The following is a 144,179-nucleotide window of genomic DNA, read 5'->3' as shown; positions in this document are numbered from 1 at the left end:
TACAGGTCTAGCCCAGGAACACGCACATACTAAATACATTTCTCCTAGTTAACCCCCCTGCTATTTATCATGTGGTCCACCAGGCAGTAGCAGCACATGAGACTGGATCTATCCCAAATCTAATAAACAATGTTTGTCCTAAGAATGTTACTGGAATATGCTATTCTCACTACAGTTTGAGAAGCACTGGGACCATAGGCAGGTGCTCTATTCTGCAGGACAGGAAGCAGTGTGAAGGAAGTGAATCACACTTTCTGCTAACCTTCTGCAAGGCTGATTCACCAATTAGAATTCAGTGACCGTGGAGAGGTTGAAATGTTGCAATCCAGAGGCAAATTACCTTCTTTATTCCTCTTTGTAGCCTTTGTACTGGCCTCTTCTATTTGGACTGGCCACATCCTCTGCATGTGGGCTCACATGTACAAACCAATCTCCCCACCACCACCACTGAAAGGTGTCAACGTCTGAGGCCTAGAGCCAAGATTTCACCCTGCTTTAATTTGCCTGCCTGATATTGCCACCATTTTGTTTTAATGGTGACCTAATTTATAATTTTCTTCATTCTGTTACTATAAGCATGCCATCAGATTGTGACTACATATAGAATTTGAAGTAATCTAAATCAGTATCCCGGGGTCAGGGCCACGTTCACTCTTATTTAGATCCAGAATGTTTAAACTACCTCTTATCCCCTCGGATGTGAGAGACAGCAGTGAGCGCTAAACTACAGTAGATGGGATAGAACACTTTGGTTTCTTCTCTCAGGAAAGCAGCATATAGAGACGACTTGGCTTAGACTGACAGATGATTAGGAGAGACAAAAAAATAAATCCTTCCTACAAACAGCTGAGATTTGCCATTCCGCTGTTCTCCAAGTTAATCTGAGATTCCGGGGGTATTATCCTGATTTAACTCCCATGCGTAGAATAAGCTACAAGAATGTATTACCAAACTTGACCACGGCTCATCCACATTCCAATCTCTCCTGCAATGTCAACTCCCCCTCCCTTTACTCTTCAGATCTCTCTTTGTGCGGGCTATCTCGAGCTGAGACACCTTGCTCTGGAATCCTTGAGATCTCAGAGACCCAAGGGACCCTGAAGTCTTGTTCTGGTGGAAGAAATGCTGCTGCTTGCTGCTAATTACAATTAGCCATAACACCTCAGGAACAGAATTTTTTTTTAAAACTTTTTTTTAAATTTTTATTTATTTATTATATATAAGTACACTGTAGCTGTCTTCAGACACCAGCATAGGGTGTCAGATCTCTTTACGGATGGTTGTGAGCCATCATGTGGATGCTGGGATTTGAACTCACGACCTTCGGAAGAACAGTCGGTGCTCTTACCCGCTGAGCCATCTCTCCAGCCCTCAGAAACAGAATTTAAGAACCACTCACACCATTAATAGTAAGGGGCCTCTGTCCCTCTCTGCCCCCATCGTCATTCTGCAACAGAGCCCATTTTAAGTGCGGTATAACATTGAAGACACATTACTGTGATGAAGAAGAATTTAGAAGGTGCATCCCGCTTGATAAGGTGCATTTACTTGAAGTCAACAGGGGAGGATGATAAGGAACACATGAAGATGTGAGAACTGTTTAGATGCACTCCGTTACATGCTGGTAAACTCAGAAGCCACAGAGTGATACCAATTATTTTCCTTTCTTCAAGATTCTATGCAGACAACAGAAGGTTGTAAAGACTACACCATATACTTGGATGCCAAGGAAGCAAGTTTTTATAATTGGAGGTTTATTTTGATGCATTAACACAAAAGGTAGATTACATTCCACATCAGAATCATTGTTGACTAACCACTGCAGCACTGACAGGCCCAGTGGCACAGAAAGAACAGGGTGTTCCTTTTGAGCCTTGTGGATAGCCTAGAGTGAGCTAGGAAATCTTTGGCGAGTCTTTGAGATGTCTCAACGTGGGGTAAACACCTGTAGGCAAACCTGGCAACCTGAGTTTGCTTCTCAGAACCCAGGCAAATGGAAATGGCAAGGATGGACTCCACAATGTTGTCTGCTCTCCACCCATGCATCGTAATGTCTCTGCTCCTTCACATACATACCTGCACCCCACAAAAATAAATTAATATGTTAAAAAACCTATATTTTTTTTTAAAAAAAGAGGTCTATGAGTAACAGGAAAAGTCCTCCAGATGTGTGAAAGTTTAGAACATTTAGAAGAGTAAGACAAGGGAAGAAAAGAAGAATAAATACAGGATCTGTATTAACAGCATCTATGGCAAAGGTATGCAGGCAGGAGATGACTTGGTAGCTGTCTTCACATAGAAAAACAAATGAGGTTTCCTGGGATGAAGCGTGAGGCCATTCCGAAACATTTCACACAAGGAAAAGGAAACTTCTGCAGGCATAGTGAATGAGAAGACAGATGGGTTGCCTGCCAACTGCTTCCCTTTCCTAGGGCGGGCATTCTCAGGAGAGTGGCAGCTCCCCTCTTACATGCACTCCTGATAAGGACTCCCAAGGAGTGCCTCTCCTGACCTCAGTAGAAACTGAAGAGGATCCTATTCTCTTTGGGTGGATTCCAGAGTAAGGTCTAAGACTGAAGGTATTGCAGGATGTATGTTTCCCATTGGATGCAAACTTGTGGTGGCTGTATGCCACTTCTACCACCAGCAGTTGTGCAGTGTTAATCACCTAAACTGCCTGATCACTGATAATAAATATTGTTTTTTTTAAAGTGGTGCATACAGTTGGGGTGTGTGCATGTGTAATGAGTTGCTTATAACCAGTGAGCCCTAATTGGCTCACAAAGTTGAAACTGTCCCTGTAATTAACTACAGTTTAATTTCACTCCTTTGCAAATTGCGTTGATAGTCATACATGGAGGATAATTACTCTGTTCTCATGTAATCCCTTTTGATGTTATAAATCTCTGTTAAGAAGCCCTGTTTGGGTCCATGAGAAAGTAACTCTGCTTCTTAGCCAGGAGAAAGGATGTTAGCACACATCTGCTTTGAAAATGGGTCAGTTATTACACTGACCTGTGGGAAATTACAGACACAGCACTGAGCTCTCTGGATCCACTGAATACAGAAAGCCTCCAAAAGTCAATGGAACTAAAATTAAAAACTCTCAATTCAAGAAACTTTCTCTGTATTTCTGTATTTCTCTGAATTCCTGTGTGTGTGTGTGTGTACGTGTGTGTGTGTGTGTGTGTGTGTGTGTGTGTGTGTGTGTTGTGTGTTTGTTCATGGGCATGTAGACGCATATGTATGTACAGAGCAGAGGATAACTTAAGTGTAAATCTTCAGAAGGAAATCACCTTGTGACAGTCTCTCTTTTACCTAAATCTGACAAAATAGGCAAGGTGGCCACTGAGCCCCAAGAATTCTCCTGTGTTGGTCACCCAGATGCTCAAATTACAAATGGACTCTATCATGCCTGGCCTTTATATAAATTCTGGGGATAGAACTCCGGTCTTCATGGTTACATGACAAGCCCTTTATCAACTGAGTTATTATTGTCTTCAAGATCTGATATTATAAATATAAGATTGATTAAATATATGTGTATGTGTGTGTTTGCAAATGTTCAGGGATGTGTCTCAATAACAATTCACTTATTTTTGTAGACATTTTGTGTGTGCTGTATACATGTTTGGCGGTCATCTGAACTAGGATTATCAACTTGCAAGACAAATACTTTTACCCATCAAGTCACCAGATCCCATATGTCAGAGTGGTCACACTTGGCGATCAGAAGCACTGCCTAGTGACAGCATAGGGAGGCTGGTGCTCTTTCCTGATTAAATGTATGCTGTTGCATGTGGTGGGTGTCTGAAAACAACTCTGTGTTCTACCTCAAGATGACTAAGGAAGGATTGTGGGCAAAGTACAAGTTGGGCAAGACAATGGAATACTGCTTTCTACCAAGTATGACTATCAGAGAAAGTAAAGAAACTTCCAAGAAGCTGTAACACAGTTACTTCTGATGGCTAAACATGGATATCAGTTTGACTAGATCTGGAACCAGCTAACAGATAAAGCCTGTAAGAGGTACACCTGTAAGAGGTTTTCTTGATCAGATTATTTAACGTTGGAAGACCTAGCTTGAAGGGGAGCACCTTAGAGTGGCAGCCTTGGAGTGGAAAGAGCTGCTCTTGGTCTTGTTGTCTTCACATCTCACTGTTGAGTTTAACTTTCACTCTGTTACTGCTGGTGCTGAACTTCTTTGCTGACATCAGATCTCAGCGTTGTCAAGATGCTAAAGTGGACTGAAAACAGTGGCTCTGCAGGCATGACCCATGACTCCAATGTGAGTTAGGGACTGCAGAGGCGCCCAGCTTCTTGGACCAAGCAGCTAATTGAACGTCTACCTCCCCAGGGTGAAGGCACTTTGTACTACCCAGACCATTCAATCTAATAATTTCAATTCAATCTAACAATTTCCTTTCTGATACACATTCGTCCTTTTGGCTCGGTTCCTCTAGTAAGCTCTAATACAGTACTTTCAAAAGAGAACCCTACCCATTCTGACTGCTTTCTTCCAGTTACCTTCTTTATGGGCACCTAAGGGCCCCTCTTTCATAGCTTCTAAGCCTAGAGGCTCTATTGCCCCATCTGAATTTTAGAGTATCATTAAAATACATTTAAGTGCAAAACCAAAGAAATAAATATGGCATAAATACCAGTTGAGACTTTATGTGGATAACAAAAATTAACGGAAAGTAAGAAAATCAGTTCAGGATATTATTTAAGGATGTATGGAAATAGGCTACCTAACCACTGGGAGCAGTAAGCAGTAGAAAGAAAACCATCTCATGTTAATGGTCCACTAATGTCTTCACTCATTCATGGTAATTTTCTCAATGGAGATGTCTTACTTCAATAAACTAGGGGAAATGTGAAGTAAAGAATTATTAATAAAACACACCACCCAAATACCCAATTATTAAGACAACTTATATGTGTGTTTGAGCTCCAGACAGGAATTCCAGCCCAGCCATAATTGCAAAATCTGAGGATTATCTGGAGTCAAGGTGGTCTGTACTCAAGTCTTAATTATATTAATTGAGGCTCTAAAGACCCAGTCATTGTAGATGCTGTCATTTCCTAGAAAAGGTATAAGAGTAGAACAAAAACAAGCTGAGCTCAAGCATGCTTGCATTCCTTGGTCTGTGTTCCTGAGAAAGAGGTAGAAGGCAAAACACAGACTCTTGGGGTGTGAACCTAGAGAACGACCTCTTCAAACAAGGGGAGAGAGGTGGAGGCCGAGATATTGATTCTAAGGGTATATGTCCAGAGACCCATGCTTTAAAGTAAGGAAGTGAGGAGAAAAAATAGAGCGCATATTGTAAGAGAATATGTAAGAGAAAAGCCTCTAAGGATCCATTTTCCTCAATAACATTCTAACTATTAATAATCCAGGAGAGTACGAAACCATCACTTATATATCCACTGATGAAGTAAGGGTTCTCAAGACCAATCACCTCTGCATACTACTGCTTTGGACACCAAGCTTTCAACAAATATATACATATTGAATAGATAGATGATAGAGATAGATAGATAGATAGATAGATAGATAGATAGATAGATAGATAGATAGATAATATCAAAAGTCCTGAGGTTGAGAGACTGTTCCCTACAATCTATATGGTTCAATTGACATGAAGTTAAATAATCATTTGCAATCAAGAAGCTAGTAACCATGACACAGCATCAAAATGACTTCCATCCTCTTAAATTGACACATAATCACAACCACGCTTCCTACCAATTCCAGGTTCTACCAATCCCTGTTTCTATCAGTTCCAAATATAATGCCTATAAGAATATCTCCCTTCCCCTGCTGTTCACCACTTTCTCCTGTTGCCTTTGGAGAAGATGCAGAAAGAAACATGCAAATAGAGAGGGGGAAGCCAAGGTCAGTTTTTATTGGCTCTGCAATGACTGTGCATTGATGGTGGCTTTATCCAAACATTTATAATGTGTTGGAAGCTGTTCAAACAGTTAGGCAGCTTGTCAGCTTCCTAATGAGTGAGACATCCTAAGTTTGGAATGTAGGCGTCTAGTTGTCTCAGACAGCTGAAGGGCATGTGGCATATGGCTCAGGATTTTCCAGGCAATTCTTTTCTCAGTAGTTACTAAACACTTACCATAGGAAGGGCAATGACAGTTGGAGGTAAAGGGGCTGGAGAGACAGGAGACAATGCCATAGGAACTGAAGCCCAGAAGAGAGGAAAGGATTCTGGATGAGTGTGTTGGGGAAGCGTTTGTGAAGGTGGCAGAGCTCTGGCAGTCTTTGAGGGTGGAAAGGATGTACAGTCAAGTGGAAGGAAATTCAAGGTACAGCCATCCATATGGGCCAAAGTACAGAGTAAATAGGGCATGAAACATGGAGAGGAAATGACAGTGTTGTTACAAGATGAGAAAGGGTGACATAAATGGTGTCAGAACACAAATAAAGCAGGCTCTTTTAATAAATATTTTGTGTGGCTGAATGTGTTAATGTATGTGTATGTTTGTGTGTCATCTGTGGTTAATGTCTAGGTCACTCTGCATCTGATTTTTTTGATCTATCAAACCTGGAGCTCTCCGATTAGTTTAGCCAGGTAGGCCCGTGAGTTCCGGGGATCCTCCTGTTTCTATATTTCCCGTGCAGGGATAAAAGTAGGAGCCACAATAGCTGGCCTGTTACATGAGTAGTGGTGACAAAGCTTAGGTCTTCACACCTTCAGGGCAAGCCCTCCACCCACATAACTAAGCCACCAACAGCCCCTAAAGCAGAGTCTTCAATAAGGCATGAACAGTCTTTTCACAGATGAATAAGTTATGACCCTGTGTCAGTGTATTCTGCCCTTCAGACACTGGGAAAATAGCTATCATCTCTTTCACATGATGCAGAGAGAGAGAGAGAGAGACAGAGACAGAGACAGAGAGAGAGGCAGACAGAGACAGAGAGAGACAAAGAGACAGACATAGGCACAGAGACACAGAGACACAGAAAGATACAGACTGAGACAGAGACAGAGAATGGCAGACAGACACAGAGACAAAGATATAGACACAGACACAGAGACACAGAAAGAGACAGACTAAGACAGAGACAGAGACAGAAAGACAGGGAGAGAACACACCTATGCTGTGAGTCCCTGAGAAGAACACAGATTAAGAGGATCCCTGGTCTCTAGATGACTAGAGTCTTCTGAAATACATTGGTTTTTCCATGACAAAGACAAGTTTCCAAGATTAGGATATTCTGCACCATTGTGGGACGTCATTACAGTTCAGAAGGTCCTAAAGAATAAAGCCAAAAGCATTGCTAGGTGCATATATGATTCAATGAACAACTATAAATGGACAATCCACAAACCACAAAATTAAGCATTTAACTTGAATATTTATCCATGTCTTACAAGACTGGCAATAAAAACCCAAAACACAGTCAGCTAGAAAAAAATGGACAACATACTACATGGTAATTCTGCTTTGTGTACAAAGATCAACACACACATGCACACACACGTGCACACACATATTCATATATATATATATATGATTACAAGATCTTATTTTATAATAAATGTATTCACTCAAAAGATGATAAGCACTCTCTAAGTAAAGAAAAAATGCATACATGTGTAAGAATGTTCAAAAGCATAAATTTAAGTCTGCTTCCCAAATGTGAATTTTTCTCTGATCAAAATGACCCTGGATACATTTAATCCTTGATTGTTGGGGTTTTTTTGCAAAGCATCAGCCCATGGCTACCACACAAGTCTCACTCTGCACACATTCTGGTTGGTAGACACAGATAATGCAACATCTAAACTGATACTTGAGATGACAGCACAGTGCTGAACATGGTGAAAGGCAGTGCCTTTCCAGATGGGAAGTGCCTTCCAATGGTTAGAACATGAAACCAGGAATTTTTTTTAAGCACCTAGAGAAAACATTACAGAAGTCATGGACTATAAAATGACCTGGAGCTAGAGAAATGGTTCAACAATCAAAAGCCCATGTTGCCTTTACAGTGAATCCAAGTGTGTTTCCCACAACCCATACTGGGTGGCTTACAACTGCCTATAATCCCACTCCAGGGGATCTGACAGCATCTTCTGGCCTCCACACTCACCTCTCTCCCTCTCCCTCTCCCTCTCCCTCTCCCTCTCCCTCTCCCTCTCCCTCTCCCTCTCCCCCCTCTCTCTTTCTCTCCCTCACCCTCTCCTTCCCTCTCTTCCCCTCCTCTCTCTCTCTCTCTCTCTCTCTCTCTCTCTCTCTCTCTCTCTCACACACACACACACACACACACACACACACACACACACACACACACACGAAGGGTATGGGGCTAAGGTACAGCAGTGCACAGGTTCCCAATGCTTCTTCAAACTGCAGGCTAAGTCAGGGAAGGATTTGGTTCCTCTGTCAAAGCAGGATAGGCTCTTATGTCTGTGGGATGATCGAAGAATGCATGATTTAATATGTATCATTCTAAAGAACCGCTTGAGAAGCTCCATCTTCTAGCAAATTCTTCAGAAACAGTTGGAGTAATCAACCTTAGATCTTAACAATGCTATTGACACGGACTGTTATTTAATCTCAAAACCCAGGTTGCAGTTCCTGAGGGCCCAGTGCTTAATCTTCCACCCTGACACACCCTCCTAGCACAGAAATTAATAGAAGTGGCTTTGCCCACGACTGCTTTCCTTACACCAAGCAGAAGGCTATTTTGTAGTCTTTGAGCTGGCTTACTTCACTGACTGAGGTGATGTCTTCAGAATCATACCTCTTTAAACAACTCTCCTGGTACAATGAAAATCTGCATTCTTTGATGAACAGCCAACTTGGGTTTAAATTAATCAATGAGAAGATAGTAAGCTTTTAACGTTGCAACACATGTCATCTCTGGAACATGGGCATCCTCTCCCATTGCTTCCAGGTTCAGTGTTTTGCTTTATGGTCTCTTTGTTACGGGTGGAGTGGGTATTTATCAATGCGGAAGCCATAGAATGTGTGCACAGTCACTTTGCAGACAGGCACCTGTATCAGTGGCCCATGGTGCACTGCTAATATGTACCTTGCAGACTGTTCAAAGAAAAGAGATGCTAGGTTTTCTAGCTGCAAGGACACTTCTACTCTGGCAATTCTCCGAACACTTTAATTAGAAAACAAATATTTGGCTTTGTAGAAGCTGCTCAATAGCCTTAGTGAGAGGAGGGAGGAGAGAACTTTTAATTCCATGGTTTAGATGTTCATGATCCCAGAGGACAACTCTGCTTCTATTAGCCCCAACTCAACAGAACCCAGACAGAATTCCAACGTCATGTTAGGAGGATTTCCATGGTCAGTCACGACTCCAAGACTTTCATTCTTCAAACATGAGAATTTCTCATTTCTCATATGTGAGAACTTTAGTTTGGGAGAAAACACACATTATTTTAGATATCATATCTAAGTTTATGGCTCAGAAAAATTATAATCATTTGGTTATCCCAAAGCATGTCTTAGAAATTAAGTATGATCTTAGTAGGTAAATTATTAGTGAATAGGGGTAGAACATAAGGTAAAAGGAGGAGATAAATGGAAGGAGAAATGGAGTTAAACACAGGAAAGGATGGGGTGGAAGGGAAAGGGGAGAGGAGAGGAGGGAGGAGAGTGGAGGGAAAGATAAGGAGGAAAGGGGAAGGGGGGTGGCAAGCACAGGGGAATGAGAGAAAGGAAGAAAGCGAGGATGAGGGGGAAGAAAAGGGGGCAAGGAAGAGGGAGCAGGGAGGGAGGGGAAATGGAGGGGAAAAAGAAAGAGAGGGAAGGGAAAGAAGCGGAGAAGAGACAAAGAGAAGAAAAAGGAGGAGGGGGTAGAAGACAAGGGGCAGGGAGGAAATGAAATGAAGGAGTAGCATTTTGGTGCGTGTAGGATACACGACTAGGTATAAAACCACATCCATAATTCCAGTCTCTCTGAGACTGAAGCCAGCTTGAGTCATATACTGAGATCCCACCTTAAACAGCTCTGTGACATCTTTAAACAAAACTGTCACTGGGTTAGCCAGGAGATTACGTGACCTTTAAACTTTCCTTCTCCAGTTGTGAACTGCTGTCATGGAATCCCCTGTCTGATACTTTTCCCTGCCCACTGACTCCCAGTGACATATGAACACCCAGCACCGGATGCTTTCCTCCCTGTCTATTCTAGCAAGTGGAGCCTTGATTAAAAGACTAAAACATTGTAGAAACAAGCTGACTAATCACTCTCCACAAAATTTATGCCAATCTGTGTCAAGCTGACTAATCACTCTCCACAAAATTTATGCCAATCTATGTCTCTCTAAGTGTCTTAGAATTATGGGTATGCCCCCTACCTTGCTTCCAACTGTGAAGTATCCACAGTCATATTTTCTTTTTTTTCTTCCCCCTTTTTTTTAATTTTATTTTTTTATTTACATTGCAAATGATTTCCCCTTTTCTGGGTCCCCACTCCCTGCAAGTCCCATAAGCCCTCTTCCGTCCCCCTATTCTTCCATCCACCTCTTCCCAATTCCCTGTTCTGGAATTCCCCTATACTCTTGTACTGAGTCTTTCCAGAACCAGGGCCCACTCCTCCATTCTTTTTGGACATCATTGAATTTGTGGATTATGTCCTGGGTATTCAAAGTTTCTAGGCTAATATCCACTTATCAGTGAGTGCATACCATGACTGATCTTTTGAGACTGGGTTACCTCACTTAGTATGATGTTCTCCAGCTCCATCCATTTGTCTAAGAATTTCATGAATTCATTGTTTCTAATGGCTGAATAGAACACCATTGTGTAAATATACCACATTTTTTGTATCCATTCCTCCGTTGAAGGACATCTAGGTTCTTTCCAGCTTCTGGCTACTACAAATAGGGCTGCTATGAACATAGTGGAGCATGTGTCCTTATTGCATGCTGAAGAATCCTCTGGATATATGCCCAGTAATGGTAAAACAGGGTCCTCAGGAAGTGACATTCCCAGTTTTCTGAGGAACCGCCAGACTGATTTCCAAAGTGGTTGCACCATCTTGCAATCCCACCAGCAGTGGAGGAGTGTTCCTCTTTGTCCACATCCTCGCCAACACCTGCTGTCTCCTGAGTTTTTGACCTTAGCCATTCTGACTGGTGTGAGGTGAAATCTCAGGGTTGTTTTGATTTGCATTTCCCTAATGATTAATGATGTTGAACATTTCTTAAGGTGTTTCTCAGCTCTCCGAAGTTTTTCATGTGAAAATTCTTTGTTTAGCTCCATACCCCACTTTTTAATGGGGTTATTTGGATCTCTGGGTTCTACTTTCTTGAGTTCTTTGTATATATTAGATATTAGCCCTCTGTCAGATTTAGGGTTGGTGAAGATTCTTTCCCAGTCTCATATTTTCTATGGATAATATTCCAGTTCACGTAGGGGAATTTCCCCCTACCTATCATACTCCATCTGATGGGATTATTGGTCAGTTGCTTTCATCTTTCCAAATAAAAGAATGATATATGGCTATAATTAGCCATTCAGAAAGTCATGGTTTCATTGTTCTTGATGTTATTGGTACAGAGGACCTTCTACTGAAACACTAAACACTACCCATATCCCGCCCTCCTAACTCAAGCTTGCAATTACAGCTGGCAGGTCACTCTTCAAGCCCTCCTTGGCTTGCCCCTTTTGCTCACACAGGGTTTCATGTATTCCCTAGCTGACCTTGAACGGCCTACGTAGCTGAGGAACCTCCTATCTCCACTTCTTGAGTGCTATGATTTTAAGTCCCCGTGTACCTCTGGGAATCCAACTCAGAGTTCCATGAATGTTATAGCACAGCACTCTACTGACGGAGCCACATCTGTCCAATCATTTTCTAATAAAACTCTACTTACTTATGGGTCTTTTTTTTTTTTCAGAGACACTTTCTTACTTGGAAACAAATAGGCCTAAAGATACAACATCCAAGATTAGCAATGTTATCAAGACAATTTATAAATTCATATAAATTCAGGCCCAAGTGAAGTCTTTGGCATCATGCACTCAATTTTGTAATAGTAGATTTTTATGCCCTACCAAGCAACATTTTAAAGATATAGTGATTTTTATATTCCTTGTGAGAAATAAGAACGGGTTGCCTGAGTACATGTATGTGCAGCACACACATGCAGTTCCAACAGAGACCAGAAGAGAGAATCAGCTGCCCAGAAACTACAGCTTTAGATGCCATCATAGAAACTAGGAATTGAAACCCAGCTCCTACCAATTAATTTTAAAACACATTCTCCCCTGTGAAGATGGTGGGTTCATGTGCATCAGCCACAAGTTAAGGATGCAGTGATTTAAACAATGAAACTTTTACCTAAAGCTACATATTTTCTAAATCTTCTAGACCAGAAGAATTAAAACTCTGAGATTGGCACTTAACATCTAGATGTGCTATAGTCATGAGAGCCTGTGTCTGTAACTTCAGAAGCTGTTTGTTTATAGAATAAAAGCTGTTTACATGGCCCAGGCTCTACTGTGCAATCACAAGCAAGCTCAAACTGAGTAAGTGAAGGCAGTGACTGGGAGCGGAGACCCTGGTGTGTGGACAGACACTGCACCTCAGGAAAGGCAGATGTACACAGGCACCTTCTCCCCTTTCTTTCTCTCTCAGGAACAAGCAAGCTTCTAGCTCAACTCCTTCCTGGTAAACGGAGGAAGGCTCTAGGTCACTGTCACACTGATGAGGAGCAGAGGCCTGTGTCCACAGCATGGGTTCTGGTTAGCTGTCTGAGGAGAGATAAGCCCTCTCATCTTTTGAATCCTCAGTCTTGGAAAATGGAGATAGCAGAATCCTGCAGAGATTAGTAAGAAAATGTGAGTCCAGGTTGCTAATGTAGAGCCAGACACAGAAGGAAGGGTAGCAACTGTGGGATCTTAAAGGGCTTTTGTCAGAGGGAAGGATCTGTGTTTTTCTTAGGTGGGGTTTTCTATACCCCAGTGGCAGATTTCTATTCTCCAAAGAAGGGGTGCCGTAACCAAAATGATGTTAAACAACAACTCTAAATCCTGAGCGTACTGATGTGTCTGTGCTAGTGAACTGAGGGCCCAAATAATTGGTTTCCATTTGTTCTTTGGTTATCCCTGGGGGGTAGGTGGGGCAGATAGCACCAATCACATTTCAGAGACAAACTGCAACAGCTGCCCGCTACCTGCCCCAGTGGTAGTGCTTGTGGTTGGTTTGGCAAAGCCTGTTTCCACCTCTCACCTGCATCGTGGTGAGTAGCAGCTTCTCATGGAGAGGCAGAATGTGGTCAGACTAAAGTATTCACCTTCTAACTGTTCTTGGGAGCCTGGTGGGGATGGAGTATCTCTTCTGGTTTTTTGTTTGTTTGTTTGTTTGGTTGCTTGGTTGGTTATTGCCCTTCTAGATATTACGTCAGAGACAAAGTATGTGTGTGATTAAGCTCAGGTTGAGTACAACATGTGCTGCTACTGGATCCAGGGAACGAGGGGCGTGCATCTTTATGCAAATGTACAGAATATCTTCATGCAAATGTACAGAACACATATATAGAGAGGGGCCAACCAACAGGCAGGCACATAAAATTACAAAGCCGTGATAAGTCTGGGAAACCTCACTGCAAGCACTGGGTACTCAGGGTTGTTCAGCAGGCTTCAGAGTCCGTGAATTATAGGCACCCAGGGTATTTTCTTGCTTTGACAAGCAAGACAGAGAATTCTCATAATGTCAGAAAGACCCTGAGAGGGAGACCCTCTCTGTGTGCCCACCTATAACATAAAAGGCATCAATTTAAATAACACAGACCTATGTATCACCTGGACTTGCAGTTTGGGTTCATTTCCTTCTTGTACACTGCCCATACGAGTCATCTGCTCACAGCCTTGCCACGGCCTCCTGGCCAGGTCATTTTCTCTCTGCCTCTCCCATCCTGCAATGACTCTATTTATTTATGAGCCACACCAGAGTCTTACATAACTTCCACATCCTTCTTAAATGGCATGCATCCTTTGGACCCGCCAATTTTCCATTGAATCCACACCACTTCTCCAGCACTGGCATAGGGCAGACTTCCAGACCCATCCATCTTGACATTCCAGCAAGCAAGTCTTCATTTTTCTTCAACTCTGGAGCAAGAACACTCACTAGACAAAACAAAATCTAGAATGTGAATTATTACATCCAGCACAAATATGAAGTTAGCAACAGCTCTGGTACATCAAGAATATCTTTTTCAACCCATGATCTTATTCACTTCAAATGCAGAATGTCATCATCACGGCCAAAGTCACCAGCATAGTCATGAGCACAGCTGTCAGCATTACCATCAACACCGCCATCATTGTAATTACCATCATTAATATCACCACCATCGTTATCACCTCATTGCCACGACCACCATTATCATCAGCTGCCAGCCATGCCATCAACACCATCATCACTGCCACCACCACCACCACCACATTACTATTACCATCATTACTAGCATCACCACCATCATCACCTCCATTACTATTACCATCATTACTATCCCCCTACCTCCATCACCATCCTTACCACTACTGTCTCCATCAGCACCACCATAATAACCATCACTACCTTTGTCAAGAGCATCCCCATCATCATGCCTCCAGATTGATCACATTGTAAACATTCACCATTATAAAACTGAATATTCTGTATGGTTGAGGTGCTTTTCCTCAGAAACGAGAGACATTTATTATACATACAAATATAAAACAATCATGACAGAGCTCCACACTCCATATCACCTGAGTTAGGGTGTGAGTTACTGCAAGTACTATAGCTCTCGTAACATGAGCAGTTGTGCGTCTCTAAGAACTTGGAAATGAAGTTGTGATGTACCTGAAGGAGGGAAGTAAAATTTTTGCTACTTGGAAAAACCTCAAGCATGAAAGAACATACCAGAATGTGAGGGAGGGATGTTTGAATGTTGAGTCCATGCTTCAAAGGAGACTAGATAAAAATGGGCTTTGTAATCAAGTATGGGGGGCGGCAAAAATATCGTCATTTTTATTTTAACAATCGAGATCCAGTTGGAAGTTTAAGGGTCACGTGTATTAAATGCTCAAGCAAAGCAGCCTTGAAACTCAGAGTGTTTTGCTATTCTCCTTGAATATAAACCCTCAGATCCCCTCCCACTGTAGCAGTGTAGGTGGGAGAGCAAATGCTGACAGAATCCAGCCCCTGGGGAGATGGAGGATGCTGGCATCCAAAAGAAACCTTTCCACTTCCCCAGCCAGCTGGGAAGGAGAGAAGGAGGCTTCAGGGAGTAATTAACTGTCATGCATAAGATTAATTGACGACCCTCCCGTTTTGCCCTAAACACAGATGTATTGGGATCAGGACACAACCTTGAATGGGAAAGGTGAGGGGGGAGCAGTTATTTCTGGACCAGAGCAAGGTGAGTATGTAGAACGGTGGGTAATGCTGAAACGCTAGCCGTAGAGGCGGGGCAGGCTATACATCATCATGCCTTCCCATAAAGCGGCTTGTCAGAAACCAGCCAAGGACTTAAATTAGAACCAGCCAGTGCTGGGAAGTTTCTTCATAGCAACTGGTCCACAGAGAGTCTGTTCTCCTATGACAAAGGCTGGGGCATGCTTCTGGCGTGTGTGCCCATGTCTGGGTCTGATATAGAGAAAGGTATTTAAGGCAGAAGCTACAATGGCTTACCTGCAGTGGTAGAAGATGCTCGCAACTTCACAAACAGAATGGTCCTGTATCTTACTCCAGAATGCACTTTTAGAGAAATAGAAAACAGTTTCCCCTCCAGGAAATGTGTGCCCAGATGGGGGCTTCTTACCAAACAGAATATCCTTGAATAACCCATCATCTGCCCATCCACCACGCCTTGCCAGCATCTGTTGCAAGTTCCCTGAAGATGATTCAAGGACTCATATGTGCATTTTCTTCTGAATTATCTAATCCACAATGGAAATGGGGGAAAAAACAAGATTTTTCGCTATACCCCCAAATAGCTCAACAAATATTTGACAGGACTTGTTTTATTCTGTGTTGTCCGAGGGAACCTGAAGCCTTATACATGTGAGGAAAAAACTCTTCCACAGCCATAGCCCCAGTCTCTGTTGCAGATTCTGAGGGGTGAGTTAAAATTCGCTCTCCGGCGCTCAGTCTAAGCAAGGCAATTATATATGAGGACTATTCACAATGGTCTCGATTTGACAATAATTATTCTTCATGATGCCAGTTAGTAGTTTCTATGGGCTCCTTGTCTCTGCAGACATAAAACTAATTTTGATTCTAAGAGAGCATGTTTGAAATTGCCCCTGTATGAGCCCAGCACCTAGCAAGAACAACAGGGAAATTCCCAGGCTTTCTTCTTCCTGTAATGTTCTCTGTCTACTAAGAAAGACACATTTTAAATACACAGTGGATGGTGAGAAAATGCAGGATGTGTGTGACCAGGCCCCTTGAGGTACACAGGGCACACACACACACACACACACACACACACACACAAACACTCCTTCCCATTCTGAACTGCAGTGCACTCTGGGAAGATACACACACACACACACACACACACACGTCTATATTTTTTTCTTCTTTCTCCTTTGGTTTGGACAAAGCCCACCATGTCTTGAATCAAATATCTAACTAGCAGCTTCTGCTCTCTTTCCTCCATGTTTCTGTTCCTCACTCCTCCGTAGACCTCTGAAGGCATGCATTCTAACAGGAGTGGCCTTGCTCCATTGCCTGTCTGCCAGTGGAAAGCTGTTCTGATCCACTCTACTTTGAGGATCCCAGATACCTTTCACCAAAATGGTGCTTTCTGACGTCTGTCCCTCTTCACTACATAGGAACATGAGAATAAGCAGTCACAGGTACAGTAGGGGAGAAGAGTGCACCACAGCTGAGACTCTCCCCATCTCTTAAAGTCTAAATTGTCATCAGTTACCCCAGTAACCATAACAGAGACCAGGCTGGTCTTACTGGTTTGTTTGTTTTGTTTTGCTTTGCTTTGCTATTGTTTTGCTCTTTCTGCATTCATAAAGCTTTTCAAGGGTACAGAGCTACTTAAGGAATGATAGAAGCCTTCCTAGCCTTGCCAGGTACTGACAACAGATAGTTGTCTGTTTTTAATAGTCTGGGACAATGAAGCAGAGATTCCTCTATGCTTGGATCTGGAGTGCCTCCAGGCTTTAAATGTTATTGCCCAGCAGAGTATCCAACTGTGTTTGTGGGAGGGAGGGAAGCCATTAAAATTCATTTACTAAGAAGTCTCCAGAGGAACACAGGGCTTTCATCCGATATGACTTCTCCAATCCAATGGAATCCAACAGCCACCAATTTCTCAGGGACTCCAGGAGCAAATGAGTGACAATAATGTGCTCTTGTGTGTGCATGCTGTCTCTCTACCGGTCCCCTCTGTGGCCAAAAGCACGAGTTTCTTAGCAAAGGGGCAGAGTCGGGTCAGAGACTCAGCGTGTTATTAGAAAGGAGAGGGGAACTGGAGGGGAACCTAGGCATCTGCTTTGCATGTGGCCTTCCGTAACAAAGGCAGCCAGTCGAGCGTCCAAAATACTCCCAGCTCCAGGTTACTGAAAAGCAGGTTTCCAGGGATGCCAGCAGAATCCAGTTGAGGTTTGCTATGGTTGCATATAGCCAGCCACATGAGACAAAGGGGCCAAAAAAAAAAAAAAAAAACACAACCTTTCTAATGAGAAAGAACAAATGTTACATGTTGATTCCTAATCAAAGAACTCGGGAAGTAGAAAGTCAGAGTCGTAGCCATCAGTAACTGAAAAACCAGAGGAAGCTATAATAATGAACTACATGCCTCTGCCCCTCAGGAGAACATATGCAGCCTGGTCCTGAATCCTACGTGGCCATGTATCTGAGGTCAACCAAGTTCAGATCAGAGATTGAGGAAGTACATTGTGATATATGCTATACTGTTAAATTGTCACTTGCTCTCAGAGATCACTGGGAGGATGGACCTGGAAGCAGAATAGATTCCCCATTTCAGATCCAAGCATCTTATGTCAAGCTGTTCTGGAAGGCTCCTTGACTAGGCCAGCTGTTCCCCTGGCCCTGTAACACAGGGAAAGGAACACAAACCAAGCAAGGGTCTTAACAAATTACACCTCTGAGAAGATCTCAGAGCTAAGTCATTTCCAGCAGAGATTACCTCTGTTCATCCCATGGCGTAAAAACACCTGCACTGGGAAAAGAATCACAAGTCCCTCCGTATCAGTGAGGCTAGCTAACTGCTTCAACTTCCCCAATCAGTTTCTGCTGGGTGTTATAAGTTACCAACCACAGTTTTGTTTGTTTTCCAATCAGGTTAGCCCAGTCCTCTGGGCTGGCTCAGGCTAGCCCAGTCCTCTGGGCTGTCTCAGGTTAGCCCAGTCCTCTGGGCTGGCTCAGGCTAGCCCAGTCCTCTGGGCTGGCTCAGGTTAGCCCAGTCCTCTGGGCTGTCTCAGGCTAGCCCAGTCCTCTGGGCTGTCTCAGGCTAGTCCAGTCCTCTGGAATGGATGGTGTCCACAGCTGAGTTGAGGGTGTTGCCATCTCTGCTGCTTCTATGTATCTGCTACTTGCTGGTTTGTTTGTTTGTTTGTTTGTTTGTTTGTTTAAACCTTTACTTGGTGTATGTTTAATGAACTCACTCTTTTTGAAGCTAAATTCAGTAAGTACAGCTCATTCTGCAGATTAGACAGAGCATCATAGCTCATGAAGGTATAGCCTGAAGTAGAAGAGACATGGTTGACTCTGTATTTACTCAAAGCTGCTGATTCCTAAGTTTACATTTGTTGTCTAGTCAATCTCAATTTAAAACCAACCAACCAACCAACCAACCAACCAACCAACCAACCAACCAACTGCTTTGCTCAGTCCCGCGATTTAACTGGTAAGACCCTTTCTGTATAAAACCCCTGGGAAGCATGAAGTGATATGCAAACCTCTCCTGTCCCTTTGAAGATCCATGCTCTTCAAATTCATCGGTAGCTTATCAAACCACATCTAAAAAGATGATGTCCTTCTGAAAGGTGGCCTTAAGCCCCATTATAAGGAAAACGTATGGAACAACAAACCCATATATTCTTAAGACAGCAGGTCTGAGACCTCAAGCAAACAGAGCTGATGGTGTTAATGACAACTGTGTGAGCATCTCCCACGTTGTCATTCATCGTCTTTTTATTATAAATTGCAAGTGCCTTCTCTGAACTTAATCCACAGTCTCAAATGCCATAAAAATGATGCCACCTATAAATCTAGGAATGGAGCATTCTGGGCCAGAGGAAGGGCAGATGCAAAGCATCGCAGCGACCTTGGCAGGTTTTAGATGAGCAGGTAAAAGAGAAGGCATGCAGCACCCGAAAGACAAACACAGCTTAGGAGACGTGGGCTCCCAGGCAGGAAGAGGCCAGATGCTGAAGGCTGCTAAGATGGAAGTTACTTTTTTCTCTTTTTGCTTTCCAAGCCTAAAAGAATAGTATTGGATTACCATAAGTATGATATGATCAGGGTACTTTTTATTGTGTTTTTAAAAAACTATAAAATTCATTCTATCACCCATCTTCAGCTAAATACATCCAAAATGTTCTGAATTAGATGGCAGATAGAACATTTTCACCTTGCAAATGTAAAACTCTATCCCCATTAAAACACAAGCCCTGGACTTGGGAGAGGGCTTAGTCAGTAAAATGCTTGCCCTGAAAGTATGAGAACTGAATTTGATCCCAATGTTGAAGTAAAAAGAAATTCAGGCATAACAGCACATGCCTGTGAGCCCAGTACTGGACATGTGAAGACAGCAGGAATGTGGGAGAGTTCAGTGGTCTACCCAGTCAGTGATAAGGGAAGGGGTGGTAAGGAAGATAGCTGATACTGAACTCTGGCATTCATACATATGTGCATAAATATAACACACATACACATAAACATCCCCCAAGCAGAACACCTCACACCCCATACCCCATCACCTCTCCTTTAATGTCCTGGTGGCCATCATCCTATTTTCTCTATGTGTATCTTGTATGTCTGCTCTAGGTGACATTATATCACTACTGTCTTTTTGTGACCATCTTGCTGCTTACCTCCAAATTCATGCACAGTGTAGTATGTGCCATGGTCTCCTTCCTTCAAAGGCAGAATAATCTTCTGCTATATAGAGAGGTACGACTCTTTGATTACCTGCTCCATCGGGGCTATACCTCTCTTTGTGTGTTATTATATATCATTATGGCCTGAAGATGGGTGTACTGGTCTCTGATTTACATCTGCCTATATATAGGTGACGATTTAAAAGGAGACAAAGGTGGAGTATGGGGAGGTCAGCTAAGGAGATGCTGAGGTAACAGTGTTGTGGGTAAAGAATTCGGATGTAGGTACAGCCATGGATTACAGGGAAGGGAGGAGCCAGCCTGTACTGTGAGGACAGGGTCCATGATCCCCTCTACCCTCAGGCTCAGGGCCACTCTTTCAATTGTCTATATGTGCAGGCTGTGTTATCTTTTAATATTGATGTCTTTCACTGAGGCATGTTAACATAAGTACAATCATTATATTTTGCTTAATTTGCCCTGCCATGGCCTGCTTCCTCCTTTTGCTTTGCTTATAGTTTGAGGATGCATATATTCCATTACAAACTTCTTTTCTAAATTTTAAAAATTATTTTATCCTGTTATTTTGTGCATATGGGTGTTTTGTCTGCATATATGTCTGTGTACCACATGTGTACAATACCCTCAAAGGTCAGAAGAGGAGAGGGCATCAGCTCATCTGGGACTGCATTTACAGGTGGTCTGGCTACCTCATGGGTAACTGGGGATTGAAATCAGATCCTCTGAAAAAGCAACCAGTGCCTTTAACTGTTGACCTATCACTCTAGCTCCCTTCTTTCCTAAATTTTATTTTCACATGTGTGTACCAGGCATGTGTATGGAGCTATGTGCACATGAATGTAACACCTGTGAGGTCAGGAGAGGACATCAGACGCTGTGGGGCTGCGTATCAGCTGCCCAGCACTAGTCCTGGAAACTGTTCCGGTGCTGCAAGAGCAGCAAGTATTCTTAACGCCTGAGGCATCTGTTCAGTTCTGTCTTTTTTGTTTTGTTTTGTTTTCCACTTTTCTTCCACTAGATCTCTTCTCTTCTCCCAATTCTTATCTACTCCCAATTCTTACACACACACACACACACACACACACAGGCATGTACACACATGGGGACACACACATAAACATACTCTCACACAGGAGTGTGCACACACACACTGGGACACATACACATACATGCACATATATGCACCCATACATGCACACGCACACTTGAATGTAGACTCTACATATGAAAGCATGTGCTGTTTAGTTTCCTGAGTCTGACTTATCTCCCTTAACATCAAGATCCCCAGCTCCATCTATTTTCCTATAAACATTACCATCTCATTCTTCATTACAGATGAATAAAATGGCATTGGGTATACGTACTGCATGTTCCTTACCCAGTCATCTGCAGATGGATCACTGGGCTGATTTCATTCCTTGCCCATTTGAACAGAGCAGCAAGAAACATCTTATTCTGTCTGAGCCCTTTCCTCTGCTACCTACTTTCCTGAAGCCAGAACAGTTTATGAAGGACCCTCCCCTCAAACACTCTCTGTGGCTGAATCCTTAAGATGCAGACCCCACTAACCACAGACAGAAAGTAGCGAGGAAATAAAGTTTTGCATTGGAGCTGATCTGTACAGACCTCTTCATCTCTCTTTTCCCTAAACAACATGACAACTATCTGCCTGGCATTTACCTTTGTGTGAGTGAGTTTAGACTGTCAACTCGATATAACCTAGAATCACCAGGGAAGGGAGTGTTAATGAAGAATCATGGGGATCAGGGTGGCCTGTGGGCATGACTGTAGGGCTCTATCTTGTGAGATGTGGGAAGACAGGCCTCAAATGTGAGCAGCACTGCTTTACACACTGGATGCTGGCCTGTGCGGAGTAAAGGGCTCTAGCGAGGCATCAAGCATGCATGTATTCCCTTCACTCTTAAGTGTGCATGAGATGTGACCAGCTAGCTGCGTGACTTCCTGCCTTGACTTCCCCGAAACAACGGACGATAATTTGGAATTAAAAGCTGAATAAACCCCTTCTTTCCCAAAGTTGCTTTAAGCTAGGGTTTATTATTACAGTCACAAAATTAAGACTACATTATGCAGCACTGATAACATGAGTCAGCCAGAGGGACTTAAAGCCCTCAGGAAGGATGCACACAGCTCCTGTGAAGGACCAGAGCATCCTTGTCTTCTGATCTCTCTGGTGTGTCCTGGATCCAACCCCATGAGAATAGCAAAGGTCTGCTATCTAGTTTCCTTTTTTTTTCTTTTTTTTCTTTTTTATTCGATATATTTTTATTTACATTTCAAATGATTTCCCCTTTTCTATCCCCCCACTCCCTGAAAGTCCCATAAGTCCCCTTTTCTCCCCCTGTCCTCCCACCCACCCCTTCCCACTTCCCTGTTCTGGTTTTGCCGAATACTGTTTCACTGAGTCTTTCCAGAACAAGGGGCCACTCCTCCTTTCTTCTTGTACCTCATTTGATGTGTGGATTATGTTTTGGGTATTCCAGTTTTCTAGGTTAATATCCACTTTTTAGTGAGTGCATACCATGATTCACCTTTTGAGTCTGGGTTACCTCACTTAGCATGATGTTCTCTAGCTCCATCCATTTGCCTAAGAATTTCATGAATTCATTGTTTCTAATGGCTGAATAGTACTCCATTGTGTAGATATACCACATTTTTTGCATCCACTCTTCTCTTGAGGGATACCTGGGTTCTTTCCAACTTCTGACAATTATAAATAGGGCTGCTATGAACATAGTGGAACATGTATCCTTATTACATGCTGGGGAATCCTCTGGGTATATGCCCAGGAGTGGTATAGCAGGATCTTCTGGAAGTGAGGTGCCCAGTTTTCTGAGGAACCGCCTATCTAGTTTCTGTTGTAGTCTTTCAGTCCTTTGCATCAGCACTGATATCACGATATCATCACTCCTGCTATAACACTCATGAGTCTGTTCCCAGGCAAAAGGTTCCTGGTTCTTCTAACTGCTTCAAATATAACATTATCTAAACATTGGATTGATCTTATTTGAAAGAAATAAATGAGTTTCCTGGGTCAGCCGCTCCCCAAAACACGCATGTCACTCTTATAAACACGACTTCCCTTAACAAACTCTGGCTGCATTTCTCTCCTTCGTACCACAGAACCTCACATTGCTGTTGTTGTTGCCACTCCTGCTATTGTTTTTGAAAGGCGTGTACAGGGCTGGTGAGTGGTCTCATCCAGTAATGGTGCTTGCCGCCAAGCCTGACAGCCTGAGGTCAATCCCACATGGCAGGAGAGAAGTCAGTCCACAGTTAATCCTTCCACACTGCCACGTGTATGGTGGTCCGTGAGCACACACACACACACACACCCACGTGATTAAATAAGATCAATGTTCAAAGATCTTTGTGGAGATTTGTTCTCTATGTACTCCCATGGGGTGAGTTCTTGAAGCGTGAATGAATGTCTCAACAGCTTGGCATCATCTCGTTCCTCCAAATACATTACATTCTCTGGCTAAGAATCCATGCAAGAAACACAGGTCTAAAAACCACACTCAAGAGTGTGGACTATGTCCTCCTGCCCCAAGTCTCCCTGGGACTTGAAGACTCATTTTCCATCTGAGTGAAACAGAGGTCATTTGTTTTCAATTACTATTTTCCTGTTTATTAAATAAGCGGCCCTTTCACCTGAACCGTTTTTCCTAATCGCAAACATGCACATTTTTTAGGTTCTGTTTTTTGAAAACAAAGCTTGATTAGGAATGGCACAGTAAGAATCTGTGTCTGTGAGCTTTGCATTTCTGCTCCCGATGGCAACTCACCGAAAGTGACAGCCATATAAAAATGATTGGCAGGCAGGAGCTTAAAGAAATACTTAAGGCACAAGATACTACAAAACTAGGACAGAGTCCCCAAGTCTGGTTAAAAAATAAAGATGTTGTTCTTGAAACAGAGCTACTCACATGACATACTTTCTCATGACTGTGTGTGCATGCACACATGCACAAGTGTGTGTTCTTGTGTACAAGTGAATATGTGTGTGTGTGTGTGAGCCCATGCACACACAGGTGAGGGGCTGAGGACAACCTTGCATGCTATTCCTCGGGTGCTGTCAACCTTGATTCGTCTCTAACTGGTCTGAAACTTGGTCATACTGGCTGGACAATAAACTCCAAAGATCCGCCCCAATTGAGCTTACCAGTACAGACATTACAAGCAGATTTCACCAAACCTGGCTTTCTTTTTTTAACTGTGATTTCTGTGGACCGAATTCAGTTATTTATGCATGAAATGTAAGCACGTGCTGGCAGAGCTATCTCCCCAGCGTCTCTCCCTCCTCTTGTAGAATATAAACCATGCACATATGAAATGAATTGCATGTACACAGAATTCCCCAAATCAATAGAGCAGGGAGTTTATATCTAGTCCTCCCACACCTTCAATCTACCGACGATCTAGTCTATCAACCAAGACCCGGTACTTGAAACAAATGCTTCTATTTGCCCTGCTCTGAGCCCCTTTACTTTTAATTGAGTGCCATTCATTTTCTCATTCTGAAGATGCAATCCTGGGGTCCTCACCCCATCACTGCACCTGTGATCTACTTCCATCTGCATATCAGGGAAGAGTGAGGCAGCTCCACACAATCACAAAAGCATACCCATTAGATTCCAAATGATCTCTGAAATAACCCAGCCGGCTGATGCTGCAGGCTTGGGAACACAGAACAGAAGCTGGATGACCTGTGGCCCCTGATGCAAAGCAAACAGATTCCAGCAGGAAGGCCGTGAGGATGCTGCAAAGCACACACACATGTCAGAACAGCGTGGACGTGTGTTCTACCACACAAGCCTGGAGAGGTCCCTGGAGACATGTGTGGTCTTATCTTGGGGATCTACTGCATCACTCAAAGCAACGACTACCTTACCTCTGAGGTGCCACTCTCCTGGAGAAAGAGGAAAAGAGGCATGCTTACTAGCATCAGTGTTTAAACATGGAGAGACAGTAAGGATGGCAGGTGGGAAGAGGAAAACACTGCTCTTAGGAAGGGAGAGACTACAGATGGACTGAAGGATGAGATTAAAAGACTGAGCTTGAGTCTCGTGGCCATTGCTGTACATTTTGACACAGAGAGAGCTGAGGTGGAGGACATTATCTCCCTTCTGTGTGCGTGCACCTTTTCCAGGTCACCTCTTCCAAGTCTTTCTTTATTAACAGTTATTGAGCCTTTGGTACTGATACTGAGCCAGGCTGTCAACAAGACACTGATAAACACAGGCTGATGGCGATTATGAGTTAGAAATGAACTCGCTGCTGCACTGGAGCTGGGAGCCCCCAGCTTGCCTGTGGAGTGAGCTCAAGCTAGACTGGGAATGACCAAAAGATGTCACACAGAGAAGACCAAAAAGCTCTATAAGTCTTCACTGGCAATGAGAGGAAAGCTTTCTGGACCAGTAGGTTCAGCAAAGAAAATGCCCAGCCCATAGAGTCCACCCAGTAGCTAACAAACTATAGTAAGATTGTTTGATTCATGAAAATGTCAACTATTACAATGCCTGAAGTGATATGGAATCCCAAGCTTTTGTGATTACCTTTATGGCACTTAGCCTAGAGCAATAGAGGAGAGATGGTTGATAGGAAACTCGGCAGATTGTGAGTAGGGCATGCTAAAATCTCATCTTTGAGAACGTGATGTAACAATATGAGCAGGAGCACAGTGAGGGCTAAGGAGTGTATAGAGAATTGCTGGTCATGGACCATGAGCACTTGGTACCCTTTCTCTCACAGACTATGCTGATAGCTAGGTTTCACAAAATCTCAATGTATTACATTTACCCATCTTCAAAATCAACAGACACTGAAAGAGTACATAGCTCTATAGCTTCCCACTTTTTAAAGTCTTACATATCCCAGACTGGCCTGGAATGGCTATACATTAAAAATGACCTTGAACGTCTGATCCTTCTGTCTCCACCTCCTGAATGCTGGGATTACGATCATGAGTCACTGTCCTGGTTTTCTGGTTGTAGCTGTGATAAAGCTCTATGACAACTCAAAGTAGGAGCAGGTTTATTTGTATGATATTTCCTAGGAACAGTCTGTCACTGAAAGAAGTTCAGGCAGGAATCCCAAGCAGAAACCATGCAAGGTGTTGTTTTAATGGCTTGCTGTGAGGTTACTACTCAGCCAGATTTAATATACAGCCCAGAACATTTTGCCTAGGGAATGGTATCCACCAGGAGTGATACCTTCTACATCAATAAGCAATCAGAACAGTCCCCACAGACAAAAGCCAACTAGTCCCAGGCAATTGCTCTTCTCAGGTGACAGTAGCTGCTGCCAGGTTGATAGTTAATATAATAAAGGAAGAGAGCCACATTGGTTGGATTCCAAACCAACGGTGTGTCTTCAGTAATGTCACATGTGGGTCTGCCTCATAATTGAAAGAGCCATATAATGACACTGTGCAGGTTGTAACATAGGTTTTGCTATAAAACAGCAATATGAAAATCCACATTAATATTTTGATGCACCCTAGAATCATCAGGATCAGAATAAAAGATTTACACAGAGAATATTTTAGTCCATGACCAGAAGCAGGAGCCGATGGAAATAATCCACTAGGAGTGCCTGCCACCCTGCAGGATATTACCTTTGGACAAGAGTCACCAAGTAGTGATAAAACCAGAGGTGAAAGAGTGAGTCTGGCCTGGATCTATATTCATAGAGTTGGCAGTATTTATGTAACAATAGTGTGCTTTCTCTCTCTCCCATACCCTGTCTGCTCTTGAGATGACTACTTATGAGTAGGAATCTCACACCTGTCAAGGACTACATAAGATTTCTGGGAGCCTGACATAGCCATCAACCATCATGGAGCAGAGGCTGCTGTCGACCTCTTAAATAGCTTGGCCCTGAGAACATGGCAACTGTATAAGCCAAATATTACAATGAGATCCAGGTTCATTGAGATGATAATTGGGATCAGAAATTCTTTATAGACCCCTGCCTGTAGTTTCACCTGCCACTGTCCCCTGCACCACGTCTGTAAGTTGTCTTGGAAGGGGCTACAATGTACAGGTGATGGAAGGCAGACTCAAGATGGGACTCTATCGCCTCCACTTGGACCAACAGTATCAACCACAAATTTAACAAGTTCTAAGTGAAGCCTTATAATCAACAAAAATATTTATTAAGGAGGGAGATGAAAGGCTATGTCCTTCATATGTAAGGTAAACTATCTAACATCAAGACTTGCTTTCTGGACACATGCCAGGATTGGACCATCATCAGTGGTGGAGAATAATGGTAACATCTGGATATGCAAGTGACATCTAAGACTCTGCCCAGGTTCGCTCTCTCCTCTAAACAGTATCCATTTTATCTATCTTCAAACTTCTATTGTTTCTTGACTTAATTCTTATATACAGCCTGGAGTTCATTTCCTTCAGTTAGGAATCTGTACTGTATTTTCAAAATTGAAAAACTTAACCATGCTTTAGGGAGTGTTGTCCAGAATGGAAATTCTGACCCATGTCTAACTGATGGGCACTAGATATGCATTTTGGATTTTCCATGCACAACTATGTATGGAAGGTATATATATTGGTGAATGGCATATTGCAAACAGATGCTGATCTTCTGGCTGGATGTTTCATTCAGTTCCCAGGTGTTCCGCCAATTAGAAAGATTCTGTCATTACAGCCTCGGCACCATGATTAGGTATTTAGGGAGCAGGCACATTGCTCAACAGGTTCTAGAAAAATGTGCCAAGAAGGCAGACTTTAAGAATGGCCCACTCTTTATGAAAAATTATATTATCTACAAATAGTTGAAGAAATGGAGCATGGTGGGTGACATCTCAGTATCTAGAGCTTTCTAGGACAGAGGTCATAATTCGTGTAGCCCTGCTTCCAGCTGGCAGCAGAAGAACATCAGTGAAAGCCTTTCTCCAAACACAACTTGCCCAGTGTTCTCACCCTTCCTGCATCCATTGGCCCACTCTCCTTTGTAATCTGAGCAGGTGACAACTTCATTGAACTGTTGGCGACAAGAGGAGGTATCGATTCCCCCACAAATGCCCTAATGACTAGAGACTGAGACACAAACCATAAATGGAGACTTTCTGATTCCAAGTGAAATTATAGTTTGCCCTATGAGATTGCACAATAAATCAGGGGGAAAACCAGCCAACACAGGACTCTGGGGTCACTGAAGAGATGTTGACACATTACAATAATGAGAACTTGAAATACCTCATGCCCTATTGATTTTCAGGCTGAATCATTCCCACTGCAGAAGATTACAAGAGCCTGTCCTGGAATCATGGCTCACGTGGGAGACGCTGATGAAAAGATACACCCGATGCAATCAAAACGAAAAACTCACTTCTTCTTATTACAAATCTAATACCATTGTCCCTGGGCTGGATGGTGGGTACTTAACCTACAATGGAAAGGAAGAAAAAAAACCATGCAACCACTTTTTTTTTCTTTTAATTAAAACATTTTTCCTACCTTTTTTACACTTGGCTTTTTGCTATGACTCGACAGTATAAAAAGTAACCCTGCAAAGAAAATGGGCAGAATAGCTCAATTAGTGCATAAAAGGCAATTTCTTTATGCTTTTCTAATTCCAGGGTGGCTTTCAAGTTCTCTGTATCACCATATCATTTTGAAGAATGGAAAATCATGTCCTAACAACCAACTTATTTCCCAGTCAATAGCCGAAGACACAGCCCACCAACACCAGCATCTACAGTCAACAAAGAATGCGGGGCTGATGACTCCTCGTTGCCTTACAAAGTGCTGTGTGGAGCGGAATAAACACAGTTGTGAAAGACCAAATGGTGACATAAGTTAATTACTAACCTGTCACACATGCATAGAACGATAATAATTTATTTTCCCCATTGCATTAACCATAAGTTTCCCCCCCAAAATGGGATGTATTGAAGGAGACAGGCTCTCAAACACTGCTGCTTACTACATATCTTGTGCACAGTTGTGTCAATATTTGGAACACAGTTCGGACCTAAACTGCAACAGTGTTTTTGCAATGCATATTGACCTGGCTGTAATTCAAAAGCAAACTAAACCTGGAGAGATGGCTCAGTGGTTAAAGCATGAGGACCTCAGCCTGGACGTCTAGCACCCATAGAAAATACACATGGCAACACTCATAAGAACCCCAGACTTAGGTGGGGAAGGGTGGTAAAGATGGGTGCATTTACAGGCATGCTGGCCAGCCAGTCTACCAAAATAGTTAAGCTCTGGGTTCAGAGAGACCCTACTTCATAAGATAGTTACAATTAAAGACACCCTGTGTCAACCTCTGGTCTTGGTACACATTCCCAGGAGCAAGGACCTCTTTACATACACATGCAGAACACACACACACACACACACACACACACACACACACACACACACACCAGAATTGAAAAAGAACTTGCCTTTTAGCAGTTAGAAATAGCATGGTCTTTCCTTAAGAGGACTCTTGATACCATTCAATTATTGTCCATACAACAACTACTCAGACTCATTAGGACTTACTAGGTTATCACTGCCAGGTGTAAGCCATGCACATTTCACATTCTTGGGAAAGTATCATGCAAGAAATGCATGTACTTTGTTTACTTGTCCTGTCTCATTGGTTCTGCAGCTTCTCATAATCTAGTCACTGAGACACCCATGGCAGAATGCAAACATCTGAGGGGCTCTGGTCACAGAACAAATGCCCATGTCCTTCCGAGAAGGTTCAGTTGAGAAAAGGAGATATCATTTTCTTTTGGATGTCCTAAGGATGCTTCCAGAGCTAATCTAATCAAATGACCTCTTGCTCCTTTTGTGATATACATCATTGTTTAGGAGTCCCTCCAAAGTTCTACTACATTCTCTCAGGTTATCACCCTGAGAGCTGATAATCAGAAGTCTTATCCTTTGACAGGGCAACAGATCATGCTCTTCATGTTGTTCATGCATTTACTGAGGACGTGGGAAAGCAAGTGATTGGTTTTAGGTAATTTCTCACAACTGTTAGCAGAAAATCATCTTGTAACCAGATAGAAAAGAGAACTTTGAAGCTAATATCTGCATCTTTTCTCTTTTGCAGTCCTTTTTTAAGAACTTCGGGGTGATGACTCAGCAGGAAAGGGAGCTTGCCACCAAGGCTTACCAAAACTGAGTTCAATCCCCAAGGACACATGATGGAAGAAGAGAAGCAACTCTTACAAGCTGTTTTCTGACCACCACATATAAGCCAGTGGTCCACATTGGGTGCTACACACACACACACACACACACACACACACACACACACACACACACACGCACTAAGTAAATAAAATTTAAAATTTAAAAAATATATTCATTTTATTTTCCTTCATTTTTCTAACGGCCATCCTGTACAATTCATAAAGCTACCAACTATTAACTTTAGCCACAGAGTGGTGAACTAGTCAAGAATTGAAGGACAACCCAAACTTCCTGCAGTCCTTCCACTTCTCCATCTCTGCCCCTTGGATAACTGCTCAGGGTGGTACTGTGCCCTGCCTCCTCACCTCTGTTACATCTGCAGAGCATCATCATGCTGGTGGCAACTGTGGTCAAAGCCCAGAGCCCATAATAGTAATTGTATGATCTTGGTCATTGTAGTATGAAATACAGCAACCTCATCTATAAAAGAAGAATGAGTCCCACCCTGTCACATTAGCCATCCAAAAGGTCCAACTGAGCCAGTCAAAACATGGCATCTTGCACAGCAGTTGTCAGATACTACTCCCAGTTCAGTTAGTTGTTTTGTTTTGCTCCCCAAGAGCACAGGTGCCTGAGCTTGGAGGATCTTGCTTTGATTGTCCAGGCCCCATCTCTGCAAAGAGCAAGGTGGAACTGTGACCATTTGAATGTTTGCTGCACTGAAGAGGATATGTTCAAATGGGCAGCCAAAATTGATTCTCTGCTCACTGCCTCTCTATTAGCAAAGCTGTACTGCAGCTATTAAAGAGGAAGGTGTGAGAAACAGTTCTGAGTGTATAGAAACACAACTCAGTGATGGCTGCCATATTGGTGTTCAGAACAAAGCATGTTCCCACACTGCCTATCTCAGTGAAAGGAGAGATTGGAACAGACTAAATGAATGAATGAATGAATGAATGAGGATGATATAAATTCTAAATATTGGGTAAGGCCACTCTCTCCTTTCAGAAAAGTCTCTGTCTATGCATATGGTCATCCACTCTACATTTACAGGGCAGAAGTTAAAGAGTACATGACCAGTAAGAAGAGGCAGTGCTTTAATAGGGCCTCCCAGGTCTCTCCCTCAATGATATCTCTAGTAGTACACATCTTCCTTGTTAGTGTCTCATGGAATTGTTCCATAAGCATACGCTTTTTCTTGCTGTCAACATTTTGTCCTGTCACCGCAACAGATGGCTTTACACTGAGGCATATGAAAAATATTAAATACTTTATAAGCCAGGGAGAAATAGAAAATGTCTTCAGAAGGATGGAATATCCGTGACTCTGGTTAAGTGACTCTGAGGATTCTGCTAGAAACAGCTGTGTTGAGCTTGGGTTGGTGAGTGAACCTGGTCACCCATCAACTCTATGTCCTTGAAGAATCCCTGGACCAAGGGGGAGGGGCCAAACAGTCAGAGGAATGATCTGGCCATTTCAAAAGGCACAGCCTACCACCACGGAGAGCTGTGAAATATTACACCGTGTCACCAAGGGAGGGCTGTGAAACCCATTTCTTAGAGATCCAAAAAGCCAGAAGCAGCATCCATCTGTCTCAGAAGGTGTTGTTGAGCATGATCCCCTGGGCCAAACAGCTGACATCATCATGGGACCAGATGTGATTGCTTACAAAAGATCATCACAGCTGGGCTTGTTGGCATTCCTTCATAGCAAGAGGGTGAGGAGCTTCATGGGGCACTTAACCTAAATACCCAATCACCCCTCCTAGTCCACTGTAGGCAATTTGTTCCTAATTGTACGTGACCTCTGGATTTCGGCAAGAGTTAGAGTATATAAGGTGGCAGAGGTGGACTGAGAGGGGGTCCATGCATGTGGCTACGCATACTGGGTGATACCCAATACCACAACTTTGCAGTCACCCTTCACCCATGCTCCTAAGGAAGCCTAACGGTTCCCCAGGGGGAACTTGAGCAGAACTGAGCTTGGGTTTGTCACTGAAATCTTAGAAGGAATGGAATAGAAATGCCCGAGTCCTGTCCCCAAGGACAGAGGCCCCAAGAGAACAAACTGGGGTCAGAATAGTGAGTTACAGGACCATGACGTCAGCTCCCTGACTGTTGTATATATCCAGGTCCAATGAGGCTTTTGCTACACTCACAGCTGGAAATGCAACCAAAATGCATGGTGCCATCACAGAGAGCCCAGAGGTTTCCAAATGATGGGTTTGGAAAAGAGACTTAAATGTGAAGTCTTGGGGTTGGAGGATGGCTCGGTGGTTAATTCTGCTTACTGCTTTGACAGAGGACCCAGGTTCAGTTTCTGTTTCCCAAGTCAGGCAGTTCACAAACACCTATCATCCCAGCCACAGGGAATCCAGCACTCTCTTCTGACCTCCATAGGGAACTACATTCAAGTGGTATATATGCATATGCATACACATACAGGAACATGCATGTTTTCACGTAATAACTAAGTTTTAAAACTGAAACATCCTCACAGCACTGCATAACTCTGAGTACCACAGATTATTTCATCTCCAGAGATTCACTTCAGTGTCTTGCACCCCATTCTCCACCTATAAGTGAGGGAAGAGCAGCCAGCAGGGCCTGCAAGACGACTGTGAGAAGAACTAGGTTTCTGCATAAAACAACCTTAGGATCCAGACTGGCATATGTTAGATGCAGCAGAAATGCTGGTTACTCTTTAGATTTAGCATAATGTTTACATAGAAATAAACATTAGGAGGGGGACAAGATTTTTTTTCCAGACCCATATCTGTTTGTATGCAATTGGCATGCACGTCCCATGGGCACCACACACCCGTTTTCTCTACTGGGGAAGAATTAAAAAATGGCCAAAGCTCATCCCTGGGCCTTAGTCCCAGAGAAATGAAATGCATGGTCATGAAAACACACAATGTTCATAGCAGCTTTGTGTGTGAGGCAATTTTCACCCACATCCCCTTCAGCAGGGTGTTTATGATGGGGAGCACCAGCCATAGGCAAACTATAAGGAAGGACATTGAGCAAATATACTACTCCAAAGGCTAAATGCCCAGGGCTGGAGAGATGACTCCACACATAAAGGTAAATATAAAGGACAGAAATCTAACACTTAGCACTCAGGAAAAGGAAGGCATCTGGAAAACACATTGGTAAGTCAGTGCTGGGCAACAGAGACAGAAGAGTCCCTGGAGTTTGATGGCCAGCCATCTAGCCAAACAATGAATTCCAGGCTCAGTGAGAGACTCTATCTGATCAAAAATAATGGAAAGCACTGAAGAATATGGACACCAATCTCTGGCTCTTTACATACACATGATCTCCACCCACATGTGCATGCACACAAACATGTAGGCATTCGCTACATGACACTCAGACATATACATTTAAAACATTTTAAAATGTTAAATACTGTGACTACAGTTATTATGGCATTTGTGAAATGATTAAAGTTTAGAGAGGGAAGGTCATGGAAATGGATTAGGGATACAAGGGTTAAATAAAAGGGGATGGGAAGGAAGGGGATGTGTGAATATAAAAGAAACCCTTGGGAAGTGGCTGGGAATGGAGAGACATGAACCTGAACATGGTAGAGAATTAAGCAGACTCAGAGTCAAGCTTGGGCAAATCTGGGGGCATTTGAAGAAGGCTAGTGGATCATAGAAATGCCAACAGCTTGTAGATGATGTGACAAACAGTGATTTACAGCAACAGGCCACTGAGGATATTACCACAGGAGGAAAGTGCAAGAGGGTGATTTTATCACTTTATAGCCACTTGCAAAGGACATAGTTATCCAAGTTTTAAAAAAACTTAATGAGAGATAGCTTAGCTTGGAAAGTACTTGCCACACAAGGATCCAAGTTTGTATTTCCCAGAATCTGCCTAAAAAGGTTAGACATCTGTAATCCTAGCTCCAGCAACAGGGAAGCAGAGGCAGGAGGATCTTTGGGGCCCACCCAGTCTTGTCAAATTAGTAGGCCCTAGATTCCCAGAAATACTTGTCTCAAACATTAAGGAATCATGTGATAGAGGAAGCTACTCAACACTAACTTCTGGTCTCTATATCATGTGCACATACATGCATGGGCATCTGCACATAAATGTGTGCAGAACCATGAAGATGTACACATGCATGTGCAAAATAAACCCAGTAAACACATTAACCCAAACTAAATAAACATAAAGAATAAAGCTCTAACTCTGCTGTGGGGACAGTAAATTTTCTTCCAGTATTTTCATTGAGGGGAACAAGGTGTGGCGCACATAAACCTGGACTTGTGCAGATTCACCACAAATTTATCTTTAAACTTTGTGATGCTTGAGCCTGGGTAGATGGCTTCAGCAGGTAGGAGCCTTTGCTACAACAAGCATGAAGACCTACATTCAACCCTCAGCACACATGGAAAGAGCCAAGCTTGACCTTGTATGTGGGTCTCGCCAGCGCCATGGGGTTTGAGGGTGTGTCAATTGCTAACCTAGCTCTAGGTTCAGTGAAAGACCATCTCAAGGGTACAATGTGAAGAGTCATGGAGCAGGGATATGATGGCTTCCTCTGGCCTCCATCTGTGCAGAGGCACACATACCTGTATAGACTTGTGCACAAGCCATACACATACAACCTATAACTACCACTCCAACTCTACCCCCCCCCAAAAAACATTCAAATTCTGTTTGCTTCTGTTGGATGTTGTGTGTACTATACTGATCAGTCCTACCTTTTGTGTATTCAGGTAGCACACTGCAAAGAACAGTACTATGGTCAGTGAGCTTCTGAAGCAAGCTCAACAGTACCTGCTCTCTCTGAAGTGTTTTATTATTCCAAGTCGGGCCGCTGTATCTCCCAAAGTATGAAGTTCAGCTCAAGATAAAAATATTTTATCTGCCCTTACAGCAAATTGAAAGGCTATATAAAGGGTTTTGTTATTGCTGTGTTTTCATAAATATATAGTAAACATCATTCACAGTGGGAAACACAGCCCAGAATACAATTTCCATGCACAGCCATTCATGTGCCTCGCACGGGAAGATGAAATGACCCAGAGATGAATAAAAAAATAATAGTATACAACTTTTAGCAGCCTGCAGTCCCCGACAGACACACGCAGCTGAGAGGATAAGGATCATGATTTCACAGTACTGCCTATGAATGACAAGTGACTACAGCGTCGGGGAAATTTGCTTTCCTCCACAGCCAAACCATTCCAGTTAACACTTAGATTCCACATTTCCAGGAATTGCAAAAATCTCAACCCCTTCCTGCTGGAGAGCATGCCAACCCACACCTGAATGGAATTATCATTTCAAATCAAGTCTTTATTTATTTAGAAATTGTTTTGTTTTTCTTTTTCTTTCATTTTTTTTTAATCCTCCCATGTGATCTCAGAGCAGGGAGTAGCATGGAAATCTAGGGTGGCATCTATGCTGAGCTCCATCAGCTCCGGGGTGAAGAGGTAATTAGAGGTTGTTTCCGAATCAAAGGAGTTTGCATCTTACGAGGGCTTTTTCAATATGGAAGTTGTTCATGTCCACCGTGAAGGCACAGCTCTATCTGTAAAGCACCTGCTACACAAGTATGAAGACCCACGTTTGATCCCCAGAAATCAAAGAAGAACCCTAGCACTATTAGTGTGTGCTTGTAACCCCAAGAGTGTGGAGCTAGAGATGGGCTATCCCTGGACTTCATTGTCAGGCTAGACTAGACTAGTTGAGGAGCCCCAGTTCCCAATGAGTTACTCGTCTCCAAAACCATGGTAGGGGTTGATGAGATCACTTACAAGCAAAGGGACTGGCCGTCAAGTCTGATGACCTGAGTCCATCATGGTGAAAGAAGAGAACTAGTTCCCTGTGTTGTCCTTTGACCTTTGCGTGTGCACTGTGGCATTACGCAAGCATGCACATGCAATATATAAATGTTTTTTAATTGATAAAATTTAAAAAATTTTACAAAACCACCATGGAAAATGGCTCCTAAGGAACAGCATCTAAGATTGACCTCTGACCTCGACACATAACCCGCCTGTACACACGAACATGCTCACATAGATATGCCCACATATCATTACATGCTCCAAGAACACTGATGGATGCATAACAATTAGAGAGAAATTTCCACTTTGCCTGAGGAGATGATTCCATGGGTAAGATTGCATGCTGAACAACGTCAAGGACCTGAGTTAGAATTCCAAGTACCATGTAAGAAGCCAGGTGTATACACATCTGGCTATCACCCCAGCATTGGAGAGGGGACAGAGGAGGACATCCGGGTATCTCTAGTGGCCATCCTAGGTCTAGGTTTTTGAGAGATCTTATTTCAAGAGAATAATAAAGGATGATAGGTCTTGGAACCTAACATATGGATGTGTGCATTCACACACACACACACACACACACACACACAGAGAGAGAGAGAGAGAGAGAGAGAGAGAGAGACATATACAGACACACACAGAGACATAAACAGACACACGCAGACAGAGATACATAGGCACACACAGACACATAGACACAGACACACCTAGGCACATAGAAACACACACAGACACTCACATACCACATACACCCCCCACACACAACAAACACACACACACAAGCATTTGCACATATTCCACACATACAAAACAATGATAAAAAATTAACACTTTTCTCTACAAAAGAAACTTCCAGTCCACATTTCAAAATGTATGCAATTTTTTAAGGTATGATGCTTTCTAATGTAATATAGGAATTTTGACATATATATAGGCTAAATCTACATATGTATGAATATACCTGCATATATATGTGTGTATAAATATAAAGATTGTCATTTATTTCTGTTAATAGATATCTCTTAAAGCTACATTTATATTCCTTATCAGATTTCCTCTTGCATCATTAATAAATTTATGTATCGACCATTCCAGCCTTTCCTCCCTGTATCTTTCCATCCTCCATCCATCCTTAATCTGCACACCCATCCATCTGCCCTTTCATCCTCCTACACACCTACATATCCATCCTCATCCACTCATCCTACTCTCTGTTTATCTATATACTCACTCATACTTGCATCAACTTATGCCAACATTATATGGTAATTAGTACTGTCACAGGGTAAAACAAATTACCTGATCATAAAAAGAACTGGACTTTTAAGTCAAGCTTCAAATCTGATCACCAACCCTTTCCAATCACTAGCTGTTGGTAAACTGGAAAACTTCCCTCAAAACTCAGTCTTCCCTCATGAAAAATTGTTGTCCCAAGGACACTTGCTTCAAAGAGCCTCTGAAGGATTCAACTTAGCCAGGCTGATTGTGAACGTAGTACCGTGGTGCTCAACAAAAATCAACTAACCGTGTCAGTTACAAGGGTGACAACTTTGGAGTCTGTCTACTAAGCAGGTAGCTAATGAGTTACAACTAAGCCTGCTTTGCTCTTCAGTCAGCAAACAATTTGAAACTTGACTCTGATAACTGATAGCTTCTTGCAGTTCTTCAGTAATTCCAGGGAAATCCTTTTCCTTGTGTAGGCCACAATCATTACCATGGTCAGCATGTTCGCGGATGGCCATCTGTTGTAGTTTGGAGAGGACATGCCTCACCCAAGCTCCTGTGTCAGCACCACCTCCTAGAAACCCTGTGAGCTGTGAGGGAATGTTGTGGAACCTCTAGGAAGCAGAGATTCACTGGTGAGAGAAGTTCACAGTTGCTGGGCCTTGAGTCTTTATACCCTGGTCTCACCTTCCAGCTCATTCTATGCTACCTGACGGCAGATACAATATGACTGACCAGCCTTCTTGCCCCAACTGCCATATTTTCCTGTCCACAATGGATGGTATTCCTATAAACCGAGAGCCAAAATAAACTCTCTCTCCTTTCAGTTGCTTGTGTGGGAGTATTTTATTGCAGTAATAGAAAAGTGAGGGCACCATCATTATTTGTGACAGTGGGCTTATATTACAGTACGGGAATATGTTAGAAATCTATGTCACTAGACACAATTAAAATGGTGCTTTTTAAAGTGCAATTTCTGGGGTTAGAGAGACAGCTTAGCAGCTGCTTCTCCAAGAGACTAAATTAGGTTCCCAGCACCCACATTGGGAGATTCACAGCCACCTGCAGCTTCAGTTCCAGAGAGCTAGATTGATGCCATCTTCTGGCCTCTAGGGATAATGTATACATAAGGTGTACATCCATGCATCCAGTTACACATAGTCGCATATAAAGTGAGAATGTCTTCAAATGACTATCTACTTTTCTTTAGCTCTACACATATACAAATGGTATATATACATGATATATATATCATGTATATGTATATATAATATTAATAATATTATATTATATTATATATGTATATGTACAAATATGATATATACATACACATTATATATTTATATATACATATATAATACATGTATATATACATATATATTAACAGAAAACACATATTTGTATATAATTTTCATTGTAGCACTACATATCTATAACATCTACAGAATATAACTGGGTAGTCCTGCTGTGTATTTAATTTCATTTACTATACCTTTGAGCAACCAATCCTGGCCCCATTTTAAACCATTTCCTGAACTGACACACAGAATAGGTATCCCACAAAAGCCATTCAATGAACTGTATTAAAGAAGGACATTTGACGATAATGGATCCAACATGAGCCTTTTGACAGTTCCAAAATAGGATTTGCTCTTTGCTTTCTTTGTTCAATTGTGAGTTCACTGGGCCTGAAACTCACAAAACAATAATGGTTTCCACTTGCAGCCCAGATCCTCCACTGCCTCAGGAGCTGGGCAGAAGCACTGGTCTTAGCCTGCGCAGATTGAGGCTGGGCAGGCATGGCCCTTTCTCTTTTGCTATGTTTTTTAAAAAAAAAACTGTGATTTGTCCCCTGTTTAAAAAAAAGATTTATGATTGTAAGTTGTGATTAAATACTTCAAAGCCTTTTTCACGTCAGTGAGCAGAGCAATTATATCTATGGACCAAGGCTTGAGCAATGGACAAGGCTAGGTCTGAAGGCCAGGAGGATGCCTGGCCTGGAACTGGTGTGGCTCAGATCTGTGGTTCCCATTATAAGAGTGTATTTAACATGCAAGGTATTGAATGTATAATCTCACACATGCCCTTGGGAAGACATTATGGAAAATACAAAATCTTCCATCTACTCAATAGTCATTTTCATTCATCAGGTGAGGTCCACTGAGGCCCCGGTCTCGTTTTCTGCACACTTTGAGTATCTGTGCTTAATTGCAGCCTCATAAGATATCTCTTCTTCATTTTTCTTCTAAAGCAGAATAAAATGTGTCAAATTGGCACTTCTATTTAAAAATCAACTCAAATTGTTTTTCTTTTCATAGCATTTTTTCGACATGCTAAAAATTCAACAGAGGAAAAAGATAGGCCTGGTCCCTCACATGGCCTGAAGGAAAGAAGATAAACAAACTGGCATACGCAAAAAGGAGCCAGAAATCAACAGATCCATGACCACTTCTTCGGCCTCGGACCACTTAGGTGCATGAGGACACCAATAAGATGGGTTTCTTCATGGACTCTGGAGAGCTGGGTCCAGGTGAATAATTTCTGCTATCCCAATACCAGTTAATAAAGAAACATATTGCCTCTAATGTAATATCTTATCTTGTGTACATGAGTGTGTATGGGTGCTGGCACATATGTGTCACAGTGTACCCTTAGAGGTCAAGTGACAACCTTGAATGTGGTCCTTGCCTTCTACCCTGAGACAACTTTTTCTTCTTCTCTGTTGTGTGGGTAGGCTGGCTGGACATCTCAGCGTTCTCCTGTCTCCACATCTTGTCACAGGATGCTAGATTGCCAGCATGCATTACCACCTCTAGTTCTGGGAGGTTAGACCTCAGGTTCTCACACTTCCACAGCCAGCACTCCACCCACTGAATCATCAGCCTGCTATTGTAATTTTACCCAGTGACCCTCAATGCTATAGGAGGAGGATGCTGGTGATATGGTTGAGTAACAGAGGACCTCAGACCCTCCCAGTCCCAGCATTAGTCATTAGCTTTTATTTATTTAAACCCTCTTTGTTTTTAAGATTTGTTTTATTTTAAATTTGTGTGTGTGGGGGGGGTGCATGTGAAGGCCAGTAGAGGGTGTCAGATCACTTGGAGTTGGAGTTACAGGTAGTTCTAAGATACTCCATGTAGATGCTGGGAATTGTGTTGGAGTCCTCTGCAAAGAGCAGTGTGGACTTTTAACTGTTAAGCCACCTCTCCTCCCTGAAGCTTGTTTTGTCTTGTTCTGGTTTTGTTCTTGATGGACCTCATGCAGTCCACACGAGCTCCTAGTAAAAAGTGACCTTGAACTCCTGATCTTCTTGCCTTTCACCCTTGGGCAGGAGCTGAGATTACTAATATGCACCACTACACCTGGCTGTGAACGCATAACTGAGAAAGAAAGTTGTAGATATCAGGATGCATGCTCTGTCAAATATGGTTAAGTCAACTCTCTTAGTCAGCTGACCCCAAACTGATGCCTAAACTCGTCTCTCCGTTGTACAGATAAAGATGTTCCAAGTTTTAATTACTCTGATCAGGGATCCAAGAGCATACACTTTAGAGCTGAAATCCTGTCTCAGTCACTTAGAAGCTTGGTGACCTTGGGCAACTTACTTCTCTGGACATCTGTTGCTAGTGCAAAAAGAAGAAGGAGGAGGAGGAGGAGGAGGAGGAGGAGGAGGAGGAGGAGGAGAAGGAGTAGGAGGAGGAGGAGAAGGAGGAGACGAAGAAGAAGAAGAAGAAGAAGAAGAAGAAGAAGAAGAAGAAGAAGAAGAAGAAGAAGAAGAAGAAGAAGAAGAACAACAACAACAACAACAACAACAACAACAACAACAACAACTCGACACTTCCAACCTTCTAGTCTTGAAAGCAGAATTAAATTTGAAAATATTTACCACACCACTGGGCAAGTATGAAGCAATATGTGTTTAAATAAATAAAGCAAGATAGGTGTCAGAGGTTCAAAGATAAGGAGAAAATGCTGGCATTTGAAAACAGACAGAAGAAAACCAAGGCTCACAACACTGAGAGTCACCACTCATTTTGTCCTTATGAGTCTCTTTTTTTGAATAGCAACACTGTGGGAAGAAACCTCATTGCCCAGCACTTGCCAGACTTAATGAGAAAATGGGGAGTGGGGGTAGGAAAGTAAACATCCACCTCAACTCCATTGACACGTATCTCATTTGTAAGGGGAAAAAATGTTCAAAGTAATGGTGGCCTGTGAGAAAATGGGAGTCGTGTATTCACAGAATGCAGAGGAGATTTAGAAACACTGATTGCTGGGATTCTCTGCCCTCTCCACTGGCTTGAGTCTCTCAGTATCTCACCCCGATGCTGCCTAGAACCTAGGGCACCATTACTAAACCAGCACTTCTGCGGAAGCCCTTCCTGGTTGCCTTGGGAGAAAAGAGGGTTCTCACAAGGCTTCTAGCCACTGAATGCCAGCAGTGACCTGTGCCCAAGCCTGATAGCCACAGCCATCTCCACGGTGTTTCTAAACATTCTGACGAGGGATAAAACTGCTAGCCCAGGAATCCACTAAGCACCCTTTGTGCAGTTCTCTTCTGCCTTCACATTAAGACATTTTCAATGGTATCTTGGTATGCTGAATTAAAAATAAAATTCTGGAGTCTGATTATTTGAGTCATCCAATCTGGAAAATGGTTGCCCCATCTGTGAACTGGGAAAAGCAATATCCATGAGGCACAGTCACCTTGAGGACCATAGGAAAAAGCCTTGTATCCTTAACCCACTGCCCAATGCCCAGGGGAAGTCAATACAAGGCATAATGTACTATGTGAGCCACTGAACTGTTCTGATGGTCACTGTGCCCGGACAAGTGCCCTTCCTGTCCTCATGTTTTAATACGAACACAAGACCTCTATCTGTGCATCCCAATAACTGTAACAGCTACGGGCATACCCCCTATCAGAGCATCACGATTTTTTGACAAGCAGAGATTTCAATCTGAGAACAACTACACACATCAACAGCAAATGATGCAGAACGGTTGAGAGGAGCGGAGGGAGGGCTACAGAAGCTCATACACCGTCTGTAAGGCACCGTGTCCATTCTGTACAACCAACTGCAGCAGAAAGAGCTGCTTGACTTTGGTAGTAGTGCAGTGAGTGGGCAGCGTGAGATAGATGGTGCTGCAGGGGCCTCCTCAGGATGTGTGGGTATGCACAATATTTGTGCAGTGGCATAGAGCAGGCTGGGAAATTAAGCTCACTGGTGGAAATCTGCAGGCAATCCAGTGGGAACAGATTATGCCCATTTTAAAGACACATGCGCTTTGGTAAACAAGGCAAACATGAATCCAGACTGCTAAACTTCAACTCTGTAGAAACAGGAAAGTGAACAAAAATCAGGAAAAGACAATAAGCAGGGCTAACATTGCCTAAGTCAAATTCATATGCAAAAATGAATATATATGTACTACATAGTCATAGATACATCTACATATCTCTATTCATCATCTTGTCTGTCTATCAATCTCATCACATCTCTGGAAATATTGGGCATGCTTTTATATTTCTCTCTCTGTTTGAAGAGTCTCATCTGGCCTCCATGAGACCTGGCCATAGACTCACAGCTGATAAATGCCAGTGAACTAATTACTATTCGTTCCCCAACCCAGTTTCAAACTTAACCCGGGATTATTTCATGGCAACTACTTGATTGTCTCTAACATCCAGTGGACCCTGTTCACATCTGTGACATCAAAGCATTTGGACATCACAAGCAAGGGACGAGCGGTGAGGCCTTCATCACCTATTGGTTATGCAAGCACCTAACCAGAAAGAACACTTTGAAATTTTTATGGAGCAGGAAAAATTGGAAGCATACTAATCTAGGCAGTGAAATTGGGCTTTTTGTCATGTTTAATTGCTTGAATTCATAACCTAGTTCTACTGAATCAAAAGCAAGTTGTTACGGCTGACGTTAGCTGTTTGGGCCTTCCGGGCACACCAGCAACCGATAACCCTCACAACTTCTCACGCCAACTTCAGACCAACTGAAAAAAAAAAATAGCCCCTGAAATTGTTTGGGACATCAGAGTTATTGAACAATTTGATTTGCAAGAGTTTCTAATCCAAGTTCTGCATGGGAATGCCGACTTTAAGAGACTTATTTGCTTTGGTGTTCTGGAAGCTGAAGGGTGAGGCATGAATCCCCATCCCCAAGGACTAGGATTCTAGTTGGTTCTGTGTGACTTAATTTAATTGCACCATGGTAAAACTCTCCTTTGTTGTGTTCTTGCCTGTTTATTCTGTTTCACAACAAACAAGAATGTTCTGCAGAGCACAAAAATGAGAAGAAACAGGACAAACCCAGACACCCATGAACACAGGCAAAGCCTGAGAGTCCCCACAGCCCCAAATTTCTACTAAGTACATTTCTAATGTACAAAACAACAACTAACCACCCACCCTGAAGGGCTCCCACCTTCTCTTTCATATTCACTTTTGTATTTATCAGAAAATCAGAACAAGATGGGAAATTAAGGTCTTAAAGGGGATATTTGATTCCACAGTAATTATTTCTTTTGAGAAACTGTGTTTTCGTATTTCCCATAAAATACACTCTGATCACAGTCTTTCTCCTCTCCCATCTCCTCACAAATCCTCCCCACCTCCATTCAAACCTAAGCTCATGTTCTTTTGCTTTTAAAGTGTCCCCTCAAATGCCTTTTGTGATAACTTCAGTATTAAACATGTAAAATTCAAAATACAAGAGCTAAAAATGAAGTCAATATTAATAATAGACTGTTACTATATTCATATTTTACCATTGGTAGTAGTAGTGTGTACCAGAGAGAGGGGGAGGGTGGGGAAGACAGAGAGAGCACACATGTGGAGATCAGAGGACAGCTTTCAGAAGAGTTTTCTCTTCTTCAACACATGTGGATCCCAGGAATTGAACTCATGTCGTGAGACCTGGCGGCAACCTCCTTTATGCTATGCCATATCTCAACCTCCCAATAGCAAACCTTTGTTAGATAGCACATTTTTCTTACTTGGTAGAGCACTTTCGGTTTCTTAGCTCAAACACCTCGAATCAATGCAGCCTAACAACATGAACTCTTTCATAGACTATATTAGTGTGCACTTGGATGAAAAATGTTTTTTCAATCATATTTTCTTCTCTCAAGCAAAGATAATAGATGGAGTATTTCTAAAAGTATAGTAATGAATGTCAAATATTCCATTTATTATAAAATGTGACAGTACCATGATCATCACTGAGATGTAGGCAACTGTTCAAACATACCTTTTTTTTCCCTCACATCCTCTTTAACTTTTGTATCATGCTCTTCCTGGAGAGAAAGACAAGGCTCTAGAGCTCAAGCTGTGGTGGGTAAGGATCAGCTAGCCCTCTGGAAGAGCGGGAAGAAACACACTTGACCTTTGTCATGCACCATTGTGGTTATGGTGAAGCCTGCCTCTATATCGATGCTGACCATTATTTCTACCAGGTCCAAGGGGAGACAGGTTGAAACGGCCCTGCAGTAAAATGCAGACAGGGAACAGAGAGAATAAAAGTTTGAATGCAGAGTTCCAGCTGCGGAACTACACTTGTCTCAGTAAAGTCTTAAATGGTAAAGAATGCTTGCCCGCCACTCAGCCAAGAGGTCTCTCTGTGGGGCCAGGGCCTTTTCCCAGAGTCAGGATGAGAAGAAATGAAGAGGAAAGTAAGTTTGCACTTTCAGTTCCTGTAGGGCCAGGATACAGGGATCTATGAGATGCTAAATGTCTCTTACATGTGAGCAAAGTGTTCCAGAGGCAAAAGCAAATCAGCTTTGGAGTCTCCCTTGGGTGCTAAACATTTGTTAGACAATGTATAGCAGAGGCAACCTGAAAGGCTGCTGAGAGAAAGAAAGGAAAGAGGGTCAGACAAATGCAAAAACCACAGGGCTGCACCGGTGAGAAGGGAAAGAAAGCAGGCTGAGGAGGGGGAGACCCGCCCATCTTCTAGGTCTTGACTGGAGCGATTCCTTCCTTCAAATCTTTGGCATATTCCAGTTGAGGTCACGGGATGGAGTGAGCCGAGAAGTGCAGAATCGGCTTCTTATAGGAACTTGCAAGCGCCGGGATCTCTCCAGTGCCTGGTGGTAAACAGCTGTGGCCGATAGAGCTGACTGACCTGGACACATCCCTTAATCTACAAACTTAATCACACCCTTCCTCCAACATAACTCACTGCCCTCCACGGGTCCTCACACCCTGTCGCCCGTGTGGGTCAACACTACAGGAATTTCAGAAAGGCTTGGAAGCCTATGAGGCAGACAGTTTGCTATGTGGCTCCATGGGATGACCGCACAATCATTTGTCTTACTTCCTCAAAACACACTACACTCATGCTTGAAAGGTGAAAATGTGAACCCTGAGTAAATTCTGAGCGCTCTCCTGCCAGAAGTCAACCTCTATTGATGATATAATCATTTTATTAATGGGGTGCTGCCACAAAACTTTGGGTCCAGAATCCCTATCAAATACACACACACACACACACACACACACACACACACACACACCGCAGCTAAAGTGGGAGACAGAAAAACACAGCTCTCTTGTCAATTTAACCTATCATCTGGAAGTAATGGCTGGTGGCTGGAGGGATGGGCTAGAGTCTTCACAGGTACTGTTTCTGTTACAGCGAGCCATGAGTACAACACTGTGTGTACACGTTCCCTCATTGGCTCTCCCAGGAAAGACTGCTCTTCCATGAGATAGCACAACACGGCTCAGGGTTTATTTATTTCTTTTCTATAGAAAGCACGCGTTCAATATCGTTCGTGGAATGCCTCTTTCACCGGCATCTAGAAATCAGGAATGGTGTAAGAACAGGATGCCAGCATGATGGGCAGGGTCGATCTGTCTCTGGCGACATGCAATGCCTCCTCACACGCACGCACAGACGCGTGCCAACTTTCAAAAGCGCGGCCCATCTGCCCATTCACAACCCCCGCCCCATCTTCTTTGCAAAATCCAACCCTAGCCTGCCGGTCTTGTAACACCAGTCCTTAATAAACGCTTATTCATCTTTGGGAATAAAGTTCAACAGAGCCGATGGCTATTTCCAGGGAAGTTCCCCCGCGAACTTCCACTTGGCAAAAGCGAATAGATCCACCCTCTGGTCCCCCAGCCGGTCTAAGCTCTCCGGGTACTGAGGGACCTTCGGGGAGCCCAGGGTGAATCCCAGATCCTATCCCACAGGACTCCGGAGCTGAACTTACCTACCCCGTGTAATTCACTCACTGCACACACATCTGCGTCCTGCCATTGCCTCTCAAGGCTCCCAGAGCTTCATCCACCGCCAGGTCCGGATTCTGATCCGCGGCCCCAGAGGTGCACACGCCCGCCCGCCACCTTCTCTGAGCTAACGTTGGACAGCGGCTGGCGGCGGCTCGCCTGCCACAGGCAGCCCCGAATGTCAATTCGCACACTCCTCCCCCTGCCGCCCGCCCCCGTCCCTGCGCGCCCTCCTCCTAAGCATCCGTCCAGCGGGCTTCGGGATGCTCGGATGCTGGTGCCAGCGCTGCCTCCCCTCCCTCCCATCCAGTCTCTTGCTCCCCCTCCCACAGTGTCTCCGTGCCTCCCTCGCTCGCCTTACCTGAAGGGCATCTCCCACGACTGCAATTAGCTGCCAGGATTTCATCGCCCGCTGCAAAAGCGCCTCCTGCCCCCTCTCTTGCTATATCGCATTGGGAGAAACGCAAGGCGGGAGAAGTGCCGGGGCAGCAGCAGCGAATGGTACCCACGTGCTAGCAATGCCAATGATTCCAGCTCTCTCTGCTGGGCTGGCCGCGCCTTAGCCTGCCTGGGCTGTTTTTCTCCAGCCACCAGCAGGTGTTCAAGGCCCCGAACAAGCAAGATGGCCAGAGATCCAGCAGGCACCAGAGCGCAAGAGCGAGCGCGCGGTGCAGAGAGGTAATCAAGCTCCAGGAACACAAAAAGACAAGCCTACTGTACTGCCCTGCGGCTCTGACAGCTAAATGGTGGACAGACCAACTGGACGCCTGGGTTTTTTTTAATTATTTTAAATTTTGCAAAGTCTAGTAACTAAGGGAAGAACTGCAAGCCCTCCCCGTTTGCCAAGCACTTAGAAAGTGTAGAACCTGATGGCACAATCACACCGCCACCCCCCCCCCTTCTCCAGCACGTGTCTCTTCCCTTGTTCTTTCAAGCATTAAATATGTACCACATGACAGAATAGGGCACCTTGCACGGTCCCCAGAGTCCTCACTTGACAACCAATTTTAACTCAGGAGCAATGAGATGTCCAAGGCAGGATATCAGCGCTGGCAATTACTTACGCTATTCCCTGCATTATTCAAAATGTCCATAGCCAGTATTTATGATTTCCAATCTGCGACTTCATGGAGGAATTCCGGGAGGTTGAGAGACCCCTCGTCCTACCTCCCCACAGCCTATGGCCTGCCTCCATACCCCCCAGGAGGTATCTGTACTCCATTTAGGGGGCTGACTCCTTGGCATCTGAAATCTCCCAGCTCTCGTGCTAAATGAGAAAGCGTTGAACTTTGCTCTTGCTTTAAAGGGCTGGATACTTTTGGTGGAAGTTCAAAAATCGGCTTTGAAATGGATTTGCCTCCAGTAACATTAGGATCCAGGCAAATGTCCTATTTGCTTCCCCAAAGCCCTCACAAATCCCTACCCACATTATATGTCTATGTCTGTGTCTCTGTCTCTGTCTCTCTTCTTGTGTGTGCGTGTGTGTGTGTGTGTGTACACATACATATATATTCTGTCCTACCTTTGGTGAAAAGCGAAGCTCCCACTGCCTGGCCAAACTCTCTTATTTAAAACTTGAAGACCCAGCACACAGCGAATGGCAGTTTTCTATACTGTTAAACAAATTTAAAACTTGGTAAATCTCTCTAGTATTTATTTTCACATTTATTGTAGCTCCACACCGAGGCCATTTGCCAGGGTTTTTCCAGAACGTGCCAAGGTCTTACATAACCATCACCTGTCTCTCTGACCTCAGGAAGTAAATGACAAGGGGTTTTCTCCTTCCGTTTGAAGTGTGTTTGATGGGGCTTTACAAGTGCTCTCAGCTCGTTTGTGGTGTTGTGTGTTTCTCCTGTTTGTCCTTCCTGGGAACAGTGACATCTAAAGGAGGGCAAAGAGGAAATGAAGTGAAATTGGGTTCCCACGGATGACCTGGGACACCAAAGATTCCACTCCCCAATTCCTTTCCCATGCTTTCGTGTGTCCTAGGCTGGCCTGGAACTCACAGTAAGGCTGAGGACAGCAATAAACTTGTGGTCCTTCAGCCCACAAGTAATCATTGCTAGGATCATGAGCATGCTAGGTCTATGTGGTACTGGGGCTCAAAATCAAGGCTACATACACTAGGCCATACACCTTACCAACTAACTGTGGCACATCTGCAGACCCGAAGTTAACTTCCTACCCTGTATCAGACCCTGGATGCCTGTCTCAATAGAATTAGGGGGAAAAGAAGAGAGGTGTTTAGACTTCAGCTTGCTGGTGCCCTGTGCAATTACTGAGATCCATGGCTATAAAGTATTATCATCACAGCACAAACTTCATTCTCCCTGGGATAATTTGGTTCACAAATCAGTTCACAAAAGCAAGGTTATTCGAAGTGAAACGTGGAACGGGTGGCCGGTGGGGAGACAGTGAGTCCTAATTACAGCCTCATTGTCCCTGTGTTCTCGGGCACATATGGCCATTTAATCACTGAGTGCGACAACCTTGGCAGATGTTGCCAGACCCGGTTATTGATATAAATTGCTATATTCATGTGGATATGGCACAGCAAAGAGTTAAAATACTGTCCGAATTTATCCACAGGGAAATAGGGGTCTCCACAAGCATCTGGAGCTACAAGGCAAGACGATGCTGAACAAGGTTGTTTCCTTCCTCCTAGTCTGCAAGGAAAGGAGGGAGGGAACATGTCTCCCTGCAAGAATGGGAGAAGATACACATCAAAGTACCCACAGGCACAGGATCACTATTGGGGAAGCATGCATGACCATCAAACAGCAAACAGATTCACTCTCACCATGTGCCCTAAAACATACCCCAAAGGTGTGTTCTCCTGTATAATTATCTACCCTTCATAATAGGAGGAAACACCAAAATCTACATACCTACTGAATTTAAAAAAAAAAAACAAAAAAAACATATCCTAACCTGGAATACTATACAGCAATGAAAGCAAGACACAAATACATCATTCCTACATGCATCGCTATGGAGAGTGCTAAATAAATTGAAAACGGCTGCCCTGGCTTGTTTTAAGTTAACTTGACACAAGTTAGAGTTATCTGAAAGGAGGGCACTTCAGGTGAAAAACAATGCCCCCATGATGTAGGGAATGGTCTTAATTAATGATTGATAGGGGAGAGCATAGCCCATTGTCATCCCTGGGCTGGTGATCTCGCGTTCTCTGTGGAAGCAGGCTGGGAAGCAGCACCCCTCCAAGCTCTCCCCTCAGCTTTAGTCTCTAGGTTCCTGCCATGTTTGAGTTCCTACCCTCACTGTTTTTGATGATGAACTGTTACATGGGACTGTGAATGAAATAAATCCCTTTTCCCAAAGTTGCTTTGTTTGTGCTTCATCATAGCATTAGAAACCCCAAGTAACACAAATGTAAACACACATACATTTTTAGGAAATAATAATAATAATAATAATAATAATAATAATAATAATAATAATGAGATAAAACTGCAAGTTAGGAACTTGATCTAGTTTCTGAAGTCCCTATTCACAACTATTCTATAAGTGCATGTTTAAGATCTACCTGAGTTATAGGCCAACCCCAACATTGCAAAAATCAAAGCAATAAAAGTCATTTACAAATGACTCATAGAGAATAATAATCTGTGTGAATCTATAACTATCTATAACTTCTAACTGTATATGAGACATTCCTGAACACAGGCTGCCTGAACACAGCTAAAAGTGCAATTCAACTATTACCATTTTTTTACAGCTACCAATGTGAAATGGTGTTATATTTTGAAGAGTTAAACAAACAAAAAAAAAAAAACAAAGAAGAAAAACATATATGTATATAACATATAATCTATCTCTATATGTGGAGATTCACATTTTCATATTTACAGAGGAATTGTGTGCACACACAGCCACCCTGTTTCCATGTTATCTTGGGCTGCTATTGCTGCAGAGCTGTAGAGAGGGAGGTGGAGGGCCAGTGGTCCCCACAGTCTAAAGTTAGATGGTGTCACGTCCAGAGTCATGGGCATCACAGGGATCATGTTTTCAATCATAGAATCAGTAGGAAAAAGATATGGATGTTGGAGGTGAATAGACTCTTTCTCCTATTGCAAGAACATCTGAGACTGGGAACTTGAATCAGTTGGTCAAGTGTTGGCCTAGCAAGATGCATACAGCCTTGGTCTGATCTTTGACATAGCATAAACTAGGCATGGAGGCCCTGGGACAGTGGAGGACAGAAGACATGCAAGGTCATCCTCAGGTACAAGGGGAATTGCAGATCAGCCTTTGCTGCAATATGACTCTCTAGCCCTTGTCTCTCTGTCTCTCTCTCTGTGCCTGTTTACCTCCCAGCTTTCCCACCCTCTCTTTCTCTCTCCCTTCATCTCTCTTCAATATATATACATATACATACACATACACATACACATACACACACATACACATACACATACACATGCACATGCACATACACATGCACATACGGTGGGGGGGGGAGCAGCTTAAGTCAAATAGAAACAAAAATAAGAATATGGTAGAGTGCTTGATTGCAGAGTGGGGTCCTAAGTTTAATCCTGTGGTACTGAGATAGGGAATAGGGAATATTTATACTGATTTAATCCTTTTTAATATATTATTAAAATAAGAATCCGTGTGTGCATATCATCAGTTTTAAGGCTTAAGAACAACTAGTGCTTGTGTCTCGTTTTCAGTGTGACTGATATTCAGGTAAGCATCCTTACAGGATGCCAGTGAAGCTGAGCACAGTGACACACTCACATGAGCCCAATTGTGTGGGTTTAAGGCTAGCATGAACTGTGTACCAATATCCTGAAAATGAAAAATAAAAAAAAAAGAAGAAACACGTGCTCATAATAGGCTGACATACAGCTGGAAGACATCACTCTAGGGAGCAGATTCTTGTCTTTGAAATAAGGGTATTTATTGCTTGCTTTTGGTTTTCCTCTGAAATATCTCGATTTTTTTTCAAACAGGCAAAGAAGACAAGTATGAAGACACTTGGCTACATGCATGCTGGTGAGCACCACTACTAATGTCTGCTCTTCATGCCACTACTAATGTCTGCTTTCCATCCCACCATTAATGTCTGATCTTCATGCCACTACTAAGGTCTGCTCTCCATTCCACCATCAATGTCTGTTCTTCATGCCACTACTAATGTCTGCTCTCCATGCTACCATCAATGTCTGCTCTTCAGGCCACTACCAATGTCTGCTCTTCATGCCACTACCAATGTCTGCTCTTCATGCCACTACTAATGCCTGATTCCATGCCACCATCAATGTCTGCTCATCACACCACTACCAATGTTTTCTCTTCATGTTGCTACTACTGTCTGCCCTTCACCCAGGGACTCACTTTAACAAAAAATTTCAAAACAAACACACTGCATTTTGAGGGTGGAGTGATGCTCAGCCTGGAAAGTTCCTATCCCGTAAGCATGAAGACCTGCGTTCTACCCCTAATACTCCATTGAAAGTCCAGACATGGTGTCTGGGGATGCAGAGGTAAGAGCTAGCCTAGTCTAATCTGAGAGCCCCAGGTCCTGTGAGAAACTGTCTCAAAATCAAAGCAGAGAAGGTAGATAGCGAGAGATGTATGATGTACTCAAGCTGGGCCTGGCTGCACATGCATGCACATCCGAGAGAGAGAGAGAGAGAGAGAGAGAGAGAGAGAGAGAGAGAGAGAGACAGAGACAGAGATGGAGAGAGACAGAGACAGAGAGACAGAGACAGAGACAGAGATGGAGAGAGACAGAGACAGAGAGACAGAGAGAGACAGAGTCAGAGAGACAGAGAGAGAAAGAGAGAAACAGAGACAGAGAGACAGAGAGAGAGACAGGAACAGAGAGAGACAGAGACAAAGAGACAGAGAGAGACAGAGACAGAGAGAGAGAAAGAGAAAGAGAGAGAGAGAGACACTGTTTAACACCAGAGACAGTAACACGTAAGGTTTTACAGCTAATCCATCCACTTGATAGTATTTCCCTTGGCTGACAGAATGGAAAACCCCATCAACACACAAATGTCACTTTACCATATAAACTACCTATTATCCTCTGTACTGTGCAATAACATAACATGAATGTGTGTGGCTACATCAGAAATGAATTGACAAGTCACAGCACCCATGCTGCTATACCACCTTACCGTGAAGCCGTTTCTTCTTCTTCCTGTAAATATTGCCACAATGAGCATTTCTGTCTCTGCGGTGCCAGGAGCCTGTCTCTGTTCACACATGCAGGAGAAAAGACCAGCGAGTGAGTCTGATCACACACGGGTTCTGCTCTTAGGATTTTACATGGGAAGAACTCAGATCCTGAGCTGAGGAAACAGCTCAATGGTGGAAACACATTTGTGCAAGTGTGAGGAGCTGAGTTCAAATCCCCAAGATTCAGATAAATGTCTGTTGCAGCTTACCCATCGCTCCCTGAGGGACTCAAGTAGAGAATGGAGAATCTCTAACAGTTTGCAAACTAGGTATCCCAGAATATTCTGTGGGGTAACAAACAAGCAAACTGTCTCAAGCAATCAAGGACTGACCTATAAACACATACACACACATACACACACAAACACACACATGCGCACACACACACACCAAATCCTCCAAACTCACACTCCTCCAAACTCCTGGAAGTGAATAAAAGGAAACCAATCTCTCCCTGAGTGTTATTTTTCCAAACCTTTCCTCTTTGAATAACTATCTCTTGGCTGGCTCCTATCATAAGCAAGATGAGCCAGAACCATAGGGAACACGTTTGTGCCTTTCCACAATGTCAGAATTTATTGAATAACAATAAAATCAGAAGGTTTAGTGGGGTTTAATGGCAGCAGTTTGCCAGATAATCCTGCCTACCCTGGTAATCTGGTTGACAGGAGTGCAGACTCTTTTATTTCAACCTTAATTACTAATATTAACACATTAAAGAGGTTGCAATGGGGTTCAAAAGGTTTCAGAAGTGGTTGGAGGGAGACTGCGATATTAACAAGACAACAAACTAGACCTGTGCCAGGAGAAAGCTGCTGGTGGGGCTGACGGAGTCAGGATTTGAGAGCAAAGCTGTGCAGTTTATTTGCACAATGAACGGTCTATTTGGGGTCCAAGAATAGAAGACAGCAGGCTCCGGACCAGTTCCTTGGGTCAGTAGGTAGATGGGCAAGCAGGCTGGAATGGGCCATCTATCATCAGAAGACAAAGCCCAGCTGAAGCCCCAGACATTGGGCAGTCTTCTGCTGGTGTGTTCTAACGCCAGGTATAAGGTGAAAGGGTGGTGTGGAGTCATGTCCCCTCAGTATAAGCTGTCCATCAAGGTACAAAGGCCAGGCAAGTCTACTATGTCTGATAAGTTCTTGGGCCTGGTTTCCTGAATCAGATTTCAATCCGCCCTGTGTTTCTACAGTCTCAATTCACCTCGATACATAATAGGGTTACCAGAAATAAGTCAATTATCAGTCTGTGTTGGATGACCGTATCTGACAGATGGTACAGTTTCTAGGTCCACACAAGGCCTTCAGACATCTCCTTACCTCAAAATGGATTCACAAGCCTCTTGTAAAATGAAGTCTCCTAGGGCAAGGCACAGCCTGGAAAACACATTGTATATACTGTGGAATAGCTTTGAGAAGGACATAGCCCAAGCTAGGCAGTCCTCTGTCACACCTGCCCGCTTGCCTCCACAGGACAGCAGAACAAATTAGCATCGAGGCGCTCAAACCCTTTAGAAAACAAAAGTGGCAAGGAGAAGCGATTTAAATCTGAGCTTATTTAACCTAAGTGGCTAGTGGCTGCCCATTTTGTTTTAATTGCCTTTTAAACTAAAATCAATGTTAAATTACCTGAACAACACACCCTGAACAACTGCACAAGGAAAATTCTTTAAGTGTCTCCTCAAAGGCCCTTGGTGCCTGTCGGTCTGAGTGACAGAAAGGGCATGTCTCTACTTTGGAGAGCAAGGGCCTTTGAACCGTAGATCTGACTGAAAGATGCCAAGGACAGACTACCAGCCTGGAATGAGCTGTGTCTTGACATGGAGACAGATCCAGTTCTCAAGGGCAATTTGGGGATTAGGCAGTGGAGAGCAGCACCATTATACCCTCCCCATGTTTCAAGTCTTTTTCCTTCTTCCTTTCCTCCTCTCATTCCTTCTCTTTCAGTCTCCTCCTCTCCTTCCTTCTTTCTTCCTCTCTCATCCTTTGTAACTGCTACTTTTTGTGCTGTGCTGAAACACTATACCCGAAGCAACTTGGGGAAGAAACAAGTTGATTTTCAGGTCACAGTTCTAGAGGGAGGGTCCATCGAGGGATGGTAGGCATGGCAGCAGGAGGCCATGGCCACGGCTCAAGTCTGAGAGAGCGCATCTCCAGCTATACATTCAAAGTGCAGAGAGCCAACTGCAAGTAGGGTGAGGCTACGTATACTCGAAGCATACCTCCAGTGCTGTGCCTCCTCCACAGAGGTTTCACCTCCTCATCCAGAAACTGCAAGCAGCAGCAACCACCAGGGACCTAGCATGCAAATAAGTGAGCCTATGGAGACATTTCTGATTCATACCAACACACTGCCCCTCCCTCCTCCCTTTCTCCCCTTGCTGTCTTCCTCTCTCTTTCTGTTTCATTTCTCATTTTTCCTTCCCTCTCTTCCTTCCTCTTTTCTTTCCCTCTATTTCTGTTTTCTTCCTTTCTTCTTCCCTTCTTCCCTCCCCCTCTCTTTTCCTTTTTCTTTCTTCTTCTTCAACTAGAAACTGGCTATCTTAATAGACATTTAAGCTATTCTTTGAGAAGTGACCTCTGACCTGTAGTTTGAACGTGCAGCACTGGAAACTGACCCCCACCCCCACCCCTTCTAAAACATTCCAGGAATGATATCAAAAAGTCAGAATGGAAAAAATTTGAACCCCTTTCTCCAGCACCTGGTCTAAGAAAGTCAGCACTTTCAGAGGTGGCACTTGTCTCCAGAAGCCTTGCCTTGACACCAGCCAGGGCCCTTGATAACTGATAGCACTTCTAATGTTAAGTCTTACTTCAGGAAACAGAAATCCCAATATTCCACTGGGTGCATACCTGCTCATTCAGCCATGAGAAGCCTCGAGTCAGGGCAGGGGTGATGGTCAAAAGCCTCCAGTCAGGAGAGAAGTAGACCTTTAATGAAGGAAGGGACAGATCCCAGCAGCCTTCCAACTCCCTAAAGCTATCTCAGGAAGGACACCAACTATGATGCTTGGTTTTGAGTCTGTTTCTTCCAAAATATAAGCAACGTTTTCTGGCTCCTCTACCTCAACAGGCTCTGAATCCATCTGCTTCCCTTGTTTATGTTTGGTCCACTGGCCTTTGTTCCCAGTGTTATTTCTTATATTTGGTTCTGTCTTAACTAAACAAGATGGACAAACCATGACCCAAACAGAACTCACAACAAAAAATTAAGAGAGGCACCACAGAGTTTTGTAGCTGTTGTGGGGAAAGTAAATCATGATATGATGGAGAAAAAAAATGGGGACATGAACAAGCTGAAGAGGCAATTCTGGAAATTCTTGGTAGGGCAGGAAGTACCTGTGTTAAAGATATAAGGCTAATAGATTGATTATAACTTCTGTGAGAGCTGAGAATTGAAACGTTGCAGATCCAGAGCCAAATTATCTGTGGCCATCTTTAATACCATTAACAAGCGTTCGTTGCCAAACTTCTAATCAGTCAGCGGTCATTGACAATCAAGTAGTCCTCTCAAATATCAGACAAAAACTTCAGGCGTGTATAGACTCTAGTTACCACCAACCCCAAATCTAACCTACAGCACAGATTTCTCCACATCGCTGTAATTTGCCTGTTTGATGTTTCCCGCTATGTATTTAAAAACTACCCTAATTTATTACTGGTTGTTAGCCTTTATGATTGCATTGATCTACTTCTTGCTTCTGTTTCACTCAAACTGAGAACATATCATCTTTCCCACAAGCATGACTACAGAAGGCAGGCAGGCAGGTGCTCTGTCAATCAAGAGAGTCAAGAAAGAGGCAGGGGAAAACATGGTTAGAGAGAGAGAGGTGGTGTGACTTAAGGCCCATGGGAGCTAAGGTTGGGAGACTTTTCCTCAGATGTCACAGGGATCATGGGGCTCTGGGGTGGAGATGGGGAGAGGCACATTTGTGCTGGCACTCACCTACAGGTATTTTTATAGGTTATACCAGAACAAATCAAAGTTGGGGAAAATCACACGGAGATTTCCCTCCACAACTCCTGCTTTCTCTCTATTACAATTAATAGCAAAGTTCCCTAACTAGATTGCACAGTTTAGAAAAAGAGTGAGCCACAAAAAAGATGGCTAATCATTCTTTACCACATTTCCTCTGCTTTAAGGTGTCAGAAGTATGTCAGCATATGAAAGACATGCTATCTGACTACTGGTTCCAGTGACTTCATTGGCTCTGAACCATGCACAGCATAGGAGTAGAGCTGTCAAATGCCTCGGTGTGTCCTTTACTGGGGATTACAGAATGGAACGCTTGCTGTGCATGAAGGCTCTGAATGAGCTCATGTCATCTCAGCCATGTCTGTTACAGAGATGGCAATCCCATCCTTTTCCCCTGCAGGCATCTTAGGGAGGATGCTCCTCTGACAGCCTTCCTCAATCACATGTATGGCTCAACAGGAGCCTCTCCCAAAGGTGTGGGATTTGGATAGAGCCAGAGTATTGAGTGGGAACAGCTAGACTTAGAAAACTCAAGGGATTTCATGATGTCATCTGTAGACTGCGGAGATGGTACAGTCTGTATTGTTGGTGAAATGTCGCTCCACAAGCATGCCCGCCTGAGTCTGATCCTAGAAACCCACGGCGAAAAAGACAGGCATTGTGGTACATTTACAATCCCAGTGATGGAGAGGTAGAGACAGGAGAATTCCTGGGACTCCCTGGTCAGCCAATCCAGACAAATTGGAGAGTTCCGTGTGAGGGAGAGACTGTCTCAGAGCACAAGGGGAAGAGAGACTGAGAAAAACAGCTGAGGTTGACCTCAGGCCTCCAAATGGAAACAAGCTCGTGTGTGTGTGTGTGTGTGTGTGTGTGCACCCCACTCATGAGCACGCACAAATTTAGGGGCAAGATAAAACAAGCAAATAATAAAGCTGTCTATAGACCGGGAGAGAGAGGTGTCTGGAAAGGAAAGGAGCCCTGGGGACTATGGGAGGCAAATAGAATGAAGAACCTGGTAACTTCAGAGACAGAGGAAGACTTGGACATTGTTTCCTTGACTGGAAATAATGACTGATCTCCTCTGGTTTGGATATGAAATGTTCCCACAGATTCACGTGCCTCAACACTTGGTCTCCTGGAGCCAGTGTTGTTTAGCAGGTGGGGACTCACTCAAGGAGGTGAGTTCCCAGAAGCCAGCCCTGATTGTTTATAGTCAGGTTCCAGCTCCTCTCCTTTCTTTGCTTCCTGGCTGCATTTATTGCCTCAGACTTCCAGACTGACTACTCCTATCTTAAACTGGTAACCTCAACTAATCCCTCCTCTTTTATATGGCTTCTTGCCAGCTGTTTGCTCCCAACAATAAGAAGGGAAACTATACACGATCCTCCTTAGTTCCAGGCTCCAGCTCTAACGTTCCTTACATGCTTCCGAGTCGAGTCAAATCAATTGCTTCAACCACCACACACAGCTGAGACGGTTAAGACCATAGCCAGTCTAGAGCCTACAAAAATGTATCTGGTCCTTTGCCTTGCAAACAAACCGAATACCCCAATGTTGGGATAAATGAGCCAATTCCTTGTGGCTCACAATCTTTTGTTTTTCTTTTCCTATTTGTGTGTGTGTGTGTGTGTGTGTGTGTGTGTGTGTGTGTGTTGGATGTCATGCATGTTTGCCTGTTATGTGTACGCATGTGGAAGCTCCAGATTGCTGTTAGGAGTAATCTGTCTTTGGCTGACCCACGTTACTCACTAAGGCAGGGCTCCTCAGTTAAATCCAGTGTTTACTGATCCAGCTTGTCTGCTAGCTTGCTCTGGAGATCCCCGTCTCCATCAATGGACACAAAAATTATAGGGAGGCCACTGCACCCACTGGCATTTCCATGGATTTCTGGGGACCCAAATTCTATCCTCACACTTGCTTGCACAGAGCCATCTCCTCAACCCAAAGCTCACAGTCTTTCATGGCTGGGAGACCAGCCTGGAAGAGATGCAACTCAGATACTCAGCACTGAGAAAATACAGGTTTTCCAGCCCCAGAGCTTTTCCTTATTCATTTCAACTGAAAGCACAGAGATGTCTTCCAACAAGAAAGTATCATCAAAAAGGGCTGATGCATTTTTTTCTTTTGACATTATATGTGTGAATGCCTGCTATAAACCCTTGCTAGCCTTGAGATTCCAAAGCCTATCACAGCAAGAAAGCAGCAAAGATAATCACAGCATAAACTAGTGTAGTAACTACCTAAATAAATGACAGAACAGTTGAATATCGTATGCTCTCTGGGATAGCTAGAGCAAAACTTCAAAGAACCCAATGGGTGGTGAAGGGTGTGTTGGATTTTAAAGCTTGCACAGGAGTTCATCCAACATTTGTCAGAATAGCCAAAGGGGAAAGACTTTCTAAGGATGGGAAACAGTTGGTAGGAAGGCACAGAGGTGTGGCTGCATCTGCTGATGATGGGACAGGCTGGCTAACCGAGGCGCCCCAGTGACTCTCTTGCCTTAGCTGCTCTTGTGCTGGGATTACAAGTAGTCACCACCATGCTTTGCATTTTTATGTGGGCTCCGAGATTTGAATGCAAATCCTCCTGGTTACTTGTCATGGCCGCTACCAGTTCTGCCTTCTAGCTAGCCATGGGCTTTATTTGAAGAGCACAAATCTTTTCATCCTCCTGACTCCAACATGGTCACAATAAGATTAACCTTGGTGATACAGAGGTGTAATTGTGTCTTCCTTTCTTCCAAGTTATCAATAAATCATTTTAACTTACAGTGTATTAAATAAATAATTTCAGAATCCAATCATCTATTTCCTCAGAAATGGTTTGAGTGAAAATGAAGAAATTATTTTACCAATTATTATTTTTAAAAAAATTATAGCAGTTCTATCACCGAGACACTCAGGACGAATTGGCTTATAGGATTCCCACTCATTCTAACTGCTCTGCCAAATTAGGGGACCTAGGAATTCCATCACATTCAACACCCCACCAACGAAACCCTCTGTGTCCCTGAGGGAAATGTAGATATAAATAAACTTCTGGAATACCTCCTCTTTTTCTCAGCTGTAAAAGATGTTCTTGTCTTAAGATAAGCATAAGAAATGTGGCAAAGAAACCATTTGTTGTTGTTGTTTTGTTTCTAAAGTATGTGTATACACGTGTGTGTGAGCTGTAGTGTGTGTATGAGTGCAGTTGCTCATGAAGTCCAGAAGAGGTGATTGGATCCCCAGGAGCTGAAGTTACAGGCAGTTGTGAGTTGAAACTAAACTCAGGTCCTCTATAAAAATGATTCACACTCAAGTACTGAGCCATGCTTTTCCGGCCCCTAGGATATTTCACCCTTTTTGATCACATATTCTATTGAGTAATGTCTAACCTGCAATTTGTGGACCAAATGCATGCTGGGATAACTAAGAGTAGACCAAATGCATCCTGGTATAGCTAATAATATGGCCCAAGATACTTGTAGAACACATAGTCTCAAAATGTTAGACATCCATTGTAGATGAAAAAAAGACAGGCTGTAGCATCTGACTTGAGAAGTTTAGAACAAAAGAAACATACAAATTTTCTTTGAGTGGCATTCTAATTCACTGTTTGCCATATTCTATTCTTAATTATTAACCACAGAAGATGATATCCACATATTATCTAGAGAGTTCTGCAGCCATGGACAGAAGAATGGATGTCTCAGGGTATCAAAGCTTTATGTGAATCTGCTTTTGATTCCCTATATTTATGCTTTCTGTTACCCATGTCCCTTGTGTGTGTGGTGGGGATGGATGTGGGGGTTGTTCTGGTCTTCTTTTTGTTTGTTTTGTTGTCTTATAAGTGCTAGGGAGCAAATTCTGAACCTTGGTCCTCCTAGGAACTCACTGTACTATTGATTTAAATCCTCAGCCCTTATTACCTGTTAATATAAAGGAGAATACTTTCTCTCCCAAACTTATGCTTCAGGAAACGAGTTTTCTCTTCCTGAAGCTAAGGACTCCTGTTCTAGCAGAAAAGCCTGCATAGGATGAACATGGTACAAGATGGAAAGTGCAACTCCTGTAAGCTCATCTTGCCCAGACAGACGCCTAGACAGACATATCTACAAGACTTGATTTAGCACAGAGACAGAGAATCAGTTTTCTCTAGGGATGAAAAACTTGATAGTTTATCTAATCCCAAGTGGTCAGATCTAAATATATGTACATATGAGGAACAGTAAATGAATTCAGTAGGGTATATACATACACGTATTACAATGTATGTGTGTGTGTGTGTGTGTATACAACAATAAATAAAGAAGAAAAAGCCTTGAATTTGGAGGAAAGTATGAGAGGAGTTGGAGAGAAGAGAAGCAGAGGTGAAATTGGTACAAACATGGTACTCATGCAGGAAATTCTCAAAAAAAAATAAGAAAGTTAAAAAATATATATGATACTAGCAATACACATAGGAATAGGTACTAGAGAGTGATCTGTTTTCTTGATGATATTACTACAGTTTCCATGCATTAGTTCATTGAATCCACGTTAATTTAATTATATTAGCATAATTAATGAATGCATTAATCTGATAATTAATTTGTATTAATAATTAAGTAATATGAGTGATTAAAATAAGCTTCACTTAACCATAGTCAGTTCAGTACACCACAAGAATAATAATTCTCAGTTAAGGACCTTGGGTTTCTTTGTATTTCTGTACATGGAAATCTCAGTCACTTTCTCCTTTTTCTTCGCTTATTCTGTAGTCTGGTTGCTACATTCTAAGAATTAATGTACAAGGAACAATAAGCCCTTGCTCAAACTCTGCATCTAAAAGTGCTGCACATTCTCTTTCCCCATCCTTTGTGACCCACGGTTCTTTCGTGGAATTAGGAAAGGAGAGGAGAAAGCGTGTGTTCAGTCACCAGGGGCTGGGCAGTCACCGGCTCACATTTAGACAGACCAGAGTTTGAGTTCTGGCTCTGGAAAGTTCCAAGAACTTCTGTGAGTTATATAAATCCTCCTGAACATCTGCTTCCTCCCCTCTAGAAGGGGCTTAGTATCAACTAGTTCAGAAGTGGCTGAGAGGATTAGGAAGCTAAGTAACTAACATATGTCATTCTGGATAGAGCAGACATTTGGAAACGCTCAGAAAACCGGCCAATGATTCCACAATGTACTTGGGAAGACAGCACTCAGTGATGGTTCTGAAGTCTTTACCCTTTCTTTGTGTTAGGCTTAGGATTAAATAAAAAGTTTAAATAATATTGGATCCCACAAAAGAGCACACTTTTTTCCATCTCTCCATTATGCAATAGGAATTCCAACCAATATTTGGGCACAATGAAGAGTCAGCAAGATTTACTTTGTCTGTGAAGGTCAGACAGTAAATGTTTCCAGCGATGCAGGTCACATGGTCTCACAACAGCTTGTCACCTCCAGCCTCAGTGCAGAAGCAAGAGCAGAAAATATGGACACGAATATCCACAGTCACATACCCAGAAAGTTTAGCATCAGGTCCTTACGGACACCTCTCCATGGGACAACTCTGGACTGAGTGGACCCTCAGAGGCAGGTGAATTGCTGTTTCACTCTTTATTTGAATTTTGAGTTTGTACCCAAGCACCATAAGGGTGTAGTCCAACTGCTGAACTTTTCTAAAGCAGAACTGAAAATGAAAGTAAGCTGATAACAATGAAACCCGACCCACTGAGCTGTCTCAAACTGCTTTCTAGAGAGTCAGCATTTAATATAGCGGAGTCTTCAGCAACAAGGTTTATCAGCATGTTCTGCAACTAAGAACATTGGCAACAGCCTGTAATATTTGGGGATGGGTGAGGGGGTCAGTGGGACCTTACTGGCTAAGGAATTCAGGAAAGGTAACCCATGTTCTGGCACTGAGATTTTTATTCGCAAATTCTTGAACTGTAAAATGCCCTAAATATGTAGTATAGGGGTAAATGCAGTTGGTACATGCCAGGAAGCTTCAGCCACGCTGGCTAGCTGGCATAGTACTGGAAGGTGCTGTGCACGCTATTAGAAAAAAAGAGTAATCATTAGCCTTACCCACATGTGAACCCTGCAAGCTGAAGAAAGGACCTGGACCCGCCTGGCAAGACATGCCTCTGGTGAGTAGTGGCATAAATGCCAAGGGAGGAACCAACCACTTTCTAACTGGTTTAGAGGCCTACTCCACAAGGTGAAGCCCATATCTAGTGTTGACGTCAGAGCCCAAAAGCTAAAGTTAAGCAGGCGATGGTGCCTAGATGAGGAACTATTACTTTTATGTTGCCAAAAGAACACATTTTAATACTGACGCCTAATAACCCAGCTGTACTAACAGATTGATACATCTCTCGATCCTCCTCAGGGCAGTTTCTTTTTGCCATCTATGGAGATTAAGACAAGACCTGGTCAAGGGGCAGATAATGAAACACTGCAGAATGTTCAGCCCTAAACTGGGACATTATATGATACCTGCTCCAAATGCCATGGCTCAGTGTGGAAGAGGAACGAGAACGAGTGGATGGTTATGAGGAAATGGTATTTTCTGAACATAGAAGAACAATTACACATGAAAACTTATAGTAATTCAGACACCGTGCACAAGACCTGTGCGATCTCAAACCAGACAAGATTCGGCCATGGAGAGGGATAGTGGGCATGAATCGTACCCATAGTTGGGGTTTGATCACACAGCAATGGACGTTCACATATCTAAGAATACATGGGTATTACCAACTTTACCACATGAGTTCAAAATAAAAATAAAAATAAGACACAAAGCTGTGCAGGTGGGAAAGCCTGGGTCCATTTGGGAGAAATTGGGGGAGAGGTGAATATGATTAAAATACATTGCATGAAATTCTCAAAGAACTATTAAAACTGAGATAAAAATTAGTAGTAGATTTCAGGCATGGCAGCATGAGTTTGTAAGCAGCATGTTGGATAGAGATAAGAGAATCCCTGGTGCTCTCTACTAGGTGAGTTGCAGATACCCTGTCACAAATGGATAGATAGATAGATAGATAGATAGATAGATAGATAGATAGATAGATGATAGATAGATAGATAGATAGATGATAGATAGATAGATAGATGATAGATAGATAGATAGATAGATAGATAGATAGATGATAGATAGATAGATGATAGATAGATAGATAGATAGATAGATAGATAGATAGATAGATAGATAGATAGATAGAAGAAACAAAGTGGATGGCTCCTGTGTAAGGACACCTGAGGTTTCCCTTTGGTCTAGATGTGCATGTGCACACATGGAAACCTACATCTGTTTGTGAACATGCAGACACAAAGACACAGGCACAGAGAGAGAGAGAAAGAGAGAGAGAGAGACAGAGACAGAGACAGAGACAGAGAGACAGAGAGACAGAGAGAAAGAGAAGAGACAGAGACAGACATATAGAGAGAGCAGGCTTGTGAGCAGAAGGTCTAAGAATAGTGTCCTCTTTCTCTCCAGTTGACAAAATAAACGAAGAGCAGCATAATGATCCTCACTCCTCACTGTTGCTTTTTCTATGTTATCTGCTCCACCTCATGCTGCAAATATACAGACCTGGATTACCACTTCCGTGGTGTAAAACCGTGCCCTTATGAGAAGGAGAGATAGATGATTAGTAACATGAATTGCAATTCCAAAGAGCGGTGTGCCCACGTGTATCCAGGACTCCAAGGCTCACAGTGCGCCTTACACTCTCCATCTACTCTTCATGATAAGGAGACTAGAGAGAGATAAGAAATGAAGACGATTATGTCCTCCTGACGAAAGGAGACACAAACTCACTGGAGCTGGCAAGTGGCTTGCCCTGAGCTAAGAAACGATAACTCAAGAACTGCCCTCAGGACCTCCCTGCCAGGACTTAGTTCCTCTTTCTCCACTCAGTACTACTAGTGTTTAATACACTTCTATCTGGTCAACGCGGCTTAAACAAATTGTGCAGGAAGGAGAAAAGGTGAAATATATTCAGCCAAGTGATTAATGTTCTTGCTGAGTAATTAAATGTTTTGAATATGAACTGTAATCCATACGGAAGGTATAATGAAAGCGTGAGCAGGGTGACCTGACCACTCTAGGTGAACTGCGGCAAACCACTAACGAGAGCGATGATTTCAGCACTACATCTTCATTAAGGGGCTGTTTTCTTTACGTTACAAAAAATTTTTTTAATGTTAAAAATGTGTAATTGTCCTCTATTTAAATGTCAGGCAAATGCATGCCTAGATAGTCATTCTGTAATCAGTTTGTGTCTCACATTCATTAGAGCGGGGTATGACTTTGATATTATAAATAGCTGCATCAAATGCTTTCCACTGGTGAACATTTGTGTACTTGGAGTGGGGATACTTTTAAAAGATAACCATTTGATGGGCTGCAGAGATGTTCTGGGCAGTTTAGAATACTTTCCATGCAAACCTGAGAACTGGAGCTTGGATCCCAATACTCCTGTAACAGACTACGAGCCAGTTCAGGGTGGGGGAGACAGAAGGGTCACTGGGGTTTTCTTGCTTCCCACCTAGCTGGGAAAACACAAGGCCCTGGCTCAGGAAGAGACTCCGCCTCAAGAAGAAAATGTGGAGAGGGGAAGACAAGGCTGCACCACTATGGCTGCGTGTCCTATTTTTATTTTTTAAAGACTTATTTATTTATTTATTTATTTATTTATTTATTTATTTATTCGTTCATTTATTTATTTGATGTTTAAGAATGCTCCATCTCCATGTACATCTGCACGCCAGAAGAGGGCATCGCATCTCATTACAGATGGTTGTGAGCCACCATGTGGCTGCTGGGAATTGAACTCAGGACCTCTGGAAGAGCAGCATGTGCTCTTAAGAGCTGAGCCATCTCTCCAGCACCCAGGTTTTTATTTTTTTAGTAACTCTTTAGAGGTAGACGACTTGGCACGCCTGCTGCCAGTCTATGAGAATGTTAGCATCACACAGTTGACTGTCACTGATCTTGTTGATCTGTTGTAGATTCAGATGGAATTGTGGCATCTCACCGACTCTTAGTTTGCACAAGTAGGTGAGCCAACTAAGACAGGAGAGTCGCTCACTGAATCCTGGCCAATGTCTCCTGAAAATTACAATATACCTCACAGTAATAATGATACGATAAAGGATGTATTTACTTTAAGACCTGATATGGATATTTGATTCACATTAAATCAAGTGTTATAAAACATCAACAGTTTTAGCAACCAAAGTTCAACTCCTCTTTCTGGTAATATTTGAATTGTTCATTATGGACTTTAACTATTGCTAAGATATTATCAAGTGAGAGAGTTGATGGAGAGGACATTGTACCCATCCATCTGAGTGAATGACCAGAGCCAATGGAAAGATCATATAGCATTGTGGTCTCTGTGGTGGGGTCATCCTGATTATCAACTCAGTGAGATCTAAAAAAGCATTTGGGAGACAGTTTCTGTGCATGCCTTCCCGGGATTATCTTGATTCCGTTAACTGAAATGGGAATCCTCACCTAGCGTAGGTGAAGCCATTCCCTGAGGTGGGTTTCTAGACAATGTGAAAAGGAGAAATGGAGCTGAGCGTGTTGCGTTCCTTTCTCTCAGCTTTATGGCAATGGATGCAATATGACCATCTTCCTCAAGGTCCTAATTCAAAGTCTTTTCTATCATGCATGATGGACTGTGCCCTTGAACTTTGAGCCAAAATACCACCATTAGTCATCTTTAAAGGCTGTTTTATAGTATTGATAGCAAAAGTAACTAATACACCTCTGACAAGAGGAAATGATCTAGAGCCGGCCATGTGAGCCAAGGTCTCATGCTTCCAGGTTCAGAGACTGAAGTGAACCTTGGATGGTTGTGAGAATTATACACCTTACAGTGAGAGAGCCAAGCCCAGCAATAGCAAGTGCAGGGAGAAAGGGACATGGACAGAGCCAGTTCTGGCAGCACATGAGGCCATGTTAATGCCTTTCTAGGGCAGACTGAGGATTTTCCAGATTGGAAAGCTTTTGTTGCTTGGCCCAGCTTGGGTATAGTCCTTGCTGCTAACCCTCAGAAGTACTAGCTAGTGTTCCAAATGTGACCTGCCACTCCCACATCATTCTGGAGTGTCCTGAGAACTGAACAAAACCCTCTAAAATGTAACAGTGAAAGAACAATTGGCAGGAGCAAATAGAAGAAGGTGTGTGTGTGTGTGTGTGTGTGTATGTGTGCATGTACATGTGTGTGTGTGTGTGTGTGTAAGTGTGAGAAAGGATGTGTGTATATGTGTTTGAGTGATGGTGTGTGTGAGGTTATGTGTGTGTATGTGTGAGGGTGTGTGTGTATATGTGTGTAAGGGTGTGTATATATGTGTGTATATGTGTGTGTATGTGTATGTGAGTGACAGTATGTGTTAGTAAGGGAATATGTGAGGTATGTGTGTGAGTGTGGGTGTGTGTGTATGTGTGTATATGTTTGCATGTGTGAGACTGTATGTGTGTTTGAGGGTATGTGTGTGTGAGTGAGGGTGTGTGTATATGTGTGTGTTATTGTGTGTTTGTAAGACTGAAAGTATATGTGTCTGTGTGAATGAGGTTGTATGTGTGTGCACATGTGTCTGTATATGTGACGATGTATGTGCATGTGTGTGTAAGGGTGTTTGTGCATGTGTGTGTGTGTGCATACACACACATGCTCATATAGGACTAAATATAAGGGGTAAAATATTAAACTAAGGTTATTGTTAGAACGACTGAATATCTTGTTTAAAATCTGCATATTTCACACTTATCTTTTTAAAAATGTGCAGGTGATTTTTATAAGATTTCAGTATAAGCTACTGAGCTATAAAGAATTATAAGAAAGTATAAGAGGCTCTTTTTATAAAATTTGAATGTGGGACAGGTAGCTCCTTCTGTTGCTTATAAATGAAAATCTTTCCTATGGAAAAGATCGTGCCGGTACAGTCAAAGGGCAGTGACAGTGGACTGCCCTTTATCAAATGCATAGCCGGCTCAGGTAAGCTGCTTTTAAAAACCAAGAGTCTCCACACATGAACAAAAATATAGATAAGCCTATTGCAAGTGGACGAGTGTTTTGCATAAATAATTCATACAAGAAGAAAATACTGCAAACTATGAATATTCAAGATATGCAAATTGAGGCCACAATATGCCACGTGTCAAATCCAAACTCACAAAGATGGTTGATACCCAGGGCTGGGCAGGTAAAGTTGGAAGGCTGCAAATAGCTTCAGTAATTTTGTGTTAAAACCATGGTAATATTTGTTGACACCAAAGATTAGCTCAACTTTCAGTCATTGTTTTATGTCAAAAAGTTTTTATCTACATGCAGAAGAAACTAAAGAAATACAGACAGCTTACTTATCGTAGGAAGATGTATTTCTGTAGAAGACAAGAGACAAATCCTAGGGAGATAAAACCTTAAGCATATCTATGGAGGATGGCTGACCAAATAACAGTAGAGCCACGTCACAGATAACTGTGCAGCTATTAAAAAAGAATTGATAGGCTCTGACAATGATAATACGGTGAGTAATCATGTCTTGTGATAAAAAAAGGAATCTCAACCAAATGTAGAGTATTCGTCTGTCTTTTTTTAAGAGCATGTATATGAACATATATATTTGCATATCCATATACTCACATATGTATTTGTGTGCCTACTTTATGTATTTGTTTACTCACATGTGTATTTGTATCAGCAAAGGAGCTAAAGGAGGAGAAGCAATGACAAACACCAAAACCACAATGGGTACCTGCCCCTCCCAGAATGCAGCCAGAAGGACAGACGGACACAGGGGCAGCACTGCTCACTTATCTCAGGTGCCCTGTGCTGTACTGAAGATTCCAAAACCCATGCATTGCTGCCTTTTGTTTTTGTTTCTTTAACTCAGGTAACTTAAATAATTTTTTTGATAGAATCATCCCAAGTTTCAATTAAAACTAATTTTTAATAGAAAGGAGTCAGAAAGAAAAAGCAATCATAACCCTTGTGCACAAAGGTTTTCATCTGTTCTCTGTCTTCAGAAAACTCACCATGTGGACTATCCGGTGTACACGTCTCTTGGCATTCATCCAGCCAGAGCTTGCCCCACTGAAAGCTAATATGGGCTGTTTAACAAAGCCTAATTAAATGCATGGAACAACTAAAATATCCATATAATTACCACAAAGCTCATCTAATTGCATACATCCTTTTATTGGATGATATTATTGTCCCTACACAAGCAAAAAGATAGCTTCAACAGAACGATTCTCCCAGTGATATGGTTCAAGCGAAATTATCCAAAGAATCTGCAGATTGCCACTGGGAGAGAAATAATCTCTTAAAGATTTCTGTGAAAACAGAATCAAGTTATTAAAGTCGTACGTGGAAACACAGCCAATTCTTACTTGGGAGGGGAAAGGGGGAAAATAAAACTCCAAAATATAATGAGACATTTCTGTTAAATCTAATGGGGTAGGTGTCAGAGGAGAGGTGATGTGTTGAATGTGTTTTGCGTTTATAAAAGGAGAAACTGTCTTTGTCAGACATTGGAATGCATGCCTGTAATCCCAGAAGATGGGAGGCTGAGGCAGGATTGTGAACTCAAAGCCTGGAGTAAACAAATAATAAGACTCTTTCTTTAATATGTACACACACATACACACACACAGAGTGGGGGGGCGAGAAGGAGGCTGGGAGGGAGAAAGAGTCAAAACACTCTGAAACATTACTAATAAGAATGGGGCTCCAAAAATTACAAATAGGCACCAGGGCTGGGGGGACTAGAATTTGGGGCCCCAGAAATCACATAGATGGGTACTTGTAATCATAGCCTCAGAAGGTAGAAGACAAAGGATCGCCAGGGCAAGGTGCTTAGCAATATTAGACATATTGATGAACTCTGGGTTTGATTTAGTGATACTATTCTAATGAATAAATTAGAAGTGACATTTGGGAGGGCTCCCAGTTCAATCTGGGCCTTCCATGGGTACCAACAAATATGTAAATAACCACTGGTTCAGAGGTGTACACACACATGCACATATATGCATGCATGCACACAAGTACACACACACACACACACACACACACACTATACACACATACAGAAGAAACGCTGAAAATAAAAACTACATATCTTTGTTTTAGACTAGGATGTGCCCTGCAAATTCACAGACTGAGTTCTAACCCTGAGTGCAGAAGCATTTGACAACTTGAAGATAGGATTGTTTAAAAGAGGATTGTTCCAAAGAGGTTGAATTCTAAAACCCAGTGTCAAAGAGTTTGTTCAAGACAGAGGTGACTGAGACATAGGAGATATCTGCATGTACAGAAACAGACCAGACCAGGACGATAATAGGACTCTCCTCACACAGGAAGGCAGGCAGTGAAGAAACTCATTTTCTGAGGCCTCCGTCTTGACCCTTCAGAGGCCTCAGACAATGAACATTTGGCATCAGAAGCCACCAACCTATGGTGCAAAGCAACAACCTCCTTGAATACAGCAACTGACAAGGAGAAAGAGCAAATGTCAGTCACAACACTTTGTTTAGATGCATAGCTTGGTAGCCACCTTTTAATATTAGAGTAAGCAAGAGCAATTTCATTAAATGAAGTTCACTGGGATACAGGGCTTTGGAAACAAGTCACTTATTAGTAACACAGCAATTTGCTTTCAAAGGAGGCCTCCATTCTAAACACTTCATAGAATTTAAAATATTGCTAAAATCTCAAGGAGGTAGGAGGAAAAAGAGGGGGAAATTAAAACTCTTATAACGGGTAGCATCCTAAACTAACTGAGTGAGCAGCCTGGGTGAGGAAAAAAATCGCTGATTTCAAAACTCCAGTTTCAAAGGCACCGAATGTCTAGTGAGATCTTCAATAGAGCACAAGATGTACTTATCATTTCTTGTCTGGGAAATGCTATGAACGTGATCAGTGATTGGAGCCCTTGAATCACCCATCACTGGGAGGAAAACAACCATACACAGAAGAAAATGACTCCACCCGTTGGTGACTCGGGAGCAGAGAGGGAGGACATCTAGAAGTAGCCTACAAAATCTTCACAGCAACATGGGATACATCCAGAAAGCCCAATGTCTGGGATGTCATGCTATAGTCTTTCTGATGGCCTTAACATTAAATACTGCATACATATTTTTTAAGGTCTTTATTCCTAGGTCAAGTGAGTTCACTAGAAAGTGTCCTGGGTTTTCTTTACTAATACTGCCCAAGGGGGATGTGTGCCATGCTTAGAAGAAAAACAACACTTTTAACTGTGTAAATGTGTTAGTATGTATGCCAAGTGTGTAAGTGTGTGTGTGTGTATATGTGTGTGTGTGTTCTTGTGCACATTCAAATCAATTGTCAACCTTGGGTGTCATTTCTAAGGATACTGTTTATTTCTTTGTTGTGTTTTGAGGCAATCTCTTACTTTTATCAGGAATATCCTGATTTTTGTTGTAGGTGGCTAGTGGACGCTAAGGAGCCTCCTCCCATATCTACCTCCATCCCACTGTGACTATAAGTGCATACTACTACACCAATCTTTCATGTGGGTTTTGAGGATCAAACTCGGGTTCTTATGCTTGCATAGAAGATTCATTATGGACTGAAGTGTCTCCCAAGTCCATTAAATTTTAGTCTGGACTTGCAGTGTGACCAGTGTCTGGTGTCTTGGTATCCTCCTAACCAAGGGTGTTCATGGGATGAAGATATAAGAGCAATAGCTTACCTACCTAGCTCACATCCCCAGCGTCATGCTAAACCCTATTCATACTTGGATAGGATTAGAGGAGCAAGCCTCACTTGTTCCTCCTGAGTGACACTGAATTTCACAGACTTCCTTTTTACTGCGGAAGAGAGTCACAGGCCTCCAGCAAAACCATAGTGCCTAGCAGAGACAGACTGGGAGCGTGGCACTCTGAGCTGAACTAGGAGACGCTCAGACTCATTTTCCCTTTCTCCAGCCACAGGATTTACAGCCTCACTTGTAACACCAAGTTGCACACACGAATGGATTAATTTCTTCCTGGTCATTAAAGCAGAATCAACAATGAAGGTCAGCCAATCACGGGGGTTCATGGCATTGTTTGTCAGGCCAGACACCAGCCTCTATTCTACTCAGAGAGGCAAGCTTTGCCAAGATCACAACTATGCACAGAACATGGATCCTTAATTGGGAGGGCTGCAAATAACCCTGGGCAGTGTTATGAATCCTAGGGTGCTGCTGAACTGTGCTGAAATGGGAGTGCAGATTATTACAGTCAGAGTTAAAGAGCCTGGAGAAGTAAGGAGCAGTGGGACTGGGCTTTGGTGGTGCAAGGCTACAGCAAACCAAAGGAAGCGCAGGGAGAATTCCAGAAAGCTAGGGGAATCTCAAAAGTGAAGCAAGACTGTAGAGATGTGTCTTCTTTTACCACTTGTGATTCTAGAGAGGGTCATGATGTCTTCCACTATCAAGAGCCATGCTTTTCCACACGGCATCTCCTGCAGAGCATTCATCACTCCATGTGTACTGTTCTTCTGATAGACTTTTGAGAGATAATTCCAGGAGAGACATCTCTTGGTGTTATGCACCAAAGAGTCCTTGGGTTCTCTGTCCTTAAGTCTCTTCAGACTCCACCTACAGATCCCCATTAATTTCCATATATTAAATCTCACCTGAATTTCAGAGCATTTAACTTGGTCACTCGCTCCAATTCCCTTCTGAATGTCGGTTTCAGTCACCAGTGCCAAATCTCCTGTCTTCCAAAAATCTCAGCTATCATACCTGCCACATGATTCACCATCATTCTCACTAAGACTCAGTATATAATTCTTTCCTAATTCCTACCATCTTATTAAAAGGAATGTGTATCTCCTGAGAAAATTCCAGAAGGAAACATGAATCCACCTTGCAACCTCTTTCACTCTCTTTTGCACTTACGTAGAGAGTGGAATAAATTGGTCCTCCCACCTCACAAATCATAGAGCCCTCTGGGTTCCTTGCCTTCACACAGTCATCATGCAAACACCCCACTCCCACCATCTTTCCTCTGGGCCAGCCCTTGAGATGATGTCACTTTCCAGGCTCTGCCCTCTGCAATCCATTCTCCACACTGCAGACAGAGTTATCTTTCTAAATAGAAAATTGGATCCACTTCAGTAGTCCCGATCGTCCCTACAGTGACAGCTACACTCCTTAACTTGCCTTTACAGAGCACTAAGTTATGTGAAGCTCTGTCTCCAGGTTCATTGGCCACGACTTTTCTCGATCATCTTTGATACGCTCAATGGATGTGTGCTCGCACACCCTTCTTCAGCCTGCTCCTCTGAAAGGGCCCACTTCCTGTTAATAAGCTCTAGGCCTTTGCATAAGCCATTTCCTCTGCAGGAAGGACCAGGGCTTCCTCATATCTTGACTACTGATGCACCTTCACTCGCTTAGCATCTATCATCATCCCAACAGAGAAGTGCTGATAAACAATCTTTGAAGGAATAGGAGAAGAAAGGTTCATGCCTCTCACTCTCTTCTTTCTTCCCTTTATACCCTCCACTCCTTTCCTTCCTCCCGTTCTCCTTACTAATTTTCTTCCCTTCTTCCCCTCCCTCTTGTCTTCCTGACTTCCTTCCCTCCATCCCTCATTGGGTTCCTTTCCTCTCTTTCTATTCCTCTTTCTTTCCTTTCCTTTCCTTTCCCTCTTGTTTTCTTCCATCACAATTTGTTTTTAAGATAGTCCATGTATGCCTGAATGACTTGGGCTGTGTGGGCACATGTACACACAAATTCTTGAAGACTGGAAGACAAAGTCTGATCCCTGGAACTGGAGTTACAGATGAGGTAAGCCTCCTGAAACCTGTGCCAGGAACTGAACTTGGGAACTCTAAAATAGCACCAAGAACTATTAACCACTGAGTCAGCTTTCCATTTTATGTACAAATTCTTATATATAAGATTTCTGCTTAAACTGAGGGAATAATTTTGCCCAAGGGTCTGAATTTACTTTAACACATGAAATCTTTACATTTCTTCACAATGCTTTTTATCAACTAGCCTCTTCTTTCCTACAAAAGCTCATAGTTTCTCCTTTGTTAATCCTCGGACTACTTTTAGAATAGAGACTTTTATTGTAAGCCATCTCAGATCTTCTTAAGAAGTAGGAGAGGCATCAGGGGGACCTCCAAGAAGAAGACAGAGCCACCCCAGACCCCCATCTCTACCAGAAATCTGATGTGAGGTGGTGGGAGAGTTGATGTTGATTAATAAGTCATCATACACTGTAGTGCTTCATTCCTGGAGGAGTCTGGGTAATAGCTGCCTTTCAGGAATTTTGATGGAGGAGATGGAATGCACAACCCTGAGCTGCAGCAGATATGACAGCAGCTTTGGTGTGACTAATCATCACGTTTACACAACCACTGCCTTTGAGAGACAGGTGCTGCTTCTACACTTGCCTGTCATTCACAGAGGCTAAAGGACAGTGCAAAGGCCACACCCCAGCCACCTTTTCATAACCTGCTCCCACAGGCTATGTTTTCTCTCTCTCTCCCTTTCCATCTCTACAGATGTAGAAATAGTCTGAGGCTTCTGAGCCAATGTGAAGATGGAGAATCCTCACAGATAACTTTCTTTCTTCCTCTTCCAAAAGACCATCGAGGAGAGTTTGTGGGATGGGAATTGGAAGATAGACCTGAAAGAGAAGAAACGGGGGCAAAGAGTAGAATGGAGATCAAAGGGAGACTGACTGTGTGCCTTGGTTGGTAGACCGTTTGCCCCGAGTCGCCTGAGCCCTGGGTTCCATCCCTAGTACCACATGAGCTGGGTCATGGCAGAGCACACCTGCAATCTCAGCACTTGGGTAGTGGAGGAAGAAGGGTCCACTGTTCAAGGCTATCCTCTGCTGCATAGCATGTTTGAAGTCAGCTTGGGCTACGTGACATTCTATGGTCAGTCTGCTGGGATTCCCTCTTCTCAAAAGACTAGCCTGTATAAAGTTAGCATAACTAACCAGCACATCCAAGCATGTCCTGACCTCTACATGCACACTGTGGTATTCTTGATCCTCTATCAAGTATGCTCAGACACACACACACACACACACACACACACACCACAAATTTACCATAAACATACAGACAACACAAAAAGACAAACAGATCTACAAGCAGGTAATTACACAACAAGAAGGCAGTCATCTATGAGCCCAGACAGAGACCTCAGAAGAAACCACCCCACCCCTGATGACTCCTTCACCTTAGGCTCCCAGCCTCCAGTTCTTTGTAACAGGAATTTTCCACTGATCACACTGAGCTAAGGCAGCCCAAAGGAACACTTTTCCATCTTCTAACCAATATGGCCGTCCCCAGCCACTGTTAAACACTTGAGAGATCCAAGCAAGGCACTCAACTTTTAAATAAATAAATAAATAAATAAATAAATAAATAAATAAATAAATAAATAAACAATCACACAAGGCTGTATATTTTAGTGAGGTGGTGATAGCACACTTTAGAAAATCCAGGATTGGTTGATTCTCTGAGACCCACTTAAAGCAGGCATGCAATAAATACTCAGGGAAGGAGAAGAAAGAACAGGACTGAGAGAAACATTAAAACTCTCTGTGGTTGGTTGTTTCCCTAAAAAGCAATATGCTGCCAACCTGACAGGATCTGCAATCACCTAGGAGACATACCTCTGGGTATCTATGAGAGAGCTTTCAGAGTAGCTTAATTGAGGTGGGAAGACACATGTTAACTATGGGCAGAGCCATTTCATGGGCTGGGGCCTAGACTGAATGGGAAGAAGAGAGGCAAAGAGCATCGTGATCTCTTCTTCCCCCTTCATCTTCACCGTGAACACGATGTGATGGCTGCCTCACATTTCTGCTGTTGTGAGTTCCGTGCCATAAACACTTTCGCCCTTGAGTTGTGAGACAAAATATATCTGTTCTCTATGAATTGCTTATTAATTGTATTTGGTCACAACAATTAGAAAAGCAACTACTACATGTTGCAATTCATGGCAGTCATTGAGAACTAGCACTGAATTGACACCTGCAGGTCCAGGCAAAGACCTTCTTGATTACTTCATTTTCTCTGGGTAACTTGAGAGGGATAATGATCATCTGCCCATCTCTCAAATAGCATGAAGGCACAGAGAACCTTGGGTCAAGGAGTGTAGCTCAGTGGTAGAGCAATACACAGCACACACACAAGGCCCTGAGTTCCACTGTTAGCATTTCCAGAGAGGCTTTTTATTGTCAAAGATCACAAAGCTGAGGAGGGAGAGAAGAAAAAAAACCACACCGTGGCCACCTAAGTAGGAAGCTGTGAGTCGCCTGCAGTTGAGGCCTGTGAGTGGCTTGGCTTTACTCCCTGGGTGCCTGAAATACACTTCTGAGAGAGATTTCCCTTTGTCTCTACAGTGATTTCTTATAAAACAGAGCTCTAGAGGCTGGGCGGATCTTCAATTGGTACAGAACTTAATGCACAGATCTGGTGTTAGATCCCCAGAACTTTGATAGAGCCAGACCTGGTAGCACATGTTTGTAATTATAGCACAAAGGGAAGCAGAGATTGAGGCTGGCTTAGCCTGATATGCATAGCAGAGGACAAGAAACCCTGTACCAAACCAAGTGTAAGGTACACAATGACACCTACATTTGTCCTACAACCTTTCCACGTCTCCCTGCATACACACTCACAAACTCATAAACACAACAGAACTGCACATGTGCAATTACACACACACACACACACACGGCTCTGGAGTCAAGGAAGGACTTCCGAAGACTTCACAGCCTTAAGACTGAGCCTAATACTGCATGTATGCTTTCTGTGGTGAGAAGAATTAAGAGTTATACAAGGGACTCCTAACTATACAAGGGGTTCCATATCTGAGGCACCGTATCCTCAGATATGTGCTCCTGGTGGTGCTCCAGACTGGATTGTAACAGAAGCAGGAGGGGAGTGATGGGTCCTCGAGTTTAGCTCTCTGATGCCCAGGCATCACCAGTCATATGCACTGAGGAAAATTTCTAGGGCATGTGATGTGCCTAAGCTGAGCCTTGAAAAGGGACCAGAGAGCATGATGGACACAGAACCCTGAAATGACTCCAGCGAAACGTGTCACATCTACAGAAAGCAACTCTAGACTCTTGTGTAATTGGGGGATGCTGGGTCCACAAAGCACCCAGATGTCTACAGCTGTGGGGAGAGATGTATTTTCTCGAGTCTATCCATTTTCCTGGGTTGAGGAGTAATAAAACTCAAGCTAGTGCCTGGGGTTGAAAGTAGGCAAAATCACATCAAACAGGCAACATTATTAAGCAGAACATTACTGATGTTCCATAAATGTCAATGGCCATTATTGCTAGCTAATGATTATCTGTGCTCAGAAAGGATTTCTATGAAACATCACTTTAGGCTATTTCTGAACATACTGTTGGTGCTAAAATGTTATTTATTTGTCCTTTTCTGATTTCCTAAATAAATATATAATATTTTATCCTAGTATTCCAATTATTCTCTCTTATGACTTTTCCTATCATATGAAATTCCTTTTCTTCCCAAGTACTTCTTGAACTCTCGTGAGCAAGGACTGTGTATGTTTGGATGTGTGTGTGAATGTGTGTGTGTGTGTGTGCCTGCCTCTGTATTTCATTAGAATTTATTACATAAGAATGGATAGGGGTTTTTTCTTGAGTGGGGCAATGTAACAGTGGCTACCTCAGATTCGCTGAGGAATCTGAGCTCTCCTTCCTCTGCAACCTTTGGTTGACTTCAGCAGTCTAAGGAACTCTCTTTGAGGGATGTTCCTTCATGAGTCCATCCTGAGCCATGATGGAAATAGAGAATAGAGTTTTGCTTCCTTGCAAGCGGGTGCTCCTGTGCTGAATTTGACCATGAATAATGAACAGCAGAAAGGAGAGTGGAAGACCATGGAAGGAAGGGGGCAGAATGACAAATATTCTGTGGAGAGCCCTTCCCACAATCCCACAAGGTCTCAAATGAATCCATTTTTTCTCATTAATACTATCTCCTTGAATACTTGAGTTAGTGAGTTTGTGGCCCCTTCTATGACAGGATATATATATATAAAGACTAAAACAAATCAATATTATTTCAAGGATATATATATATACATATATATGATTAAATTGAATCATATTGACAAATATGGTACAGTATGATAAAGTAGATGTATTTATCTTCTTAATAGGTGACAAAAGTAAAATAAAGTAAGAGCAGTACTAATGGGAATGGGAAAGACTGAATCTAAGATACATAGCACAAACTTACTTCCAAATTCTCCAAGGTTTACAGTGCTGTAATAGGAATTTTGCCCTGGGTTTTTTTTGCCCATCAGTGTTGAAGGAACATCATCCAGATGCCTCGTAATAGTTTTATTTTCTGTTGCTAAAATATGATATGCTAAAAATGATAAAATATGGATATAAAACTCCCTAAGGGAGGGGAAAGTGTATTTGTCTTACGCTCCAGGTCATAGCCCATTATGGAGGGAAGACGGGGCAAGAGCTCAAGGCAGGGACCAGAAGCAGAAACCGTGGAAGAAAAGTGCTTGTTTACTACCTCACACTCTATCTCATGCTCAGCTGACTTTCTTCCTTTTTTTTTATTCGATATAATTTTTTATTTACATTTCAAATGATTTCCCCTTTTCTAGCCCCCCACTCCCCAAAAGTCCCATAAGCCCCTTTCTCTTCCCCTGTCCTCCCTCCCACCCCTTCCCACTTCCCCGTTCTGGTTTTGCCGAATACTGCTTCACTGAGTCTTTCCAGAACCAGAGGCCACTCCTCCTTTCTTCTTGTACCTCATTTGATGTGTGGATTATGTTTTGGGTATTCCAGTTTTCTAGGTTAATATCCACTTATTAGTGAGTGCATACCAGGATTCACCTTTTGAGTCTGGGTTACCTCACTTAGTATGATGTTCTCTAGCTCCATCCATTTGCCTAAGAATTTCATGAATTCGTTGTTTCTAATGGCTGAATATACTCCATTGTGTAGATATACCACATTTTTTGCATCCACTCTTCTGTTGAGGGATACCTGGGTTCTTTCCAGCATCTGGCAATTATAAATAGGGCTGCTATGAACATAGTAGAGCATGTATCCTTATTACATGGTGGGGAATCCTCTGGGTATATGCCCAGGAGTGGTATAGCAGGATCTTCTGGAAGTGAGGTGCCCAGTTTTCGGAGGAACCGCCAGACTGATTTCCAGAGTGGTTGTACCAATTTGCAACCCCACCAGCAGTGGAGGAGTGTTCCTCTTTCTCCACACCCTCTCCAACACCTGCTGTCTCCTGAATTTTTAATCTTAGCCATTCTGACTGGTGTAAGGTGAAATCTCAGGGTTGTTTTGATTTGCATTTCCCTAATGACTAATGAAGTTGAGCATTTTTTAAGATGCTTCTCCGCCATCCGAAGTTCTTCAGGTGAGAATTCTTTGTTTAACTCTGTACCCCATTTTTTAATAGGGTTGTTTGGTTTTCTGGAGTCTAACTTCTTGAGTTCTTTATATATATTGGATATTAGCCCTCTATCTGATGTAGGATTGGTGAAGATCTTTTCCCAATTTGTTGGCTGCCGATTTGTCTTCTTGATGGTGTCCTTTGCCTTACAGAAACTTTGTAATTTTATGAGGTCCCATTTGTCAATTCTTGATCTTAGAGCATATGCTATTGGTGTTCTGTTCATAAACTTTCTCCCTGTACCGATGTCCTCAAGGGTCTTCCCCAGTTTCTTTTCTATTAGCTTCAGAGTGTCTGGCTTTATGTGGAGGTCCTTGATCCATTTGGATTTGATCAGCTGACTTTCTTATATAGCCCAGGACCACGTACCCAATGATGGTGCCATCCACAGGAGTCTAAGCTCTCGTATCAATAACCAAAACAATCCCCATAGGAAAGTCCCACAGATCAATCTGATCTTGATAATTCCTCAACTGAGTCCTCTCAGATGATTCCAGGCTATGTCAAGTTGACAATTAAAGCTAACTAGGATATATATATATTTTATTAGCCAAGAGTTTAAAATGGTTATTTCTTGAGGATAAAACAGATGTCCTTCCCTTGTTACCAAGCAGGGTAGCAGATCTTTCTAGATGCAATTCAGAAATGAAGCTACAATGTCACATGTCCTGGGGATAGGCCTGTGGTGGGCACTGTCCTTCCTCTTATTTTTTTATATTTTTTATTTTTTTTGTCCTTCCTCTTATATGACAAGCAAGAATGCATATTGTCTAGCAGTCAGTGTAAACTACCATAGCAGATAAGAGGCATTGGGACAGGGACCAAGTAGTGCTAGCACAGTTATGTCCATGTTTGGGGTGGCTGTACTCACCGTCCAGAAAGGCTACAGTGCCCACCTCACCCCATTCACAAGGACTAAAGGCACTGGGTCCTCAGATAAGTGCTCCTGGTGGTGTCCAAACTGTATTCTAACAGAAGCAGGAAGGGAGTGATGGGTCTTTGAGCTTGGCTCTCTGATGCCCAGACATCACCAGTCTTGAGGTCTAGACTCTGATGATGGAAACATACCTTTCTCAAAGTTTCCCTCATGTATCCTACATCCCAGGCTACATGCTTGCTGATTCAGAGGTAGCCAGGAAAAGTTACCTTTGTTAGTAGACCCTTATAGGGTTCCTTTCTAGTCACGAATGAAATACAACCATATACACGTTTTCTTTAATGTGCTGAGTTTAAATAATGTAAAAGCCCTCTGAAAGGGCAAGCCAAAGTTCTACATTAGCTATTTAACCCAACATTAATGCCGGGCAGTGGAAAACAACAAGCCTATTCCTTCTCACACCACCATCTCCACGTGCCACTGAGCACTGTGCGCCGTGACAAGAGGGAATTAAATCCTCCAACTCAGCTCACCGAATGGAAGCAGCTGCTCATAGAAAAATAAAACCAGCCAGGCCTGAACTGCTATAAACAGAAAACAAACATTTTTGCAGCATCTTTGGCAACTCCTTGTCAGATGCCTGCCTTCCAGAGAAATCCACATCCCAGAATGTTCTATTCCAAAACAAGACCACTGCAATTCCCGTAGAATCCACTTGTCACATTTTATGTCTCTAACGCATCCAGACACCCCACAGAAAGCAAGAAGAGTGGATTCAGACAATGGGTGTAATTCTCTCTGAAGGGGAATGTGATGGGATGATTTAATTCTGGGACTTCAATGCAGAGGAAGCATCTAGTGCATCAGACGTTCTTTTAAAGATTAAGTATTTGTGGTTATTTATGTGTGTGACTGCATGCCTGTATGGTGTGCATGCAGGTATGCGTGTGCAGGTGTGCATGTTTGTGAGTGCATGTACTTGTAGAGAACAGGGGTTGCCACTTCCATCCTTGTTTGCTTTCTCTCTTAGTGTGTGTAGTATATCTCTCACTAGAAGTCAGAGCTCACAGAATTGGACAGCCTGGCCAAGTACCTGCTCTGGCGAGCCCATCTCTACCTCTTGTGTTCTGGGATTACAGGTAAGCCACCATGCCTGCCCAGGAGTTAGGAGGCTGCTGCAGATTCAGACTCTAGACTTCATGATTGTACAGCATAACCACCACCTCAGCCCCCAACAGTTTTATTTCAGAAATAGTATTTGATCTCTCCTAGTACCAACTGCTCCCTTTCCTCCACATTATTTGTAAAGAGTTTCAAAGGCTCTCCACCTTCCAGATTCAAACCCTTGTAATCTATAAACAGCCACAGTTAGAAAATGCAAGACCGTCTTTCTGTGCCCCAACCACGCTCCCTATTTTCTTTGTCAATGTAGCTTCATATAAAATCATCTACATATCTGCTGAAATTAGTTTATGAAAATGTATTTTTCCCTCCTTTTCTCATTAAATCGTGATCAAATTTAAAGTGCCTTCAAATGGCTGCTTTCTCTCAACTCAAAAAAATGAAATATGTTCTATAGAATGAGGTTGGAAATAGAGGCTACAAATGTGTTTCTCATTTGGGAAACACTTAATAGGGCATAATGGTGGAGAGCAGAAAGAATCTTCAAAATTTACACAAGATAGGTGTGTGATCTGCATGTCTGTCATTTGTGTAATGGCCTGAAGGCAGCTCTGAGGCCATGCCAGCCCTTCCCTGCCACTATAGATGCTAAAGTCTAAGTGAGGCTTGAAGAACATCAACATCAGACCTGCATGTGGTCTTGGTTGCTAGAGGGTGGGGATGGGCCGCCAGTTCAGTAATCAGAGTGCTTGCCTTGTAAACATGAAGACCTGAGTTCCTGAGTCTGGTACCCAGAATCCACATGCAAAAGCTAGACATGGTGCTACAGACTTGTCATTTCAGTTCTGCAGTGTGGAGGCAGTGTGGACGCCTTGGGCTCATTGACCAATCAGCCTAGACTACTTGGGATACTCCAGGGCAAAAAGAAACACTGTCTCATAAAATAAAATAAAATAAAATAAAATAAAATAAAATAAAATAAAATAAAATAAAATCTAAATAAATCAAACAATTTTAAAGAGACATATGGCATCCGGGGACAGATACCTGAGGCTGACTTCTGGCCTCTCTGGCATCTGCAGGTTGGGAACAATTAAGAAAGTTACTTAATGTCAAAAAACCGGCCTCTTTTGAGTAGACAAGTTCATGTGTGTGTGTGTGTGTGTGTGTGTGTTTCACATGTGTATGCATGTACACGCACGTATACATGTGGTGAAACAGAGAGGGACAGAGTTCCAGAACAGCATAATATTAAAACTACTGTTAAAAGTTATCAGTGATGAGGAAGGGGTGGGGAGGGAGCAGAGGAGGAAACCGGGGAGAGTGTGTGTTCTTCTGAGAACTGTCCTGTTATTTTTGACACAGACCAGCAGTCAGCCCATGACTGGTAGCAGCCCTGTGTTGCACCCGCCTAAGCACACCCGTCTCCACACCCAGGTTTCTGCTGACGGGATGGCTGTCTTTCCCCTGCCTTAAATTAAAAAGAACGGATGTTCCTCCTTTACCGTCGTCTTTCAGGATGATGAATACAAGGTTTAATTTACTGAGTGCTAAAAATAAAAGCCTTCCCATAACTCTTCAGCAGCATTGAGGGGAGCAGAGAGGCTGATTTCGAAATCTGGATTATGAATTTTCTCTCTTTTTAAACACTCATTATCAGCAAACTTTTAGTATAAATAAATATGTGACTTCTTCATGCACACAGAGATATACAATATGCATGCCTATTCATATAGCTGTATACAGAATTAGCACAGGGTCTAAAATGGGCACTGGTACACTAAGAGACAAGCATGGCCAACCACCCTGGCAGCAAGAGCTACCCATTAACATGACTGAACATCATTGCTAGCTTTCAGAATGTTCTGTCAGTCCATTCAACGCCCACCAAATTTTCATAACGTATCGTCCATAGAGCTCCCATTTCTACACAATCCAATTAACTTGAAACAGGTATCTAATTGTTTGTCTTGAGGGATCTTTTAGGCCATTATTACTAAATTATCCAGGAGATAGCAAGCTGACATTTCTAAATCCACTTTCCTCACGGCCATGGGCTCCAAACGAGGCCTTCCTGGCAGACCATGCAACCATACTGTACTAGAAATCTGTTAGACAATCTGTCACATAAACATAGACGGGGAAACGTAACGTAGCACGATGCTTGAAGGAAAGGGAGTCCAACCGACCATGAACTTTTAATGAATGGGTTTTAACAGTCTGCAATCTGGTGCACCAGGCGGTTTTCAAAGTTTTCCTCTTGGAGATAAGAATGTGGCTTGCATTTTCTGTTTTCCTGGACTTGATTTAATTAAAGTGACAAGGGGCAGAGATCTGTTGTTAGGGGTGGGGGGATCACCCAAGATGCGCTGGGGCCCTTAAGAGAGGAAAATACCAAAGCTTACTTAGAGGAGTAGGTCTGTGAGAGGCACGCCGGACCTCCTGCTTCGGCAGTGGCTGGCGAAACACAAGCACTTTGACCCACAGCTACGCTTCTTTCTGGAGTGTTCTGTGTCACAATGGAGAAAAACTTCTGTGACTGGGAGCCTGCTGCATCTGCCTCTTTGGTTTACGTTTGCCCCTGAGTACATTTCAGGATTTTAGAATATCGAATGGTTTAGAATGGTATCTATGAAGACTATACCTGGATGCCCATACAAAGGATGGGATCAGAAATCCATTCTACTCCCTAGTAGATACGACTGACTACAGTAGTAAGCCAGGACACTGGGTGTTTCCACCCACTTTCCAGACAAGGAAACTGAGGCCTCATAAGCTTAAGCACTTAGCCATGGCCCCTCCCAGCTCTGTTCCTTCTTCATGGAGGAGAGAAGACAGAGGCTTGTAGTTCTTACAGTATCGCAAAGCCTTGTCCTCTCAGCATCATTTGAGGTATCTCTTATATAAGATTTTTTTTTAATTTGGAGTGTATGCTTTTTTCAGACAAATGATGCAATGATTGAAACCAAATTGCAAAAAGAAAAATTATTAAATCTATCTCCCTCTCCCTCTCCCTCTCCCTCTCCCTCTCCCTCTCCCTCTCCCTCTCCCTCTCTCTCTCCCTATCCTTCTCCTTCTCCGTCTTCCTCTCCCTTTACCTACCCTTGCCTCTCTTCCTGTGGATGTGTTATTAGCATGTATCGTGGGTGCCTAGAGGATCTAAGAAAGTATTGGATGCCCTGACTCTGGAGCTAACTGCAGCTGATCTTGAGTCACCCCATGCGAGTGCTGCCTGCTGCCAGACCATTGTGCACTCCTAATATCTGAGATATCATCGCTCCAGCACCAAATTAGGAATATTTAAACTCTTGACAAATAGTGGAGAAACTGCTCACAGTTCTTTCAAACACTCACTCCTCTCTAAGATTCTATCTTTGATACCAGGATGCTCCACCCCATGAAGGTTATGTCAAGGGTTCAGAGGCAGGAAGCTGACTAAACACTAAAACGATGCTGGAGTCCTGTTAGTGCCATAGGCCTCCTTGATCTCTACATTTCGTTGCTCATTTTTCAATGTGTCTGTTTTAGTTTGTTTGTTTTGGTGGTGGAGATAGAGGCTACGACTGAGCCACATCCCCAGTCCTCACTTCTCAACTTACACAGTTTCAGGGGCCCTTTGAACACCATAACCGTGAAGCCGTGGTCACACGCTAGGTGCAGAAACCACAGCTTCACACAGGTATGGCATCCCCAGATTCAAGGTTTTCAGCTGAAAGCTTCTCCCCTAACACCCTGCAAACCCCTAAAAAAAGAGAGAGAGAGAGAGAGAACTCCGTCTGGAACACGTTATCCTTGCCTTCCACGGCCTCATTCTTACAGATATGGGATGTGCCTCCTGGCTTCTGTCACCCCAACTTAGGAGGTCACTCGGCATCCTCTCCTTTTCTGTGCCCCACGAGTGAGCTCACGCATGGCCTCGAGGTCCCGCCAGAGCAGCAGTGAGGCTGTTGTGCTGAGGCGCAAAGCCCGGCTCTTCACTTTTAGCATCCCACTGTACCATCGGCTCATGAGCCCTGCACCTTCCCTCGGGTCTCTACATGGCAGATTCTACCTCTTTGTTCTTTATTGTTGTTCCTTCTGTCTGGAACAGTGATGGTGAGAGCCCCTCCCCCCACCCCTGCTTCATGACCGCGATGGGCCAGGCACTGGGCGGGAGGGGTACAGAAAAGCCAGGTGGAAGGACGAGGAAAGTTGCTCTTGGAGAGTTGACCACTCACTGAAGGGAGTTGGCCTAAGCAAGGAACACAAACCTGGTTTTACTTGCTGACTCTTACTGAGCATTCTTCATTAGATGCATGTAACATGCTTCAGTTCCGTCTTCCACAGCTACCTCTCCTCTGACATTTCCCTTGTCTCACACATCAGTTCCCCTCTCAGCTCCCCTTGTTGCTAAACCAGGTGGTGGTTTCACTTAGTGTTCCCTGCATGCACACTGGATGTCGGACCATCTGTGGGAACATGGTTAGCTTTTTAGAGACTGTATTCTGAAGAAAACTTGCTCTCCCTCCCCCAGAAGCCATCAACTGTCAATTGCTTCTAAGGGAAGGGTAGAACTTCATGAGCCCCCTCCATGATCCTTCTGGGATTCTGGCTCACTCAGTCACAGGTAGGCCTTTTTGTCTCTTCACAGCAAAGAGTTCATGTGCACAATGGCCCTACAAAGTTCAATAAGCACAGTTTCTCCTCCCTCCCATTCATATAATCCTTCTGCCTCCTCTTCTGTGATGATTCCCAAGCCTTGAGGGAGTGCTCCATATAGATGGCATCTTTACAGCAAAGAGGTAACCTAAAGAGCAATTCTTTGCCAGCTATACATCTGACAGGAGGTTAGTATATACAATATACAAAGAACTGAGAAAAACAGAACAAGAAAACACTAAGAAAATAAATATTTAACAAAAATGGAGCAGGGAATTAAACAGAATTCTCAAAAATAAATGAATAAATAAAAGTGGCTGGGACATTGTAATGTCTAATATCCTTAGCCCTCATAGAACTATAAGTTGGTGCTAATTTGAGGTTTTTGTCTTGCACCAGTCAGAATTGCTAAGATTAAAACATTATTAATGACAAATGTTGACATGTATATGGGGAAAGACAAACATTTGGTCACTGCTGGTAGGAGTGCAAACTGGTGCAGCCACTATGGAAATCAGTGTGGAGGTTTCTCCTCAAGCTAGAAATAAACGTACCATATGATCCAGCTATACCATTCTTGGGCATGTTCCCAAAGGACTTTATATCCTACTACTGCAGTCCTTGCATATCCAAATCCATTGCTGCCGTAGTCACAATACTCAGGAAATGGAAAGGGTGTAGATGTCTATCAAAAAATGAATGAGTAATGAAATGGGGTACAGGATAGACAATGAAGTATTATTCATCAGTAAAGACAAATGAAATTATTAAATTTGAAGATAAGTGGGAAGAATGGGAAATAATCATTCTGAGTGAGCTAACTCAGGTACAAATAGGACCTGGTTTAAGGTGAGGTCTGCACTGCAATGGAAGCTTCAGAGTGATCAGGGAATGGGAAAACCTCCTATCTTATTTGATACAGTATAGGTTTCGCTGGGGCTCTGCTTAGACCACCCCAGTGCACATTTTCTATTTATGCATACATCCCTCCCATAACACAGAGACTGTCTTGAAGACTGCTTAAATTATCCATGCTGGTTGAATTCGCAACATAAATAGGCATTGATTAGCTCTTACTTGATGAACAGATAAATGGGTAGATAAGTAGATGGAAAGGCGGATGGATGGATGGTCAGGTGGGTGAATGCATAATCAGCGGATAAGTAGATGGATAGAGAGGATATGGGTAGATGCAAGAGTTAATTGGTAGATGGGTAGGGGCCATGTGGGTGAGTAAGTAGAAGGATGGAGAGATAAATATACTAAACTATGACTCAGAATTGAAAGAACTTCCCCCCTGTGCTTCCAGTTTTACAAACCACTGATTAAAACTGCTGTGTCCTTGATAAGAAGTACATCTTAGCGGCTCTCAGCTATGAGCTGCTGAGGACATCGTTTGCCAGTGGGAGAGAAGTTAGAGTACACTGGGTGTGTTAGAGCATTGTTAAGGCTTCTGCTCGCATCCTTGAGAGATGCTCAGCACGATCCTTGTGTGCTAGAGTGTGGCTGGGGATAAATGCTTCAGAGTGAAAAATCAAAACAATGCATTCGCTCCCCAGCAAGGTTTGGCTGGGATGGGGCTAGAAGAGCTACAGCAGAAAACGAAAATCTGTGTGTGAAAGAAGATGCTGGTTTTGGTCCATTTAATTTTGCATGGCTTATGGTGATGCAGAGGAGAGGAGAGATGAGAAGCAAGATCGGGAGGCCACAGGCAGGACAAAGAGGGAAGGGAAATTGCTCATTATTTATTTAGTCAGCACAGGACAGAAATGAGTATCTGCTTCTTGTAAGGATGGAATGGTTACAGTGGCCCAATCAGGGATGCATGAACTCCAACAAGAAGTTCTCAGGGGAAGAATCAAGGACTCAAGAACCGAGAACTGGTTAACACAGTCCATCCTCATGAAACACAAACATATTTTCCCTAGAGCAAGAAGGAAAATTGAAGATCTTGAAGAAATTTCAGCCTCTTTCTGCTAGCTCAGATACCTGGATCCCACATCAGAATCAGAATCTCTTGGCAAGGTTCAAAAATAAACATTTTTCTGAAAACTTTCAATTAATATTGTGTATGTATTATGTGTGTTGTGGGGGTGTAGAGGGGGACATATGCCTTCTCATCTCTGTAGGGGTCAGAGGAAAACTGCAGAATTTATACTTCAAAATCCTTGTACTTGAGAACAAGTACTTTCACCCACAGAGGCATCTTGGGCACACGGGAATGTCTATTTTCAAATCAGACCCTAAAATTTGAGAATCCCTAGAAAAAGATGGATCTGAGCACTCTTCCTCATGGCATCTCAACATACGAAGTTAACTGGAATATATGAGGTGAAAAAGTGAAGTTCTGACAGCACATTATGGAAACAAATCAACTCTTAGAAACAATAAATAGAAAAAAGAAAGAGCAGGCAGCATCCTAAAAGAATCATTTTTGGTGATGTTTGCAAACTCAAGGAGAAGTTTTGCTAAGGGGGCTTTTTTGCAAGAGAAAAATGTCCCTGTTTAAGCAGTCACTCAAGCATACCTCTCTTGAATGCTTCCTACTTTAAGCATTACATGGACAATAAATCAGATTCTGTTTCCCTACAGTTCTCACTAGATATCTCAGGACAGGCACTGGTACCTCTTTTCTATGTCTTGGCAGCCTACCAAGGAAAGCTTGGTAGATATGAGCCTGGAGCCACATTGGCTTAGAGACCAAACCTGTGATTTCCTTGTTAATACTTAGAAATGCTCTTGGTGGCTTGGGGAAATGGCTTGGTTATTAGAGAGAGAGAGAGAGAGAGAGAGAGAGAGAGAGAGAGAGAGAGAGAGAGAGAGAGAGAGGATTCCTAGGGCTTACTAGGCAGGCAATGCCAGAATTATTAAACTTCAGGTTCAATGGGAGACCCTGACTAAACAACAAAACAAACCTCTGGCTTCCTCATGTCTCCCTTTCCCCCTCCCCATGTCCCTCCCTCCTCCCCATCCCTTCTCTTTCTACCTCCCTTCCTGCCTTCCTCCCTTTCTCCAGCTCTCCCTTGCCTCCTTCCCTCCTTCCCTCCCTCATGGACACGTGGAACTGTCATCCCTAAGATTGTTCAGGACTTTATTCTACCTATAGAGTCATCATAACAGTAACCACTCCTTGCAGCAGCCACCAGTTATGAGGCCACCTGTACAAAGCAATTCAGTAGAACAAAGATTCCCCTTCCTAGACCTGGGACTTGGAAGGAGGCTCCCATCTCTCGCCATCTCTTTCAAAGAACAAGCACAATGAAACATAAGGTGGATTTTATTTCTGCTTTATGAAGAAAGTAGCAGAGACAAGAAAAAGTGTAATGCTAAGGAAAGACTAAGAATCTCACAAAACCGGCACACACAAGGGCCAGGTAGAGCCCTGCCTCACAGGAATTGTGGTTTCTTTTAGGCCCCAGTGCCAGCTATGTCTCGTTCTCTCTCCTTGCCGTTTTGCTATATATCTTCAATAATAGGATTCTCCAGAGAATTAGAACTTAAAGAATGATATGTATAATATATGTGTTTTATGTTATACATAATATGAGGGAAATTTACTGAGATGACTTACAGGCCAGTCTACTAATGGCTGTCTATTAACAGAAGGACTGACAATCCAACAGTTTTTCAGTCCACAAGGCTGGATGTCTCTGCTGTTCTTCAGTATATCTCAGAATCCTGAAGCAATCAGCTCTAACACAAGTGGAAGGATGGACTCATCAGAGGGATGAGGCAGACAAAGAGCAAAGGCTTCCTCTTCCATGCCCTTTATATAGGTTGCTACCAGCAGGTGTGACCCAGACTAAAGGTGGAATTTCCATCTCAAAAGATTTGAATTAAAAGTGGGTCTTTCTACTTCAAATGATTTAAATAAGGAAAGATCCTTCACAGATGTACCCAGATGCTTGGGTTTTAGTTCATTGCAGATGTAGTCAAGGTGGCAACCAAGAATAGCCATTGTAATATGCTCACAGCAGAATCAGATTTTATTAATCTATATGTCTACCTATGGGTTCAGCCTCTAACTCATATCCTAGTCCTTCTATTTCCTGACATCTGCTTTTTGCCTCTGGATTTCCCCTCTACCTTGCCCGTCATCTTCATTCTAGGGTCATGTACTGAACAGTTTGGTGTCTCCCATCTCACACCATTACTTCTAAGATCATGCCCCTTCCCTAGAGACAGTGGGTCGTGAAGACCTCTGCATCTGCCTTGAACTCTCAGACATCTCAGCCTGGGATCATCACCTTCTATCCATGCAATTCCTCAGCTCATAATCAGTCCCCATGATTCCACCAGACCCTTGTCCTTACCAATCTAAATCCCTATGTATCTCCTCTCTCCCAATTTCTCAGCCTGGATGCCAACACTAGGACAAAAACTACTTTCAAAGGGCCAGGTTCTAGAAAGTAACTGATATCAGACATTGTTATCCCAAGGATATTTGCCAAAATCCATCCTACCATAGAGAGCCTCCTCCTCACCTGGTTGAAGGTGAACACTCCCTGAAGGACGTTCTTCTCTCCTCCCACTTCCTCAAGCTGTAGACTGGATGGAAAAGCCCCACTTGGTTAAATCAAGCAATCTTGCATTAGAATGATGTATACCAGCTTTTCTACGTTTCCTTTTTCCATTCTTCCTATCTGCTGCCTCTCATCCCCAGCCTTAGTTCATATGTGTGTCCAATCATCAACATGCCTGTATTTAGGAAAGATGTCCCAAGTTCTAGATATATGGTGTTTTAGCTGAAGATCATTTGAGTATTTTTTAGACTTTTTCCTTATTTCTGTGTTTTCCATGCACATATGCATGTGTATAATATTTGTGTATGTGTGTGCATGTTTGTGCATATATGTGCATATGTGTGCAATGTGCATGCAAATAGATATGTATGTGTGCATGTGGAGACCAGAGGTTAGTATATGATGCCTTCCATAATCATATTATATATTTAGGAGCAGGTTCTCTCACTGGATCCCAGAGTTCCTTAATTGGCTAGTCTAGCTATTTAGCTTGCTCTGGGGACTCTCAGCTTCTCCTTCCCAAGTGCTGGGATTATAGATAAGCTGTCACCTCCACCCAGTACATATAGGTGCCAGGAACCTGACTGCTGGTTTACAAGCTTACACAGTAAGTACTTTGCAAAGGGAGCTATCTCCACAGTTCCTTGATTTGACTTTTTCTTTGAAATTGTTCAGAGAAAATTTGATGAGTCTAGCCATCTACACAAGGCTTAAGCTGCCCCTGGGTCAGGTCCTTCATCTTGGTTCATGCTGATGTTTTTTCCATTATGGAAATCTAGAGCTCAGGAATGGGATCTGTCAGCGTAACACGAGGCAATGAAAGTACCCCACACAATACGTCTACCCCTCTGAAAGATGCTGTGGTCTAGAGCTACTTGTGTGTTGCTTAGCAACTAAAAGTAGTTCTGAGCCACACACAGGAGAGAATAGTGGTTTGGGAAAACAATTTGTCAAGGAATCAGAGAGAGTATATTGCCTTGAACTCCAGGCAACACCTTCCCTTTCCCCAAAGTGAAGGTTAGATAGTCTGCCAGCTCCAGAGGTATAAATGTAGAACTAAAAGGGAGCAATGGACAGCTTCCATCCTTCTGCTATTCCATCATGGACTCAGACATCTCATCTGGCCCTAAGGAGAGGAACAGCCCAGTGGAAGAGCCAAAGTGATTTCTGCCAAGCTCACCGGGTTGTTAATCACTCCTGCCGGGCTCCTGGGGAAGAAGAGGTTGGCTGTCCTGACCATCTGCATTAATGTGGGTGGATAGTGTTTGATCACACCTTCCAGACAGCAGCTTTTATTAGCATCTTTCAGTAATACCCGAGGGGTGTCTAAGTTCCCTGTGCCTTGGGTAGTTGAGTCCACCTTGGCAGTCTGCAGCTGTCCATCGGATATTTATGTCTTCAAGGAAGCAACAGTAGGCATGAGTGGGACCTGCTGTCCTTAAGTGTGTGCATTGTCACAACACAGTTGTCTCACAAAAATACTAATGGGATGAGTTCATTTTCATCTGGTACCAGATTCCAAGATGCTTCTCAAAGCCTTTGAAGCCCAGTACATTCTAACAGTGCAGTACTGGAGGCCACAGAAACAGCTGCAATAGTTGCAAATATTTATGCTACCAACTGCTTCATCGGAAGAGAAAGGTTAGTGATTAAGAGCATACACTGTTCTTCAGGAGGATCGTAGAAGCTTGGTTTCTAGCTCCTATGTCATATTGCTTTCAACTTCCTATAACTCCAGTTCTAAGAGATCTTTCACCATTTTTTGGCCCTCAGAGAACCTGAATTTATGTATGGACACATGTATATATACATAATTAAAATCAACCAATCAATAAACCAGCTGTTGCTTACATAATGCCAAGATGGCAAAGAACAGAAGTAAAGAGAAAGAGAGATTTGGTATACCTGTGTCTGGAATGGAATCTTTCACATTCCAACCCACTGTATGTATCTAAATCAAATCTGTTAGTACTTGCTGAGTAGATCCTTGCCTTGTCACTGCTCAGTAGATCCTTCGTCTAGAGCTGTTCAGTAGATCCATAGAAAATACATAGACAAGAGGCCCATTGATCTCCCTCATGATCAAGTAATGCCAAGCTCAACTCCAATTACTTAGAGAACTTAGAGATGGAAACAGGTCTTATACATCTGTCACAGCAGGGAGTTCCATTCTGCTCTGAATGGACAGTCTGTTTCATTTAGTATTTTATCCATAGGGCATGACACAGAAGCAGTAGCACTGAGTAGGGCACGTTAATACCTCTCAGAAGAATCGAGTCTCCAGGCAAATCACACTCCCCAAGCCTCATTCTTTATTTTCAGGAAGGAAACAAATGAGCCTTGCAGAGGATCAATTTGGGATCGTGCCCACAGCAAGGTAACTATATCTATTAATGCTCCAAGTTGTATAATTGCTAATTATTAGATTGTAATGTCTTTTATTTTATTTGTTTCCAGCTTGAGTCTACTACAGCAAGCACTATGGGGTGTCTTCTATGAGATACCTGTATAAAAGCAAGTCCTCAGAATTCAGGAACTTCCTCCTTAGTGCGCATAGACCAGGGACTACCTACCCATACTTTCTGGATGTGTATGACAAAATTAGGAGGCTGGAAGCTTCCCTGCCTCTTGGCTTCTCTTAGACATCATCTTTCAGCAATGATTGGCATGTAGCTACAAGAGATTGACAAGCCATGAATGTAGCAAAAACAGTTGAAGCATGTTGATAGTGAGTGAAATGCTTTTAATTTTAAATTAAATGCTGGGGATACTGGCCAGGTCAAAGTTGCAAATAAATAAATAAATAGACCCTACTTGGATGCATGATGGAGCAGAACTATAATTCCACTACTTAGAAGGAATGTGGGTTTCCAGCAAACCTAGATTACAAAATAAGACCCTGCCTCAAACTAAAGAAAAATAAGCCTCAAAGAAAAATAGACCCAACTTGACCTTTGAAGCTGCAAGCAAATCTACTTAAAAAGAAATGTGTTCTGTTCTGAGTACTGCACAGATTTTTTTGTTATTATTTTTATGAAGTAAAGTGTCTATGAGAGGGCTCAGTCAGTAGGGTCTTGCCATGCAAAAATGAAGACCTGTGTTTGACACTCTGCTGAGTGTACTGGAGTATGCCCATACCCCAGTGTTACAAAGGCAGACAGGAGGATTTCAGAGTTCACTGCTCATATAGTCTAGCCCAAACAATGAGTTCCAGACACAGTGAGAAGCCTTGTCTCAAAAAACAATGTGGGCTGGAGAGATGGCTCAGCAATTAAGAGCACTGGTGTTCCTCTAGAGGTTCTGAGTTCAATTCCCAGCAACCACATAGTTTCTCACAACCATCTATAATGTGACCTGATGGCCTCTTCTGGTGTGTCTGAAGACAGCTACAGTGTACTCATATTCTTAAAATAAATAAATAAAATCATTTTAAAAATAATGTAAGGAATGATGGAGGTAAAAGTGATATTGATCTCTGGCCTTCACAGACACCTCTGTGCATGTGTACACATATAATCACATACATATGCCACATATATAAACATACATACATACACACACACATACACACAGAGAGACAGACATATATGCAGGCAGAGCCCAATGTACATGTAGTTTAATTAATAAGCCATGTTATCAGAAATGCAGGTCAATGGGGATGTCTGGAGCTGGTAAGGGAGGATGCCTTCAAGGGCAGCCCCTGCTGTAGGAGAGAAAACAGCCTGCTGCTCACAGACGTCCTTGGGTGATAGATCTCCTCTTAAAATAGCTGCTGTGCAGGAGACAGAGGGAATCGGTCGCCTATTAACTTGGTTTTTAAGTCCAGATGAAGAGCCTTGAAAATAGCCAAAGAGCCAAAAATACTGAGTATCTTCCCATGCCAAGGGACTGTTTCTTCTCTCTATATATAGCGATTCAAAAATAGACATCACGGATTCTGGGCCTGCAGGACTGAAGTATGATATTATGCCCATTGACAGGCACGGATATTCCTAGTGCCCCAGCATATTGTCATCATGTCTATGTGTCACTGTGTCTGTGAACTTCCTAAACAGATGTGACCTTTCCCTTCACCCAAATCTGTTCCCTATACCCTACTGGTCTGTGTTTATTCCTTCAGCAAACACTAGGACACTACAGTATCTAAGAAGTTGTGCTGGGTTCAGGCCTTCACTACCTATTGGGTGGAGTCCCTTCCCCAAATAAGCTGCTATACAAGTGTTTTAAATATCAATTTGAACTTCCCAAGTCAAAGCTCAAACTTGAAGGAAAACAACAGGAAAGGAGAGAAGGGTTCTAGCACAAAAGTTCAAAGTTTAAGTGTGTCAGGGATGACTTAACCAAAAGCCTGGGTTTTGGTCACAGGAACAGTGTTGACTGCATCTTACTTCTCCATGTCCCTGGCCATCTATGGAATAAGCAGCACAAAAGAAAGCAAGCTTTAAAAGCAGAACATCATGTCATGAGAGATTCAAGACATATGCTACCATTCGAACAGCTACTTGTGCATGTATGCCTGCAGTGTGTTTGTTGTACTTGTGTGATTATGTGTGCATGTATGTGTGATGTGTGTGCCATATGTATGTACAAAGAATGTGCATGCGGGGTATGTTGGTATGTGTGTGATGGACATGCATGTGATATGTTAGTGTAATATATATTGTGATGCATATGTGATATGTGTGATGTATGTGTATGTGTGAGGTATTCATGTGTATGATATGTGTATGATATGAATATGTAAGATATTTATATGTGATACATATGTTCATTTATATGTGAAGTGTGTGATATATGTATATGTATGTGAGATCTCCATGTGTGTGTGATGTGCATGTGTGACCTGTTTTTATGTATGTATGTTGTCTGGGTTGTATGTGTGTATGATGTTCATGTACATGATGTGTGTATGCATATGTGTTTTTGGGGTGTGTGATATATATGTATATATATGAAGGGATATATGGATGTGATGTATTTCTATGTATGTATGGGATATTTGCATGCTTTATGTGTGTGTATTTTTGTTCGGTACATGATGTAAGTGATGTATGTATATAGTATGTAAGTACATGTGTGGATGTGTGATGTGTGTGTATGTACTCAAGGGATGCATTATGTGTATAATAAGTGTGTGTGGTAGGCATGTGTAATGAGTTTGTGTGTACTGTGAGTGTGTGACATATTTGTGGGATATCTATGTGGTATGTGCATGTATGTGTGTGTGTGTGTGTGTGTGTGTGTGTGTGTGGTGTCTGTGTATATGTAAATGAGAGCAGAGGACAGAGGACAACCTCTTTGTCATTCCTTATTTTCTACCTTGTTTGATACCAGGTCTGTGTTCTTCATTGCCCTGTATACTTAAGCCTAGCTGGCCTTTGAGCTTTGGGGGATTTTCCTGTCTCCACCTCCTACCTCACCACAGGAGCCAAAGAACTGTAGACACACTCCACCAGTCTGGCTTTATGGCAGTTCCAGGAATTTGAACTCAGATCTTCATGCTTCACTGGCAAATGTTTTTCTAAATGAAGCATGTCTTCAGCTACCAAATAGATACTTCTAATCACGTCAGTTCCTGCAATCCCACAGCCAGTGAGTGCCGGGCTTAAAGTGGATATGCCATCCCCTGGATCTACTGATCCAAATTTATATTTTAACCAGAGGAAAAATATCATAAATATTTTGGCTGTTTTCTTGTGCTTCTCAATGTGTTTGCCAGATTCAAAGGGGATTTCTCTGCTATGCCCTGCTCGTGGAGTTTATAGAGAAAGGGAAAGAGCACAGGCTAGCTTTTTCTAATGTGCTGATTACTATTCTCCCACCCTTCTCAAAAGAATGACCTGGAAATAGCAAAGGAGAGAATGGAAACAATCAGCCTGAGAAATGGAGTTCATGGAGGGGAGATTGTGGGGGTCTGTGTGATACAGACATCATCAATGCTCATAACACCAGAATGTGGAGAACAGCACACTTGGGACAAACACATCCACTGTGGGATACCACCAGGAACACAGGAACCAACTCCTACTGTGATACAAATTAACAATCTACTCCTAGATCATGTCCTGGATACTGTAAATTCTTGCAGACATTATAACTGCCGAATGAGATGAAGTGATTGATAAGCAATTACAGGTGACAAGGGAAAAGGCGACACACTTGGAGGTGGGCAAAGTTTAATATTTGTAAAAGAGCTGGGCCATGTGTTATACATGATGAAAAGCTCACCATGACATCTAGTGATAGCCTGAAAGCAGTCTCAGAAAGCAGTCTCCCTCTTTGCAGGGATGTGGAAAGGGAGGTCACATGTGCCTAGGAGGAAACGTGAGAAGCACAAAGTCCGTTCTATTTCTTGAAAGGCCTGGGCTTCTGGGATGAGAAATGCTGTAGGTCTATCCTACAATGTCGAGGTACCTGTGGAAAGAGGAGGCATGCAGTCCCGAACTCAGAATCCCAGATGATTCATCAGTGTACAGATGAACAAAACCTGTTAATAAACAGAGCAGCTGTGCCAGGCATTTGGGTCTCCCAGCTCAATTCACGGGCTCCATGGAAGTAAACCTCACATTTGCTGCTCACCAGCTATCATCCTAGGTTGCTTAGAACACAGCAGAATTTAGTCATTGACACATGAAAGGCTGTCAGTCAGAAACTGTGGGACGAGAATGCCCTGAAATTGCATGCATGTGAACATTCTCTCAAATGTATAAAACAAGAGCAGCCAACTGGCTATTAGAAGGCTAAGTCAGAGGCTTTGTCTGGTTGGGTATTTATTTTTATCAACAATGGAAAGGATGACCTGAGAGACATGTTTATCAAATTTACAGATGGTGCAAGCCCAGAGTTAGCTCACAAGCAAACTGAAAGAACCATGATTCAAAACTATATTTATAGACAGAAAGAATAGACTCAATTCTATTTTAACAGTGGCTTCTTATGTGCTAGGCACTATAAGAGACACAGTACCTACTTTAGCTAATTAACTTAAATGAGTTTAATGCATAGATGCTGCAGCAGGGGTTGTAGCTAAATGTTAAAGGACAGTCATAGCCACTGAAGTGTAATTATGGGATGGGCCTATTTGAAGGAATAGTTGGGAACTGGGAGGCCCAAGAGAAGAAGTAAATGGTGAATAACTAGACAAGAACCCTTGCCCATTGAAGACTGGGTAATAGAGATCCTCCTCCTCCTCCAACACAACAGCAACAACAACAACAACAAACAGAAAGAATAAAAAGAAAAAGAAAAGGAAAAGGAATCCAACTGTACCCCAAGAATCTGGAAATACAGAGCCTTAGAACCTTATATAGCCAAAGAAATTCTGCAAATAAGATTAACTTAAAGATGTTGAGAAAAGGAGATTGCCTCAGATGAGTGAGAGGGGTCAAACCTCATCACAAGCATTCTTTTTTTTTTTAAATTTTTTTATTCGATATAATTTATTTACATTTCAAATGATTTCCCCTTTTCTAGCCCCCCCCACTCCCCGAAAGTCCTGTAAGCCCCCTTCTCTTCCCCTGTCCTCCCACCCACCCCTTCCCACTTCCCCGTTCTGGTTTTGCCAAATACTGTTTCACTGAGTCTTTCCAGAACCAGGGGCCACTCCTCCTTTCTTCTTGTACCTCATTTGATATGTGGATTATGTTTTGGGTATTCCAGTTTTCTAGGTTAATAACCACTTATTAGTGAGTGCATACCATGATTCACCTTTTGAGTCTGGGTTACCTCACTTAGTATGATGTTCTCTAGCTCCATCCATTTGCCTAAGAATTTCATGAATTCATTGTTTCTAATGGCTGAATAGTACTTCATTGTGTAGATATACCACATTTTTTGCATCCACTCTTCTGTTGAGGGATACCTGGGTTCTTTCCAGCATCTGGCAATTATAAATAGGGCTGCTATGAACATAGTAGAGCATGTACCGAACAACCCTATTAAAAATGGGGTACAGAGTTAAACAAAGAATTCTCACCTGAAGAACTTCGGATGGCGGAGAAGCATCTTTAAAAATGCTCAACTTCATTAGTCATTAGGGAAATGCAAATTAAAACAACGCTAAGATTTCATCTTACACCAGTCAGAATGGCTAAGATTAAAAATTCAGGAGACAGCAGGTGTTGGAGAGGGTGTGGAGAAAGAGGAACACTCCTCCACTGCTGGTGGGGTTGCAAATTGGTACAACCACTCTGGAAATCAGTCTGGCGGTTCCTCCGAAAACTGGGCACCTCACTTCCAGAAGATCCTGCTATACCACTCCTGGGCATATACCCAGAGGATTCCCCACCATGTAACAAGGACACAAGCATTCTTAAAGGAATTGACAGACTCAGTAAATGGAACCAGGAGATAGAATAGAGGTTGAGTTGGTTGCTTTAAGGACGAAGAAGTCAAGAACTAAATAACATTGACCCCTATAGAAAGATAAAAGGGTACAAAAGTAGGTTCTTCCTAGAGCTTCTAGATACAATTCACTGATCACACTCTGCAGATTCTAATCTCTAGAACCGGGGGCTAATTGACTCATTTTCCTTTAAACCACTGAGTTTGTAGCAGCAGGCAGAGGGGCAACTTGAAACTATTTTAGGACCAAAGGGTCATCTAGAGAGGGTCCTGTTACTCTCCCCTTCTCTCTCCTATGAAAATAGGTTGACCTTCTGGCCCCATGGACAGACAGTTTTTAACTCAAAAATAGTGGGGAAGGTCACTAGACAAGGCAACCATCACACAGGATCTCTACAAAGAAATGCCTGGGACTGTGACTCTTGCTTGAAAGATCCATTGTCTGCCCTTCTAACGATCTGTGCTGTTAAATCCAGGAAATGAAGCAGAGCTTCAAGGGTGGCTGATCTTGATTGTCAACTTGACTGCAAGAGAGAAGCACAGCTACACTGAGCTTCCCTCTGGGTGGGGCTTGTGAAGGTGTTGATCCATTGGCAGGCTCTAATGTCTCCCCTGAATTCCACAGTGAATAGGATCTGGAACTGTGGAAGCTGGCGACTGGTTGGAAGAAGACAGGTCACTGACATATGCCTTTAAAGGATATCTTACCCCGGACTCTTCATGTCTTGGCTCTGCTTCCTGCCCACTCTAACCTGAGCAGCCTGTGTTACCCTCCCACACCTTGACCCAAAATGAATCCTTCCTTGCTTAAGTTTCTCTGTATAAATCTCAATTTTCACTTGTCTCCAATTTTTTGTGGTATCCTGTTCAAACCCAATTCTTTCAATAGATTTCGTGTCCCTGAAAAGTAGATATTACATCTGATTTTTGGATCTCCTACCCCTCAGGACAGAGCATACACTCTTAGCTAGCACAGAACAGGTAACAACAGCACACTAATTGAGCAGGAAATCACATATAAATGGTTCCTGTGAATTAATAAGTGAAGAACAGGCTGCATTGCTTGGAAGAAAACATCAAGGCCTATAGGCCGAGTTTGTAACCAGATGTTGAGTCAAGATGAGAAATGGCCTCTCAGCAATAGTTACTATCCTATAATGGCTGCTAGTGGTCACCAAAGAGTGCACCCACATTGTCAGGAATCCTGAAAAAGTCTCAATACGGGATGAAAGTTGGATCCCAAGGTTTTGTGCCTTTTTCATCTTCTTCCCCCAGCTTCCACTCCGGCTCTCTCCGAAGACATCTCAAGCATGTGCAGATTGCTTGATGATAATTGAAGTCCCACCTCCATCGCAGTTGGCAGGCCAGAGGCAGCTACGACATTTCACAGCTAATAACTAAATAAGCCCCTTAATCCCCCAACATCAGCCCACTGCCAGAACATGGAGGAGGGACCAAGTTCCCGCACTGCAGAGATCTGTGTGGAACAGGTGTGCTGTGAATGTGAGCCCTGGCAAATCTGTGCTGGCAGCTCACCCCCAGGAGCCGGCTTTCACCACACCACACCTAAGGGAAGACTCCACTGTCTCCTACAGAGTAATTTGATAAAGCTGATAAACCTGTGATAAAGTAAGCAACCACGACCTCATTTTCCTGTCGAATTAATTCAGACTTCAGATTGTCCACAGGACTCAAAACAAGAAGATCCTATATGCTACAAAATGAAAAGTGATTCTGTCAGGGGAAGCTCATGTGTGAGTGTTTATTTAATTTATTTTGCTTAATGGGTATTCTTCCTGTTATAGATCTCTGGACACAAGCTACATCTGGGTGATGAGGTTGCTGACAATGATTACAGTTCTAAGTTGCTGTCCAGGATCTTAACTACGTTATTTACATCCATCCCTAGCACTACAACAGTCCTGCTGAGTGTTAGAAGTATCCAGTGTCAAAGATGAGAAAATAGAGACCTAAAGACTATAAATAACATTATAAATTTTTTATTGTACTTTAAAAATTTAGTGTATACTATGTCCACATGTCATGTCTATTCCATGATGTGCATATGGGGGCCAGAAAACAACTTGTGAAAGTCAGTTCTCTCTTTCCAACATGTGCTTGGTTTCTAGGGATTGAACAATAGCATCAGGATTGAAGGCAAGGGCCTCGGTGGGCTGAGCCATCTCACTTGCCTGAAGCAGGTAATCTCAGCACTTCAGGCCAAAGCAGAGGGAAATGACTGTGGTGTGGTGTGGTGTGGTATGGTGTGGTGTGGTGTGGTGTGGTGTGGTGTGGTGTGGTGTGGTGTGGTGTGGTGTGATGAGATGTGGTGTGGTGTGGTGTGGTGTGGTATGATGAGATGTGGTGTGGTGTGGTGTGGTGTGATGAGATGTGGTGTGGTGTGGTGAGATGTGGTGTGGTGTGGTGTGGTGTGGTGTGGTGTGCATGCTTTCTGTGTGTGCACGTGATCAACTACATTCATCTACTCTCATACAGTTCAAGAATCTCAGCTTAAAGAATGGAGTCACCCACAGTGGGGCTGGGCCTTCAATTTAATGCAGACACACCCACTCAGGAATGCCAGTAGATTACACACAATAAATACCCACTGAGATTCTCTTCCCAGGTGACTGCAGATTGTGTCGTGTCGAGGATTAAAAGTAACCATCACATAATGCTTTGTTCCATCTTCCTGTTGAGACAGTTTCATGTTGCAGCCCAGTCTAACTTAGAATTTATCATGGAGCTTAGGCTAGCCTTGAAGAGCTCAGGCTAGCCTTGAACACACTGTAATCCTCCTGCCATGGTTCTCCCTACCCATGTGTGCATCAAGCTTTTCCTTAGACTGCAATTTACCTTTCTTCCTGACAAGCAAAATAATGTAAATATAAGATGCATGTGATAATGAAGAAATACTCATTGATACGTACTTAAGACCCGGAGGATGCTTGCCAGGAGTCTCCACAAGAGAGGTACATTCATCAGGCAGCCAGATGCTGCCTTCCTGGGATGTAATATGGAAATACTTGACTTGAAAAGATTTATGTAAAAGTCTCTCTTCAATTGTTTTCGGGTTTCTGTGTCATTCCACAGTGGATTGCCCCTGTGCCAGCCTGCTGCTGTATTGGCAGAGAGAATCTGTAATATGTACACACTATAATGATCTACCAATTGTCTGCATTGGAGACACAGAAACCCAATTTCTCAAGAGGAAGAAAACGTGAAGAGTAAAATGCTGGAGTAAAGCTGGTGCCAGGAAGTCCACGGAAGAACCTCTGGGTGATGATGTGAGCCCATACCCTGGGAAACGGGGAGCCTGGCTAAACCAGGAAAGGCAGGACGGGGAGCTTCTAAGAAATCACTCTCGAGCCAGCCTGTCTTTCTTTATTTCCTTAAGATGATCTGAAATTTCAGAATAGCTTTGTGAACCAGCCTGTTTGTCTCCAGGGCTTGCAGGGGGTCTCTCTATCCCATTTGTGTCTCACCGCAGGTGTGTAGTAGAGTTGGGCAGGTGCTTTTCTACTTCCAAATCAACATCAGTTTCCTCTGGCTTGCCTCATACCCTCACATCAACTTCTCCTGCCACAACTTCTCTTGTACCATGATTGTGAATTCTCCCCTCCCTGTGTATCCATTTATTCACTTCTGGTTTGTGTCTGCATGCTGTTCTGTATGACAGAGAGAGGAGAAAAGAGAGAGGGGGAGAGGGGGGAGAGAGAGAAAGGGGTGGGAGGGAGGGAGAGAGGGAGAGGGAGAAGAGGGAGAGAGTGAGAGTGAGAGGGAAAGGAGAGGGAGAGAGAGAGAGAGGGAGAGGGAGGGAAAAGGAGGGAGAGGGAGAGGGAGAAGAGGGAGAGAGTGAGAGGGAGAGGGAGAGGGGGAAGAGGAAGAGGGAGAGTGAGAGGGAGAGGGAGAGAGAGAGAGAGAGAGTGAGAGAGAGAGAGAGAGAGCTGTTGTGAGGGAAGGCTGTGGAGGGAGTAATTACTGGGTGCTCCACCTCCTTTCAAAATGTGAAGTCCTGAACACTCCACATGAAGATGATGTGAGCTCTGTGAATGTCACGTCAATGAAGTGAAAAGCCTAATGATGATTAACCCCTTTATCCACAAAGAAGCAGAGCTTACAACCCATTCTACAGTGGGTACAAACTCAAAAACTATCAAAACTCATGGATGATTGTGCGCACGCGCGCGCGCACACACACACATAGAAAGAGAGAGAGTATCTACTGAGTAAACCAAACCAAACAATCAACCCAATAGAAGTACAGAATTTTCAAAGAGTTCTAAACAAATAGCATTTCTTTAATGGGAAAGAAGAGGAGGGGCAGGAGGAGGAAGAGGAAATTAAGTAACTGTCAAATGAAATTTTCACTTTTGTTTGACAGATGCACAGAACTCTGAATGAGGTGTTCTGACATAGCTGCAGAACACACACTACTACCTGTGAGGAGTAGTGCCTAAAATATGAAAGATAAACTTAGAACTACATCCATCAGGGCTGAAGAGATGGATCAGTGCATCAAAGTGCATACTGGTCCTGTGTAGGACCTGAGTTCGATTCCCAGCACCATCAGGAAGATCACAACCACCCATAACTCCAGTTCCAGAGGGTCCAACAACTTCTTGTGGCCTCTCTGGCACTTAAATGCACATGATTCATATAAACTCATATATGCACACATATGTAAAAAATATGAAAAGAAATAAAACTTACTATATATGACAAACAAAAAAAATTAAAAAGTCCAGTAATGTGTAATCCCTTTTGGAGTTGTTGGACAGTGTGGTCTCTAGATCCCTAAATATTACAGCTTATTGTCCATGCTATTAATTGCCTTTCAGAACTTAACCAGAAGATCCCACTGCTAAAGATCCCATATAACTGAGTCATAGAGCATGCTAAAAAATCAAGCCAGAAGCAACGTAGGGACTTCAATGCCTACTGGCTAGTTTTCATTGTGCTAAATGTGCTTTGCTCATTACCAGAAGAGAAGTACAATTACCAGTCTTTCCCAGCTGTGAGCCTTGTGATCCGCTATAAGGATAGGCCTGGCTAGACAGACCTGTTGGTGTAGTAGTGGCATGGATAGCATGGGAGAAACTAACCACTTTCTGGTTGGATTTAAATCTTGTCCACAAGATGACCCTCATATCTGCACCATTATCAAGCCAAGAATATTCATCTAGATATATCATAGGTCCTAGGGTAATAATATACTATTATTCTGCTAAACTGGCATATTATTAAATTAACTCTTCATGACTTACTGTTATAGCTATAGATTAGTATCTCTCACAACCTTCACAAGAGAAGCTATTTATAATAGATAGTGATTAACACAGAGGTCCACAACTGATCAAGGCACAAAGAGTAAGAGATTGTGAAATGTCTGGCCCTAAGTGGAACATCTCTATATCTCCCTTCTCCAGAGGATTTGGAGGGGTTTAATGACTACAGGGAACAGTGTCTCCCAGACACAGCTAGGCTGATACACACAGAAACTCACAGCAGCTATTACAGCGTGAACAAGTCATGTGCAAGCTCACATCAGACAAAAATCCCAGCATGGAGAGGAGAGGTATGCAGGGTGTCCTACTCCTGACTGAAGAACAATTGGCAACTGATAGCTAATGAGAGAAAGAGTCAGTTTTAGGAATGTAGCCACTGGTTAGCTGACGGGATGTGTGGGGAAGGGAGTGTGTTGGATCTGGGAGAAGTTGGAAAGGGGATGACTATGACCTAAACCCATTGTCCAGCATTCTCTCAGAAGTAAAGAAAGCAAGCAAGCAACCCCTTTAGAAACAACTGTAACCGCACTAATCCTTCAGGGGTATTTAAAAAGCTTCATTCTTGAGACTCCCACTTCCTGACTGCATTTTCTCTTTGTTGAAAGTTTATTCCACATCTACCTTGCTCATGCAAAAACCCAGTCCCTCCACAAAAATATCCTGTCTCATCTAAGAGCATTCCATCACCCACTGCTGATTATCCTCATTATAAAATCATAGGTGTTCTTTGTGCAAAGTTTAGGATATTATTTAATGAGATGTACAAGAGATACTTCATCTGCCTCTGATTTTTGGAGTTTCTGGGTGATAATTGTATGATAGCATGGGTTTTTTTTTCTCATTTTTTATTTTCTATATTGTCTAAGATACAGAAAAATAACTGTCAAACAAATTTGGAGCGTATTGAAAAAGAATCCATGCACCATGTACCTGCGATAGTTTTACTTCCGTTGCTTCAAACGAACAGAAGGGAGGAAAACATTTCTTTGGTTTACAATTCCAGGTTACAGTCCAGAGTTGCAGCAAGCAGGAGCTCAAGACAGCTGATGACGTCACACGGCTTCAAGAGCAGAGAGAAGCACGTGCACCCATGTCACCTTTGGGCTTGTTGTGCTTAGTTGCTGCCACCAGTCTTATGCCACTCAGGGGACAGCCCATAAAACTGCCATTCCAGGTGGCTCTTTCCACCTTATCTCAGCTAAAGCAATCAAGACAATCCCCCATAGACATGACCACAGGCCAACCTCATGTAGAGAATTCCTCAACTGAGACTCTCTCTTGGTGATGCTCCATTGTAACTGGTTGATATTTAAAACTGCCTGCCTCCCTGCCTACCCTTCTCCACCTCTCTCTCTGTCTCACACACACACAGGTATCATTTAAAATATATGTCACAGTTTCTCAGTGTCAGCGCTGTTAACACCAAGGGTCATATTTCATTCTTGTTCTTTGTGGTTCGGTGTACTGGATATAATATAAAGATCAGTGTACAGCATCCCTCCCCATTCATATCTCTGTCTCAGTCTCTGAGACATAATTTTTATATCCATATAGATCTCCATCTCCATATAGATATAATTTTTAGTTAGTCGACAAAATAACGTCTTTCATTATGACATTTTCATGCCTATACACCGCAGTGTCTTGTTCATATTCACCCCTACTAGCTTCCTCAAACTGTCTCATTATTTCCCTCCCCAACCAACCAGTCTGTTTTCATGCCATTTATACTTACGCATAGCTGTTCAATGTCTGTTGCAACAGGAAATCAGGTTTGTGGCCTCAAATGTACTGTGTAGATGAAGCTCACCTGAGCACGCCCTCCTCCTGCCTCTGCCTCCCCAGTGCTGGGGTTGCTGGAGAGTCAATGGCCCATCCTCTCAAGTACAGTTCTCATTTTGACTCTTCGCTTTGCCTCCTACCAGACCTTGCTATCCACTCCTCCATGGTCTTGGATGACCACTCCTATCATATTAGAATTCCCGGGCAGACCAGCCTCCCCAGCCACCTCCCTGCCAACTGTCATTCCCATTTCTTTGCCTTTCCATGTCCTGCTTATCCTCCCACACCCAAGGCAAGCAAGAAAAATGAGATTCATGGTCAGACTTTCTGCAGCCCTAGCAGGAAATACTGAATGTGCGTTGGGCATCTACCATGAGCAGAGCGGAGGAGGCTGAGTACTGAAGGGAGGGCCACAAAAGGAAAAACCAGCTGCTTGACACACAGATAATATCTGACTTGGATAATACAGCGCTGAGCTACAGGGGCCTACCTGGCATAGCTCACTAGGTAAAGAGCTTGCTACTCTAGATAATCCTAAATAGCAAAAGACATGTGGAGAAGGCCCTTTGTGATAACTGGTAAGATTCACACATTTGCCCCCGACCAACATTTTGTTATCAAAAGCACCCATGTTCTCTTCTGTGCTGGTGGCTTTCATGGTGGCTCTGGGTGACTTGGAATGAACACAAATGCGAATATTATTTCCACATTATGCAAAATATATGTGAGGCACCTCCATGCCTGTGGCCATAATGAATGTGCCAACGTTTGCTGAAAATCTTGTTAGAAAGTACATTTCCTTCCTCCTAAGAAGCATTCCCCTGACAACAAAACTCTGATTCAAAATTCATAACCATCTCAAAAGTCCAACTTCCCTGAATAAGATCGTGTGGTCCTCAGATGAGAAAACATTTGGGTATTCATGAACAGCGCTGTTCACATTCGGTGCCGTTTGTCAGATTTTTTTCCCTTTTAAAAAATCAAATCTGCAGCCAACAAAGGACTTGACACTCCTTTGCCACAGAGGCCAGCACTGGAGGGAAAGAGATCTGCAGCCAGTCCTCAGGTCTCACAGTAGCAGCTGCAGCCTAAGCCACGCCTCCACACCTGTGTGCCTGGGCATCTATGCCCACACTCACCAGGTCTCCTCTGGACCACCCTGTTTAGCCCAGTGCTCATTCATCACCGGAGTGCTGGCATCTTTTCTTTGACTGACTTCCAAAGTGGAGTATGAATTACAGTTTCTTAGGCTCTGCAATTAGCCATTAAAGAATCTCAAGTTCACAGTGAGAGGCATCTTCCCATCCCACATAAAGCCCTTGGACCGTGGGGTCCTGCAGCAGTCTGACTTCCAGGTTTGATGTCAGTGCTGTCGAGTGGAGGTCCAGCATTTATTTTTCCAGCCCAGCTTCAGTGTGGATGTCAGGCCCTCACAGGGTGGTGCACAAGGTTCCCAGCCTTGCCTCACCTCTCTCCGTGCCCACTCACCGCCCCCAGCCCTTTATCCTTGTCTCTCTCAAGCCCACTTCCTTTCCTTTGCCCATCTTCCTTACGGCTCTCCCTCACCTTCCCTCCATGCCTTCCTGTTCCCTCCTTTCTGTCTCTAGTCCTCCTTTTTCTCTCCTTCCTCTTTCTCTTTTCTCCTCCCGTTCTCTCTCAAACTCCCCCTCCAAAATTCCCCCCTTTCTGCCCTCTCTGAATCATTTCTCCAGTGTGAGCTGTGCTATTGGATTAAAGGCTGTCAATTCTGCAGGCGAACATCCCTGGAATAATTAGCATAGCGTGGTGGGAGCCTCGGCTCAGCAAGCCCCTCTACACTAGGGGAGGCATGTGCTGCCCAGCGCCTGTCAGTGGCATTGTGTGTAACAAGGGCTATCCTTCAAGCCACAAGCTAATTTCCACTCTCAGTCTTTTATTCTGATGTGCCTCCCCCACCTTTTTCATGTTGAAAAATTTTCCAGCTTAACATCTCATCAAATGCCTGTCTTCCCTCTGTTCCTGCTTGATCTGCGAACACTAATTCTTGCATTTATGTGTTCTTGTTGTAGAAAGAATACGTGTTCATCACAGGAAATGTTGAAAGTATGAAAGAGTATAAAGCAGGAAGAGAAAAACCCTCCCTGTAGTCTAACCCCCAGAGGCTGTCATTTTGTTCTAGTTCCCTCCTTTGCAGCCATGCGTGTTAGCATGGACAAAGCATGACTACTGGAGAAGCTAGTCTGAGCGTCCATCTCAGCAGGATGCTCCAGAGCAAGAGAGAGGAGTCTGTCTTGCATCCCTGCCTGGAGAGAAGGACAACTCCACCTGCCATCTTATTAGTGGTTTATCTGCTTGCTTGGCTGATTGCTGCGTCTGTGAGTACAGTGCGAACAGTGTGTTTGCCCATGTGCACACACGGGTGCACATGAACCTGTGTGTGCTGTGTGTGTAAATGTGGTACAAGAAGACACAACTGGATCTCTTTCTCTATCTCTACTCCTTATTTTCTGAGACGGAGTCTGTCTAAGGCCCGAACTCACTGATTGAATATAATGGCAAGCCAGCAAGCTCTAGGGCTCCTCCTGTCCCTGCCCACCTCAGGCCTGGGTTTCATCAGGAAGCCAGGCTTTTCCACTGATGCCAGGACTCCAAATTCAGATCCTAACACTTTCAGAGTGACTGCTTCACCCATCCTCCCAGCCCTGAAGGGATCACTCAAGCACAGTGAAGGCCACTGAGATGGGAGAATCCCCCTCCCTTAACAACAGGGGGTGGTTAATCTTGAATGAAGATTAAGATCATTGCTAGCTGCAAAACAAGGAAATTAAGTGATTGTCACAAACAACCTGAAACAGCTCAGTGGGATCCACTGAGATCTTTTAACAGCTCAGTGAAACCTTGCATCCACCTGACAGCCAAGAAAGCAGGGGGAGGGTTGCATCATTTCTGCATTAAACAAGCAAACTTTTAACTGATTGATGTCCAGGAAGGCCGACTGACCTCTTGGTTCAATTAACTCAGTTTGAGGTCCTGACTGGATGGGGCGCAGCAGCCTGGCTTTGGTAATCTGAGATGATAAGAGATTTAAAGGCACGCTGAGGTGAAGTGCTTCTGTGTGAGCAGTATGCAGAACAGAGCAGCGTGGCCAGGGAAGTGTCACGTCGCCCATGAAGAATGAGAATATAAGGATGCCTGTAGCTATCCCAGATGTACAGGTGGGTTGGCAGCTCCCAACCCATGAGGGGAAGCATCAGCCTGCGTGTTTTTAGAAATGACTTTGGCATGGAGCCTGCCTGAGTTCTGCCTTTCATGAGGGAATTTGCTTTCAGCAGTTTTGGTAGCAATGTACTTAGATCTAACTTTGTCTTCTTTCTGCTCTTTGTCTCTTAGCCCGCCCCCACCCCCATATGCAATTCAAGAAGAAGCAAGTTTGAACTTAAATGAGCCTCCAGCTGGCTAGAGCTCACAGCTTTCCATGGAGAGATGGACCTGTCCACAGGTCATTCAACACAGCGAGGAAGAGTCCTGACGTGGAATCCCGAGGAAGTACTGAGGAGTGAGAAGGACGGTGGAGTGCTTCCAGAGCAGCGTGCTCTAATTAGGTCTTATGGAAGAAGTCAAAGTTGGGTCAAATTTCAGAAAATTGAAGGTTTGGAAGAAAGCTTATAAGTTAAAAAAGAAAGTGACTTTGTTCGGACAGACATCACTACAAAGTAATTAGTTAAGGGGTCAAAAACTGCCCAGAAGGCTCTACACCTACTGGTCCCTGCCCCCAAATAACTTTTCTTCCTGTCCTCAATAATTCTATTTATTTTAGGATCCTATAGGGAAATTGTGTTTATTTTCCTTTGGGGTCAGGGCAGGCTCTGTGGGTGTGCAGTTAGAACCTAGCCTGTGCTAGGCATTGGGATCAGGGCAGGCTCTGTGGGGTGTGCAGTTAGAACCTAGCCTGTGCTAAGCAAACACTCCACTTTGGTGCCATGCCTCCAGGTTTTGTTTTTGCGAGAGCGCGCGCGCGCGCGCACACACACACACACACACACACACAAGTATGCATGTGTTTGGGGTTGGCAGGCAGCAGCAGTAGCTCCCAAAAGACCACACCAGGCCAAACAATTCCACGTGAAGTTTATTGAGAAGGGAAAGGGCAAAGGTGACTTGATGGTAGAAAGAGAAGAGGGGAAGAGAGAGCAAGTGGGGGTGTTCTCTTATATATACAGATGGTGACATGGTCACAGGTAAAGGTGAGCCCAGTGGATTTTGGGAATATGGTGGCTGTTGCCTTGGCAACAGGTGTATAGGTTGCGCTGTCACCTATGTTATATCACAGGTTTTGTAGGTCCTGACACCAACAGTGTGTGTGTGTGTGTGTGTGTTTGTGTGTATATGTGTGTGTGTGTGCATGCACCTACACATGCATGTAATGTCGTTCATTGTAACACTCAAATTTATATTTGGTTAACTGAAAATTTATATTTCAAGTCTAAAGATAAAATCAGTAGAGGCCAGATGTAGAAAGGGAAAATTCAACCTTGGCTTTGAACTGAGGGAAAAAGAATGACTTGCAGAAACACAGGGAAGTCCTGGCATGAGTGAACAGCATGGCACCAGCACAAGGCAGTGCTGTTAGTGATGGTGGTCCAGGCCCAGGGCCAACCACACTCACTGAGAGCCCATCATGGCTTCCTCAGACATGGTAATACTCAAAAATGAGGGAAATCATTTAGTATTGCTTTCATGGTTGCTTGTTAATTTCATATATATGGTATACCACACACATACATTTATTTATTTATTTATTTATTTATTTATTTATTTATTTATTTATTATGGCATACATGGTCATAAGAAGGGTATGTTTATGTGTGAAATGCTATAAAAGTGACAAGTCACATTGCTACGGGGTTCTTACATAGCAGTAATGACGGCAAATGGGTGGTTCATCCTCTATACCTGTATCATCTACCATATGTATGCTCATGTGTGTGTGCGTGTATATATACATATGTGGATAAAGAGAGGTAAAGAATAGAGAGGGATGGTGGGAGACCGGGGTGGGGGGGATATCTTTGAGAGCACACAGTCATGTGTGTGTGTGTGTGTGTGTGTGTGTGTATACATATGTGGATAGAGAGAAGTAAAGAATAGAGAGGGACGATGGGAGACCGGGGTGGGGGGATATCTCTGAGAGCACACAGTCACAAGGCACGATGGCACATACCTACCACCCCAGCACTCAGAAGGTTGAAGCAGGAAGGCTGCATGGCAAAGGCCAAGGTGGACTAGAGAAGGTCAGGCACAGCCTGCTGCATGGAGACATTGCCTGGAAAACCTTAAGCCCAGGGACTGGATGAGCATTCATCTCAGTAGCAGGGCATTTGCTCAGCTCGTGCATGGCTCTGCCTTCCCTCTACAACAACAAAAGGAAAAGGAACGATAAGCAAAGCACATACTCTTTGGAGCTCACAATTAATGTGTGGAATTCACTGGGCCCATCTGAAAAGGTGCCTGTGTGCGATTCTTCACAGCTAGCTCTGTGGTTTCTCCTCTTTTCTTCATTTTCGTCTTGTTCAGAATTTTTTTTTTTGAACAAAGAAGTGGAGGAAGGAAATGAGGGAAACAGTAATAATAATAAAGGAAAAGAGGAGGAAATTAAGACTGAGAGGTCACAGCAAAGTCTGTCCAGCTCCTTGGAGCATCTTGTGGGGATGAGACTGGTGTCATGGGCACGTGAGAGTGGATATTTGCATACCCAGTGCAGTCAGCTCCATATACTGTGAGGAGACTTTCCCCGCTCAATAAAATCAAGAGTTTTTCAGGTTTGTGTTATGATGGAGAGACGGCTGAGAAAATAAATTGACTTAATGGGAAATTACAGAGGAGCCATTCTTCCCCTCGCATAAATGAGAAGCTCGAACAATTTTGGTTGGAGGACATTGCTGCACAATGTTTTCAATGGTAGACACACGGCTTTTGTTGCCTCTTTACAAGATGATAAATATTCATGCCTGCGAATTACCACTCGCTAATGGCCCGATATTTGGCACACCTGTTGTGGCTCATCTCAGAAACAGCGTGGCAGCTTAGGATGACAACGCTGGCAGGTGTTAACAATGGGATATTGTGACAAAACCAAGGAAACGACAAATTCCAAGTTCCCCGTGCAACCGAGGTTCTCCACAGCATCTGCCTCGACATAGCATCCATCTTCTGTACGCCTCTAGTTTGTCACAGAGTGCAGAGTCCAGAATCCTTAAGACAGCTCTCAAAATAGACCTCACATATTTTTCATTCAGTTTTTCATAACTGGTCTGCTACGGTTGGAATTGTGGCCTTGAGCACCGTTGCCAACCTGTCCGGTTTCACACTTCTGTCCTCTCTTATCCCTGATGCAGGTGGGCCAGGTCACAAAAGCTACCTTGATTCTTCTTTTGTGTGTCTACACTCTAGCAACTGCATGGACACACCCCTTCGTAGCAGAACTTCCTCATGTCTCTGCTGTTCGTTTCTAAACAGCTTTCTGCTTGGTTGTGTGGAAATGTCTTCTACAATGTGGCTGTCCTAGACATTGGAGAGTATCTGACTCTATCCCTACAGTAACCCTAGCCCCCCCTTCTGTGATGTCCACTAAATTGCCTCAAATTTGCTTTTGCTAAATGCCTCCCCCAAAGCAACTTGAAACTGATTGATGATGCCTGCTTTGAATGGTTGTAGAGGAAGAAGGTGCTCTAAGTAAAACTCTGGACACCAGGCATGCACTCACAACCTTTGCTCTCAGGACAATGGACTGGTCATCTGAATACAGTACAATGGACCAAATGAGAGTCCGTCACCTAGGAAACCTGGTACCTGATTTTCCTCATTATACTTGTTACTCCCTGAGATTGTTTACTTATGTAAGTGCTTGTTAATAGCTGGCTCTTTCCTAATAGAGCTTCTCTTTGTTAGCTTTGACTGTGAGTTTGACATAGCATAAACTCTCCTGGAAAGGGAGTCTCAACTGTGGGACTGCTCAGATTAGCCTGGCCCGTGTACATGTCTGTGGAGGGTGTTTTGATTATTAATGATTGTAGGAGGACCCAGCCCTCTGTGGGCGGCACCATTCCCTGGGCAGGTGGACATGGGTAGATAAGAAAGCTAGTTGGGGTTAAGTTATCTTGGGGCTAGCTAGCAAGCATTATCCTCTGTGCTTCCTGCTCTACTTCTTTGACAGTGAGTGCTACCACATGAGACAGCAACCAGGCCTGCATTCAAGTTCTTGCTTTAATGCCCGCCCCGACTTTCCTCTATAACAGACTGTAACCAAAGTTGAAGTAAACCCTTTCTTCCCTTAAGGTTGCTTTTGGTCATGGATTTGTCATACTCACAGGATGAAACTGGAACACATCTAAAACTGAGCCCTTGAGGTTATTGGTCAAGTTCATGACCACAGTCCTTACACAAGGGACAGAGGGGTGAGACATGTTCATGTGACATTTGTGAGAGCAGAGGTCATGTATCTTGTTCACAATCTCAAAGAGAAGTACCAAGACACTGAGTTGAATGTGGACACACAGGACATGTGCACACTCATATTACAATCTCATGTGACCCCTAATTCACATACATGTTAAAAACATGATATACTTAAGATCATGAATATCCTGCCAAAGACACATGTGTTAAAATCCTTGCTTCTCAGAAGAGATGCTGCAAGGAGGGAGTAATGGGAAATCGTTAGGTCACTGGGGTTGGGGAGAAGGCATGTGTTGGAAAAGCCCAGCCCCAAGCTCACATCCAGTAACCCAGTGATAGCAGCCAGGTCATCACTGGCCACCAAAATGCCCCACATTTCCACTATCACCACAAATCGTGCATTCTCCCTATGTGCATGTGCTGTGCCCCTTTTGTAAAAAGCCAGTGCCTTCACTGCTAACTCACTTTTCCCCTTCCATCCTCACTCAGAGGCTGCCTCTGTATAAGCCCCAATAAACCTTTCCTGTGCGGCCTGTTGCAAGGTGTGATGTTGTGCTGCTGTTCTTTGGCTACAGTCCACAAGATAACCTTCCTTCCACCTTTCCTGAAACCCTAACACTAGCACTGAGACTCAGTAGAATATCCTGGAACCTGCATGATTCTCTCTCAGGGGATTAAACCCTATTTCTTATCTCTGCAACAGACTCACTTTCCAGTTCGCTGGGTACCCCATCCAACAGTGGCAACTGGCATAAATCCTTCCGGGAATTTATTCTGAAGTGACCTTGGTCTTAGCCAGGCTAAGCCTCTGTCCCCAGTGCAGTGAGATAATGACCCACCTTACAGCTTGTGCCTTCTTCATTCTGTGCCCTTTGGTTCTATGGATGCCTTAAGTGTTAGGCCTTGGACTGCTCCATCTACCTCATCCACAGGAACTGCATCATCAACCATACCTCTGGGCTCCCCCTTGGGATGCCTCTTGGAGAACCTTCAATTGGTCCACCTAGCACCTAACTTAAGGGCATCCAAACTGATCTGTCTTTGTGGTCAAATATGGTCTCATTACCCCTTAGATAACCAGCCAAAATGACTGCCTAGTGGCACCCTATATCCTGACATTATTAGGACTACTGCCAGCAACTGAGGAAGTGGAGGGAGGCTCCCTACATCTAAGCTTTCTCTTGCCTTTGCTCCAAGCCTTCCCTCTGCTCTTCCTGTACCTTGACTCAGTTATTTCTAGCTATGAAACCTAAAGAACAGGACACCTCCACTACCCTTACTACTCTGCTAACTAGTCTCCCTGCACAACACACCTTATTGGTCTTAACCCACAGCCCCTTCTCCTTCTCCAGTTCTTTAGGTCTCTTCCCCCTCTCCAGCAACAGGCAGATCTAACCATCCCACCATGGGACCCAGTTGTACTCTATCAGCAGCCTTCAGTTCCCCACCCTACTACTCACCCTTGTTCCATAGTGGGACCCCTCTACCTCCCCTGCACCCAGCTTAACCTGGCCCAGTTCTCCCTTTACTGGAGGTAACCAGGGTGAATGGCATGGTCAAATTATATGCCCCCTTTCATTAAGTAGACTCAACTTCAAACAGAATAAAAGATATGGTCTTATGCCTCTAACTCCTCTATTATCATGAAAGAATTCCAATATATTATCCTATCCTATACTCTCATTTTCATGACATATATATGATTCTAATGAACAATCTACTTCCTGAAGAGTCCAGAGAAGTTCGGAAGCAAGCTAGGGCATATGCAGATGAAGTCTACCAAACTAACACAGCAAATAACTGGCCAGGGCTGAGGCAGCCCCCTACACCCCAAAATGGAATCCTTATAGAACTACAATACCCAGGAGAAATTCTAACTAAAGATCAGTTTATAACTTGTCTCCTGGCCAGTCTCCATAAATATTTCCTTAAAACATTAACTATGAGAAACTCCAAGAGGTCATCCAGGACAGACATGAAAACCCATCTAAATTCCTAGAACACCTCACAATGACCACGTTACAATATACCAGTATAGACCTCCCAAACCCAGAGGGTAAACAGCTCCTCATGGTCTATTTCTTTTCCCAGAGTTTTCCTGATATTAGGGCCAAACTTAATCATTTGGAGAGAGGACCATGGGCAAAAGTCTTAGCACTGGCCATTAAAGTGCATCATGGGAAAGATTTTAAAAAATCCTGTAAATAGAAATACCACAAACTGACCAAGGCCACCCAACCAGCTCTGGTGAATTCCCAGGCTCCCTTGCTTCCTAAGGTTCAAGGACCACTCAGTTCCTGCTTCAAAGTGGTCAGGAGAGTTCACTGGGCCTGGGCCTGACATAACACCCACAGGCCACCATGGCCATGTCAAAAAGTGCTATCAAGAGGGACATTGGATGGTGACTACCTCCATGTCCCTCCTGGCATGGGGACATCAGACCCAGTTCACCTGCTAAACAACCTCTTGGGCCTGCCAAACAACCTCTTGGGCCTGGCCATGTATGATTGAAGGGGTCCGGCTCCCTTAACCCAACCACTGTCATTTTTGACATACAGCCCCAGGTAGTCATTGTGGTATCAGGGCAACCCATCTCTATAACTGGTATTTTAAAATGGTACTTAGTGACTCTATTAGTTATTAATAGGACCTAGTTAGCCCCCCCCCCCCCAATGATTGAGGAAGAGTCCTATGGATTATTTTAATCAGCTTTAGTACAATTACTGGGCAAATTACCCTTAATCTATTTTTCTATACAATAGACTGGTAATTCCCCAGATGAGCTCCCCAAGTATTTGCTGCTTGAGTCTTGCCTGGGTTATTTCTGCTCCATCAGTCTCTCCTAGGGGACACTTCTCTAGGCCACATGCTCCTGGCCCATCACATCTAATGAAGACCTCCTGTTCTCTCTGTCTTTTCTTTCTCCTTTTTCCTGCTTCTCCTCTATCCTCCTCCTCCTCCTCCTCCTCCTCCTTCCTCCTCCTTTCCCTCATGGTCCCTATCTGTGATGCTCAACCTCGTTTCCTGGTTACCTCTACTCTCCCTACTACTTGGCTATAGCTGCTTTTATTTAACCAATTGCTCTAGATTGGGGAGCAAGGTCAAGACAACAAAGGCTGGTATATGTGAGAATTCGCTTGTCTAGAGGCAACCAGAATTTGGCATTTGTATACACAGCAGCAGACCAACCAAGACATTTCCTTACCCCTGTACATTTGGGCCATATACTCAGTCCGGATGGAGTTTTGGGGACCCATCTCTCTATATATCCCTATGGCAGGGTTGGGGGTACAGCCTTAACAACCTTGCCAAACCCCAGCACTCATTGCATTTCCAGGGGTGCTCCTCTCACACATTCTTTCCTGGTAGTTTCAACCAGTCATGTCCCTTTATTAAGAAGGGATCACCTAGCCAAAGTGGGAGCCTCTATTCCTTTGATTTCCCCATTTGTCTGACCCCAACTTTGGCAGTAGTCTCTCTTCTCTTTCTTTAAGCCTTCCAATGTACTTGGTCCAACATGCTATTTCCTTTGCCAGCCTCTCAGGTAGACCTCCCACTCTTTAGGATGCCTAAAACCTTTCTATATTGCCAACATAGCATGGCGCTGTCATCATCCAATTATAATACCCAACCTGGTACATCACCCAAACCCAGTACACGCTCTTGATCCAGAGCCTCGTGGGACCTAAGCCTATAATCTCTGACCTCCTAAGAAAAACACTACTTCTCCCTGCCTCTCTCCACTTAACACTCCTATACTTGTAATTAAAAAGACCCACAGGACCTACCTATCTACCTATTGCCTGGCTCATCAGTTCTGCAGTGTTCCCTCTCCACCCTGTCATAGCTAACCCATACATATTCCTTTCCACTATCTCCCCAGGGACCTCTCATATCTTAGACTTCAAGACTTTCTTCTTTATCCCCCTTGACACCCAGTCACAAAACATTTTTGCTCTCATTTAGACTAACCCTGACACTCACCTATCTATCCAACTAACTGGATTGTCCTACCCCAGAGGTTTTAGGACAACCTATACCTATTTTGGCCCTGCCCTGACCTCTGATATACTCTCTTTGTCTCTTCCCAAATCTAAACTTATACAGTATGTAGATGACATTATCCTCTGCAGTCTATCCCTACAAATTAGCCAAATTGACACCTCAGCTTTTCTAAATTTCTTGTTCAGCTAGGGCTACAGAATCTCACCATGTAAGGTCCAGCTGTCTACCCCTCTTGGCACCTCATTGGGACTATAACATTATCCCAGCCCATGGAGCTATTACCTTGGTTACAAAACATTTAATACAGTCCCTCAAAGTCTCCTCTACCAAAGAGGAGATTTATATCATTCCTAGGAATAGCTGCTTTTTATACTCCTGGAAATCTTCCCCTACACACACTTGCCTGCCCCCTATGTGAACCAGCCCTAACCCTTCCCATGAGCCCTTCCCATTGATAACCTACCTTTTTCAGAAGTTCCAGCAGGCCCTTCTAACCCAAGCCCTATACCTTCTAAATCTAACCTCTCCCTTCTCCCTCTCTATAAAAGAGAAAAATATATGCCCTCATTATCCTAGGCCACCAATTGAGAACTTCCTTTGCTCCATGGTATACCTACCAAAAAATGAGATCTTACCACCCAGGGATGGGCACCTTCTCTGCTTATGTGCTTTGCCAAGTGCCACACTCCTTGTTTTGTGAATCCAAAAGTCTAATTTTTGGGTCCCCTACCACTATCTTCACCTCCCCCAATCTGTCCCACCTCTAAATATATAAAGGCTTACAAACTCTCCCTCATTCACAGGTTCTCTCTCTCTCTCCAGATGTCACTAGTAGAAGCTGCCACATTTAATTTCCAATCATGCCCACCCTTCAGCATTTTAAATCTTCCTTGACAAAACACAGACCACTCCCCATCTCATTCTTCCATTGAAACTTTAGAGGAGCCAGTGGCTCAACCTTTACACATACAGGAGGACACATAGCCTCAAGTTATCTATACCTAGTACACAGATGGTAGTTCCATTTTACATGAGGGCCCCCAAAGCAGGTTCCACCATAGTGTCAGATACCAAGGTAGCTGCGGTACAGGCCCTCCCTGACAACACCACTGGCTCACCTAATAGCTCTCACCAGTGGCTTCCAGTTGGCACAAGGACAATCCCTAAGTATCTATACAAACTCAAATATGCTTCTTTTCCCTCTTTGCTGCCCCATGCTGCCATTGAGAGAGAGTGTGGGCTACTTACAATAAAGGGAAGATAAATAAGTAACTCAGACCAAATCATGACCTACTAAAGGACTCTTATCTCCCTACAGTTATGGGAAATGTCCATTGCTGCTACCAACGAACCAATGATTCTATCATCTCTAAGGGAAATAACCTAGCTGATGAAGCAGAGTTCTGGTCCTTGGAGATCTAGAGCACTTTCATCCACTGCCGGACATCCTTGCATTACAACCCATATCCTCACTATCATCCCCTGAGACTTGACAAATTCTTTCCTACCTACACTACCTCTTCCATCTTAATAGTCAGGACTTGTCTTACCTGTAGCCCACTCTTGAGAGTTTCCATTTCTTAAGGGATATTACTGTCCTTGTAAAATCTGTCAGAGGCTAGACCCTCAACTCCAGTTATCACAGCTCTCCTCTTCCTACTCATTAAAGCAGAGGCCCTTTATCCAGAACCAATTGGCAACTTGACTTTACCCACATGCCTATATCCCAAAACATTAGGTTCCTCCTGGTCTCAGTGGACACATTTTCAGGATGGGTGGGGCATTCTCCATAACCAATAAGAGAGCTCAGGCAGTCTCCAACTTCCTCCTCTGGGTGATCATTTACTGCTTTGGAATCCCCATCTCCCTCCAGTCGGACAATGGCCCAGAATCCAACTAGATCTTCTTAGAGCTGAAAATGGTGGGCTTGCTTCTTCCTCCAAGAGGAATGCTGCTTCTATGTCAACCAATAGGTATAGTAAAAACCAAAATCCAACAACTTTAAATAGAACTCCAGCTATGTAAGGAACAACTCAATGTCTCCAACTCCTGGGCCTTCGAGAGCCCAATATGGAAGTGAATACTTCCTTTCCTGATCTTACTCCTTATTTTCTTGCTTTTAATAACCACAACCTACTCTATCAACTTCTTCTTTTCATTTCTCAAGTGACAAATTGAAAACAAATCTCTAATTAAACAAGTAATCACTTATTGTTACAGGACTAGCAACCACTAGTCATAGAACTAGACTCATAACTACTGAGTATGTCATGTCCTGAGAGTAAGGAGCAACAGCTCCCAAAGATGTCGACAACCCAAGATATCAGGAAGCAGTCTAAAGGGCACAGTGCCCCAACCCTGCCTAGCCAGTCATGCCTAACTTTTCTCACATTTTATAATAAATAAAAACAAGGAATATTGGAAAATTCCACACGCCCAGCAACCCCATATTCAGTATCCCAGAGGCAGAGCCCATCAACCATTGTTGCCACAAATCACGTACTCTCCCTATGCGCATGTGCTATACCCCTTTATAAAAAGCCAGTTTCTCCACAATCTACTCTTCTTCCACCCTTCTTCAGAGACAGCCTCAGTATTATGCCCCAATAAGCTTGTGCGAGCCAGTTGCATGGTGTGATTTTGTGGTATTCCTTGGCTCCAATCAGCCAAGTCTTCCTTTCACCAGGAAAACCTAACAGCATGTCCTTGAAGGGGATTGTGGAGCCCTGATTTTCCTCTGTTGTTTTCTTGCCATGAGCTAAGTGGTTTGCTTGATCACAAGCCAGTGGCCACCAGGTGTCACCTGGCTACAAGCCCAACGCTATAGAACCAACTAGCCATGGGCTCTGTGTCAAAACCATACACATTTGAGGCCTTGCTTCATATAGTTGATGTTATGTATTCCTTATAGTGACAGAAATCTGGCCAGTGCAGCCCTTTGTTTCCATAGGTTTTTGTCATTTGTTGCACAATGGAGAATGAACCCTTTTCTCAGCTTCTAAACTTGAGTACTTTATTCCTGCCAAGCCCAGTGCTCAGCCTTACAAAGATTGCCTCTCAGAAGGTTCCTACTGCAGTCTAGATGTGCAAGCCTCATTCTCTGGGTTCCCTTAGCTTGGAATTCCCCTCTCTGTTCTTCTGTTGGGGACAGATATTCAATTAAGGAAAGACTCCCTACCCCTGTTTCCAAGGAATGACTCATTCTCCCTTTTTATGTTCCCTGGGTTTGTTTGGCTATTAGTTCTGAGTCAATAAATAGATACTCAGCAGTGGCCACCATGGAAGTATAGAAGAGACTTGAAGATAAAAACTTACTCGATTCATAATGAATTAATGACCCAAAAATGAATCATCCTGTGGGTTCTGGGCAGAAAGTAGCAGCATAAAAGACCCTGGACTTTATCCCAGTAAAGGTCCTCTCACTTGACATGGTTAACTGTGTTACGCAATCACCTCCCACTTTTCTCTCCTTCTTTCTCTCTTCTTTCTCTCTTCTTGCTTTCTTTCTCTCCTTCTTTCTCTCTGCATTCTTTCTCACTTACTTCTTTCTTTCTCCCCTCTTCTTTCTTTCTTTCTTTCTTTCTTTCTTTCTTTCTTTCTTTCTTTCTTTCTTTCTTTCTCTCTCTCTCTCTCTCTCTCTCTCTCTCTCTCTTCTTTCTTTTTCTTTCTTCTACTTCCCTTTCCACTCTCCCTCTTCCCCTTCCATCTCCTTTTCCTCCTTCCTTCAATCTCTTTTGTTTCTTCTTCCTTGTCTTCCTTCCAATTTTGTCTTGGTTATTAACTGATGTGATGGACTTAGAGCAAAGCTCCCGTGATCTTTGAGATGGAGATGTTCCTATCTCAGCTAAGAACAGTTTGACCTAGGGTGGGCTATGTTGGGTTCCAGACCCAGGACTATAGGCTGAAGTGCATACTTAATATAACAAAGTGGACCTGGACTCCAGATTGTCCCAGCTTCCCCCAGTTCAAGCTGTTACAGGGCATGGATGGCAAACCCCACCCTGACTGCCCTGAACATTATAGCCCAGGGCTAGGCTTCCTCTCACCTAGAGGCTTCTCCCTATATAATCCAGACATTTTGCATTTTTGTTCTCTCTCTCTCTCTCTCTCTCTCTCTCTCTCTCTCTCACACACACACACACACAAACACACACACACACACACACACATACTTTCTACTTGCACTTTTTCTCATTCTCTCCCCCTTCCCCTCTGTCTCCCTCTGCATGATGACTTCACTGATTCTCTCCTGTGTGGCCAGTGAACTCGCCCCCAATAAACTTGCCTTTATACTTAAATTTGGCTTGCACTGACTCATTTCATCCTTGGAGAATAACTTGTCAGTCCATACTCCTCATTCACATACTCAGATTTTTCTGCACAGTAATAAAGTATTTAGAAGTATTAATAATATGATTTGTTGTATTTCTCAGTAATTTTAAACTAAAGTAGCTAAGGCTAGAGTATTTACCTGGTGTCCATTTGTGATGGAAGTATGCAACTCAATCAAACAAAAAAGAAACAGAGTTGGCCTCATCCCTGTAATTCAGAAGCTGCAGGGAGCCAGCAGTCCTTCTGTTCTGAGATCACACTGTAGGCACAGGATAGTTCTGTGTACTCTGCATAAGCATCTGACATACTCATTCGCAGTCATGTAATCTATAGTGTTGCCTGCAAGCTACCCATTCTCCTGAAAACAAATTAGACAAAACAGATCAAATTGCATGTGAAGTATGTGTTTCATTACAGTAGGGTAGGACTGGATGCTAGGGAAAACCTTGACCCTTGACAGGATATAGGAAAAACAAAGGGTTTCACAGGTATGGTTGAGTATTTCTATCTATGATCAAGTCTGGGGTACACAAGGGGAAGACTAATCTTGTAGGATGATGATTTAAAGGCATGCAGGGAGGTGAGATTGCTGAGTGGGTAGAGGAACGAGCCATGGCTCAGAAGGCACATACGTATGTCACCCCAATAGACAGAGAGAAGACAGACAGACAGAATTCAAATATTAAACCAATGCTATATGAGGATCCATAAATACTATGGAATGTGCAAACATGAACCACATCAATCCATGTACTCTTCACCTAGGTGCTTGCTTATATTCTTTATAAAACAATAATAATAAAAAAGATCTTTAGTATTATTTTATTACTTTAAAAATTCTGTACATGTATATCGTAATTCTGATTACTATCCCTCCACCCTTCTCTCCCTCCCAATCTGTCATCCCTGCCTCTCTGAAAATCTCTTCTGCAGATTCATATCCTTACGTTTTGCTCTGTGATCTACTGAGTTTGACCTGAGCTGTGTGACGAAGATTTGGGACTGTCCACTGGAGACTGGCGGGTGTACCAGTGGCAGGAGAATGAATTTAGTGCCTCTTCCTTTCCTAGAATCCATCCATAGCTAATAGTTCCGCAGGAATGTCTAAGGCAGCCTCTCCCTCACCCACGATTGGCTGTTGGTAGGATATGCCTTGTGCAAACCCAGGGCAAGATCAGCCAAGCTCCTGTGAGTTAGATTTCAATGGCTGTCATGCCAGAAGACATTTCACATGGCTCCTCTACTTTCTGGTTCTTATGCTTTCCCTACCCCTTCTTGGAAGATAATCCCTGAGCTGCAAAGGGCATGGTTTGAATATCTTATTTAGGGATGAACACTCAACTGCCATCTCTTCTCAGCACCTAGAGCATTTCTGAGTCTCTGCATTCACCACTCCTCATGGCAAAGAAAGGCTTCTCTGATTAAGGTTGAAAATACTGTTTGTCTATGGGTATAAACATGGATGTTCAGAAGGCAGTCTGATGCTACGTCAATTTAGTTAAACAACAGTAGAAGTTCCCCCCAAGGCCTTTGACTTCCCCAGCTGCATGTTAACAGTATCAGCCAGGGGTATCTTTCTTTTATTTCGCTTTCTGGCTGGGAGGGGGTATTTGTGGATTTTCAATGCTGGGGTTCAAACTTAGTGCCTCGTGCACATGTTGGCCAGTCATTCTCGCACTGACCTACAGCGCCATCCTACAAAGCAGCCTTTAAAGTGACAGACATAAAGAAATAAGTTCACATGGGCATCTTACTGTAATGAAAACAAAAAAAGTAAAAGGCAAAGCTTTAGTGATACATGTACCCTAGTACAATACTTTCTCCAGGACTCAGACACTCTCTCTCTCTCTCTCTCTCTCTCTCTCTCTCTCTCTCTCTCTCTCTCCCTCCCTCCTCTCCCTCTCTCCTCTCTCTCCCTTTTGACTCTGATTTTGAACTCAGCTCTCTGGAATTAAATAATGGAAATTATATCTTACCATTTCTGATGGGTCCATTTTATGTTTTGTTTTTAGAAGAAATTTTAATCAAACCAGACTACCTGAAACCAGGTCACTGTTCACAGCTCAGTTCCTGAAAGCTGGTTATTTATATTTTTTGCAAAGTAATAATGACTTTTCAATAATAGTTTCTGGGTGTAGAAGACCAGCCAAGCTCTCTGGAGGCGAAATTGTTTTCACTTTTCTTGTTCTAAACTCACAAATAGCAACCTTATTCATTATTTATCGATTCTCAAGTTTAATTAATAGTTCCAGTAATAAATGCATAATTTCTATGGCCATAGAGAAATCTGATGTGGATAATAAGGCATATTAGTATTTATAAAATTCAAAGCTTTCTATAAATAGAGAAATTCAGATATTCCCGTGACACTTAAAATTATATCAAAAGTTAGATGAACAACTAATAACAAAGTCGTGTGTTCACAGGGAACACAGAACAGGAGTCCTGAAAACAGCCATCCTCTGCAGTCAGCCTAGGCATGGAAAGTTGCTATTCTTTTCGGGGTGACTCCTGGATGTAAGGAATCCTAAAATAACTACTTTCCAGAAAACCAGAGTCTTTCATTGTTGACTGTAAAACTTGGTAGACATAACAACAAAGTTTTTACATGGGTGTTGGTGACACCAATGTCACCCACTGCCCCTTTCATCCGTGCAACATGTCTGATTTATTGTTGGAGCGTTTTTGATTACTCTGAAGAAGCAGCCATGAATTTTGATTCTCTTGGTTCAAATCCTCATGCCCCCATTCATTCCCTGTGTGAACTCTGCACAAATCACTTTTCCTCCTGTTGTGAGTTTAGGTGTCTCCAGGGGACATAAATCCTCTTACTGCCACATGCTGTGTGGAGAACAAAACACCTCTGGGCAGAAACCATCAGGCCCACTGTGGGGTGTCATGTTGGGACTTGCTGCAGGAGAGCCTGAGGAGGCCAGGGCAGATGGAAGGCTTTGGGAATCAGATGGTCCCACCCTGTGAGACAATGGTTGCAAGTTCGGGACAGTGCGATATCTTTGAAGGGGAGAGAGGTGGAGATTGAGGTCAGTTTCACAGGCAAGGATTTAATGAAGCTTTTCTCCGTGAAAACCTCTCCAGAGCTCTGGGCCAGAGGCTTTTAGGGTGGTCTTGCTAAGAGGGAACAACCCATAATGATGATCTTTTTTTTAATTTTTTATATTGTCATTAACATATATGCATATGTGTGCGCATGCATATGGAAATCAGAGGACAGCCTTTCTTTGCTGGTGTTCCTTAGGAGCTACCCACTGCAATATTATTTCATTTTTTATTTATTATTTTTTAGAGAGAGGAAAGGTCTCTTGCTGACCTGGAGTTCACCAAGTAGGCTAGCCAGACAGAGGTTCTTTTTCTCCTACCTCCGCAGCACTGGGACCACAAACACGCAGCACACATTCTGAGTTTTAGATAGATCCTGGAGCTCTTATGCTTGCAATATTGTTGATGCCAACCTTGCTTTGATCCTTTGTAATACAACGGTGATCACAAGCAAGATGCTTTCCTGAGCTTTGCCAATCAGGATGGGAAGTCAGGGATATCATGAGAAATCCCATATTTGTGGCCATGGTGGGTGGCTTAGGAACTCTAGACACGTGTAGCTGGCTTCTGAAGTGAGTCAGTCTTGTGGAGGGCTCTTGTAGACAGTACAATGGCCAGCCACCTGGTTGTCATCAAGGATTCAGTTTCACGGCAGGAGAATGCATGCTCTTCCAGGACCGGTGAGAGCAACCCTATCTTCTTGTGTTCAAATGGAGATGCCAATGGCTGAAATAACCATATTCCATGATTACTGTGGGCATGGTTCATCCGATACAGGTTTGTCCTCAGCCAGCTCATAAAGCATGCGACTGTACCCTTGTCCTTTCTAGTTGTGATATTCAAAATGCCAGTTGGAGACTGGAGAGTTTCAAAGAACAGCAATAGCTCGTTTATAGTCAGTTTCTCCCCAATACTCCTCTGGTCTTCCAGCACCCTCTAACAGAGGCAATGGGTGTGAATACAAATTCCCAGTGAACTGACAACCTTAATCCACCATGTATGCCCTGGGGCAGGAGGCTGTGTGAACACCCGCTTGGTGTGTTCTTAATGGCTGCCTTTCCACAAGGACCTCAAATAGATAAAACCTCAGGTTCGAGTTTGGCCAGGCTGCCCCAAGGGAAAAGCAGACTATGGGTTATTTGTGTTTTCATCCCCATAAAAGCACATTCGTATGCACCAGCACACGCAGCTTCAGGGTGCTTAAAACTCGAAACTGCTCTCAAGAAAAGCGAGAGTTGCCAATTTCAGGATTCCCAAAACAAACTGGAGGAATGTGGAGTGGTTTCATAACAGCGAGCATGCATTCTCCCCCCTCACCTTGCAGAGGACAAATGGGGATGGAAAGGGGCGGAGCCACTGCCTCTGACATGGTCAGGTCTTATTTGAGATGCTCAGCAGCAGGCCTTTCTTTCTTTCTTTCTTTCTTTCTTTCTTTCTTTCTTTCTTTCTTTCTTTCTTTCTTTCTTTCTTTCTTTCTTTCTTTCTTTCTTTCTTCTTCCTCTTCTCCTTCTCCTTCTCCTCCTCCTCATCCTCCACCTCCTCCTCCTCCTCCTCCTTCTTCTTTCAACAGGATCAAATCCTAAGATTTATAAACCCAAACCCTCTAATAGCACAATGAAGAGACTCTCAAAGACAAAATGATTATCTCAGATCTCCAGAAATGGAGTGCTACACAGAACAGCTCTGGGAAGGGAAAACCACTTGTGGATTTGGGCTGCCCCAAGGCCTCCAAAAACTATCATTTCCTTGCTAGCTGGAGACACTGGTCAGGAGTCAGACGCGTTTTACCTGGAATGTTTTTTTCCTCCTTCGTTATGATTATTTTTCCCATTCCTTCCTTTTTAAAAAAATTTAAAGGACATTTTAAATTATGCATTTTAATCAAAAAAAAATCAGCTTCTTATCGATGTGTGTCATGAAAAATCAGAGGAGAGAAGAGGTTTGAATGAGTCCTCCAACGTATCTTCTATTTTCAACAAGAAACCTGTTTCATCTTCAACGGCATCAAAGTGATCGCTAAAGTTGTATTTGTTAGAAGACATTCGTGTCTGAAGCACTGCAGAGGGTGATAGCTGTGAACTTGTTTATTTATTCAAGCCACCAGTACTAATGGAGTGTGGGGCACGTGCTAGCCTGCAAGTGTATAAGATGAATGGAACAGAATGGCTTTCCCACCTTCAGGGAGCTCTCAGGGGCTGGGGGTAAGTGGTAGCCAGGGAAACAGCAACGCTGGGCCACGGATATTTGGTAGAAGTAGCTGAGGGAACACACAGAAAGGTTGTGGCAGAGCATGTCAGAGACAGGCTGTTTAGGAGTGAATCAAATTAAAATGCAAACACACAGCCCTGTCAGGTTTAATTTCACCTGCGAATCCAGTCCTTCCCTCACTATGTCCTTTGCCATGAGAACTTGCTAAAGCCCTTACTGCAGGTGTTCTAGATACTTCACGGTATAAGGTCTCAGAAGGAGGGAGGACAAGTCACAGAGACCCCGCTGAGCTGACTCAAGCTGCACTAATTCCATCAACTGAAGCTCAAAAGAGTCCAGGTGCTGGTCTCCCATCCAAGTATCTGAGAGGAATGGGCTTAATCAGGTACCATTGAGTCCAGATGCCTGCTGAATAAGGCCAGAACGTACCTTGATGAAAATTTCACCACATTAAATCGTACTGAAAGAGCCGAGGGAAGTTATTTATTTCATAAAGTGCTTTCTTTGAAAACAAGGTCCCAAGTTCAATCCCCAGAACTAATTATATATATATGAAGGCCAGGCAGGAGTCCATTTGTACTGCTAGAGTGGGGAGAACGAGAGACAGGAGGATCCCTGGAGTCCTAGCTAGCCTTGACTACTTTGCAAGTCACAAGCCAATGAGAGAGAAAGAGACTATGTCTCAAAAACCGAGGTGCACCTGAGGAAGATCAAGGTTGATCTCTGATTTCTACATGTACATTACACACAGGTACACCTTCATACATACATGAAAGTATACACACACACATACACATACACCTTACTAATAGCTACACACAAGGAATTGGGCTAAATGGTGAATTAGACTCAGCTTACCATATGCCTAAGACTATTGTCCATTCCCAAAGACAAGCATCTGTGAAGGGCCCCACTTACTTTTTCATTAAACCAAGCAATATCTCAAGAATGAATTACATTGCTCTCGGACATGGCCTAAGCTTGCTCATGATGCAGCAATACTTTGTGGCAAGCACTGTGTGGCTGAACAAGAGAAAGCATTGCTCACCATTTTGGAGAATTACCGTTCACAGTGAAGGAAGGCATTGGCAGATCCAGTGTTGATGAGGATGTGGTCCCCACAGATGAGGACTTCAAATATCATCACAGAGAGGAGGGATCAAAATCAAGTCTCTTGTAGCCTTGCTGATAAGAGCACTCATGCCTTTACCAGGAGTGCCACCCTAGATCCTAATATCCTAATATCAATTCATACTATTGCACTGGAGATTGGTTTACAGCTTAATACCTGGGCAATCACAACCATTCAAAACAGAGCTGGCATTTACTTTCAGCATGGTGTCTGTCTCTGTAAGCCATAGTGACATATAAGAGTTTCATTCTGCTGTGTCCCAGTATCCCTACCAGAACTAGGAGAGTCCCATTTTGGTATACTAGTTCCCCATCATAGTACTCGCCTTAAAGGTGATTTGTTAGGTAAATTACCATTGAATTATATGCTTTTCCTCTCCTTTCCCAGGCAGGGATGGTAGCTATACACCAAAGCCCTAGTATGACAAGGGCAGCCCTCTATTGACTCACTAGGGTGGTAGTAGGAACTCCTCATCTCCATGTTTCTGTCCTTCTGTGTTTATCTATACAAATGTAGGCATAGACACAGATATAAAACAAGAAATATACATAGATATATGTAAGAACAGAGGTATAGAGAATGACATAGAGAGAAGCTAGTTACAATCAATACAGATAAAACTATAGTAGGTATAGATATGGACATAGAAAGATATGGCTACAAACATAAAGCAATACAGATAAGGATTTATACATAGACAAAGACAAACTATACACATGAAAATATATGATTAGATGATAAAGACATGATAGGAGATAGATTATATAGATTGACAAAAGATAGAAAGGTGGAGAGATAAACATAATAAAACATACAGAGGTAGATAATATACAGATAGATGACAGGTCAATAGATAGCAGATAGAAAGATATGTGGCAGGAAATAGATGACAGAAGTTAGCAAGATGTCAAAGACAGATGTATGATAAATTGGTACACAGTGAATAGATGATAGATAGATAGATAGATAGATAGATAGATAGATAGATAGATAGATGATATATAGATGATAGATAGATGATAGATGGATAGATGATAGATGATAGACAATAGATAGATAGATAGATAGATAGATAGATTGATAGATAGAGACAGACACTCAGACAGATATGACAGATAACTACTGATGATTCTGAGCAAATGAATAACTAGGCCACAGCACTCATAGATTCATCTTGGTCATTCTCTGCCACTGATGTCTGACCACAATGCCAAGCTTTTGTGGTCCACTCATCATTTCCAAACCTCTGTCAAAATGGCTTCTTTTGTTTGGACTTCAGCCCAAACATCAGCTAACCAAGCCAGAGAGGCATTATCATGCCCATTCTCAAGGCCAAAATGGCCTAGTTCTGCCCAGCTACACAGTCAGTGGACAAGTCAGCCATCATCTAGGTGCAAAGCTGTGCCCTCCCAGCTATGGTTCTGTAGCCATTGTCTGACAGCATCTACTCTGTTCAAGTTTTCCAGCTGTAACAGGCACCTGACCTTACAGTGACCCCATGAGGTCTTCCCAACTTCTCTTCCCACAACACAGTCATGGAGTGAAGGGTATCCTGTGACCATCCATCCTGAATATCACTTCAGACTCATGCACAACTTGGCTCAAAACAGAAGCAGGATGAGCTTTTCCTGCTCCTGAGTTCCCACAAAGGGACTGAGTTTCAATGATGTTCTTTAAAAAAATAAGGGAAATTTGATTCCTAAAAATAGTTCCATAAATGAGAGAGGGGGGGGGGGAAGGCCCCTGCTGATGACCAAGAACCCTAAATGAATTGCCTGACTCTTCTTCTCTGGAGGGAAGTTTTTTTTCTCATCTTACTCGAGAATAACACCTCATAGTTAATGGCCTTCATGTTTGACTACACACTATGCTCTCTTGGCACACTGCATACAAGACTGCAAAACATGCTTATAGTCTTCTGTGGAGATGCCAGAATTTCACCATATAAAGGAGAAACTGCAGCAAAGACCACATATTAATGGACCTAATGGTACCACATGCTTTCTAAGCAGCATCTTCATCTGGAGACTAAATATTCAAATGCATTGGCCTGTAGGGGACAATCAAACCACAGTACATAAGTAAAGAGAGTCTTGTGTCCTCAGAGGATTACTGCAGGGACTAAGAAACTTCTCACATCAAAAGTGATGGAACTTTCTGATGCCATCTTGAAAAATTCATAGATTTTTCAAAAAGTTAAGAAGTATACGTTCTGCTCACCCCTGAATTTCCCATCAGGGCATAGGAGAGACATGACCATCAAAAATGGAAGATATATCCATTCCATGTTAGAAGTTGCTTTAGTTGGGGTTTCTATGGCTGTGGTAAGACACAAAAAAAAAATGAAAAAGTACTTTGGGGTGGACAGGGCTTAATTTACTTTTGTATCTTAACATTCTAAGATTACAGTAGCTCACTGAGAAAAGTCAAAGCAAGAAAGAAGCCAAGGTAGGAACATAAAGATGGGAACTGAAACAGGGTTCATGGAGGAATGCTGCTTATTGGCTTGTTCTTCACAGCTTGCTCAGATTAGATTCTTCTACAACTCAGAATCACCCACCCAAGGGTGGCACCATCCACAGTAAACTATGGATGCTCCCAAATCAATCATCAGTCAAGAAAATATGCATGGGTTTGCCCACATGTCATTTGGTTTGGAACATTTTCTCAGTTGATGTTCCCTCTTCCCAAATGAGTCTTGCTTGTTTCAAGCTGACAAAAAAAAATCTAGCCAAGACAAGGTTGTACAAAGAATGTGTGCACTTAAGGGTATGAGTATCTTCAAAGAAACGCGGCACATTGTCATCAGGCATATTCCGCTTAATTGGCAGAAAGTTGTATGTTCCATCTTCGTTATAAAAGTAGCCAGCCTCCTCCTTGATTCTCTCTCTCTCTCTCTCTCTCTCTCTCTCTCTCTCTGTGTGTGTGTGTGTGTGTGTGTGTGTGTGTGTGTGTGTGTGTGTGAAGAAGCTGGAGGCCAAACTTGGATGTCATTGTAAAGGTGTATTCTAACTTGTTGTTTTGAGGTAGAGTCTTTCACTAGGTTCTGGAACTTAATAAGTAGGTTAGACTGGCTGGCCAAGAAGACTCCAGAGATCTGCCTGCCTGCACCTCATCAGCACTGAGATAACAAATATACACTATCACACAGGGTTTTTTATTTTATTATTGGATATATTTTCATTTACATTTCAAACTTATCCCCTTACTCAGTTCCCTCCACTCCCGGAGAGCCCCTATCACATCCTTCCTCCCCCTACTACTATGAGGCTCTTCCTCCACCCACTCCCTCCCACTTCCACAGCCCTGGTTCTCCTACACTGAGGCATCCATCAAATCTTCATAGTACCAAGGCCCTCTCCTCCCATTTATGTCTGACAAGGCTGTCCTCTACATATGCAGCCAGAGCCATGTGTACTCCTTGGTTGATGGCTTAGTCCCTGGGAGCTCTGGGGGGTCTGGGGGGTTGATATTGCTTTTCTTCCTATGGGGTTGCAAACCCCTTTAGCTCCTATAGTCCTTTCTCTAACTCCTCCATTGGGGACACCACACTCAGTCCAATGGTTGTCTGTGAGCATCTGCCTCTGTATTTGCAAGGCTCTGGCAGGGCCTCTCAGGAGACAGCCATAGCAGGCTCCTTTCAGCAAGCATTTCTTGGCATCTACGATAGTGTCAGGGTTTGGTGACTGTATACAGGATGAATCCCCAGGTGTTACAGTCTCTGGATGGCCTTTGCCATCAAGTCTTTGCTCTGTACTTTATCTACAAATTGGCTCCTGAGGGTTTTTTTGTTTTTGGGGTGCAGATGTTCAAACCTGGGTACTTGTATGATGTGTGTGTACTTTACTGACTGAGACATTTCCCCAGCCTCTACTTGATACTTCCTATGAACTTTATTAATCATTATTAAATAAATAAACCCTTGTTATGACTCCCTAGAACAAGACATTAGAACAGTAACAGAGCTCCCAAGTCAGCTTCCAAGTGGTGACTAGTGTTCTGGGCACTACACCACGCTTCCCTTCTGTAGGTTCACTCTTTGAATTCTAATGCAAGATACCATTATCATTTACTTTCATTTTGATTTTCTTTTTCCATTTCTGGCTTCAGCAACCTGGAACTCTTTTAGGTAAGTCACATGACAATATGTGACATGAAGAGCAGGCCATGTTCTTCCAGGATAGTGGGGTCTCCTCAGTATGAATCCCCAAGTTACCCCTTGGAGCAGAGCCCCTGATATCCCACAATGAAAGCTTTGTCCTACCAAGAATTGAGCTCTGGGCGTCATTTGTTATGGCAATGGCACTTCACTTAATGACTAATCCACTCTTTGTATCAAAATTTCTAAACCATGTGTTGCTCATTCTCTAAATACACTCTAGTAAGACGATGCCCTCTTCTCGCCTGTTGAAAGGGTGACAGACACATTAGGACAGACACGCCTTAATAGTATTTACAGCAATGACAGATGTGGTTGTGCTGAGGAGCAGACTGTAGAGTTGGCAGTAAACTTTATATTAAAACATGAAAAGAGGCAGCCTCATCTTAAGCTTCCTGATCAGGGTGGAAGGGGGGACCTAAATTGTTCACTCTTCATTTATTCCCTTTCAAGAATTACCTTGAACTTATGAAGGGCCACTTGGGATAGGGATCACAGATATGTGGAGTTCACCCTACCAATGCTGACATCTCTTCAACATAACCTAGCCAAGATTCAGTCTTCCAAAGCACTTGTCAATTAAGGTTTAGGATGAGGTATTATTTCCCAGGATATCTACTTTGGAAATGGGACTTGCGCTGGGTGCTTCAAATGCTTCAAATTCTCATTTTGATTATTCTCTCTCTCTCTCTCTCTCTCTCTCTCTCTCTCTCTCTCTCGTTCTCTCTGCCTCTGTCTCTGTCTCTGTCTCTGTATCTCTCTCCCCCCCTTCTCTCTGTCATTAATAGGATTTTACCCTTCTCTGTAGATGTTAAGATGTTGAATTTTTCCATCTGCCTCTGTGTGTGTGTGTGCGTGTGTGCGTGTGTGTGTGTGTGTGTGTGTGTGTGTGTATAGTTACTGTGTGGATATGAGTGGAGAAGGCCGAATAGAGAAATGCCAAGGACAAACTCAAACTAAAAGCAGCTTTTTGCTTTTATCTGGTCCCTATTTGGAGAGAAAGGCTCTGTTTCTTCAACTTCTCTTTCATAGGTATGGCTTGAATCCTAATGAGAGTACATTAAAACATAAGGAAGAAAGAATCTAAAATGCAAACAAAGCCAAATGTATATCTTCATTACATTTGGAGAATAATGGAATAAAGTACCCCTCTCACCACACTTTTGCCTATGTTAGAGGATACCTAGGATGCTACCTCTGAGGCCCCCCATGTCACCAGCTACTCTAGTCACTCCACATACTTGGCAGAAATGACTGAGGGAGGAAATTTTTTTTAGTGCACAGTTTCTGGGGGCTCTGTTAATAAACTTAAGCAGAACATCCTGGTGCTGAGTGTCTACAATGAAAACACCTGTTAATCTCATGGCAACCAGAAAGAGAGGAAGGAAATGAGCAGAGTGTATGTAAGGACCCTCCTCTAGGACCTACATCCCCCAGTGAAACTTTGTCTCCTAAGACTACACAACCTCCTAGAATAACGCACCCTCTGATGCACCAAGTATATATAGGACCTGTGGCAGTATTTTAACTGTGGGTTCACTCAGACTCTGGCTCTGCACAGGCAGATATGGAACTCCTTTCCCACTTTGCCTCAGCATCCCTAGTAGTGGGTTTAGAACTTACTGCATGTTTCTAAAATTCTGTCTGCCCTCATCTTTGTGGTTGGGGTGAAGATGAGAGATGAGGGAAAATGAGTGACATTTTGCCCAGCTTCTCTTTCAAGGGTCAACCAGCTGCCTTTCCATTTCTGCCTACTTATAGCTGTCTTTAAAGTACCAAGGAAGAGAAGTGGATTAATACAAAATTAACCACTCCAATAAAGCCATAAGAGCTGAACTACTAGGGATGCGGGGGGTGGGGTGGGGGATATGCCTCAGAGGGTAAAAGCACTTGCTACACAAGCATGACTGGCCCATATGGAAAGGCTAGGAGTGGCTTCATGTGCAGCTGTAACCCCAACACCACATCAGGCAGAGAGAGAAGGATCCCTGGGCTTGTTGTTGTCCAGCCTGGCTCTCGGTTCAGTGAGACGTCCAGGTTCAAGGAGTAAGGGAGACTGATAGGGCAAGACAGGCCAGAGGGAAAACCTGCTGTTTTCCACATGCACTTGGGCACATATATCCCTTATACAAGGGGACCATATCACCCCACATAGACACATAGACAGATATATGTGGAGAGAGAGAGAGAGAGAGAGAGAGAGAGAGAGAGAGAGAGAGAGAGAGAGAGAGAGAGAGAGAAAGGGAGGGAAAGAAAAAGGGGGAGAGAGAGGGAGAGAGAGAGAGGGAGAGAGAGAGGGAGAGAGAGGGAGAGAGAGAGGGAGGAGATGCACACTGTTAGACAGGGCCCTGTACTATCACTCTCTGCCATGTACCCTTTGACCATGCCATGGGCCTAGTGTGGAAGGTTATGGAGCCATTAAGACTAGCCTTTTAAAGCCTTTGATTAAAATGGCCACCATGGTGTTATAGAAAGGCAGTCAGTAAAGCCTGAGAGAAAATATAACATAGCTGAAACAATCATTGCAGGAATTATGGGACTGAATAAATTTTGAAATTCTACTTTGTTGGTATTCTCAAACTTGTTTGTGCTTTTAAAAGGCATTTCTAGTGAGAAAGTTAAATATTCCTGTCAGGTGGGGCCAGGCAAATTTGTGTTCATTTGACTTTTCTGTGATCCTTAGGCATTTATTAATTTTCATTAACTCTCTAGACACCAATGAACTCTTCATGGAATGTTTAGACCGTTTAGAATCAGCATCTAGAGGTCAGACACTGCCTGCCTTGCTCACATAACCAAATGACCACTGACTGGTTGTTTAGCTCCTGATTTTCATTTTCCCTATCTGTATATCAAAAGCCAATATATTTATTTGAAAGAAAAAATCTTAGGAAGAATATGAGTTGTCTCAAATAGTGACACAACCCTAATTACTTACTCTCCTGCCCTGATAAATAACTTTGGAATTTTAAAATCATAGCTTCTCCTTCTTAACTCGATCTTTCTACCAAGGACACATGGAGATATTGACTGAGCCATTTTGGTTTAGAAACATTTAGTAAATGACCTAATGATAGAGAATTAACTAGGACTTTTTATTTTTTATTTATTTATATTTTTTTAAGATGCCTGGTTGTTTGCTCAAAAAAGTTACTTTGAAGTGTATCTTAACTGCACACATTCTCCTGTTATTCTTGCTATTTTCCTTTGCATAATTTTTTATTCTTTCAGAATCACAGAAAAAGCAATTTTCCCACTGCTATTTTTGGGGTGAATGTAGGGTTCTTTGCAAAAAGCAATATTCTGTCTTCCCCGGACTCCCACCAGCAGCCAAGTGCCTGTAATTTAGTTCAGTGAGTTCTCTTTCATTCACACGCATCGATTATTCCTTTAAAAACAAAATAATTTCCACTCACAGCCTTTCATCTGTTGATCTCAGCACTTCAGAAACTAATTAATCTCCACAATATGCGGGGATCAGCAGTCCTCCTTTTGTTTGCAGATGAGCAAGTGAATGCTACGAAATGAAGCAGATCACTCAAGGTCAAACAACAAGGCTGCTACCGAGCCTGATTTGAACTCAAAATTTCTATCACCAAGTTCGAGGCTGCTCTCTCTCTCTCTCTCTCTCTCTCTCTCTCTCTCTCTGTGTGTGTGTGTGTGTGTGTGTGTGTGTGTGTGTGTTGGTCACAGGGTACAAGAATTTATATGTCTCCCAAACTGTCTCTATGATGAACCAGCCTCCTGAGACTCTGAGTGAAAACACCACAAGTTGCCTCGCCCACGTTTATCCCCATTCCGTGACACAGGGTGATCATAATTGACTACAAATTGTCTCTTGGAGAGGCTCATGTGTTGAACACTTGTTCTCAGTGAGTCATGGTGTTTACAGCTGACTGGCTCATATTATATGGGCGCTTCCTTCCTCAGTGTCCTTTACCCAGTGATGTATAGCTACTGAAAGAACTATTAGGAAGTAGAGCATGGCTTGGGGAAGAGGGTCACTGGAAGCATGCTAGAGAAGGATATGACTGTCCCTTACTCCTTCCGGGCTGTCATGAAATAAACATCTCTGCTCTACCATGCTCTCACCACCACTATGATATTCTATGTCAGACCATATCATCAGTGGGGACAAGGGATGAAAGACAAAGGCCTCTGAAACTCCCAGGCAACAAGATATTTCCTCCCTGAAATTCAGTCTTGCCATAATAACAAAAGGATAACACAGAGAATGCATTTCCCAATTTGCCTGGGATAACTTGCCTTATACTGGGTCCCTGGCCCAGTTACTAAGATGAGTCCATATGACTCTCCAGAGTTCTAGTTAAACGGTTCAAATATGGACTATCTGGTATAACACCACGGGATAACTACATGATGCCATTCCTGCAGTCAGAGCCAAATCTCAGGAATAGGGACAGAACTTTACTTGCCAAAGATAGTTAATGAAGACAGGCAAGATGATCAGCAGTCAGGGGAATGTGGATGGAAACTCTGGCAGGGAGCATTGAACTCTGAATGTTCAGATACCTCAAGAATGGGAGACAACCATGAAGTCTTTGGGGTTTGTACAACTGTGATTGAAGGCACCTCAGAATAGCATGCATCACAGATGTTACAAAGTCTCCTTTCCAGATGTAGCAAACAGGAAATGCAAACATGACAAGGAATTCCAGAACAACCTGAAGAATTGCAATGTTCTCTGTTCTCCCGGTATCCATGAGCCCCAACGCTGGGGATCAAGCGTGCGGATGCAAGAGTGGAGAAGGAAGAATCTGACGAGGGTACCATTGGTTTCATGCTTGTTTCACAGGATGTTTGAAAAGCATGTGGGAGAAGGATGACAGCTCTCATCCTGCAGCCATCTTTGTGACTGAGATCACACTGCTTAAATCCCAAGAGATTGGATGTGTGCCCAGTCATTTAATGATGGTGGTGGTGGTGGGAGATAGCTTGGGAGATGAATTCCTATTGTGCAAATATGAGGACCAGAATTTGATCCCCAGAAACCATGTAAAAATCCAAGTGTGGTGACGCACTTCTATAACCCTAGCCTTTAGCTGTGTGGCAGAGACATACTTCTGAGTTCACTAGCCAGTCTGTCTAGTCAATCAGTGAGCTCGAAGTCCCAGCAAGAGATCACATACCCAACACACACACACACACACACACACACACACACACACACACACACACACACACACGGGGGGGGGGGGGCGGAGGGGGGGAGAGAAGGAAGGAGGGAGGGAGAAAGAGGCATATGGAAAAATGCAACATCTCCATATCTACAGAGAGAAGGGTAAAATCCCTATTAATGTCACTGAACGAATACTGAATGCATTTCAATTATCTGTAAAACACACATCATTACAGTCTCTGCAAGTCAGATCCAAACAAAGAGCAGAGCAGGGGGCTAGAGGCATCCAGTCTGCCCTGGTGTCCCGGCTTGGTGTGTCATAAGCTTATTGCCTACCATCTCTCAAAGACAAAAGAAGAAAGACAGGAACTGCCTGCCTGCTTTAGGGATCATCTTCTAGGCAGCAATTGTGGAAGACTTTCCATCCCATTGTTCCTCTGCATGAGAGAGTGGGTCAAATGGTTGATCTTTTGTCTGGTAATTCATCTGACACACATACACACAAAATATGCCCCGTGACATGGAACTTTAATTGTGCATATATTTACTGACTGTAAACAATTAATTTATTATTCAATTTTCTTGTCAGTTTGAAAGATGTTTTTAAACCCTGCAGAGGAAGGAGGGGTTAGCCTACCATCTCATTCTCAAGGTCCCAATCTGGAGCATCCTCTTAATATTTATGGGACACCATCCACCCTGAGTCCATTTCCACACTGGTTATTAGTTCTAGATGGGTGTGGTGGGTGCTCCTCAAATACTGGGGATGGAGTTAAGGTGCATTACCATACTTCTGTGACATCACAGATTTTATCCTTTCAGAGAACAAGCAATAAAAAGCATCCAACTTAGGAATTATGTTTCTTCCCTTTATACAAATAAAAATAACGGTCCTTTTTATAATATCTGTAAAGATAGGTGGTCTAGGAGACACTGTATTTAGATGTCTGTGCATAAATTACATGAGTAGGTGACGCCTATCATCCCAGTTACTTGGGAGGACGAAGCGTAGGAAGGCTGAATGGTCACGGCCAGCATGGACTGAGGAGTAGGACCAAGTGAAGCCTAAGCAACTTGGTCAGCCCATGTTTCCAAATGTAAAAACTCAGTGAGGGCTGAGGTTGAAGATGGTAGGATATGATTATGGCCCTAAGTGCTGCAAAAAATTTAGATACATTACTATTAGTGAACTACAGAATTTGACGTGCTTAACGTGCTCTTTGAGCCAGAAAGCAGTTAGGCAGTTACTCTAATAGTTTTCTATCTATATATGAATCTTTAAAATAAAACAAAGACAAGATTTAGATTCTTCAATAAAAATACTTTCTAAGTACCGTACATCTAGCAAGTGAATGAGGTAGAGACTGGGTTGCTCCAAATATTTGAAAAGCAATCTTTTCTTTTTCTCCCCCCCCTCTTTTTTTTAATCAAGTCAATGTTTCTTTGTGTAAACTTGGCTGTCCTGAAACTCACTAAGTTTGAGACCAGGCTACTCTCAAACTCAGAGATCCACCTGCCTCTGCCTCCTGAGTGTTTTGATTAAGTTGTGCATTAGCACCACCAGGTAAAAAGCAATCTTTTAAATGACAATGAGGGCACAGCATCCTACCTGAGACCCACGATAGTCACTCTGAACAGGTATTTCGTTGGCAGCAGCACTCAGTGCTGAGGAAGGATCCCCAGCTCAGAGAGCCTGCTCCCCTCAGCAGACCAGGATCCAGGACTCCGACTCACTTGGAAGAATCCTCGGCTGCTCTCAAAAACTTTCACAATCTCTGGCTTTTTCTCACACAGTTATTTATTCTCTTACTGCGTATGTGCTGCCAAACATTGCTTCCTGCAATGCTTACAATGTACAGTGATGAGTGTAATATGTGTGGTTCTTTTCTCTCTTTTCAGTGGGAACTCTTCCAAAGTAAGGGACATCCTACTTGTTACTGTAAAATCTAAGATGTACCTTCCCGGTTGCCCCATCTTATGTCTTATTCTTTCTTTTTTCTGGTGCATAAGTCAATTCTTAACCATACTCAAAATCCTTCTACCCACTACACTTGGTCCCCATGACTGTTGACTTTCCTAGAGATAGTGGCACGCCCTTTCTCTGAGATAAGGTACTTGCATCCTTTTGGTCTTGCCTTCTTGCGATCCATTAGTCCACAGTAGACAAATCAAGGGCAAGCAACCAAGAGAGCTCAGTAGGTAAAATAGTTCTTCATGCAAGCACGATGACCTGAGATCAGATTCCCAGGATCTACCTAAGAAAAAGCCATATGTTGGACTACAGATGTTGGACTCCCCAGAACTGGGGAAGTGGAGACAGGTGGGTCCTGAAAGCTCACTGACTGGTTCACCAACCTCAAACCATGAAGAGAGCAATAAGAGAAGACACTGAATATTGACCTCTGACCTCTGAATACACACATAATGGTTGAATTTACCCAATCGTACATGCACACATGCAAATAGCAAACATATACTTTTATACAATACCCGTGCATATGCCACACAGACATAAGCATATGCCATGCCTACATATATCATGTAAATATAAACACATAATATAAATCAAATCCCTATACTCCCCTGCTCAAAACACTCACTACCTTCCAAGGGCTCTAGAATAAAACCAAACATCTTGCAGGCATGCAAGCCCAATTCCAGTGGCTCTGAATCCACAGATATTTTGCAGGGTTTGCAGGGTTTGATGGGCAATGCCCAAAAAATATTTTCACTGTCAGAACTGTGTGAAGGTGTGATGGTGTCTAGGTACTGAGATGAAGGATGCTGCTGGAATCCTACAATGTATGGTAGAGCCAGTCCCACATGTGACCCAGCCCTACATGGCTGTAGTACTGCTGGGTGAGATCTCACACACACACACTCACACACATCCCAACCCCCTCCAAGTTAACCCACACCATTCTCTATATCCCACACCAACAAACAAACAAGCAAACAGGCACCAAAGGGATGTTTTGTGCTAGCTCCTGGTCTACTCTGACCTGTTTCTACGCTGCAAATTTTGTGTCAACTGAGGCATCTACTTGATCCTTCCTCCTGATCTTTTCATATGACATTGTCACTGCCCTTGAAATAAAGGTTTCAGTTTAAGGAGAATCTCATCTCAAAGCATCTTCATCTCTGAGTCATGGAGGGCCACCCAAGTGTTGACTGTCTGGTCAACTAATTTTATTACATAGTTATGACAGTTGATTGTGATGATCAACTTGACTGGATTAAAAGACATCTAGGAGATGTGAGAACCACACTCCTGAGTGTGGCTATGAAGTTATTTTCAGGGACAATTAGATCATAAGGGCTCTAGCCATCCAAATGGTTCAGTCCCTAAGTGTGTCGCAGTATGGTTGCATTACTTGAAAAGTAGGAGGCGAGACCTGGTGGGAAGAAGGGTCATATCTTGTCCTGGCTCCGTTCTGTATCCTCTTTTGTATCCTGTCCATCATGATGTGAGCGGCCTCTGCCACATGATCCACCCATCATGATGCTCTGCCTCACAGGGCACCTAGAAACATGGTGCCACATGACCAAAAACTGAACCCTCTGAGACTGTGAGCCCAGATAAATTCTTCCTAATTGTACAATATGTATGCAGGTGATTTCATCACAACACTGAAAGCATAACTTTATTTAACTGAGCTTATAATTTAGTTAATCCTCTGATACTCTTTCTTTTATACACATTTGCATATTTCTGCCACTCTCTAAGTTATTAGACCCATGGGGAAGAGGCCTTTTGGGTGCCATTGTTTTATTCCTGTGAAGAACCTAGGCTTATGTAAATCGTCCAATGTATTTTTAAAATAGATATACAGACATATCAGCTCACTATACTGAGATTCAGAAACTGAAAGCTAGGGATAGATCTGAGTTGGTGAAGAGAATGTCTAATACCCACAAAGCCCTAGCTTCCATCCCTAGCATCACATAAACCAGGCAAGGTGGTTCATATCTGTAATTCTGTCACCTGGCTGGTAGACAATGGAGGATGAAATTTAAGGGTTTTTTTAATTATTATTTTAAAATTGGGTGTGTGTGTGGGGGGGGGGGTGCTGCTTTTGACTTTCCACCCCTAAGCCAGAAAATAATTACAGCATCATCTCTAAGAGCTGAAAGGAAAGACAGGGGCTTATGGATATGTAAATAATCCATGCATAAATAGAAACGCTAATGTATGCACGCAAACCTCCTAATTAATGGATTAGCATCCACTTAGAAAACAACAGCACAGAGACAGCTCTCCAGGGACCCGGGCCCTGGGCCCCCCTCACTCAGTCACTTCATGGTCAGGAGAAGATGGGGTCTGGACCTCCAGCACTCCAACCCCCAGGTGCTATGTGTGGCTTTCCAAGTGGATTGCTGGATGAGCCATTGGTCCTGAAGCAGTTTCTGCCAGCAAGGATGAGCCTTCCCTCCACGGAAGCAGCCGGAAAAATGCAGTCCCATAGTCCCTGAGCTGGCAAAGCAGCATCAATTTTTATCCTAAGCCTTAGTAGCCTACAGCCTGATTTCTCCTGGGTCCATCCGAGGTCTTCAGCCTGAGCCTCCCTACCCACCTTCTTCAGCTCATTTCCCCTGGGGCACACAGAGAGTGGAATTTTGAACAGGAAGGTACTCTGACCAACCTGCCTCCTGTATGTTTTGACCACACCACTTGAGAAGCCTGCTCACATTCCCCTCTCCTTCCTGGCAGACTCAGAGGACCCCAACATGAGCAAATCACAATTCTCACAAGAGTGATGGCTCAAGGATATTCTCATTTTAGAGTTCTGGGACCATTACAAAGGAGTGGTTAAGAGTACAGAATCCAGTTTTTTCAAAAGCTTGATGTTGGTTGTCATAATGGAGATGGCAGTCTTAAAAAAAAAAATCTCATTTTCTTCAGTACTATGTAAATGTGTCAAACAATGCAGGGCAGAAAGCACCAGGGGTGATTGGGCTGATATGATAGCTACACTCAATAGGATATTCTCTTATTCTTTCTATGGAGATAATCAAATGTGCTAAAGTAAAGAGGAAAGCAACCTTCTCCCTAGATCGTAGGTGCTGCATATTTTAAGAGCCCCCTCCCCCAACCCTGAGTGATTGAGAAGCACCAATGAGTGTCTGGAGAGCTAGACTTGGATACATGTGTGCGTGTCAGGACTCTCATTTGGCCATTAGAAGACTTGCTGGAGTCAGTTCTCTCTTACAATGTGGGTCTCTGGGATGGACAGGAGTGGCCAGGCATGGTACAAAGTCCCTTCACAATGGAGACATCTCATTGGCTCCTTTTCAAGGTGGAGTCTCAGAAAGTGAAGTCCCAGCAACGGGAAGAAGTGAGAAGTCCTTACTGCAGGAACACCAGGCATCAATACAGAAGCCAAAGAATGAAGAAGGGGCTGCTGATCTGGCAGCAGCCTCCTGCACACGCCAATGACAAACACTTCTAAACTACAAAGAACAGAATTCCAGGGCGGCGGGGTTAAAAATACAATAACCAGGCAGCCGGGAGCAGCTGAGCTGTACCAGCGACTGTCTTTGTTTCACATAACCTTGAGTTGGTGACTGTTTCATGATCCTGGGAGCAAATTTACTCCCCAATATTTGGGCTTTAAGTTGATGCCAAAGGCTTCCTTCCATTTTTGTCTCCCTTGAAAGACATTTTTATTTTGTTTCGTTTTCCCCCTAATCAGCTTGTTTCTAACCCAAGGTGGAGTCTCCCTACCTGGCCAATCATGTGGCTGTCAACACAAGCCATGTAAATTCCACACCTGCTCTCATAGGACCCTCCATCCTTTGGGAATGGTTCTTGGGATTTATGTTCAATACTGTCTCCTTGAAGAAGCTTTAAGGGCATTTCTTCCTTACCATCCACCCATCTCAAGTGTGTGTGTGAGTGTGTGTGTGTGTGTGTGTGTGTGTGTGTGTGTGTTGGATATGTGATCTCTTGCTGGAACCTCGAGCTCACTGATATCATTGCTAAACACATACAAAGGAGACACTTGAAGAGCTTCTGTTCCTTTTCTTTGTGATTCCCAAGTTGTTTGACAGACATAATTTGTATGTGATTTATTCTCAGTTACCAGTTGCATTTCTGCCCTGCAAGCTATGGTAACACTCCACAGGTATAGAAATCACATTGGAATGTCCTCATTCATAGTAGATGCTTAGTAACTTAGCACTGATTGGTGAAGATGTGGAATCCCTCCAAGTAATGCGCAAGAAGTGGATAAAAAAGGAGAGGAAAGAATGAACTTTGTAGCTAAAAAAATACTGATCCACAGGATACTACTGCAGTTATCTGTTTAGGTTAAGGTTTGCCTATTCAAAATGTTCTGCCCATATGAAGCTGCTATGACTCTGACCTCTGATCATGAGAAGAAGAGCGAGCAGAGTGGAGCTCAGAGATGCATTATGGGCTGGGGAGAAAGTTCAGTGAATGAAGTATTCCTTATGGGAAAGAGAGGAGCAACATATTGCTCAGTGAGCATTTCTGAGAGGTATTTCTGCACCAAGACCCCATAGGTCTTCCTGCAGCCACGTGCTGAAGTCTGACATTTCAGAGAGGCATCATATGCTGTACTCAGTGCGAAGCTTCTGCAGCTAAATGGTGATGAATGAGTCGTTGTGCTAAGTCCTTTATAAGACACTACCTTGCAACATTGCCCAACAGTGTTAAAAATCAGCATATGATTGTCCCATTTGAAAGATGAGAAAACTGAGGCAAAAGAGGTTAAGAAATACCATGGTCGCTGACCCCAGGACTCGAACTCAGGAACTACTCAGGTAGTTCTTCACCACTGCTATGGTGAATGGATACTGCTATGACCTGTATGCTGCTTCCAAAGCCGAGCAGTTATAGCAAGAGTTTAGGAGATGGGGTTTTTCAGAGGCCTGAATGCTACTGTACCAGGAATGAGTAAGTTAGAAACAGTGTGTTTTTTACAAACTCAGCCCCTCCTGT

Source organism: Apodemus sylvaticus, chromosome 10 (assembly GCF_947179515.1).
Source record: "Apodemus sylvaticus chromosome 10, mApoSyl1.1, whole genome shotgun sequence".
In the NCBI taxonomy this organism is placed as follows: domain Eukaryota; kingdom Metazoa; phylum Chordata; class Mammalia; order Rodentia; family Muridae; genus Apodemus; species Apodemus sylvaticus.
The sequence above is the reverse complement of the archived record's forward strand: the minus strand, read 5'-3'. Positions refer to the sequence as shown.